Here is a 144179-nt window from a genome sequence, read left to right as displayed (position 1 = left end):
ATAAATACAACTACATAATAATAATTACATATATATAGCGTGTGTGTTTCCATATGATGTGTTAGATAAAGTCAGATTTTTTATTTGTTTTGTTGAGTAACTTTTTAAATGTTTGATTTAACTTTTTTTAATCATCACGGTTTAGAACATACTTATTTAACTTTAAACAAAAGAAATAAAGATAATTTTGAAGAAGAAAATTTGGTCATACAACACTTTGAGGAAGTTTTTTTGTTATTTTGACTTTTCATCGGACAGAACCGGCCGCGATATCAACACGTGGGCACGATGACGTCATCAACAGATACTTGAGGAACTGGCACCTGATTTATTGACGTGACTTTCATTCATACAAAAAGCAGAAACGCATATTTCACTTGAATTCATGGTCCTGGCCTCAAAAGGTTGCGACCAGAAACCTACTGAGATTTTAAAAAAAAGATAATCGTCATTAGGATTATTTATTTGTTTACGATAAAATAATAGTAAGATATCTATAGACCAAATTGAGAGCGACTATTTTAATGATTAAACATTTATCGAGTTCAAAAATAAGTTCCTAATATTTAAGAATCATATAACTTGGATAATCCTCCCGCGACCCCGACAAGGGAGACAGCGGTTTAAAATGAATGAATAATTAATTGAATAAATGAATTTTAAAGGATTTATCGAACATAGTAAGAAGAGTTTAACGGGCCGCACTGTTGTCAAACAGATTTATACAAATGAAAAAATAATAAAACATTAAAAAATATAATAAAATGGTATATAAAAATACAACCGCAACTTTTGGATAAAAAAAAAAGAAGTTTACATTTTGTTTTATTAATAATCGTAATGTTTGTAGTAAAATGATAAACTAAAGTTCGTCTCACTATAAGTTTCTCAAGAAGCGCCATTTGCGAAGGAAATGAAGAGTTGAACTAACAGTAAAATACACGTAATACATTTGTTTCGTTGACACAAAATTGTGTATACATATACATTTATTTTTATTTTATAAAACAAAATCGATTTATTTTAAATTGCGTTCATCTTATAAATTGTGTTTGAGCTCTTAACAAACAATATATCGCTCAATCAGTACGATAAATAATAATATTAAATTAAAATGTATTTAATAATGTTTCATGAACTCGTTGATTTTACTTCAACATTAAATTAAAGTTGAAAATGAACTTTTTTTAATGGCTTTAAATACTTTAAAATGCCTTAAGATGAACACGACGATTAGTCGATATGTTCTTATATAACAATAATAATAATAAGATACTTTGGTGTATAACATTTCTTATTTAGCTCAGATAATTAACATTAACATGAGTAAATAATTACATTACATAAAAACATTTCACTTTCTCTATCGAATGTGTCTCTAACGTGTGCTCTGGAAATACGGGGCCGCGTTCAGGGACACCCCTGAACCCCGGTTGTTGTGCCAAATATCTACTGTGTGTGTGAGTGTGTGTCCATGTCTGTGAGTGAACGTGTGTGTTTGTGAGTGTGTGTCCATGTATGTCTCTGTGTATATATGTGTGTGAGAGAGTGTGTGTCCATGACTTTGTGTATATGTCTATTGTGTATATATGTGTGTGTTTATATAAATGTGTGTGTGAGTATGTCCGTGTCTGTGTGTGTGTGTGTGTGTGTAAAATAGTCCACTCATCGCTCCCCCAACTCTTAAGTCGCTCTGCACAGGCGCAGAACGCGAGTGAGAGTCGAACCAGCAGCAGCGTCCAGCTGAGCTGCGACCACCGCAGGAGCTCCCAGAGTAGCTCAGGACTACTCCACGTCTTCTTTTATTTAAGCGTCTCTGCGGGAGAGGAGGTGATCCCCCCCCCGCTGGTTACCCCTCGAGACATGGACAGCTGATCACGGTCGCTGTGAGGTACGTTCACGGACGAGATGCAACCCTTGATGGTGCGTTCACGGGACCCTGGTTCGATCCAGGAGAGGCTGGTGTAGGGATGCGTGTGTGAACTTGAACTCGACTTTTAATTTCGTACTGAACACAGGATTTAGGCAGGATTTTTTAATTGATCTTGCACTTAAATGACGTCATCGCTTTCACGAGCTCGTTGGAGATCAGAAAACTTTATCGAAATAAAACTTGTGGTAAATATCAATAACATAATATAAATGTTACCGATTGATCAATTATTATTTTAATTCAATATTGAGAAATCAGCGTGTTTAAAAAAAGTCATATTACATTTAAAAAATGTAATAATACAACTCGGACTTTAAAATGTTACATGATCATTTTAATTTATATTTAACATGTATGTTATAGTAAATAAATTACATTTTAAGTTTCCTCCGTTTCTAGTTTGAGTTGAATTGAAAAATAACTTTAAACTAAAGTTTAAATTTAGAGGAAAATATTTCAAAACTCTATAACGGCATCGTTCGAGACTTTTTTAAACAAATGTAATTCAATGGTTTCTGTAAATTATTTATGATTTCTCACGTGACTTATTTTATCCATGAGGTGAAATACAGATTTACGTTTAAGTCCATGTTGTATAAATGTGGCATGTTCAGTAGCCACAAAAGGAACCATTAGTTTTTATAAGTAGTTGAACAAATTACGTTGTGTTTTTTCGGTTCGTTTAAAGTTAATAATCAACAATAAATTATACAGTGTTTTAAACAAATTATAAATATTTAACTCGTTGATTTAAAAAAATAAAATAATCATTTTTACCTATTGTTTCGTTTGTTATTGGAGGTAATATATATAACTGTTTATTTTATGTTTATTTATGTGTCTTTGTTTGGTTTTTTTAATTGGAGGGCATCAGCTGTCAATCACGTGTAATAACTAATGGCGTCTGGTTTGTGATTTGTTTGATACGAAAGGAGGCGGGACAAAAATTTCAGCCATGAGCTTGTAAAAGTCTTTAATTTATCAAATACATGGTGTCAAATGTTTGTTTTAAATGCGGCTATGACAAGTCAGGTTTGTCTTTCTATTCTTACACTTTCTAGTTTGTGTGTTTTGTTGACGTTTTTGTTGAAAATTATCAATGATCTGATCAATGTTGAGGATTAGCAAGCTAGCTAGTTAGCTAGCATGCTAATGGTTGAAGTGTGCTATGACTCATCAATCAGCGCCACCATTGTTTTATTATTAGTGTTATATTTTATGTTGACTTTGATTTTATCACTTCAACAGTTCCATAAATAAGCTGGTGTTGTATTTGTTTTAAACATTTTAAAAAGGTCTTGTATGAGTAATGATGTTGTTGTCAACAATATTGTCCAGCTTCAAATAGGCCTTGAGTTTCTTATGTGTTAAAAAACAGGAATAACTATATTTTATTTCTCAAATTAAGAAATAAAAAAACAACACATATTCATATAAAGTTTTTCCCCTTCACCATAAACAATATTGGTATTATTTGAAGCCACAAAAAGAAGAATGTGAACAAAATATAAACCTTTAAATAAGATAAAACGTGTAGTTATTTTACCACTGAAAACATTGAAATACCCAAAAAACAAACTCTTTTAAAAACATAAAACGTCTGGAAAATAAAGAAACAAGAATTGTGCTAAATTGTTTAATTTCAATTTACTTGACAGTATTTGATATATAATAATCATATTATCTTGTAATTATGACGCCTCACACTGTTATCGCAGCTGGAACAGTTAAACAAACAGTAGATCGTATTAAAACATGCAGATGTAGGAATAAAAAAAATGTATTTAAATAAATGTTATTATTGTTACTGACTGTCAAACCTTTATTGAAACAGTGAATAAGCAAAGAATGAAAACAAAGCCACCCTGATCGTTGATCAACCAAAAAATAATTAAACTTTGTTATTCTCCTGTTTTTAAAGTTGTATATGTGAATATAAAAAACCCATTATTCAGCCAGTTAGAACTAATATTTCCTGATAGTACTTTAACTGTACTGACTTAAACTATCTTAAACTCACTACTAAACTGGCAAATTTGTTTTATAATCAAAATAATAGTGAAAGGAGTTAAAGCATTAACAGGCGAACCAGATGCAAGGGTGTAACTCATGTTGTTGGATATGAAATGTTTTTTTTTAGTTCATACTCCATCTTGTCACTGCCTCCATGTTTAAACAAACAGAAACAACACTAAAGTATCCTGTGTAGACTGAGACCATGTGTATGTTGATGTAAATACATAACAAATATTAAATACTATGGTATGTTTTAGTTAAAATGGTAATTGTAATGTTGTTTTTTCTATACAAGTGGAAAAGGATGATACAATATATGGTTTTTGTAAAGTTTCTGATGGATATAGTCAAACGAAAACATTTTAATGATATCAAAACATGGCGATGCAACGGATAATTATAACATGTTATTAATAGCTGGAGGTTTGTGAATCATGGGAATTATTTTTGCTTCATCTGAAACATGACGTTTGTGTTGCACGGACACATGAAAAGTTGTTAACCAAGAATAATAATGTTTATTTAGGATCCATTCAACTATGATAAAGTATTATCATGTAATCATGTGCAGTATTTATGGTGGTTCGAGTGAGTGTTGAAGTGTCAGCAGATACATTACGTCACGGCCTCGGATCACACAAACCTCTCTGACCGATGCGTCTCTGCGTCGCAGAAATGCTGCAGGAGAAATCTTCGACTGCGTCGCACGAGTGTGTGAGTCAGGTCCAGTCCGGGGAGGATGCCGCGGATCTCCTTCCTGACCGGTCGCGCCTGAATCCGTCCTCGGCTCCCCCGTCCATCCCCAGCTCCAGAGAACCGGACCAGGTACGACCCTTGACCCTCTGAACATGTCGACGTCCGTCCGTTCAAATACTCTTTTTGGCTTCTCAGAGCATCGACAACATCAAGGTGCTTCTCCATGAGAGGGAACTTTGGAGGAAGTTTCACGAGACCGGCACAGAAATGATCATTACCAAAGCAGGCAGGTGAGTGAAGCAGCCAAGGCGGCTGTAAGCAAGCGCAAAAATACAACTTTAGCGATAACAATTTGTTCAATAATTATAGCAGATAAACAAATAAATAACATAAAAAATCACCTATATTTTAGTTAAGTGGGGAAGTATTACATATATAAAGTAATAGTCATAGTAATTTTGCACACAGTACTTCATATTTAAATGAATTGTAATACGGTTCAGGCAGAAACTGCAAAGCTTCTTTTTTTTTGTTTGTTTTTTTTGTTCACTCTGCTACAAATATGTGATGTATTTGAACAGGACATTCATTCTATACAAAAATAACTCATTATCGCATCCACCTCACTCATGTTGCGGACAAAACAGAGAACTCCCATGATGCCTTTCTACATACTGCTCTATTTAGTGACGGCTCATTGGCCGCTACAATACTGTATTTAAAGTCTTGGGCTGTGTCCCAAATCGCACACTTCTGCACTTATAATTAATATTTTGAGTGCTCAGGAGCGAAACTGTAGTGCGCAATGAGCACTCAATTGACGCACTCAAACTGCCAGAAAATTGAGTGTGGATCGATGGACACTTTCCACCCTTAACGTCCGCCATCTTGGTGACGTAGATGACGCTAAACGGAAGCTACGTCACTTAGGAGCAGATACCGGCGCAAATGTCTCAAGAAAAAAAATCTTTTTTTTACCACAAAACAACACAACAATAGTAATAACAAAATGGAAACACAACTTAATAACTTGTTTGGATTGGCAAAAAGCACTGTCAAGTGTCGGCGATACGGTTCCAAGGGCTGTTTTTAATCAGCGTTTAAAAAGTAGTAGAAGAAGAAGCTGTCAAGTCATTTCCGGTTGATTTGACAGTACTACCCTGTTGAAATGTGCAGTGTACTGTAAAGCAGTGCACTTAGAGAAGTGCACAATTTGAGACAAAGCATATTTCTTTGTTGCCTATGTCAAAAGCAATCGACAACTGTGATTGGTTGGCTGGGCGGCAAAGCATTACGGGATCTGTTCAGGCTGCTTTTACTAAGAGGGTTGTTGTGATGAGGACACCTCATATGCAACGTTGAGCAGTTCATATAAATATTATTAATTTAAACAAAAAATGTGTTGAGTATGTTATTGATCTTGGTTTAATTACATATCTACGTCTCTAGATGTCTGAATATTGGGGTTCAGAGGTCAATCTTGTTCATATTTCATCTTTTAAAAACATTAGGATGAGAAAGAGAGGCCCAAGTGTCCAGTTGGGTTGTCCTTGAAAATATATAGTAGTCGTTTTTGTTATTTTTTGCGTAATGTTCTATTTTCATTTCTATTCTATGTCCTGTGTGCACAATAAATCCCAATAGAGACACTAAGAGCAGCTGATTCTGATGCTGAAAATACTTCTACAGTGTAGATTCACTATCCAAATGAGATGTTATTTCAACCCGAGTTCTCGTGATCGGGTCAAGGCTCGATATTGTTGTGAGAGTGTGCGTCTGCCATCTTCTGCTCCGGCAGTTAATAGTGAAATAAATCAGCAACAGCAATGTAGAGTTCCTGCCACAGCGAGGCCGTAATTGAAAACACCAACGTCTGCTGAGTTTTTTTTTTTTCTGTTGGATTTAATGCAACCTGAGGATTAGACGTTGAAGTTTTGGACGTTAACCAGAGAGTGAGTAGACTCTCGAATCGACCCACTCATTCCTCACCCGCTGATTTTTCTTCTTTTTTCTAGTGAAAGAAAATGTGAAAGGTCACCACATATTTTCGTAATACCGAGGAGATAATCTTTCCCTTGTCTAGCTGACGGAGTGGGTTTCCAGTCCTTTGAAGAGACGTTCGGGGTCGAGTGGGGCAGCTGCGCACATGCAGGACCGTCTCCAGGTCACTGAAGTTGATCTTGGTAAACATACGTCTCGACGGTGCCTACAAGACGAGATACTATTCTGACCACATCACAGAACCAGTCATAGAGAAGGATGAACGAGACACACACCAGCAGTCACTAGGCTGCTACGTCCTGGAAAGACATCATTTATAAATATATTTATGAAATCTTAATCGCTTATAAACTCACAAAGTGCTCAACAAATAGTCATCGTGTAGACTACTGACCTCTCAGGGGAAGGTTTTATGGGGGAGGTCAAAGGTCAACTCAATCGGGTCAAGGGAGAAGAGTTGAGCAGAAGACCCCCATGAAAAGTCAAATTTGTACAATTTTGAAGACATTTAAACCATATTTAATACAAATTAAAAAGACCCATAATTCACCTGAACGTACTCTCACCTCTCCTCCACTTCCATGCTAGTTTTTCTGAGTTACTTTGTAATAAATAAACAAAATGAAAATTACCTGGGGAACACATTACTACATTTATGTAGTAAATACATAAATTTGTTTATCTCTAGTCTGTTGTGCGTTAAAAAAAACAACAATATTCATTTATTTATGGTAAAAAGAAGATAAATATTATAAAGGATCATAGATTAATATATTTGAAAAACATAAACTAAGAGCCAAATTAGGCATTTCTTTGAATGTTATTTCAGTTTTTTAATGCTGTACAAAAATTTCAACTATTGTAGCAAAAAATCCTGGATCATGAATACAGTATTGTTGAATTAAATGCAATGTATTTTATTAATCATTCATTGTTTATTTATATGGTATTCTATGGTGATTAAGTGTATTTTAATGTATTAATCCCTTTTTATTTCATTCATATTATTTCATTTTTATATTATGGAATGCCTCCAAAACAAATTCCAGTGTTTAAAACACTGGCAAAAAAATCTGATTTTGAACACTTACTTGATATAGACTTGATTTTGTAAGAAAACAGAAACATTTCAAAATACTGTACGACCAGAATGATATCAGGTTTCAAGCGTGGTCACTCACAGAAGGTCAAATAAACAGTCAAACTCATCCTTTCTATTAGGCGTTCCATCGACACAAGGCTCGTCACAGATTTCCTCCCAGACCCGTGTGGGGACTTCCAAGTAGAGTTCTGTGCTGTTCACACTTGAGCTGAACTTATGACTTCGCAACATCTGGCCTCACGTTAAGAGACGCATCTGGAGAAAAACCAAGACTACATTCTACACGTTCAACCGTACCTACAACAAATACTTCCTGAGAAAATGAAAACCAAATCCAGCCCCCCATGACATTTTATGTGGCCCGCTAGTTACTCAAAGTATATTAATGTTAATTTCGTGACCATTAAAATAAGTGGTTATTACAGATTAGCTTAAAATGTACAATTCCAGTTTATACCATTCACTGTCTGAGAGGAAATACATTTGTTTTTAAATGGTTAAGCAAGTACAAAATACCTCTCACACATAGAGCTTTGGTCTTATTTTGTTTCTAGTGAACATTGCCTATGTAAGTAAGTAAGTATAGCATCTTTCTAGACCAGGGTCAGAAAGCGCTTGAACAATCAAAAACAACACACATTTAAAATATATACTTTACTTAGAGGGCCAAGACAAATTAGACAAACACAGGAACAACAGCCTGGAAGGATTTCTCTCCTCTGGTCCGAAAGCGTGTTCAGGAACCATCAGTAGATTCTGATCCACAGACCTCAGAGCCTGAGCTGGGTTGTAAGTCTGGATCAGATCTGTGATGTAAGGAGGAGTCTGACCATGAATAGATCTGAAAGTAAGAACCAGAATTTTAAAATTGATCCTGAAAGAAACTGGCAGCCAGTGAGTTTTATGGTTCGGGGAAATGTAAGTTCTTCTACTAGTGCGGCTCAGAATTCTCTCTGCAGAGTTTGTATTAACTGCAGGCGAGACAGGTTCTGTGATTGGCTGGGCAGCAAAGCATTATGGGATCTATTCAGGCCAATGTTACTGAGAGGATGACACCTCATATGCAATGTTGCAAGTTCATATATCTCTGGTCTTATTTGGTTTCTAGTGGACATAAATCTTTGGGTTTTTACTTCCATTTTTCTTCTGATTTCAAAACATTTTGTCAGTCTTCGTTGTATTTAAGTCAACTATCCAAAACGATAAAAAAAAAAAAAATTAAAAGTATTAATTCTCCTTCGGGATCAATAAAGTTCTACCTAACCTAACTACTAATAGAGGTGTGTATTAGTAAACACCTGGAGATACCATACGAATCACGATACAGTGGCAACGATTCCATATATAATGATACTATAGGAACAAGGATATATTTGTAGTATTGTCCAGTACTTGACTCTGGTGTTGAAGAATTTACAGACCACATGACTCTTGATGAAGTCGTAACTGCTTTCATTTGTTTTCAAACCAAAATATGTCCAAACATCACCTTTAAAAAGCTGCTGGAGTCGACTGTATCCTCTCGTCCTCAGTCGTCACCAGGATCTTGCGGTGTTTAATTGAAACAGTATTTCAAGTCAAACTGAACTTCAATTAACAACAAATCAGTTTAAATCTTGTGTAATTTCGTGACGTATTTGCATGAACATTTAGGTTTTGAGAGGAGAATGTATTTCCGTAATTTATAGCGGTTTTCCATGTTGGGATTCGTGCTTCACACCGAAGCATCTGGGCTGGTGTAGGAGTCTGTTCTTAGACTTTGTTATTGCGAGGACCTCAGCTGCTCCCTCTGCACCCGTCCCTGTCAGAGCCTCAGCTCCTCTCACTTTCCAGCTCTGTACACAAGACGTCAAAGCGGCGGCGGCGGCAGGTTGACGAGAAGAATCCGGCGCTCACCATTGGCTCGAGTCGGCTTGTAGCGCTTCATCATCTCCCCACAGTGAACCCCCCTCCCCCCCCAGAGCCGCCCCCCACACCTTCTGTTAGATCTCGCCGCCGCACTGGAGATTCCCAGAGAGTGGATGGATCACCCGAGGGCCCGAAACATGTGGGATTCTTAAGAGAAACAGCTGGCCGGGCACAGAAACACACTCTGACAGTGATATCTTAGTGTACTCTTGAACTTCACTTTCTCATGTTCGCCTGAAAATTTACTCACTTAGTCACACTGTGTTGTGTTTTCACAGAGTTCCGCTCTCAACCTTCAGAGTGGCGTCCATTAATGAGGGGTATTTATGAAATGGAATTGAGATGATGAACTGGAGAAGGTCTGGTTTTGTTATCACTTTAGACCAAGGGGTGTCCAACTCCATCACACAAGGGACCAAAATCTTTTACCAGTGTGAGTCCAACAAAATGTATATTTACCTAAGTAAGTAGGAGTCTGCTCTGATCTCTGAGGCTCACTTTATCTTAATTATCTCTCAGTTTGTCCTTCTCCACCACAAAAATTCCATTTATACTCGTATGGTTGTCATCAATCATCTCTGTCCCTTATCTTATCTTAAACAAAACATCTTTGTAGATCACCATGTGAGACTTACCAAAGAATTAGGATTGATTGGGTTTGTTGTACATGCATAAAAAAGTGGTTAAAATAGAGGAATTTGCCTTTTAGGCTTCTACCAAACGAACTTTCAAGTTTGAAACCTAAGAATTTCATATTGTCTCTTTTATTATGTCTGTTTTTTGGGGGAGGATAAAGCCCAAATATCTCGATATGCTGATGACATTATGATGTACAGCAGCTCAAAGACAAGCTTTCTATCTATCTATCTATCTATCTATCTATCTATCTATCTATCTATCTATCTATTTTTCTTTGCACAAATTCTCATTTTAATTTGATATTTTTGCTGGTAGCATGTCTGTTATATTAAATATCAAATGTGAGGCCACTCTTTAGTTAAAAAAAATACACTGAATTTCAAAACTAAATCTTTTAATTATTGGGATTAGAATAAATGTTAAGGTGGTTAAATTAAGTTGAAAAAAAAACAACAAATTATAATTTCATCATACAAATTATTGAATTAAATTATTTTGTTTTTTATTTTATTTTTTTAATTAAAAAAAAAGTAATACTACATTCAAAATTTCAATGAAGTGATAAACTTCCATAGATTTCTAATATTTGAAAGAAGAACTTGAGATAAAATCTCGAGCAACCTTTCAAATTAAAACAAAAAACTTCCCAGCTGGTGTTGGAACAAAATCTTTACTTTGTTGTTTAACACGACGATCTTGTCGTAAATAGACGAAGGTTTACTCAGACCCTCTCAAGAACTTCAACTAAACACATTGAAGACCATGTCAACACTCCAACAAACATGAAAAAATAGATGTTTAGATCAAAATTGTTTTTTGGCCCAAAGAAAAAAATATGAGAATTTAGTCCATGGGACATTTTTTACACAACACGTGGTAGATACTAATTTAATTTATATATGTCAATTCAAACTATTTCGAAATTAACACCATTTCGCAAAAGAATTACGATGTATGGGGTTATCAGTTATTAGTGCATATAAAAAGAGGTAAAAAAAAAAAAAAGAAGAGGAATTTGTATTTGAGGCTTTTACCAAACAATTTGTTTATATTAACCTTAAAATATTGAAAAAAAAAGTTAGAAGTGCCTATAGTTTCTTTTACTATGTCTGTTTCTTTGAGAGGATGAAGCCCAAATATCTCGATATGCTGATGACATTGTCATTTACAGCAGCTCACAGAAAAACGATCTTGTCCTGAATAGACCAGGTTTACTCAGGCCCTCTCAAGACTTTCAAACCCAACAAGCCAAAGACCTACAGACACTTTCAACACTACAACAAATATATGAAGTAGATCAGTAAATCAAAATGTTTTTTGGCCAAAAACTTGAATAATTGTTTTTTAAGACATATTGAAGGATCAGTAGTGGCTCCAGTGTTGACACAAGCATCCATATGCTGGGACTGTTCGGATGAGATGGGTTTTGAATGTTCCTGGGAGATTAAGTGGTCTTTTAAAGAGGATGATACCAGGACCACTGATTGGATTTGAAGCCTGGGAGAGAGATTTCAATGATCCACCCTCCAACCCTCGGCGATACCTTCAAGTATTTACGGTAATATGATCACATGGTATCAGGCACGACGAGTCTTTGAAGCGAGGACATTTGCGCTAATCGGGACCGGGACTATGAAGAGAGGACTTTGACTGGTCTGAAGGTATGCGAGGCTGTCGTGAGCGCCAGTGTTTGAACATGTTGCCATGACAGAGATGAAGTGCAGGCCTCTGTCACACCGACTTTCCTGTGCTCTTGAGCAACGACGACTCTGATGTCTAAACTGTTGTCTAAGCTACGGCGCCATTAAAAACCACTTAGGACTTTATGAGGAGACGTAGGCTCTTTTGGAAAAAGTTTTTGTTTTCTCACGAGAGTCCAGCAAAAAGCAAGTCTTCGTTTTATGGCCACGGGTGACGGATCGACATCGGTAACAATGTTCTTCAATATTTGTATCATGTCGGGACATTTAAACTTTTATTAAAATGTCTGCAATAGTTTGATAGATTTGCAATAAAACATGCAACAAGAATCTTTTCTGAGATATTAATTTACTCCAAATCTTCTGTTGGAGATAAAGCAGCATGAGCAGGCCGTTATAAAAAACGAAGCCGTTTGACAATTTCAAGAAAAAGCAGATTTTTGTGTTGTGAAATTTTGCCATTTTGAAATGTTCTACTGTGATCAAACACATTTAAAATGTTATAGAACCATTTTAACTTGGTAGTCAAACGATTTTCAACTGTAATTAAACAATTTTCAACAAATATGAAACCATTTTCAACTGAAATCAAACAATTTTCAACTATAATCAAACAATTTCTAACTGTTATCAAACAATTTTCAACTATGATCAAAAAAAATTCAATGAAAATCAAACAATTTTCAACTATAATCAAACAATTTTCAATGAAAATCAAACAATTTTCAACTATAATCAAATCATTTTTAACTATAATCAAACATTTTGTTATTTCTGCCTCTTATTTACACTTTCATTTCTTACTGAACAAAATATTTACTTTATTGTCCAACTTGCTTTTTCTGTGTGTGTAATTTATATGTGTGTGTGTCATTTATATGTGTGTGTGTCATTTATATGTGTGTGTGTATTTCGTAATTTTGATCTTGTTTTATTTGAATAATATTTGTTATGTCATCGGTTTTGCTGACATATGTCTGTATAAAAAGCTCTCTTTGTTTTAAATAGATGACAACTTATTTTTGACATCACAAAGTTATAGTTTATTTTTTAGTAAATTCGACTCATACCTTTGGATTTTTTTAAAAATTCGCTTCACTTGTTCACACTGTTCTTCCTCCGCAGACGGATGTTTCCCAGCTACAAGGTGAAGGTGACTGGCATGAACCCCAAAACTAAATACATCCTTCTCATCGACGTGGTTCCAGCTGACGACCATCGCTACAAGTTCTGTGACAACAAATGGTAACTACTGATGGTCCTACTATAATACAGGTCTAAAGCAACTAGTAATATTACTACTAGTAAGTAGTATTTAGAATTCATTATTTTAAGCCAGTGTGTGTTTATACTGCACCGTACTATGTCAGGTATATATATATATATATAAATACAATAAATAATTACTTGTTAAGAAAATCCATCCATCCATCCATCCATCTGTCTTTGCACAAACTCTAATTTTAATTTTTTTTTTGGACGTGCAGCCTGTCTGTAATATTAATTAAATGTGAGGCTACTCTATAGTTAAAAAAAAAAAACTGAATTTCAAAACTAAATATTTAAGTTATTATTTGGATTAGAATATCACATTTTAAATTAAAAAAAACAAAAAAAAAACACGAAAAAAAACTTAAAAAGTTACATTTTTCATCATATAAATAATTGAATTAAATTATATATTTTTTATAACTTTAATACTTTAATATTTAAAAAAATCATACATTTAATAAGATACAATAAAAAACAACAACATTTGAAACCCTAAATTCAACAATTTAATATAGTTATAATCTTCCATTTATTTGTAATATTTGAAAGAAGAACTTTAAAAAGCATTAAAACTAACCGGCTGATGCTCGAACGAACCCTAGTTATTAACAACCAGTTGTTTTTAACATGTATTTCTTTCATTGTTGTTTAACACGACAACATTTATTAGAAAAACATTTCATCACGTCTAATTATTGCATTGAACTCACAATAATACTAATAATACTTGATAAAAACACTGCAGGTTCAACTACCTTCTTCTTCTTCTCACCACAGGATGGTTGCAGGGAAGGCGGAGCCGGCGATGCCCGGTCGCTTGTACGTTCATCCAGATTCTCCTGCCACAGGAGCTCATTGGATGAGACAACTGGTGTCCTTTCAGAAGCTCAAGCTCACCAACAATCATCTGGATCCTTTCGGGCACGTGAGTACCTTCACAGCTATGAAGGACCTGCTGGGAAGTTTGTCTGGTTTGATCTCCTCAGCCTCAAAAACTGACATGATCTCAATTTGTCGCCAGGAACTGTGAAGCTATATTCTGACTCTTCTATCAAACCCTCAGTCTTTCCATCTGTCAATCAAAATTGAACAATAAATGATCCAAACACTTAACATTTAACACAGATTTAATTTATTTAAAAAGAAAAACACATTAATGGCATAACTTTTTTATATTCAATTTATACAAATCCTTCTTTTATGCATTACTCTTTAAATTTAACTGATTTTTCAGGGTCAACGTGACCCGAAGGCTCTGGAAAACAAATGTGTTTGTGATATCCCTTGTGTTGTCTCGGGGTCAAGGTGACACGAAGGCCCCGAAAACAAATGGGTTTTTTTTGGTATCGCTTGTGTTGTCTCTCGGTCAAGGTCACCCAAGGCCTGAAAACAAATGTGTTTGTGGTATACCTTGTCTTGTCTCTGGGTTAAGGTGACCGGAAGGCCCGAAAACAAATGTTTTTGTGGTATCCCTTGTGTTGTCTCGGTGTCAAGGTGACCCAAAGGCCCCGAAAACAAATGTTTTTTTCTCGTATCCCTTCTATTGTCTTGGGGTCAAGGTGACCCGAAGGTCCGAAAACAAATGTGTTTGTGGTATCCCTTGTGTTGTCTCAGTGGTAAAGGTGACTCGAAGGCCCCGAAAACAAATATTTTTTGTGGTATCCCTTCTATTGTTTCAGGGTCAAGGTGACACGAAGGCCCTGAAAAAAAATGTTTTTTCTGGTATTGCTTGTGTTGTCTCTGGGTCAAGGTGACCCGAAGGCCCGAAAACAAATGTGTTTGTGGTATCCCTAGTGTTGTCTCAGTGGTTAAGGTAACCGGAAGGCCCGAAAACAACCGTTTACATTGACACTGACATAACACAAGGGTTAGTAATAAATAGAATACAAACAATAAATCAATTAACCATAATTTAATTGCATTAAAAACAGCAATAAACTTTATTTATAGTACAGTTTTCTACACACAGATCTACTACCTTTTAACAGTGTTTTATGTATTTATTTATTTATATCATTTCACTGTTATCGCCAATCCTGTCCAGCTCTACAACGTGAGGATAGAGAAAAAAAAAGAAACAACAAAAAACTTTCATTAGTAATTTTTTTCCTCTTTACAAAAATAACTCTGCCGTTTTTGGTGTGAGTTTTGCTGTTTTATATTTATCTGATGTTTCCATTGTTCCAACTCGTGGGTTCAAGGGTCACAATAATAAAGACGTGTTCGTGGACCGTCTTGAAACTTGTCAAACATCTTATCAAATATCAAACGTTGAGCAGGTGAAGCTCATGTGTGTCATAAGAAAAGAAGAGCAGGAATGGAGTGAGAGTTCTACTTGAGAGAGGGAGGGAGGGAGGGAGGTGAAGAGTGTGACTGTGGCAGGACTGCCCAGAGGGATTGTGGGATAGCTTGTCTGAAGTCATCCCGTCAGCGAGCGCCTTCATTAGGTTCATAACCTCTCAGATCAGTGGTGGGGCCTGCTGTCAGTCTGGGTTGAGAGCCTGGTCAGTGACAAGGTGAGTAATGAGGACAACGTTAGGAGGAGGAGAGATGAGGGGAGGAGAAATGAAGGAGAGGACGAGAAATGAGGAGAGGGGGAGGAATGAGGGGAGAAGAGGAGGAGAAACCAGGAGAGGAGAGGAGAAGAAATGAGGAGAGGAGGTGAAATGAGGAGAGGAGGTGAAATGAGGAGAGGAGGAAGAATGAGGAGAGGAGGAGAAATGAAGGAGAGAAGGAGAAATGAATGAGAGAAGGAGAAATGAGGAGGGGAGGAGGAGAAATGAGGAGAGGAGAAATAAGTAGAGGAGGAGAAATGAGGGGAGGAGGAGAAATGAGGAGAGGAGAGGAGGAGAAATGAGGGGAAGAGGAGAAATGAGGAGAAGAGGAGAAATGAGGAGGAGGAGAAATGAGGAGAGGAGGAGAAATGAAGGAGAGAAGGAGAAATGAATGAGAGAAGGAGAAATGAGGAGGGGAGGAGGAATGAGGGGAGGAGGAGAAATGAGGAGAGGAGAAATAAGGAGAGGAGGAGGAATGAGGAGAGGAGGAGAAATGAAGAGAAGAGGAGAGGGGAAATGAGGAGAGGAGGAGAAATGAGGAGAGGATGAGAAATGAGGGGAGGAGGAGAAATGAGGAGAGGAGGAGAAATGAAGAGAGGAGGAGAAATTAAGAGAATAGGAGAAATGAGGAGAGGGGAAATGAGGAGAGGAAGAAAAAAGGAGAGGATGAGAAATGAGAAGAGGAGAAATGAGGAGAGGGGGAGAAATTAGGAGGGTAGAGGAGGAAAAATGAGGAGAGGAGGTGAAATGAAGAGAGGAGGAAAAATGAGGATAAGAGATAAAGGAGGTGGAAAAATTAGGAGAGGTAAATGATGAGAGGAGGAATAATGAGGAGAGGAGGAGAAATGAGGAGAAGAGTGATGAGACTTCAGTGAGTGAAGAGATGCTTCTTCTATAAAACTAATCCAAGTGTTTGCAGTAATAATAGTAAATAATGTAGTTCAGTCTTTGATAATATTCATCTCAAAATACATGAGGAAATATTGCAAGAATCTCTATATAGTATATCAGTGATGTCACAGTATTGAACGAGTTAAACATTTCAAACGTTAACACTTTGAATTTTGTTATATTAAAAAATAATAATAATTTAAGCGTTAATTAATTTTTAAATAATTTGTTTTTGTTCGAATTTGTTTTTATTGAATAATTTAATTAAATAGTTTCTTTGTTCAAAGTTTGAATTAGTTTTTATTGAATAATTTGATTAAATAAATTGTATATTGAATATGTTTTTAATAATTGGAATCTTTTTTAAATAATTGTTTGTTTTTTTTAAACAGATTGATTTTTAATGTTGTGAGTGATTTTGCGCATCACATGATTGGCTGAAAGTTTGATCGAGTAGCTCGGTAGTCTTTTAGTTATGTCTGCTGTCCCCGTTATACCGACATCTTTACATTGAATTGTGAAAAGTGTTTTCATATTCTTGTGTACAAACTGAACGTAGTGAAAACATCAACCTCCTGAAGACTCCAGGCCTCTGGTTGGAATGTCTGGTGGATCAGAAGGTGAGACAGTGTAGATGTGTCTGATGCTGATGTGTGTTGGCACAGCTGGAACCACTGACTCTGACCCCGGTGTCGTTAACGCTTCACTGGTCACCACTGACTGACCTGCAGCCGCCCGACCACTGAGCACTTACTCAACACATGCCGACTCCAGCCTCACCAGCCAATCTTACAGTCAAGTATCCGAGGACCATCGTTTATTTTCACATAGTTTTTCAAGGGTAACTAGTGGATCTTGGATCTGTACTCATCAGTATGTGTCTGTTTGTCACCGCACGTCATCAATCCAGGAAGTCTCCACCTCTGAGGGACTCGTTGTATAAACATAGCGGGGCCTGATTACAACCGGCTGGAGGAGAAGTGGATAATGTACTCCGCTCTCGTAACCTCTTGTTCGCCCAGATTTCAGATGAACTTTATAAAGTAATAAGTTCAGAACATGGTCATGATGAGGAACTTAATGCATCTTGGAGAAGAGGACTTTGACGTTTGAAAAAAATGAGAGTGAGGAGAGTTTAAAGAAGCTTCGTACTCAAAATCCTTAATAAGAGTAAACTACTACGTGAAGATGTCACGACATTTTATGGTTTTTAATGTCCCTTCGATTACACAAGAGTTCTGAATTCCCTAAAAGACACTAAACCCCTTGGAGAAGAAAAAAAAAAAATTAGTAAAAAAAAACTATAACTTAAATAATGTATTTCATTAAATATTCCTCGCATTATCTGTAATAGTTTTGTATAAATATTACGATGTCTAACAAAATAAAATGTAATATCTCGTTAAATTTTTTAAATGTTGATTTTTTTTTTTCATTTTTCTTTAAGAATTAATTTTTATCTTGAATAATTTGATACAATAATGTATATATTGAAAGGTAGACTTTTTTTCAACAATTTCATTTAATGTGTTTGTTATCTAAGGGCCAAATGATCCGGTGGCTCGAAAAACATGTGTGTTCACCTTGACAAGGGATACCTCAAACACATTTATTTCCGGACCACCGGGTCACTGTGACCCTGAGAGTTTTAATTACAATATTTCAAAAGCAACATTTCTAAATTAAATATTTTTCAGTATGTAGCTTTTTATGGTGGCATTATTACAACAACATTTTTAAGTTGAATTGAATTTTGATTCATTTTATTTTGGAATTAAGATATCAAATTAAATGTGTAAGAAATTCATTCAAAAATCAAAAATATTAAGATTTTTAAGAAAATATTTGATACCTCTCTTCTCGTGTAACATATAGTATAAAGTCTTTCATGTCAATTATGTTAGAATATAAATAACTCTTAAATAAAAATGATCCAATTCCTCAAAATAATGTATTTTAAAGCTAGTGTAAAACTATAAATAATGTTTCAACTTCACTTAGGTACCTGTTGTTTAACATAATTTTGTTTTTATAGAATAGTACTTATGATAATACAGTAGTATAATAATAAAACACATTTGTCTTCCTCCCGACCTTGAGTTTGACACATTTTTTTTACGGTGTTTTTTCCCCAGATCATCCTCAACTCCATGCACAAGTACCAGCCCAGACTACACATTGTGAAAGCGGACGAGAATAACGCCTTCGGATCCAAGAACACGGCCTACTGCACTCACGTCTTCCACGAGACCGTCTTCATCTCCGTCACCTCGTATCAGAACCACAAGGTAAACACAAGCGGAGTTCTGGATCATTTATTTCTTTTTCATTCATTTCATCAGTTGAAATGTTGTCGTTCCAGATCACACAGTTAAAGATAGAAAATAATCCATTTGCTAAAGGATTTCGGGGAAATGAAGAGGGAGACATGCGCGTGTCAAGACTTCAGGGGTGAGTTCATATGTGTCACCCTCTAAAATTTTATTGTGGAATAGTACTAAAAAATGTTTTCTTCAAATTTGCTATTTGTATCATTTATTTTGACATTTTTCTTCAGTGAACAGTTTAATGAAAGGGTTAGGGTTGTGTATTTGTCATGAAATACTTGGTGACCCACAAGCGGAAGACAATAAGCGGCAGAAAGGAGAAAAGTTACAAAAATCTCAATTTAATAAACACAAGAACATCAGAATGTCGACATGATGGCAACAAGGTCCAAAACAGTGATTTCCCCCAAAAAATTAACATTCAAGTCCAGAGTTCTTTCTCTCAAAAAACAGTCCAAGGAAAACAGAACAGCAAGACGCACAATCCACTGAGGGTGTAAGAATAACAGTAAAATCAAACACTCGCCAAAAACGAGTAACAAAAAACGCTGACTAGAAAAACGTCAGGTAGAACAACGTCCGAGGAACTAAGATGGAACAGCAAGCAGGTAGAATTGGAGTCAAAACTTGACCAGGTGGGACGAGCGGACGAGCTGACAACTGCTGGCTGGAGATCAGCCCCTTAAAATCTGGCAGGGCTGATTGAAGATTACCAGCAGCTGTGCGATTCTGCCGACCACTGTCAGGCAGAATCGCCCGTCAACTGCCAAAGAAATAGAAAATGGCGAAGCAGGAAGTACCTTGACAAAACGAAACAGAAGTGGGTCGTGGCAGTATTGACACAATTCAATAAACACAACTGAATTGTTTTATTTCAGTATTTATGTCAGTTTACATATTTCTTATATAAACAAATTGTACTATAAACAGAGAAGACTATAGATTAAAAGACAAGAACATTATTGTTATTTATTTACTCGTTTACTTGTCATTTAATGTCAATGTCTTTGAAAATGTCAACGTTGTCGTCCATGTTGTTGGTTATGTTATTATTTATCCGTGCGTTATTTGTGTTGTTATTGTATTATTAATATTTTCAATAGTACTTGTATATGTTCATTTTTTTTATTTTATTAATATTTCAGCGTGTTGTAGTAACGGCCCGTGATTGATTGTGTGTTGTTGAATCAGTTCCCTTTTCTTTTAGTTTGCTCTTCATCAGGTGTTAGTCTACATTTAAAGATCTTCGTTCTGTCTCTGTCCGTCTCCGTTGGTCGTATTTAACTATTAACTTTGAAATTTATCACCTTTCACTTCTCACCATACAATGGGTGAGGACGAACAAACCAGTTAAACAATTTGTTAATGGAAGATCAAATATCAAAAATCTTTGTAACAAAAAACATTTGTATACATTTTCCCTTTTTTTGACCCAGATACAACACAAGGGTTAAAAAAAATAAGTTTGAGTGTCCAATATCTGTCCAATAGTCCTCCACCTTCTTTATAGAGCAATACCAGGACTGTCTGACCAGTGACATTGGTCGTTATTAAAGGGATTTTAATTCTAATTTCACTAACTTTCTACTAATCTTCGTGTTGATAAAGGGTTTGGAGAAGTTTCGGAGCGGAATTCAATGTTTCTTTGGAGGTACAGACAGAAATGTATGTCCCTATGAATAGTTCTCACTTTTCTTCGCCCAAAGACAAACTCACAAAGATTGTTTAAAAATAATAATAAAAGGTTTTAAGTGTCTAGTTAAGTGTCCAAAGGAAACTCAAAGCGCACCACAAATCAGGCGGAGATAAAAAAACACCAGGAGACAAGCAGTGAGGATTATAATCTGGCGCCTGTTGCTGCAGGAGAGGTGGCTTTGAGCTCTGCTGCTGAGGTGGTGGTTGTGTGAGGAGCTGCAGCTGCTGTCAGAGCAACAGGCGCCACTCAGAAAACAGAAGAAAATACAAAACAAGTTTCAAAATAAAATCATGAGACATGACACATTACAGGGTACAAGTATTTGGGGTTTTAATGAAGACAAGTGAGCCCTGTTTGCGACCATTATATGGACAAACATAGTCTGAAAGTAATCCCAACCCTTAGTTGACATGAGTGTCAATAGCAAATGAGTATCACTTTAAGGAGATTTCACGTCAAGACGGCACCTACTGATCACTAATAGCAGCTCATCACTGCTAACAAAAACCCATCATCTTAAAAAAACTGTCCTTGACGAGTGTCCACCCGTTTTTTTTTTCTCACCAGGAAAGATTATCCAACGATCTCCAAGAACATCATTCGCCAGAGACTCAGCTCCTCGCATCAGTTCCCTCGCCACCTGGCGGGTAAACTTGGCGGAGCAGTCATGACGGGACACACTCAAGTCCTCTCCTCCTATCAGTACGAGCCCGGGGTACCCATGTCCAACTCGGACCTCCAAGACACCATGGCGTCCCCCTACCAACAGAGCAGAGACCCCAGTCTCTTGTACCATTGTTTCAAGCATCGAGGTAAGAGCGTCTACGACACTTTAAGAAGGACACAAACTAGCCAGCAATTTTTCATAAACAATAAAAAATAATACATAAAAAATAAAATAGGAAGAAGAACATAAAGAGGAAGAACAAGATGACACAATCTAAGTCTAAAGATAAAGATAAAGAACATAGATCAAAGAAAAACAACAAAGACAAAGGATACAAAGACTAACATAGAACAGAACATCCAGATACTCTCACTCCACTCCTGCTCCCGAACTCAGAATTGTACAATTTAATAGCCCGAGGAATGAATGAGTCCCTGAGTCTATTTGTTTTGCACCTGGGTAGGAGCATTCGTGCACTCATTCTGCTTCTCTGCTCACTGATGACAGTGTTCAGAGGATGACTGTCACCATCCATGATGGACAGTAGTTTGTTCAGTGATCTCCTCTCAGCAACTGTCACCAGTGAGTCCAGCTTCATTCCAACCACAGAGCCAGTCCTCCTGATCAACCTGTCCAACCTGTTGACACTATATGATATCGTGTTCCTACAGATAACCCGCGACACCTGGAGCTCGGATGTAAGCGGCCGTATCTGGAGACGTCCTCCATTGTATCTGAAAATCACTACTTCCGCCCACCGCCCTCGTACGAGTCGCCCCTCATGTCCCACCCTTACTGCAGCGACGCCATCAGCCCCAGGGAAGCCTGCATGTACGGGAACATGGACACAGAGTCTGGACCCGGAGGCGGCGAGACGGAAGACGTGGCCAACCCCTCGTCGCTAAGTCGCAACATGTGGGCAACGGTGCAGTCCTACTCCCGCTACAGCATGGACGGCGTGCCATACCAGTCCTTCACGCCTCACCTGAACAACCCGGCGACACCCGTCGTACCTCACCTCCCGTCGCCCGCGGCGTCATCCCGCACCCAGTCGGAAATGGGAGTCTACAGCGCCTCTAACGTACCTCCGTCTTCCTCGTCCTGCTCCTCGGCGGCGATGGGGTCCCGGGACAGATCAGGTCATCCCACCCAGTACCAGAAAAAGCCGGCGCCCTCCATCCGACCGCACAGGAACTATTCTACGTACTCCTCTCAGGGTGCCATCTCGATCCGTGACCCGTCCTATCAGTACCCGGTCGGCGTGAGCGGCGTCGGGACTCACTGGACTGATAGTTAGAAGGAATCGGCGGAAGGAAGAAGGCAGGACTCATTCACCTTGAAACGCGTGGACCCGTCGGACCGGTGTAAGGGTCTACGCGGTAAGCCTGGTACCGGGTCAAAAAAAACATTCGTTGGTTAACTTTGTTTCTGAATTAAACTGCTTTTACTAGAAGTCGACACTTGCGAAGCTAATGTTAAATTTGAACCTGAACATGAAATATCCTCACATGGTTTGATGGTCTTTAAACTCTGGAGGACGGTGTTGGGTTGAAAACTGTGGTCAGAAGGTCTTGATTCTGATGTGGACGTTGTTGTCATCTTCAGGTGTCAATGGAATATAAGTTGTCCACCATCATTAAAAAATGAGAACTTATTAAAGAACTGGTTTTTTTTCGTTTCTTGTGATTTAGTAAATTAAGTTTCAAGGCCGATACTTTCGTAGTTATAAGAGCGTTCTCCGGTTCATGACAAGTTTCATCACAACTATTCCAACGATTCTACTTCTTAATTTAAGTATCCATGTCAGAACCTTCCACCTCCTGTAGGAGAACTTATGCTCAGCTTTAGGTGAATACGATGCTTCTCCTTCGCAGTAAACACATTTTAACAAAACTTAAGGTGAAAAACGAATGTACACAAAACAAGTAAGTAAGTAAGTAAGTAAGTAAGTAATATTTATTTATATAGCGCTTTTCTAGACCAGGGTCACAAAGGGCTTAAACAATCAAAACAATACTCAAAAAAGTATATACTTTAAAGATCAAGATAATACTGAGAACAACACAAATCAAGGAAAAGCCTGAACAAATAGAAACGTCTTAAGATGTTTCTTAAAGGAGTCAGTAGATCATCAAGCGCAAAGAGAGAAGAAGATCGTTCCAAAGCTTAGGAGCAACAGCCTGAAAAGATTTCTCTCCTCTGGTCCTGAGCCGTGTGCGAGGAACCATAAGACCATCACATAAGACCAAAAACAAGAGACCATCTTATGTGTTGTGCATGGTGAGGTGTGTTTTTTTATCTTCTTAAAGAGGTGATAATCACAATGGACTGAAATGATCATTTAAAAAATGTGAGCGCATGGCGTGTTCACAGTAGACTGGCAGGTGAGGCAACTCGCATTGTGCCTCACCTCGGGGTGGTTCACCAAGTGTCAGAAACATCTGTGGCGTCGTAGTCGCATCTTAAAATATTTTCTTATTACATGACGTAACCAGTCGTCAATAAGTTGATCGGCAACCATTCAGAACCTGGGTTTTATGTTGACATTTAAAATTCAAGAACAGCAAAGGCTTTTTTTTTATAATTTTGACATTTTGACTGTCCACTGACATTAGACTCACTCTCATCAGTTTGAGCCAGAATTGAGAGATGGGGGGAAGTCGTGGTTAATGTGATGCCGTATAAACGTTAGAATTAACTCAATGAACGACATGAATCTGAATCCTGAATCCCTGAATGACTAAGAACTAACAAAATGTATGTTTTCCAAACTGCAAGTAATATTTAATCAAAATTCACTCATTTTCTACTCACCCTCATCTTGACAAAGGGTTGGGATTATTTTCAGAGTAATCTGTTCCTTTTTTTTAGAGTTTAAGACAAAAACGATTGTTCATTTTATTGTAGCGACTTAAGCTCACTTCACTTAAAAATACGCTTAAAAATGTCAAAATACCTCCATTCTGCTGGATTGTAACGTCCATCTTGTGTTGAAGCCTCGACTTAAAAATGTTACGAGAAAAAACTTAAGTAAATCTACATTTTAAGTTTGTCCCTAGCAGAAGATCCCAGGCTATCAGATCCAGCTACAAGTGTCTTACATTGCAAGTGAACATGCAAAAGATTTACACTGATAGTCTGGGATCTTACATTGAAAACAAGCTTAAAATAAAGACTTATTCAAATTATTTTGGTTCCTAATCTTGAGGTTTCAATACAAGATAGGAGTCACAGACGAGCAGTATGGAGGTATTTGTAGGTTTTTAAGTGTCTTTTTGGACGAAGATGAAGACGAAAAGTGAGCGCCACTTGCTACATTAGCATTGAAATACATTTTTGTATGTCAGATTACTCTGAAAAATAATCCCAACTCTTAGTTGACATGAGGGTGAGTAGAAAATGAGTTACATTTTTGGGTGAACTACAACTTTATCAGGTCTTTGAGCATGGTTGCGATATTATTGTTTCAAATTTGGACGATAAATCTGTTTTGATTTCCCTCATTAAACAAGAACTCCCATCAAATTATCACGTTATGGTTTGTCACCATAGCAACATGAAAATTCAAAGACTTTTTAGACATAAAATGACTTGGCGGACAAATGTTCTGTTCCTGGGTCGGTAACTTCTACACTCACTTTCTTCAATTCTTCATTGAAGATTATGAGTGATAGCGAGCAGGAATTGTCTAAAAATGTCCTCGGAGGAACAAAGGTGTCGTTATCATGTCGTGAGTAGACGATGGATTCAGGTACAACTCGCCTCGCGGTTCAGCCGAGAGTTTCGTGCAGAACCAGATGTGATCGCGAGAAAAAACCCATTGTTAAGCCAAAGAGAGCTGCACACAAATCCCTCTCACAAATGATTTACTTGGAAACGAAATCCTTACACGGCAGCCAGGTCAGAGGAGCTGGACCAACATGGTCTCGCATGTGCCAACGCCAGAGATTCGAAAACATTGGAACCATATGAATCTTTTTTTTGTTCTTCTTAATAAAAATATGTTCATGTAAATCTGCATTTTCAGCATCACTTCCAGTAAGAGATCAATGATAACGAGTTAGTTGTGTTTAGATTCTGTGTATTTCAAAATTCTTGAAGTCTGTGAATTGTTACGCAAGAAAAAGTATAAATAAACCATCAAAAATATTTTGCGATTCGGAGTCGGGATCGCTGAATCACAAATACAATAAAACATTTTTGTCTCGTTCCAAGTGACTCAGCATGTAGTGGAATTTTCCCTTCATTATTGGAGAAACAACTTCCCTACTTGGCTTCTCTTGAGTGTATCTTCTTACATAAAAGATCGGCGTTGAAAAAAGTCGGTCCTAAAGTCCAGGTAAAGCAACAAAAAAAAAAAAATAGTTTGTCAGGAATGTTCGAGAGTTTTCGGAGTCCTGCTTCTTCTCATGCAGAGTTCTTATTAAATCATGAGTTATGCTGATGTCCAGGTCCTGCTTCATGTCAGAGCGTCCGTTTCGGCTGTTGATACATGAAGGGCGCGCTTTAGAAAGAGCCACCATAAAATACCACATATCATAAGACACGTATGAGACATAAGCCGCCTGATAATGGCTTCCATACCTTCATGAAAAAATATATTTTCGGTCTATATTGTGTTTCCATAAACTCGTATGCAGATGATACTAAACTTTTCTCACACAAATTTTAACCTTGAACCGATCGGATCTCGTATTTGCCGATAGAGACGTCAAAGTAAGTGAAAGTGATATAATCTACAATCGATGTTCACGTTCTAACACAAACCATGATACGTCGTGTATGTTTCGATAAATCACGCAACCTTACCCACAATTCTTAACAGTGCTGAAGACTTTGACTTGGTCACAGATGTGTTTTTAATACACACTTTTCCAGGATTCTTACTTTTCTAGCCTCAACTTTAGAACCGTTGATCTAAACTTGTGGTCAAGACCACTTGACGAATGACCACAACACTAGGGGTGTGTATTGGAAAGAATCTGATGAAACGACACGTATCACGATACAGTGGCGACGATATGATATATTGCGATACTGTAGGAACAAGAATATATTTGTACGTGTACTTGACTCTGGTGTTGCAGAATTTACAGACCACATGACTCTTGATGAAGTTGTAACTGCATTAATTTGTTTTCAAACCAAAATATGTCCAAACATCAGCATGAAAAGCTGCCGGGGTCAACTGTATCCTCTCATCCTCAGTCATCGCAGAGACCTCTATCGTTAGCTGCGGAGGACATAATGGCTGCTGGGACTTAGCAGTGGGAAAGATAATTGCAACACAATAATAAACAAACATGTTACTTTTGAATTTCAAAAAAAGATACAGTGCTGTTGAATATTGATACAGTATTGTAAAAATATATATATATTTAACTGATCAATATTTTCTAACACCCCTAAAAGAGACTACACAGATGGGTGTCAAGACCAAGACGTTTTTAGAAACAACCAGAAAAAATGTGAGCCCATAACTAGCATGAGTTTAACAAAATTCTCCTTGTAAAGTGTTTAACTTCATAGAATACATGTATGATTTCAGATGCAGGAAATTCAGTACAGAGGCAGTAAATGACTGGGGGGTTGTGACGTATGTCTTCGTCTGTGAGCTATTTGCTATCTTTACGAACCGAAATAAGAAAGTTATACATATAGTTTCCATTCTATTCATTATTATTGTCTAGTGTATTGATGTGGAAAAAACAACGTAACATTAGTCTGTGACTCTTAGCATGTCAAGACTCATTTCATTCAATTTCACTCAAAAAATAAACCCCTAAACAAGTGAAATTGAGTGAAACAAAAACTATATTTCATTTATTTTCACTGTTTTTATCTAAAGATCGGTCTGTGAATATAACGTTAGCATCAAACCGGTTCAAAGGTGCAAAAGAGTTTGTCATATGTAGACGATGTTTTCATTAGCGTTAACCTAATAGTTTTGTTCATCAAGCTAGCATCAGTGAGCCAACAGATCTAGATACTACAAGACCATAGTGTACTTAGAACGGGAAGGTCCAAACATAAGAATACATGGTCTTGAAACAAAGACTGGTCTCAAGAACGATGCTGTGTCTCAAATAAGACTTAGACTTAGACTAAGACTTAGACTTAGACATCCTTTGTTGTCATTCTGGATATACAAAGTCTACACATAACGAAATTTTGTTTGCAATCCTGGCTCCGACAAGTTATAAAGTGCAAAGATTTAGAAATAAATACTGTCTACTGCGTCTATCAAAATGGCATAAAATTGCGTACTTCTCTGAGGGCACTGCTTTATAGTACATTGTAAGTCAGTGCAGTTACTTGTGCAGTACGCAAATTTCAACAGGCTAGTACTGTCTCAAATAAAACACTGCTGCTACACACTTAAATGATCGTAAATAAATAAACCGTGAATGACACGACAGCTTCTTCTTCTACTACTCTTTAACACTGATAGCAACCGGCCGGACACTTGTCAGCGCTTTTTTGCCAATTTAAACAAATTATTAAAATGTTTTTCATTGTGTGATTAGTGTTGTTGTGTTGTTTTGTGGTAAAATTAATGTTTTCTCGAGACATTTACGCCGGTATATGCCCCAAAGACGCGTCATCACGTAGCTTCCTTTTAGCGTCATCTACGTCACTAAGATGGCGGCCGTTGAGGGTGGAAAGAGTCCATTGATCCACACTCAATTTTCTGGGAAATTGAGTGCTGATTTTGCACTACATTTTCGCACACTGATCATCTGGACGCACTCCAACTATTAAGTGTAAGTGCAGAAGTGCGAGATTTGGGACACACCCCAAGTGAACTTTGAGGTCGACCTCGAAGTTGGTCGTGTACACATGCATTTTTTAAGGTTTAGGTTGAATCTAGGAACCGGTCGAGAGGTTCTGCATCCCTTAGATTCAGGACTCTAACCCTTTATGGATCCAGAAGAGCTGGTCCACAAGATAGTTTTGCATACCCATGAAGTTTTTGGACAATTTTGTGGAGTTTGATAGATAAATATATGGATGGATTTTCTTCTTCTGAGGTCATTTGGTAAAAGTACGGTCTCAGTCACAGTCCACATAAAACCAAAAGTCCAGTCGGAACCAGCCGGGGCTCGGGGCGTGGATCCTCCACCAGAAAAAGAACCAGGGTCTGTGTCCATCTGGAAGTCGTTGGGGGAGATCTGGCCATTGGGCTCTCCCCTGTGTCCCGCTGCCCTTCCCTACTGTCGTCCCATAATCCCATCTAACAGCCGCCCGGCCCGCCTGGTCCATTCCACCGCGCGGACGGCTTAACTCGGCCGCTTGTAAAAAAGCAAAAAGGCCGGGGTTTTTCGGCGAGCCACTCCAAAAAGACACTTTAAATATCTGAGGGAGATTTAATATCAAGTCCATTAGGGCTTTTCTCGAGCCCTGTAAATAGTCAATTAGTGGATTAGTCTGATTTGATCCACATGCAGGAGGGAAAACCTGGGATGAGGCCGGTTCTGGGGGGACTTTACTTTCCGACGCGATCTTCGAGACACGAGCGCAGAAACTTTTAACAATTCATTATTTTTTTTTAATTCTCGTTGAGGAAGTTCGTGGCCTCGAGGCAACAACTCGTGCCAGTGCCACTGGGCAGCAGGAGGGTTGAGAGAGAGAGAGAGAGAGGGAGAGAGAAAGAGAGAGAGGGAGAGAGAGAGAGGGAGAGAGAGAGAGAGAGGGAGAGGGAGAAGGAGAGGGAGAGAGAGAGAGGGAGAGAGAGAGAGAGAGCGAGAGAGAGAGGGAGAGAGAGAGAGGGAGAGAGAGAGAGAGAGAGAGAGAGAGAGCGAGAGAGGGAGAGAGAGAGAGAGAGCGAGAGAGAGAGCGAGAGAGCGAGAGAGAGAGAGAGAGAGAGAGAGAGGGAGAGAGAGAGCGAGAGAGGGAGAGAGAGAGAGAGAGAGAGAGAGAGAGAGAGAGGGAGAGAGAGGGAGAGAGAGAGAGAGCGAGAGAGGGAGAGAGAGAGCGAGAGAGAGAGAGAGAGAGAGCGAGAGAGAGAGAGAGAGGGTTGGACGTAAACGTGTCCCTTGATCAAACATACAGCTGGTTGGCAGCAGACGGCAAAACGCTAAATCTGCCGCATAAAGCGGGATTCTTGACTTTCACAACCAAAAAAACATAAATTATGGGATTAAACACAGAAGGAGAGAAAAAATGGCTGGATTACCTTTTTTTTTTTTTTTACTGTGGAAAGTCTCACAATCTTGGGAAGTGACACAGAAAAGGAACCAACAGGGAATTCAATGTTCGAGTCGCTGAGCTTTTAAATGTACTTGATGATGTTTAATATTTGTGTAACTGCAAACAGAGGATTAGTTTAAGAGTATTTTTATCCCCCCGAAAAATTGGCCTGTACTTCAGTTTGTACACAAATATGGAATTTGATTGTGATTAATTATTTGACTCAAACAGCTATAATTAAAATGGTCAAAATAATAATAATAATAATTTTATACAACATGTTGTCACAATGTACATTAGTTAAAAAAGGGCACAGCGAATTAAAAAATAATTGCACAATGGTAAAATATTAAAAGTAATAAAAGTAAAAAGTTACATTTCAGTAACACTGAAAGGCCCCAATAACAAATGTGTTTGTGGTAGCCTTTGTGTTGCCTCTGGGTCAAGCTGACCGGAATGCCCTTAAACAAATAGGTTCGTGGTATCCCTTGTGTTGACTCTGGGTCAAGGTGACCTGAATGCCCTAAAACAAATGTGTTTGTGGCATCCCTTGTATTGCCTTTGGGCCAATGTGACCCGAAGGCCTCAAAACAAATGTCTTTGTGGTATCCATTGTGTTGTCTCTGGGTCAAGTTGAACAGTCTCCCTCGCTTCCATTAATACAAATGCAGAAGGTTGTTCACCAAGGGATACCTCAAACACATTTGTGTTCGGGCCTTTAGAAGGGGTAGCCAGGAAAGCTGAATTAGTGACATACCTTCATTTTTTTTATATCATTTCTTTACATCATGTTTGTACATCACTATATATATATATGTATTCTTCGTTTATTAAAGGAATTACGTCCTGAAAAATACCTATAAGCCTATAAAAATTCCTATAATAAATGAAATCCCTGTATTGAGCGTTTAATTTGTCACTATCCGAAATACTTGTTATGCCTCATAATCCCGTCTTGCCCCCTTTATAAACCTTAAACAAGTCATTAACATTTTCTACATTCCCACAGTTAATACTCTCTCAATAAAACACATTATTTTAGTAACATTATTATGATTTAATTTCTTGGGTAAGTTGAGGGTTTTCCACAGGTCAGCGGTGGTGTCATGAGACTGAGCGACTTATTGGAAGAAGTTGGTTTACAGGGTCAAGGGGAAGAAGTAGGAGTTGTTGTTGAACAGATCGCGTGCATCAGTTACCAAATAAAGTTATAAAAACTCCGGACTTGTCTTGTAACCTTGTCAGTCTGGAACGCTAAAATGTTTTTACAGCTCCTCTGATCGCGCTGCCTCCCCACCCTCTCCTGTTGAGTCGTGAGCCACGAGATCACTGTGTGCAGATTTATTTATTGTTGATTCTACCACATTTTAATAGTCGCCCTACAAAAACCAAGTGGGATCACAACTGTGTGCAGGACCAGGCTCTTTGATGGAGAAACCTGAGCTTCATCTCCGCTGACAGTGTCTCACCAGGACGGAAGTCAAATGTTCTGTCCAGCACGAGTCCTTCGCCATCATCAAGGACAGGGCTCTACACTTAGTGCCTTAAAGGATCATCATGGCCACCGATGATGTCACCTCTCCTGTGGTCCAGAATAAAGACTTCCTACTTCCTCTTCTGCTCTTTATGGACTTCATCTGCTTTCATCACCAACCCCCCCCCCCTGAACACCCCGGTTGGAGAAACATTTTCAAGATGTGTCCCTCGCCAAGTGGACTTCCCCGGCTGTCAGGATCTCTACTCTCGATCAAAATCACTACATCATCAGCAAACATCATGATCCATGGACATTCCTCTCTAGACATCAGTCTGTCCATCACGTCATCAAACAAGAAGTGACTGACCTCTGACCTCACCTTGAATCCATTTTGTCACTTCATCAACACAAACTGTCCTCATCTAGGATGCAATGGAAATTCGAACACTGAATATTTTCAAACGAAAATGGCGAAAAGTGCATTTGCATTTTTTGGACCAACATGTTTTAAAAACTGTGATACACCAGGGAAAGTACCACAGCAGGTATAAATAAAGATGTTTTCTTTCCCTTTGCCTCCTGCATGCATGTTGCAACTTAAACGTGAGTCAATATACTTACTTACATTGTAGTGCTCAACTATAATCTGGGCAAAGTATGTGGTGAAGAATTATTTTCCATTTTGTAATTTATTTTTGCTTTGATCAATAAATATTAACTTGTGCAATTGCAATGCCTTGATTATAGATAGTTCAGTGTTTGTTTGACAAATTTTAGTTTTTTAGTTTCGGCCAAGAATTTAGATTTTGGTGCATGCCTTGTCTGCAACATGTCGTGAACAACCCTCACGCCTGACTTCCTCATGTAAGACCTGAATCACCTCTTTTGTTTCCTATAACACACTTCTTATTTTTAGGGCTTTGTATTGACAAGAAGCTGGTGATTCAACTTGTATCACAATACAGGGGCAACGATACCTAATATTGTGATACTGTAGTAACAAGGATATATTTGTAGTATCGTCGAGTACTTGACTCTGGTGTTGCAGAATTTACAGACCACATGACTTTTGATGAAGTCGTAACTGCTTTCATATGTTTTGAAACCAAAATATGTCCAAACAGCTTTAAAAGCTGCTGGAGTCGACTGTATCCTCTCGTCCCCCGTAATCTCGCGGGATTTCAATATTCCTCATATAACTACGAAGGACGTAATGACTGCTGCCATCTAGTGGCCGGAGGTTTAATTGTGACACAAAAATGAACAAACGTCATGGATATTTGTATATAAGTTGTAATTAATTCAGTAACTTTATTTTACACACACATTATTGAACTTTAAACCATAAAATAACTATGGTAACATATTAAATATTTGGTATTTCATGACTCTTGACAAACTCGTAACTGCTTTCATTTGTTTTGATACCAAATTATGTAAAGCTTTCAAAGCTGCTGGAGTCGACTGTATCCTCTCGTCCCCAGAAATCCCCGGGATCTCGCGGGATTTTAATATTCCTCCTATAACTGCAAAGGACGTAATGACTACTGCCGTCTAGCGGCCGGAAGTTTAATTGCAACATCATAAATATTTGTATATTAGTTGTATATAATTCAATAACTTTATTTTCCGCACACATTAATGACTCTTGAATTCTTTCATTTGTTTTGAAACCAAAATATGGAGGACGTAATGACTGCTGCCATCTAGTGGCCGGAGGTTTAATTGTGACACAAAAATGAACAAACGTCATGAATATTTGTATATAAGTTGTAATTAATTCAATATCTTTATTGTACACACATTATTGAACTTTAAACCATAAAATAAATATGGTAACATATTAAATATTTGGTATTTCATGACTCTTGACGAACTCGTAACTGCTTTCATTTGTTTTGATACCAAATTATGTAAAACTTTCAAAGCTGCTGGAGTCGACTGTATCCTCTCGTCCCCAGAAATCCCCGGGATCTCGCGGGGTTTTAATATTCCTCCTATAACTGCAAAGGACGTAATGACTACTGCCGTCTAGCGGCCGGAAGTTTAATTGCAACATCATAAATATTTGTATATTAGTTGTATATAATTCAATAACTTTATTTTCCGCACACATTAATGACTCTTAAATTCTTTCATTTGTTTTGAAACCAAAATATGGACAAACATCCGCCTTAAAAGCTGCTGGAGTCGACTGTATCCTCTTGTTCTCAGTCATCGGATTTTATCTTAAACTTTAGCAGTGTAAACCACAAAATAACTAATATATATATACATGTATAAAAATTCAAAAGCAAAAGAAAATTAACTAAAAAAAAAACATAACGCTATTGCTTAATCTCGATACAGTATTGTAAAAAAAACTACCTGACATATTGGTGTATCGATATTTTCTCACATTCCTACTCATTTAACTCAACCTTTTTTTTGTCTTAAATATTAAATACAAGGTGAAAAATATGAACGTATTTTCTCCATATTAACAACTAATTAACAAAATGTTTGCAACATATTTACACAAATAAAAAATCTTAATTCCAACATATTCCAGTGAAAAATCCCATCATCTAAATAGTTTGAAGATCCTCTGAACCTGACGAGTGAAGGCTTTGAAGTCAACGAGGTTTTCTTTTTTAATTCTCTTGCTCAGCTCAGCACAGACACGAGCTCAGACACGAGCCAGTGAAGCAGAAGAGTTGAACTACAACAGGTCCTGGAGCGCGTCCTCCATCTACTGGCTGCTCTGGGTAACATCTCTCCTGAGTCCTGCACCCCACAAAAAAAAACAGGAACCTCACTGCAACAAATACAAATCTTAGCGAGTTTTAACGTCTTATTTTAAGTTAAAATGACGACCTAAATTGCCTGACAAGTCCAGAAAATGAAATTATGTTAATATATTAAGATACACAATTACAAATAAAATACCTGTTTATAGGTTGTTTTTTTAATCTGCCAATGTGAAGATAAAGAATAATACAAGAAACTGTTTTCTCTCCTATTGGCAGACATTTTTCTCTGTTTAAAAGCAATTAAAGTCTTCGTTCTTTTAATATCCTGTGATCCTGAAGATCCTTTTTATTTAGGTCATTTGGACTTAAATTAAGTTTATTTGGAGTTTTTACTTGAAAACAAACAAAAATATTTGCTTAGATTTCAAGTGTTTGCAGTTCAGCCAGGTTTGTAGTAAATAAAAGAAAAGAAAGAACAAAAACAAATGTTGTACTAGTATGTTCATAAATTGAAATACATTTACAAGAAACAGCCATAAACTCATATAAAATGGAAGGAGAAAAAAAACGTATTAATAATTAAATATTATTGTTATTTTAATAATATCCACAACAGAAGTATTCATATGTATTAGGGTATTAGCAAAGAATCTGGCAATATGACATACATCAAGATACATTGGCAACGATACGATATATAGTGATACTGTAGTAAAAAGGATATATATTTGTAGTATTGTCGAGTACTTGACTCTGGTGTTGCAGAATTTACAGACCACATGACTTTTGAGGAAGTCGTAACTGCTTTCATTTGTTTTGAAACCAAAATATGTCCAAACATAAACTTTAAAAAGCTGCTGGAGTCACTGTATCCTCTCGTCCCCGGTAATCCCCGGGATCTCGCGGGATTTCAATATTTCTCATATAACTATGAAGGACGTAATGACTGCTGCCATCTAGAGGCCGGAGATTTAATTGCAACACAAAAATGAACAAACGTCAGAAATATTTGTATACAAGTTGTAAATAATTCAAAACCTTATTTTACACACACATACTTGAACTTTAAACCATAAAATAACTATGGTAACATATTAAATATCATTTGCAAGACATTAAAAAAAAAATGGTATTTGTTAATTTGTCATGTCAATATTTTATTAAAAACCCTAACATTTATATATTCATATTTATTTAATACTGGTTCACTAAAACACAATACACACATGTACGCAAAAATAATTCACACATATTGCAATAAAAAACATTATGAATGAATCTCACACATTCAACTGATCCACTAGTTTTTATGTGAACTGAATATATTTGAGGATTTCAGATGGTCTGGAGTTGACCCGACCTCCCTCCTGCACCCCCCCCCTGCTGAGAAGATCCACAGATCTAGTTTGGCATTAATTCATGTGGACCTCATGAAGGTGGGATTTACGTGTTCGGGTCACGTATATATCCCACTAAGATGTTTGTCCTCCTGTAAGTCTGTAATCACAACACACTGAGCCGCCTCCTCAGCTCCCGGCCTTGACTGGATCAGGTCTTTAATTTGATAAGTCGTCCTGAGCGGAGATCACACTCGGACCTCGTCCAGGAGGAGCTGCCGCAGGTGATTAAGAAGCTAAAGAAAGCTTCGGCACGTGACGCCTCACCTCACTTCGGACACTCAGGTGGAGCCTTGTGATTGGACCGGAGGCCGGGATTGGTGCGACGGGTTTTCGCTCTGTTGTCGACTGAAAACCTCGTTGTTGTACGTGGTGCGAGTCGTTTTTCTTTACGTACGTTTATACCTACTCAGGTAAGCGTATAACTCACCTTAACAAAAGTGAAGAAAAAAAGATTTCGAAACTTTTATAATACCGTAATTTCTGGACTATAAGCTGCAGGTGTTTCTTTCAATTAAGAAGTGATTGTAACACGGCAGTAAATCGACTAGATAACATAATTAATCATTAAAAATAAAGGAACTGGTTGTGTTGCACTGTAACTCTGCTATGATGTCATCAGTTATTCAAAATGGTTGCCGGTTCAACTGGACATCCCGTTGTCACGTGCTATAAAAAAAAACAAAAAAAAACCCTTCTTTGACCTTCAACAAAAAATGAAGAGCCCATTGAAACTGGATGAATCCGGACACCAACTGTTCTTTCAGAGTCGTAACGTAAACCTTTAAAATACCGTAACTCTAGGACTATAGAGCCAAACGTAGCTATTAGCCGCTTGTGTTGAAACATGAATATTTACACAGAATTGTATTTTTAATTGAATAAATGCTTTTTTTTCCGCCAGTGCTTGTAACACGGCAGTAACACGGCGAGATACAACAATTTTTATAATAAAAAGAACTGAAAGTATTTGTTGTGTTGGACTGTAACTGCTATGATGTCATCAGTATTTCAAAATGGTTTTCGGTTCAACTTTTCGTCCAGTGCAACAATGTTTGCTTTAAAAAATCTTCCAACAAAAAAACGAGGGCGGTCCAACAGGTCTTAATCTTCCAGAGCAGTACATTAACTTAAAATTAATAAAATAGTGTAAATCCTAGACTATAGGGCGCACTTCTCTATAAGCCGCATGTGTTGAAATATGAATATTTACACAGAAAACTTTTATCTGTGTAAAAAAAACATAAAAACCTAAGCACAGTTTGTAACACGGCAGTAACACAGCAAGATAAGAAAGTAGTTAATAATAAAAAACTTCCTACCAGCAGAAAAAGTCTTCATCCAGTTTGGTCCATTTGCTTTTATTTCCTGTCAAAGCTTTTGTCGTTTAAGTATTTTTTCTTCTGTTTTCAACCTCTCGTCGATTTATTGACGACACTTTTGTGTTTTTTGTTCAACAACTTTGACTTGAAGTTGACATTTCAAAACAAACTTCTGTTCTTCTTCTTCTTCGGTGGTTGTCATCCATCTTTTGGCTCATTATCGCCACCTATTGTTCTGGAGGCAAACATCTACTTTATCTACTGCGCAGTTTCTGTCACTCGTCACCCTAGAGCGCCCCCTGGAGGCCGTTACACTGGGAAACTCCACAGAATAGCTGCATCGTTGTATAAAACTGCAGGGTTGAAAGTAAAGTAGTAGTCATAATAAGTATTGTTTGTATATATAAATTACATTTAAAGATTATTGAAATATATAATACTTTTTAAAATAACAATGTATGTTAATTGACAAAGTCTTAAATACATTTAAACACACTTGAAACAAAATCTGAAACAAAAACATGTCCTAGTATTGAAAAAAAAAGGTATAAACACTGAATAAAATAACAAAATATTGAAAGAGATTTAAAAAATATTTAAAAATATATATATTTTAAAATAACTGAGTTTAAAATGACCTTTTAATTGTTTTTGATGGAATAATATTAATAAAACTGGTAGTATTTTGTCTAATATCATTATTAATATTTGTATATATTCGATTAAAATATATATCAGTATAAAGACCGAACACCATGTATTTTATTGTTTTTTTATTATGCCGTTTTTATTGTTTTATGTTGTTTCTTTTGTATTGTAAAGCGACCTTGAGAGCATTGCATGGAGCTTTTGAATGAAATGTATTTTAATCATTATTATAAAAGGAAAAGTTTACAGTTGCAGGTGCTGAAGGACAGGAATGAGTCACTCTTGTGTGGCGTGGGAAGTAGGATTAAGATGTTAATCTATCATCATCTCAGATGTATCTGTAACCCTTCTGTTGTCTCAGGGTCAATGTGACCCGAAGGCCCCAAAAACAAATGTGTTTGTGGTATCCTTTGTGTTTTCTCTGGGTCAAGGTGACCCAAAGGCCTGAAAACAAATTTGTTTGTGGTATCCCTTGTGTTGTCTCCGGGTCAAGGTGACCCAAAGGCCTGAAAACAAATTTGTTTGTGGTATCCCTTGTGTTGTCTCTGGGTCAAGGTGACCCGAAGGCCCCAAAAACAAATGTGTTTGTGGTATCCCTTGTCTTGTCTCTTGGTCAAGGTGACCCGAAGGCCCTAAAAACCAATGTGTTCCTGGTATCCCTTGTGTTGTCTCTGGGTCAAGGTGACCCAAAGGCCTGAAAACAAATTTGTTTGTGGTATCCCTTGTGTTGTCTCCGGGTCAAGGTGACCCTAAGGCCTGAAAACAAATGTGTTTGTGGTATCCCTTGTGTTGTCTCTGGGTCAAGGTGACCCGAAGGCCCCCAAAACAAATGTGTTTGTGGTATCCCTTGTCTTGTCTCTTGGTCAAGGTGACCCGAAGGCCCCAAAAACCAATGTGTTACTGGTATCCCTTGGTGTTGTCTCTGGGTCAAGGTGACCAAAAGGCCTAAAAACAACTTCTCTTCCTGTCTTCATGTAGTCAAAACCTGATACTTTTTATCCACTTTGGCTTGAGTAATACAAATGGTAGTACTCTAAAACGAATCATCGTTTCCATCTTCAAACCGGTGACGCCGTCAACAACATGTCACGCTGTTGGAACGGCAAGACTTGTCACTAGTTGTTGTCAAAATCCTTCCTGGAGTCTTCAATCCAGCGTAATGGGATCACCCTTTAAATACCCCTCCGAACAGCTACGCTAACAGGATGCGTGGCCTGTTCTCCGGGCTCTCCTTCGATCATCTGGGCCGGGCTGCGTTAAGTAGACACCTGATTTGATGCTCAGGCTTTGTCAGATCGTCACAGCCTTAAAGCCTAAAGGGATTTTACCCTCAAATCACCTGATAATAGTCTTTGCAGTCAAAGCTGAGGAGCTTAATCTCCAAGTTTACCTTCCTTACCTGTGCTTAGTCCTCTTACTGTGGGCCCACTTCGCAGGACAAGAGGCTTGTGTTCAGGAAGGGTAATCTAACACCTGCTGGAAGAACACCTGTTGTCCGGATTTACCCAGATTCCTACCAGCAAGGTCAAGGCCCGTTTGATTGCCCCTGGTTTATTCGTGGTAAGGTCGAAGGGAGGATTTCAAACAGAGTTGAACCGCGGTGAAAAAAAAAGGGGTGATGACGTCAGAGCGGGGTTGATGGAGTCGTTTCTGATGGAGACCGGAGGAGACGACGACCTAGATTCACTTCCTGATCGACTTTCCAGGTTCATCCCGTTAACGCGCAGCAGTGGACGTGACGTGGGGTTGGAAGGATGACGCCCTCATATCTGCGCAGACGACTCCTTCATCCACTTACGTCCGCAAACTATGGCTTAAAAAAATCATCTCAAAGCTTTCGAACGGAACCAAAAATTGGCGCAAACCGTCGTTTTGTCATAAACGACATTTTCGTTACTCCCTAAATACTGTATGTATGTAGATACAAGCATCGAATGGACCACAAAAAAATATATATTTTTAAAATATTATATATTATTAATAATAACTTATTAAGTGTAGATTAAACACTCATTGTGAAGTTGAATAAAAACCTTGTGTTATCTCAGGGTCAATGTGACCCGAACGACCTCCACCATTGCATATGAATTTCTGTAAGCCATTAAGGTCGTCCGCCTTTACCTAGAGACAACACAAGGGATACCAAATACAGATTTGTTTTGGGACCCTCGGGTCCCCTTGACCCAAAGACAACACAAGGGATACCACAAACACATTTGTTTTCAGGCCTTTTTTTTGACAAACTTTGGAAAAAAATTGATGAACCATTGAAACAAATTTACAGTCTTGGAAACAAAAATTACAAACTTTTACAAACAATTACAAACAAATGTACAAACTCTAGAAACAAATTTACACATTTTTAAAACATATTTACAGACTTGAAATAAACGATTAAACTTTTTAGAACAAACCATTCAACCTTTTTTTTGTACAAAATCTAAAACAAATTCAAATTCTTGAGACAAATGACAAACTTTTGATTTTAAAAAAAAGGCATAAACACTGAAACAAAATTATTAAATATTTAAAAACTTTTAAAAACTATTCAAGAAATGTGTTGTAAGTAATTAAATAAGTAAGTAAGTTATGGTTATTTGTTGAGCGTCTTTCTAGACCAGGGTCACAAAGCTTGAACAATCGAAAGAAACACATTTAAAAATACCGACAAATTTGAAAAACTATAAAAGACCAAGACAACATAGAGACAAACACAGGAGTCCAAGAAGTCTCTGGGTCAAGGTCAACGACCTCCAACACTAAATATGTATTTATGGAGGTCCTTGACCTTGACTCAGATGCAACACAATCACATTTGTTTTTCGGCCTTCGGGTCACCTTGACCCTCGTATAAGACAAGGGTTATGTATGAATTACAACAATAAATAATTATTATTGTTTATATATTATTTGATTAAGGTTTTCTACATGTGGGTTTTATATTTACTTTTAAATTAAGTAAGTAAGTGATTTATATTTGTAGAGCGCTTTTCCAGACCAGGGTCACAAAGCGCTTGAACAATCAAAACAAAACTATAAAAATAAAATATATACTTATATATATATATATAGATGAAGAACCCCCCTTTAAAAAAAACTATTCAAACAAATGTGAAACCCTGAAAAAAGTAAAGTTGTGAAAGAATCTTTAAAAGTCTTGAAAAAACTTAAAAATACAAATTCTGAACGAAATAAACTCCAAGTTCAAAATGTGTAAATTAGTTTTCAACACTTTGTAAATGTGTTCTGAACATCCCAGCCACCGTATTTCTGTCACTGACGACCTCTGGACTCGATCACTTGTGATGGAGGAACCCTGTGAACCACGTTCTCCTCTCGAACCTCCGTGTGTTTTCTCCACTTCCTCAGGAGGTCTTGGAGTGTTTGTTGCAAGAGTTTCCGATGTGTCGACGACAAACGTTATCATCGGCGTGTTTGTTTTATCATGTCCTCACGATTAGCATCAGTGGGGCCAGGAAAAGGGTGGGCAGGACTATCAGGACCATCTCGCCATTGTGCCCAAGAAAACCCTCTTCTCTCTCCGGTCCTCCTCGTCCTCCCTCGGCCTCATGTCTGATGTGAGATATTTACACCTCCCCTTCCTCCGCCCAAACCAAACAAGCACAATTACAACTAATGGTCGTAATGATGTTTCCGAAAACATGGGGGGGGGGGAAAAAAACCTCTGGTCTCCTCCGGGTGTCTCCGCACGATGACCTGAAGATCCTTCCAAACAAACAGACGCCGGCGAGTGGATGTGATAGCGAAGACGTCGGAGTGTCTGCGTCGCTATCTCTGATGGCTCAGATAGCGCGGCGGGGGGATTCGAACCCGGCAACTCGCCGCGCTCTCAGCCCCAAACAATGAGCAGCAAACACAAACAGCATTACAGTCAGGAAATTAAGTGGGACAGTGTTTGAGTCCAGCAGGCGCCGCCGTCCCCCCTGATCTGGAGCTGTGAGGAGCAGGAAGTCTCTGGTGTCGTGAATGAAACTGTTATCTTTAACCCCTGCAGTCCTGGAGACTTTTTTTTTTGGTGGGTTTTGAATAACAAGGATTTACTAACAAGGTTTAGGGTGTGTGTGTACTTGATCGGGTCAAGGGAAAGGGGGGCACAAGGGGGGCGGAAGACACCCCTGAAAATAAAATATGTCCAATTTTAATACCTTATGTATTATATACGAATTGAGTTTCCCAGAATTTTAGCAAGTTTTGACAATTGTAAGGTAAGGTAAGGTAAGGTAAAACTTTATTGATCCCTCAGGAGGTCTCCTTCGGGTAAGGGGGCGGGAAAAGGGGGGCAGAAGAATCCCATGAAAATAACCAAAAAAAGGAACATTTACATAAAGACAAAATGCCTAGAAAATGATCTCGTAGACTGTTGACCTCTGTGTCAATGTTTTAGGGGAGAGGTCAAAGGTCAACTCCATCAAGTCAAGATAAAAGACCTCCGTGAAAAATCAAATATGCCCAATTGTAATTACATTCAAACAACATGTATTATATTTTATTTTCTCAGATAATTTTGATGCTTGTAAGTAGGCAGGAAAGGGGGGTATAAGACCCCCATGAAAACAAAAAATAGTCAAATTTTGATGAAAATGTCAAGTCTATTGATGAAGTAAATGGATAATATCAATAGAAAAAGGTGTCTATGTGCAAACTATTCTGCAGAAAATGTCTTGAAAATATTCATGTAGATTACTGACCTCTCAGTGAAGGGTTTTTGGTGGAGATGAACTCTATCAGGTCAAGGTAAAGGGGGCTCAAGGGGGAGCAGAAGAGCCCCATGAAAATTAAAATATGTCCCATTTTGATAACATTCAAACCATATATATTATACACTTGTGCAAAGTGCAGAATTTGACCCTTTTTTTGTTAATTGTAAGGGACAACAAAGGGGGCAAAAGTGGCCCCCATGAAAATTCAAATATTTCCCATTTTGATTACATTTAAACCATATATATTATATATTTATGAATATATAATATATGAATGTATGAATATGATATGAATTTATTTAAGTGTAAGGCGCGTGAAAGGGGGCAGAAGACCCCCATGAAAACAAAACAACAAAGTCAGATTTCTATGAAAATGAAAAGTCAATCATGCAGAATTCTAAACTCTCAGTGAAGGTTTCAGCCCCCCCAGGTAAACTCTATCTGGTCAAGGTAAAGGGAGCACGGGGGGGGGGGGCAGAAGACCGCCATGAAAATTCCAACGTGTCCAATTTTGATAACATTTAAACCATATATATTATACATTTAGTAAGTCCAGAATTTGAGTTTCTTTTATTAAGTGTAAGGGGGGGCAAAAGGCCCCCATGAAAATTCATATATTTCCCATTTTGATTACATTTAAACCATATATATTATATATTTAGTAAGTCCAGAATTTGAGTTTATTTTTTTAAGTGTAAGGCACTGAAAATATAGAGTCGATCATGTAGAATTATAAACTCTTGGCTTCAGGGGGGGGGGGGGGGTCAACTCTATCAGGTTCAAAGGAAATGAATATGTGTACTGAGTGCAACAATGATGATAAAACAAACGCACAACTGGTTGTGTCAGTGTCTCTGTGACCAGAAAAGAGGTCGATGCTGCTGCTCGTCACGTGACTGGAGACAATGTCTGGACTGGTAGCCGTCGCTGCTGAAAGACTGTCGGTCTGAGAGCTTTACTGAGAGGCAGCTGTCAAAGCAGCAGCTCCGAGCAAACACTCGTCCGCAGACAAACACGTGAGAACAACACACACACATCAGAAGCTGCTGCCCAAGAATTCCTCTCCTTTTCAAGCCTCCACTCCTTTATTTGCTCCGCAGCTTAGGCCGTGTGTGTGTTTGTCTGCCTGTGTGTGTGTTTGTGTGTTCAACAGGTGAGAGTGTGGACGAGAGTGTAGACTCGGATTAGGCTCTCAGAGGTCACACCCTCCGACACTTTAGCTTTTTCATACGCTGGTGCTCGAGACGGACGAGACGGAGTCAAACGTGTTTGTTCGTTTATCGTGGTTTTGTAAAGGAGATGAAAACAGAAATTACACACAAATACACAAACACATGATCAGACACATTCACACCTGCTGATGTTCACATTAAGTCATGTGACATAAATAGTCTTTTATTGAAAAAATGTTATGAGTATTTGCTAAATGTTACCTAGATACTGTTATATTTTATTATAGTTACAATAATATTACATATTATTATTGTAACTATAATAAAATATTACCTAGATACGGTTATATTATATTATAGTTTCAATAATATTACATATTATTATTGTAACTATAATAAAATATTACCTAGATACGGTTATATTATATTATAGTTTCAATAATATTACATATTATTATTGTAACTATAATAAAATATTACCTAGATACGGTTATATTATATTATAGTTTCAATAATATTACGTATTATTATTGTTGTGTTGAGGCTGACACGTGATGCATAAATAATCACAAAAATAATTTTACTCTCATTAATATTTGCATTTTATTCAGAATACTACCAAAGTTTGACTATATTTTAATTATTACAACAATAATATATACTTATTGTTGTTTTTTTTTGTTTTATATGTTGTTTTTACGTACATTACATTACAACATTTATACTCTAATTAGTATGTGCATTATTTTCCTGAATATAAGTTATGATTATACCTTGTGTCATCTCAGGGTCAAGCTGACCCGGAGACCCCAAAACAAATGTGTTTGTGGTATCCCTGGTGTTGTAAGTAAGTAAATAAGTAAGTAAGTAATTAAATAAGTAAGTAAGTTATGGTTATTTGTTGAGCATCTTTCTAGACCAGGGTCACAAAGCTTGAACAATCGAAAGAAACACATTTAAAAATACCGACAAATTTGAAAAACAATAAAAGACCAAGACAACATAGAGACAAACACAGGAGTCCAAGAAGTCTCTGGGTCAAGGTCAACGACCGCCACCACTGAATATGTATTTATGGAGGTCGTCGACCTTGACCCAGAGACAACACAAACACATTTGTTTTTCGGCCTTCGGGTCACCTTGACCCTCGTATAAGACAAGAGTTATGTGTTATGTTATGGATTACAACAATAAATAATTATTATTGTTACTTTTATTTGATTAAGGTTTTCTACATGTGGGTTTTATATTTACTTTTAAATTAAGTAAGTAAGTGATTTATATTTGTAGAGCGCTTTTCCAGACCAGGGTCACAAAGCGCTTGAACAATAAAAATAAAACTATAAAAATAAAATATTAACAAAAGAGATCAAGAACCCCTCCTTAAAAATAAAAAAACGTTTATACAGTATATATATACAAAATATAAGTATAAAAAGAAAATGACAAAATAATGTGCAGTATTTTCTTGAATATTACGTGAATATTTAGTATGAAGTTATGAGTATAATATATTACAAACAATACAAAACAATCATAAAATGTATCATTATTAACGTTTTTATTTATTTACTTTTATTATTATGTATTATTTTTAGTTGGTGTTTAACATGTTAAATCCAGCCTTCATTAACTGACGATGGTTCTGCTGACAGTAGTGCCTCTGAGCAGGACCTGTGTGTGTGAGTGTGTGTGTGTGTGTGTGTGTGTGTGTGTGGAGTCTGTGGTGCAAAGGTGGAGGAGCAGCGCCTCCCTGCGGCGGAGCAGAGAAGGGCAGGATGTGGAGGAGCAGGAGGTCAAAGACAGCATGTCTGCAACACCTTCATGTCACAGAGCAGGATTATCGTCCTCCTCATTATCGGAGCACAAGTCCACTATGAGACCAGTATTATACGCACACCAGGGGTGCTGCAGCCTTTTGTCTCACAGAAACTGGGTCATGATTCCAGTTACAGAGGAACACGCATGATGGTGGGGGTCGTCTGCCACACTGTCACCTGCCCCCCCCCTCGAACCTTTTGACTTCTGCTTCACACACAGACCAGACCAGACGATAGCAGAGAAGAAGAATCTCTTAAACCTGCTTTTATGTTGCTGTCAGTCTCCATGTTTGCACCACTGATCCAGAGGGTGGAGCTGCAAGACACTCCTCACACACACACACATACACACTCCTCACACACACACACATACACACTCCTCACACACACATGTATACACACTCCTCACACACACATGTATACACACTCCTCACACACACACACACACACACATAGATACACACATGTATACACACTCCTCACACACACATGTATACACACTCCTCACACACACACACACACACACACACACACACACACATAGATACACACATGTATACACACTCCTCACATACGCACACACACACATACACACATATATACACACTCCTCACACAAACACACACACACACACACACACACACACACACACACACACACATATATACACTCCTCACACACACATATACACACTCCTCACACACACACACACATACACACATATACACTCCTCACACACACACACATATATATACACACTCCTCACACACACACACGTATATAGACACTCCTCACACACATATGTACACACTCTTCCCACACACACACACATGTATACACACTCCTCACACACACATGTATATACACACTCTCCTCTCACACACACACATACAAACTCCTCACAAACACACACACATATACACACTCCTCACACACACATATATACACACTGCTCTCACACACACACATATATATATACACACTCTCCTCACACATACATATAGATACACCAGTCCTCATACATACATATACACACACACATATATGTACACACCGCTTTCTCACACTTATATATACAAATCCTCACACAAACAATTACATAAACACTGCTCAAACACATATATACACACTCCTTTCTCACACACACACATATATATTTAAACATTGCTCACTCTCACACATACACACACATATACACACTCCTCTCTTTCACATACACACACATATGTTTACATACACACGCATGTATACACACACTTCACATACACCTCCCAAATATTCACACACTTTTTTCCATGCACACTCCTAACACACATACAAACACATATATATATATATATATATATATATATATATATATATATATATATAAATATTCACAATACATATAAACAAACACACAAACAACCACCTGCTCTTTCTTTCCCATCTTTTTCAAAGTGCTTCAGAAACATCTTCAGTCTCTGGTCCATGAATCGCTTGAACAACACGCTTTTCTGAATGAAGCGTGTTGCCACGGAAACAAAACAGACACAAATGTCCGAAAATAGCATTTCATTTTTTTTTCTTCTATCGACGAGTAGACGAGCAAACTTCTACCTCTTTTTTCCGTGCAGTGAACGACTGCGTATCCATCAGAATAAATATATAAAGAATTACTGTTTCCATCCACACGTTCAGTTTCAATCTAAAGGTTTATTTTTTATTGTGTAATTGTTGACGTTCAGAATCTCAACTTAAAACGACGTCTTCATAGATGAGCCTCGACACATGTGATCCATAATAAAGAGTACAATCTCTTCATTTACGTCGTATAAATAGATCATCATCTTGTTTCTGTTATGATTAACTTCCTGTTTCAATAATATTTATTGACAAACGAGTCGACGACGCACAAAGAAAAAAAACACAGGTTGTGTTTCCCTGGAGTCGACGATTGTGCTGACATCAGCAGAGATTACACACATCCTGGAGACCGTTAACAAGACTGTAGTTACGTGACATAAACATGACCTTGCAGTCGCCCCGGGTCAACGGAGGGTCAATTTATAGGTCTAGGGGGGTCAAGCGTAACGCTTTAGATTTATAATGTTGGTGTGTGTGTGTGTCGGGGGGGCATCATCATGTTTAAAAAAAAGCACATGTGTTTTTCACACACGTTTTCAGGTTAAAAGGTTTAGTCGAGTGAAAAACTTCTCAGAGAACAAAAAGTATCTAAAGCTGCTTTGACTGCCGCACACACACACACACACACACACACATACACACACACACACACGCATGAGTGTGTGAGTCAACATGGGACGAGATGTGGACTCGAACAAAGAGCGAGAAGGAGGGAAACCTCAGGTGACACCTGCCCAGGAGACAAAAGCAAGAGTTTTTACACGTCAAAGAGCCAGAGTTTGCTTTGCAGGCGTGTTACGGACCAACATGGACTCTTTGTGTCTGAGACACGAACCTGCAGCCGACCAGCGTCAGATCCTCCCTCGTGACGTCCTGACGTCTCGTGTCGCGACATATGAAACACACTCGAGAAATAACTTTTTGATTTCGGTTGTGACTTCACAGTTTATTTTCTATATTTATAAAATAGTTGTGTGTATTTGCAAGAATCTGGCTATACGACACGTATAACGATATAGTGGCAACGATACGATATATTGTGATACTGTAGTAACAAGTATGTATTTGTAGTATTGTCGAGTACTTGACTCTGGTGTTGAAGAATTTACAGACCACATGACTCTTGACGAAGTCGTAACTGCTTTCATTTGTTTTTGAAACCAAAAATATGTCCAAACATCAGCTTTAAAAGCTGCCTGAGTCGACTGTATCCTCTCGTCCTCAGTCATCGCCAGAATCTCGCGGGATTTCATTTATTCCTTTAAAAAATGACTGCTGCCATCTTCCATCTATAAGTTTATTTGCAACAAAAAAATGAACAAAGGCTGTGAATTTATGTAAATATTTTATATAAATTAAAATATATCCTGAGTCTGGTTATGCTCAAGGTTTCTGCCTGTTAAAAAAAAAGCTGATTTTCCTTGTCAAGGTCACTCATTGTAAGTGTTTTTTTTATCATCACATATAAAGTGCAGGTTTAAACTGTTACATGTCTTGAGAAAACTCTCTAATAATTTGTCTCTTTAAATAAAGTAGAATTTATTCCAATTGACTCAAGGCCCGGGGGCCAAATCCAGGCCACCCAGTTCATCTTACGTGGCCCGATGGATGGTTGTCTCAAAATCAAAGTTGAATTAATGTCCATGTTGATAAATAAAAGAGGCCAGTGTTTAAGATAAGACAAGAAACTAAGAATATGGATGTTTATTATTATATACACTGCAAAACTGAATTACTAAGCAAGTCATTTAGTCTCGTTTCAAGTAAAATTTAATGTTTAAATTTGAATCACATTAACCTAAAAAGATATTGTTTTAAGAAAGACAAAATTTTAAAAAATCATTGCTTGTAAAAAGGCGAGACAATTAGGTGATCAAAAAATAGATACTTAGAATTATTTATTTACCACAATGGCAATTTAAAAAAAAAGTAATTTTCACAAGTTGATTGTGTTCCATCCATGTCAGTGGTTAAGCTAAGCTAGCAAACGCTAGGCTAAGCTAAAGACGCTAACCTGATTGTGTCCTAAAAATGTCTTTTAAATCATTTATACATTTTAAAAGTATTGATCAAAGCTAAGTTTTGTGTATTTTTTATCAAGGTGTCGTATTTTTCGCCAACTTTCCGCGTCCGCCAGATCAAAAGCGAGCAGAGGTGCATTCAAGTGCACTCCGGCGACTTTTATTCAAAAGCGCGTCGACGCTCGTTTGAAGTCGTGAATAAAAGCCGGCGGAGAAAGTGGCATTAACTTGTTGATCCAGATGGTTTGTGGAAGTGTCGCTCCCGGGAGCGCCGGCTTTGAAAGACAGATGAGTCGAGACAAGCTTCTGCCGCAAAACACTTAGTAACGTTTGATTCTCCAGATCTCGGCGTATTAAGGAGTCGCGTCTGTCAGCGGTTCGTGTTCGAGCTTCAACAAAAGAAGTTTTTACTGTCAGCTTTGCTGCAGAGAGTGATCATGTGACGTGAGGCGAGGCGTCCGATTGGACGGTGGGGCACGGACGTCTTAGTGAGGAAGACTATGAAAGTGTATCAGAATATTGAATTTAAAATCTTGAAACTTTGATCTTTTTTTTGTTTAAATTTTCTTCTTAAATCATTGAAATGTTTTTTTTTTAATAATTAAATTTGTTTACTGAAAGGTAAAATTTAAAAATTGTTGGTATAATGTGACATTTTTTGAAAATTCTATATTCAAATATTTAAAAGGATTCAAAGGAAAATATTGAATAATTCTTTAATTATAATATCAAACTGTATGTACAAAAATAAATAAATTGATTTTAGCACTTTGTACCAACATTTTTATTTTGAAATTAAAAGGCTACAAATTAAAAAATATAGAATTTTGAAAATTATATTTATTTCCATAGAATCGAACTGTATGCAGAAAATAAATGCTTTAATTAAATAGAATTTATATATATATATATATATATATATATATATATATATATATATATATATTGATATATTGATATATTGATATATATATATTGAAAACGAATAATAATAACCTTTTAATACGCAAATTATTGTCAAAAATAATTTGATGCTGAAAATATTTTTGAATTCCAATAATTTAAAGCATAAAGTATTTTTATTTAAATAAAATAAAGTATATATTTAAAGGTTACATTTGTTATGTTTCTTTATTATTGAATAAAACAAATTAAAACTTTTTTTTTTAACATGTGTTTGATATTTTTTAAATTCCAATAATTCAAATGTAAATCCTCCATAATTCTATTTTATTTTTATTCATAGTCTTTTAAATTGAATCTAAAAATATTTATATATTTTATTTAATAGGTTACGAATTTAAAAAAATTGTAATTTATAAAATTTGAATATTAACTATTGGAATGAGGATAAAACTGTGTTCATTAAAAAAAAAAAAAAAAAAAAAAATCCATTTTCTCTATTTAATTATAAAGAAACATATGAAATAACATTTAAATTAAATTCAATTAAAAATGAAAGTTCCAATGTGGTTCTTTGACTCGCAGAAAGACTTGATCTTTCTCTTGAAAGCGTGTGTTTTGACACCGACTCCTGACACGCCCGTAGACCACCTACAGCACCGGCGCTCCTCCAGGTACTCCACCTTCTCCTCTGACGACTGTTAATACCTTGTTTTTTCATCCACACGTCGTCCAAAGAGACGTGATCCATCAATACAAGGGCAGACAAGTGGAACATTGAACCGGAGATGAGTGAGGAGCTGCCTGTTTGATCCGCTCAAAAGATATTTGCATTCGACTTCCTAAAAGTTGTGTTTGTGTGTGTGTGTGTGTGTGTGTGTGTGTGTGTGTGTGTGTGTGTGAGTGTGTGTGTGTGAGTGTGTGAGAGCGAGAGGGAGTTTCCACCGCAGGAGCAGCAGCTCCACCCTGGATCTCAACCCTCTGACAAATATTGGTTTGATTTTAAGTCACTTTCACACAATGATGGATTCACCGAACGTCATAACGACTAATCCGGCGACGCACACTCGTGTCGGCGAGCAACACATTCAAGTCGGCGAGAGATTCAAACGCTTCACCTTCAGACGGTCGTGTGAAATGTTAGAGGCCATTTCGGCCAATAACGATTTTTAATTAATTTATAGACAAACATATGAGTTAAAAAAAAACTCTTTATTTATAGTATTTAACAGTTTAACTTGTACGGATCGCAAAAATATTTGAGCAGTGTATGTCGCAGGCTAACAGAACGGTGTTGTGACCAGCTCCCACAATGCTTTGCCGCCCAGCCAACCAATCACAGCTCTAGAAAATTATTTGATTATAGCTGAAAATTGTTTGATTATAGTTGAAAATTGTTTTATTTTAGTTGAAAATTGTTTGATTATAGTTGAAAATTGCTTGAAAATTGTTGAAAATTGTTTGAAAATTGTCGAAAATTGTTTGATTATAGTTTAAAAAATGTTTTTATTTTAGTTGGAAATTGTTAGATTATAGTTTAAAATTTTTGATTATAGTTGAAAATTGTTTTAATTTAGTTTAAATTGTTTGATTTTAGTTGAAAATTGTTTTATTTTAGTTGAAAATTGTTTGATTATAATTGAAAACTGTTTGATTATAGTTGGAAATTGTTTTATTATAGTTGAAAATTGTTTGATTCTGGTTTAAAATTGTTTGATTATAGTTTAAAATTGTTTTATTTTAGTTAAAATTGTTTGATTATAGTTTAAAATTGTTTGTTTATAGTTGAAAATTGTTTGATTATAGTTGAAAATTGTTTGATTATAGTTGAAAATTGTTTGATTATAGTTGGAAATTGTTTGATTTCAGTCAAATTTTTTATTCAAGTTGAAAAATGTTTGATTATAGTTTAATTTTCTTTATTAAACTTTAAAATTGTTTGGTTATAGTTAAAAAATTGTTCGATTAAAGTTGAAAATAGTTTGATTTCAGTTAAAAAATGTTTGATTAAAAAATAACACAAAGCTTTGCCGCCCAGCCAACCAATCACAGCAATAGAACTTAAAACAGTTTCGTATCGACCAATCTGCCGTCACTAAATAGAGCAGTGTGTAGAAAGGCATCATGGGAGTTCACTCTTGACACCTTAAGTAAGGCTGAGACGGTAATTAATATGTCAAATCCTCACAATAAAAGTGTTTTAGGAAAACACTGATTCTCTGGTGTTATCATCGTGTCGTCCACGGCTCGTCAAGTGTCAGAAGTCAATCAATGATATTGACTTGGTCTCCATGGCAGCATTAGACTCCTAATCACATTTCCGATACTTTGGAGTTCGGCCGTATTGATTGTCGGCTCATGACACCACGTCCGGAAATACAAAATCAATGAAGAAAGTATCCGGACATTAGTTCAATAGATGCTCGACCAGACGCAGCTGTGGGTGTTTTCACTGATAAATGACGTACGAGTGTAGTTTATCATATTTCAACATGTTTAGTACTTTTACCTCCAATGTATTTTCATTAAAGTCTCAATAATAATGTCTTCTCTTCAAGTTATTTTCACAGATTTTCTGTAGTTTGTGTATTTTAATAAAATTAAAAAAACTAATCTAGTCGTTATTGTATTGTTATAAATGTTTATTGAGTTGATATATTTATAATTATTTATACTGTTAGTTTTTATTATTATTATTTAATAGTTAAAACAAATATTATCTTTATTTATTATTGTTTTCAACATGTGTACTGTATGTCCTCCGCAGCTAAAGTAACAATAAAATCCTGCAAAATCCTGGTGATGACTGAGGACTAGAGGATACAGTCGACTCCAGAAGCTTTTAGGCTGATGTTTGGACATATTTTGGTTTGAACACAAATTAAACTTTGATTATTTTGGGCACAAATAACTTTTGTTTGTTATAGTTTGTGCAACATTTTCCTTAATTTTACAAAGTAATGTATATATTTAGTTACTTTACTTATAATAATTCATAATAAAAAAAAATCGGAATTTCTTTATAAGTTCCTCAAATTTCAGTGGAAAAAATATTAAAATAATAAAAATAATATTAAAAAAATATGGTTATGGTTATATTTCTAAGGTTCTTATTTATAACTTATTTATAAAGTTGTAGTATTTATTTTTTATTTTTAACTCATCACAGCAATATCACAATACTTATTTTTTTAATAATATAGTTTAAATATCAGTTGCTAATTTTATATTCATTTATTACTTAAATATTTGATTCTTGACTTATTTTGATATTCTTTTTATTTTGTTAATTTTATTTATTCTTTTGTCAAATTAATCAGAACAAACTCATGACAACTTTAAACAATTCTTCAAAGTTTATATATTATTCGGCCATTTAACTTCTTTTTTGTGTTTAATTTCTATTCATTTATTGATTTTATATTGTATTTATTTAACTATTTTAAGCAATACTTTCATTTTATCTCATTTTATTTAGAAAGTTTGATTTAAAAGCCGTTAAAACCGTTTTTTTATTCGGATAAGCAACATTAATAACTGTGAACATATAGAAATAACACTTATATCTTGCATTAACTCTATATTTAAAATAAAAACAAAATAACTGTGAACATATAGAAATAACTGTAATATCTTGCATTAACTCTATATATAAAATAAAAACAAAATAACTGTAAACATATAGAAATAACACTAATATCTTGCATTAATTCTATATTTAAAATAAAAACAAAATAACTGTGAACATATAGAAATAACACTAAAATCTTGCATTAACTCTATATAAAAAATAAAAACAAAATAACTGTAAACATATAGAAATAACACTAAAATCTTGTATTAACTCTATATTTAAAATAAAAATAAAATAACTGTAAACATATAGAAAAAACACTAATATCTTTTATTAACTCTATATATAAAATAAAAACAAAATAACTGTAAACATATAGAAATAACACTAATATCTTGCATTAATTCTATATTTAAAATTAAAACAAAATAACTGTGAACATATAGAAATAACACTAAAATCTTGCATTAACTCTATATAAAAAATAAAAACAAAATAACTGTAAACATATAGAAATAACACTAAAATCTTGTATTAACTCTATATTTAAAATAAAAATAAAATAACTGTAAACATATAGAAAAAACACTAATATCTTTAATTAACTCTATATATAAAATAAAAACATAATAACTGTGAACATATAGAAATAACACTAATATCTTGCATTAATTCTATATTTAAAATAAAATCAAAATAACTGTGAACATATAGAAATAACACTAAAACCTTGCATGAACTCTATAAATAAAATAAAAACAAAAGATCTAGTTCAACATCATCAACTCAAGACGACTCCGAGGTCAAAGTAAAAGTGACGAACGATGACCTGTCGTGTCCCGAGGTCACGTGACCAGTTATTGGGCCGGGTCAGCGCCAGGTAATTGCCGGTCAGCAGTGATGGCGTGCGGCAGGCGAGCTCGGCCGACAGCCAGGACTTAAGGCTCTCCCGCTGGGCGACGACAGCGACCACGACTGCAGGAGGCATCTGAGGCTCTGCTGACAAATGGTCGCCACAATTACACTTATGGAATTAACCGGCTTAAGCGGGAAGATGAGCCCAAACAAGGGATGTCTATATCAAGATAAGTCAAGTTTTAAGAGCCCGTAGGCAGATTAGGTGTCTAATCCCACTGACCCTCTGAAAGAAATCGGGGGTTTATTGTCCACGGAGCTTCCAAAACTCTGACTCAAGCCAAGTTCTAACAGCTGCTGCCGCCGGAGACAGACCAGTAAAGACCCTCCATGATCAGATGATCCGGCCGAGGAATCCTGCTCAGGCTCATACGATTATAGAAATCAATATCATTAGCGACGTTCACCTCCGACAAACAACTTCTACCAGCAGCTCTTAGACCAATGGTTTATGTCGTCGTTTTGTGTATGTTTTGAAGATTATGGTTTGTCGACGCGATCAGTTGAAATAGAGTAACACACTATCAAGTATAAATAAATAGTTTAAAATTGTTTGATTACAGTTGAAAGTTGTTTGAATTAAATCGAAAATTGTTTGATTAAAGTTACAAATTGTTTGATAATAGTTGAAAATATTTCATTATAGTTGAAAATAATTTGATTATAGTTGAAAATATTTCATTATAGTTGAAAATAATTTGATTATAGTTGAAAATTGTTTGATTATAGTTGAAAATTGTTTAACTAAAGTTGAAAATTTTTCGATTACAGTTGAAAATATTTCATTATAGTTGGAAATTGTTTATTTTAGTTGAAAATTGTTTATTTTAGTTGAAAATTGTTTGAATAAAGTTGAACATTGTTTGATTATAGTTGAAAATATTTCATTATAATTGGAAATTGTTTGATTATAGTTGAAAATTGTTTGATTATAGTTGAAAATATTTCATTATAATTGGAAATCGTTTGATTATTGTTGAAAATTGTTTGAATAAAGTGTAAAATTGTTTGATTACAGTTGAAAATATTTCATTATAATTGGAAATTGTTTGAATAAAGTGTAAAATTGTTTGATTACAGTTGAAAATATTTCATTATAATTAGAAATTGTTTGATTATAGTTGAAAATTGTTTGATTATAGTTGAAAATATTTCATTATAATTGGAAATCGTTTGATTTTAGTTGAAAATTGTTTGATTATAGTTGAAAATTGTTTGAATAAAGTGGAAAATTGTTTGATAATAGTTGAAAATATTTCATTATAGTGGGACATCGTTTGATTACAGTTGAAAATTGTTTGATGAAGGTTAAAAATTCCACTATCAAACATGTAAGATCTATACATAACAAAAAGTTTGATTCATAATTTGTCTTACAAATAAACAGTAAAAGGATTCAAAGGATGAGATGAGATTAAAAATCTATATAAATAGAAAGGAAAGCGTTTTGAATTGAAATACGACTTTTAAAGATACAATATGATTCAATCTGAAAGATAAAAGTACATTTTCTATTGAAGTATATATTCAAAATGGAAATACTAAATCACTTAAACAGCTCAAGTTATTTTTAGGTAACAAATATTACTATTTATAAAATTCATACTTTTGTTTCACACAATTACAACATTGAGAAAGTCAGTTTTTTTTTGTAAAAAATAATCAATAATAACACGTCAATAATAACACGTCAATAATAACACGTAATAACACGTCAATAATAACACGTAATAACACGTCAATAATAACACGTAATAACACGTCAATAATAACACGTCAATAATAACACGTCAATAATAACACGTCAATAATAACACGTCAATAATAACACGTAATAACACGTCAATAATAACACGTAACAACACGTCAATAATAACACGTAATAACACGTCAATAATAACACGTAATAAAACGTAATAACACGTCAATAATAACACGTAACAACACGTCAATAATAACACGTCAATAATAACACGTAATAACACGTAATAATAACACGTAATAACACGTCAATAATAACACGTCAATAATAACACGTCAATAATAACACGTCAATAATAACAAGTAATAACACGTCAATAATAACACGTCAATAATAACACGTCAATAATAACACGTAATAACACGTCATTAATAACACGTAATAACACGTCATTAATAACACGTCAATAATAACACGTCATTAATAACACGTCAATAATAACACGACAATAATAACACGTAATAACACGTCAATAATAACAAGTAATAACACGTCAATAATAACACGTAATAACACGTCAATAATAACAAGTAATAACACGTAATAACACGTCAATAATAACACGTCAATAATAACACGTAATAACACGTCAATAATAACACGTAACAACACGTCAATAATAACACGTAATAACACGTCAATAATAACACGTAACAACACGTCAATAATAACACGTAATAACACGTCAATAATAACACGTAACAACACGTCAATAATAACACGTCAATAATAACACGTCAATAATAACACGTAATAACACGTCAATAATAACACGTAATAACACGTCAATAATAACACGTAATAACACGTCAATAATAACACGTCAATAATAACACGTAATAACACGTCAATAATAACACATCAATAATAACACGTAATAACACGTCAATAATAACACGTAATAACACGTCAATAATAACACGTAATAACACTTCAATAATAACACGTAATAACACATCAATAATACCACGTAATAACATGTCAATAATAACACGTAATACCACGTAATAACATAAACCACGGTATAAGCTAGAGCTCGTTATCACCACTTCATGTATCTTTTGCCGAATCGATTCGTGACGTTAACGATCTTCTACGAAACCCGTTGTGTTTCCGTGACATTTTACTTTCTAAATGATGGAAAAACAAAGGTTTCACGTCGTCGTCCCGAAGATCTGCTTGGACGGAGCTAACGAGACGTTTGCTGAGAGACAAATAAATCAGTCGGATGAACACAATTATCCGAAATGTCCGCTCTGCCATGAAGATTGGCTTTTATTAAAGGTCATTAAGTGAGGTCTCGTTGTGCGACAGACACACACACACACACACACAGACAAACAAACGCACACAACACGCCTCTGAAAAGCGATTGCGTGATCACGGCGGATGATTTATTTGTCGACGGTGCTGGATTTCGATGCAACAGTTTATCTCGTCTGGAGCTCAAAGCTGCATATGGTCGTCTGTGCTGCTCATGAGACGAACAGCAGGAAGTTGACGGTGGAAGCAGTGAAGAGCATCATGTGTGGAGAGGATCCGGCGGCGCGTGGGGGGGGCAGAGATGTTGTGTGTCCAGCTTAGTTGGATTCTCCAGGATCCAGATGGTCGTCACAGGAGCAGATGATCAACAATGCAAGGAGAAAAAAACTGCTGATGTGAAGATTTTTAACCCAGGGAAGAATTTAGGAGTCGTCGGTGAAAATCCTCTTTATCTGAAGATAAAGTCGATGTTGTGTTGATTTGTTTTGTGTTGACGTGGCAGGAAGAGTTTGTAAATCATTCTAGAACTAAATGTTGTCATGAATATAGTTGAAAATTGTTTGCTTATGGTTTAAAAAGATTGGATTCTAGTTATAACATTTTGGATTTTAGTTTATTATTGTTGGTTTATAGTTGAAAATTGTTGGATTATAGTTGAAAATGGTTTGATTATAGTTGAAAATTGTTGGATTATAGTTGAAAATTGTTTGATTATAGTTGAAAATTGTTGGATTATAGTTGAAAATTGATTGATTATAGTTGAAAATTGTTTGATTATAGTTGAAAATTGTTGGATTATAATTGAAAATTGTTGGATTATAATTGAAAATTGTTGGATTATAGTTGAAAATTGTTTGATTATAGTTGAAAATTGTTGGATTATAGTTGAAAATGGTTGGATTATAGTTGAATTTTTTTTTTAAATAAAACATTCACAATTAAAAAATAATATATCATAAAATGAAAACATCTTGTTTGAGCAGCTAAAACAGTTTATGAATATAGTTGAAAAAATAGTGCAATACTTAAAGTGTACAATTTAATCAAAAATACTAAAACAAATGAATAATTGAAAAAACATTTTTTTTTAAATGTTCTATCAACAGCAGTTTTTGAATATAAATAAAAAGATAAATGATTTATTCATTGTTCCAGTGAATAAAATATATTTTAAATACATTTTATTCACTGGAGAACTATTAAAATGAAATAAACAAGCTGTATTTATACTTCATACTTTATTCAGCAGAAAATTCTTCTGCATAGATTTTATGAACTAGAGTAAAAGGTTTGAGTTCACGTCAGGACAAGATGGTTTAGTTTTAATCCAGTCTTTGACGCGTCATAATGTTTGTTTTCCACTGGACGCTCCTGGAAATCCACCTCAGCAGATCCAAGCTTAATCCAGACTCTTAGTTGGGAGTAAATATTGTATCTTTGTGGTCATGTGACCAACAGGAGAATACGATACGTATCACGATACAGGGACAACGATATATATTGATAGTGTAGTAATAAGTATGTATATAGTAAGTAAGTAAGTAAGTAAGTAAGTAATATTTATTTATATAGCGCTTTTCGAGACCAGGGTCACAAAGCGCTTAAACAATCAAAACAATACTCAAAAAAGTACATACTTTAAAGATCAAGATAATACTGAGAACAACACAGGAGTTCGAAAAATATGTAGTACTGTCGAGTACTTGACTCTGGTGTTGTAGAATCTACAGTCCACATGACTCTTCACAAAGTCGTAACTGATTTCATTTGTTTTCAAACCAAAATATGTCCAACTATAGGCTTTAAAAGCGGCTGGAGTCAATGTATCCTCTAGTCCTCAGTCATCGCCGGGATCTCACTGGTTTTAGCTGAGCAGAACGTATTGTTAATGTTTGTTGTTAAACTTTTTAATAATAACTTTAATTTAAATTTTTTTTTTTTTTTTTTAAACACAAGAACTACGATAACAATAAAGTATATTGCGATATTTATTGACAGCGTATGAAAGTATATATCAGTGGCTTGAATTTAACGCTTGAATTTAATATTTCAAATGTTAGCATTTAGTTTTTTATTTGATTCAGGGTTTTCTTAAGCATAGAGTTTGATTTTCTTATTCCAAAAATGTTATCATTTTTGTATTTTAAATTCAATGTAAAAATGTTGACATAACCAGCAGACAAAAGCAATAGAGTACCGAGCTACTGGATCGTTCGCTTCTACGCTATGCTAAATATTTTCGAAATATTAAAATTAGAATATCAAACTATATGTCAAAAAAATTAATTAATTTAGACATTTTTTTCAGGCAAATAATTAAACAAAAACTACTAGTAATTTGACATGTCAATATAGAAATAGTTATTTCATTATTTTTTTTTAAATAAATTAAATAATCAAAGTTTAAAAACGTACAAATTTTCAACTCAACCATTAATATTCTGATGATCACTGATACACCGCCATAACCGCGTTGCCGTGAAAGGACGGGTCGATTTGAAAAAAGCAGCAAAAAGGTTTGGAAAGTTTGTCCCGAGTTCTCCGGTCAACTGCGGTTAATCTGCTTAATCTGACACATTGTTACCATGACGATCCATGTTGGATTTCACAACGAACTCAAGAGGAGTTCATGGGAAAAATTGATTAAATAAAACTTTAATTATCATTATTATTATTATTATTATTATTATACACAGACTAAACAACATGACAAGGATTAATTCAACCTAGTTAACGATGAAAAACAACTAAAAACACGCGCAAACTTGAACCTGAAATCTTCTTCTGTCGCTCCCGAAGATAATCAATATTTAATCTCAGATGTCAATTAAAAAAACCCCGATAGATAAATGACGGGCGTGTCGTTTCAAATCAATGTCGTGGAAGCGGCTTAAAGGTTAATCAATCAATGCGACTCATGTTCTGTGATAGTTTGTTCGAGTGTAAATCTGATTAGCAAGTATTGATTGAGTCGCGCAGCAGCATGTGTTCCAGGAGGAGGAAGTGACTCAACAACACGGAGGACTTTTAGAGTCTCTTGTTTTTTACATGTTTGACTTTGTGATGATTTTTGAAGAAACTAATAAATGTTTATTTTTTTTATATTAAACTATTTTTCTTCTGAAGTATTTTATACAGTTTTCCTTTTGTGTTACTTTATTTTTCAACAACCAAGACTCACACCTTCACACATATGGAAGACACACGTTAGTACATCAGAGGGCCAGCTTGAGAAGATCATGAAGACCATGGAGACAATTATGAAGACCATGAAGATCACAGAGCTGATGAAGATCATGAAGATCAGGAATGCTGTGAAGCCGATGAAGATCATGAAGTCCATGGAGACAATTATGAAGACCATGAAGATCACAAATAACACAGAGCTGATGAAGATCATGAAGATCCGGAATGCTGTGAAGCCGATGAAGATCATGAAGACCATGGAGACAATTATGAAGACCATGAAGATCACAGAGCTGATGAAGATCAGGAATGCTGTGAAGCCGATGAAGATCATGAAGACCATGGAGACAATTATGAAGACCATGAAGATCACGAATAACACAGAGCTGATGAAGATCATGAAGATCCGGAATGCTGTGAAGCCGATGAAGATCATGAAGACCATGGAGACAATTATGAAGACCATGAAGATCACAGAGCTGATGAAGATCAGGAATGCTGTGAAGCCGATGAAGATCATGAAGACCATGGAGACAATTATGAAGACCATGAAGATCACAAATAACACGGAGCTGATGAAGATCAGGAACGCTGTGAAACTGATGAAGATCATGAAGATCAGGAACGCTAAGAAGCTGATGAAAATCATGAAGATCATGTAGACCATTAAGCTAACGATTACTATGAAGCTTATGAGGCCAACAAAGACCATGAGGCTCATGAAGACCATAGAGATCATGAAGGTGATGAAGACCACAAAGATCATTCAGACCATGCATCTTAACGCAGAAGAACATGAAGAACATGTTGATCACGACGAAAATTAAGCTTAGATTAAGGAGACCATTAAGATGGTGACGAATAACACGGAGCTGATGAAGACCTTGGGGATCAGGAAGGCTGTGAAGCTGATGAGGATCATGAGGTCAATTATGAAGAACATGAAGATCATGAATAACACCGAGCTGATGAAGATCACGAAGATCATGAAGCTGATGAAGATCTTGTAGGCCACTAAGCCAACAATTACTATTAGATTATGAGGCCAACAAAGACCATGAGGCTCATTAAGACCATTAAGATCATGAAGCCGATTAGGACTATAAGGATCATGATGACCATGGAGATCATGAAGACCATGAAGATCACAACATGTAGAACATGATGATCACGAAGACCGATAAAGATCGTGAAGTCGATTAAAACCATGAACAAAACCATGAAGCCGATGAAGAGCATGAAGATCACGAATAACAGGAATAACACGGAGCTGATGAAGACCATCAGGATCAGGAAAGCTGTGAAGCTGATGAACATCATGGGGTCAATTAAGACCATGAACCTGTTGAAGACCATGAATATCCTGTAGACCACTAAGATCATGAACACCATGAAGCTCAAGAAGAAAATAAAGACCATAAAGCTATATAAGACCATGAAGATCTTGTAGACCATGAAGCTAATGATTATTATGAAGCGTATGAGGCCAACAAAGACCATGATGTAACGAAGAACTATAAAGATCATGAAGCCAATTAGGAACATGAACAGAACCACAAAGCCAATGAAGATCATGAAGCCGATGAAAGAAATAAAGACCATTAAGCAGATGAAGACCATAGAGCTGTTAAGGACCATGAAGCTAATGAGGACCATAAAGCTGATGAAACCAAGAAGATCATGTAAGCCATGAAGATTATAAAGAGCATGAAGCTGATTAAGACGATAAGGATCACAAAGATCATAAGGCTGATGAAGATCATGAAGCCAATTAGGGACCATAAGGATCACGGTGACCATGACGACCACATAGCTGATGAAGACCATGATGTCATGAAGAACCGTAAAGATCATGTAGCCGATTAAGAAGCCGATAAAGAAAATAAAGACCTTTAAGCAGATGAAGACCATAAATATCATGGAGGCCATGAAGCTGATGAGGACCATGAAGATGATGAGGACCATGAAGCTGATGAGGACTATGAAGATGATGAGGACCATGAAGATGATGAGGACTATGAAACTAATGAGGACCATGAAGCCGATTAGGACCATGAAGCTGATGAAGACCATAAAGATCATGAAGGCCATGAAGCTGATGAGGACCATGAAGCTGATGAGGACCATGAGGGCCTTGAAGCTGTTGAGGACCATGAAGATGATGAGGACCATGGAGCTGATGAGGACCATGAAGGCCATGAAGCTGTTGAGGACCATGAAGATGATGAAGACCATGAAGCTGATGAGGACCATGAAGATGATGAGGACCATGAAGCTGTTGAGGACCATGAAGCTGATGAGGTCCATTAAGGCCATGAAGCTGATGAGGACCATGAAGCTGTTGAGGACCATGAAGGCGATAAAGACCATAAAGATCATGAAGACCAAGCAGATCTTGGAGCTCACGAAAACAAGTATAATGACTGTGCTTATGAAATTGTATTTTCATTCTTTGTGGCTCCATCCATCGTAAAGACCTCCAACATTGTCCTTCACCGAGAACACGTCCATCCAATTATTGCTCGTCTCTATAGTTGTTGACATCCATAATCTCCCATCCTTATCTTATCTTAAACATTTAAAAAACCTGCTTCTCATAGTCATATTTTATATATTCTTAGAATTAAAGCAACAGTAGAATCAGAAGTTCAAAGAGTAAATTAATTCTCAATAAAGTGGAATCAGAGAAACATATATTTTCAGTATCTTGCCTTTGATGAGACGATAATGTCTCATCAAAGGCAGACGTGCTAATAAAAGACCTCGACTCACGAACGTCCATCAATTAAAGCGCCGCAGAATAAAGGTCTCGCTCCCGCGCAGACGTCCATGTCTTCAAATAAACATATTGTCCTAATGATGGCGCCGGATGGGGGTCGAGTGGGAATTAAGCTAATGGCTCATTCAGAGCCATTACTGGGTCTCTGTGTACCGAAGGGCCATTAAGTGCTTTTAACACACACGGGTCGACCCTCGGCGCTCGCGCCGCGAGGACGCTAACGAGTCGTCGTCCACCATTACGTGGACGAGGGTCTTGGAAAGGCAGCTGATGAGCGAAGAAAAGGCTCTGATGGAAACACTTGTGCAAACGTGCGTCTGTAATCACGGCGCAGTAATCACCGTTAATCCGCTGCCTTCATCTCCAACATCTGATGGACCGAGTTCACACACCGCCGGAGCTGTGTGCGTTTCTACGTGTGCGTCTCTCACGCAACGCACTCCATACTGTCCCTTCAAATCATGTGTCGACTAAACGTGCGTCCGTGTTGTTTTTAAACTTGTTTGACGGACACGTGTCACCTTCATAATGAAGTGAAGGTCAGGTGTGTGTGTCTGTTTGTGTGCATTTGTGTGTATTTTCATTTTGTGTATTTTTATCTATGTGTGTGTCTGTTAATTTTGGTGTATTTTTATGTATGTGTGCGTCTGTGCATTTGTGTGTATTTTCCTCTTTGTGTATGTTTATGTATGCGTGTGTCTGTTAATTTTTGTGTATTTTATGTATACATGTGTCTGCTTCTGTATGTGTGCGTCTGTGCATTTGTGTGTATTTTCATTTTGTGTATTTTTATCTATGTGTGTGTCTGTTAATTTTGGTGTATTTTTATGTATTTGTGCGTCTGTGCATTTGTGTGTATTTTCCTCTTTGTGAATGTTTATGTATGTGTGTGTCTGTTAATTTTTGTGTATTTTATGTTTACACGTGTCTGCTTCTGTATGTGTGCGTCTGTGTGTATTTTCCTCTTTGTGTATGTTTATGTATGGGTGTGTCTGTTAATTTTTGTGTATTTTATGCATGCGTCTGCTTCTGTATGTGTGCGTCTGTGCATGTGTGTGTATTTTCATTTTTGTATTTTTATGTATAAGTGTGTGTCTGTTAATTCTGTGTATTTTTATGTATGTGTGTGCCTGCTTCTGTATGTGTGCGTCTGTGCATTTGTGTGTATTTTCATCTTATTGTATTTTTATGTATGCATGTGTCTGCTTCTGTATATATGCATCTGTGCATTTGTGTGTATATTTATGTGCGTGTTTCTGCTTCTGTATGTGTGCGTCTGTGCATTTGTGTGTATTTTCATTTTGTGTATTTTTATGTATGTGTCTGTCTGTTAATGTTTGTGTTTTTTATGTATGTGTGTGTCTGCTGCTGTATGTGTGCCTCTCTGCATTTTTGTGTATTTTTATGTGCGTGTGTCTGCTTCTGTATGTGTGTGCCTGTGCATGTCTGTGTGTATGTTCATTTTTGTGTAATTTTATGTCCGTGTCTGATTCTGAATGTGTGCATCTGCATGACTGTGTGTATGCGTGTCTGTTCATTTTTATGTGCGTGTGTCTGCTTCTGTATGTGTGTGCATGTTCATGTCTCTGTGTATGTTCATTTTTGTGTATTTTTTTTGTATGCATTTGTCCGTCTCTGTATGTGTGCATCTGTGCATGACTGTGGGTATGCGTGTGTCTGTTAATTTTCGGGTATTTTTAGGCATGCGTGTGTCTGTTTCTGTATGTTTGCGCCTGTGCATGACTGTGTGTATGCGTGTGTCCGTTAATTTTTGTGTATTTTTATGCGTGTTGACAACCTTCAGGAAATAATAACACAAATCTTGCAAAGAAAACTGGAATAAATTTAGTAACAAACATCTCATGATTAATCTTAAAATCTTCGGGGTTGAGTTAATATTAATAGAAACTTAATATTCTCTAAGAAAGCAGCTTTTATTTCGTAAGTTTTAGTTAAATCTCCTTATACTCGAGAAATAGTAAAATATGATGATATACTTCAAATTGTAACCTTTATTCTCAAATAATAACTTCAAACATCGTAACATGTAGTAAAGCTTTATTGAAACTTTGTAAAAAAAATAAAGTCAGGCTTAAGTTAAGTGCACACTTACCATGTCAACTCTAGAAACGGGTTCAATCAGGCATTCATGCACGGGACGAGGGTCCCTGAACGCATCATTAGAGCGAGCGAAAGCGAGGACGTTCTGCGGCTAAAGGCTCGTATTTTAATGATTATTTGGAACGCACGTCTAATCAGGGCAGTAATTGTACGTTTCCTCCTGACCTTAATAAGACTCGCTGTCACATGATGTGAGAGGTAACCGTCGTGAGACGACCTCATCAGTTCGTTTCATAGCTGATCTGTGACGGAGGGGCTTCCCCCGCTCTCTGGTTACCTGGCGCCTCGTTCTTCCTGCACCTGGACAGTCTGTGGCGACGCCCGCTCGTCTTCCGGCTCAGACCGACCTCCTGCATGACCTCCTGCTCGACCTCCTGCTCGATCTCCTGCACGACCTCCTGCATGACCTCCTGCTCGACCTCCTGCTCGACCTCCTGCTTCTGCACGACCTCCTGCTTCTGCACGACCTCCTGCACGACCTCCTGCTTGACCTCCTGCACGACCTCCGTCTCCTCCTCGTCTGCTTCCACGCATGGCGGAGACGTCGTTTCCTGCTCTTGAGGCTGTTGCTGCTCATTGTCTGACTCGTCGAACAGTTCTGGGGTGTAGAAAATGGTTTCGTCCTCGTGTTCCTCAGAAGCTTCTTCAGCTGAAGGTTTCTCGACCGCGGTGAGATGGAGGTCTGGACCGGGTTCTACTTTGACTTGAGCAAGATCCTCACAGGCGTCCGGCTCTCTGCCGGTCTTCCCGGCGGCCGGCTCAGGAGGCTTCAAGGTCTCTTCGGGGTCTTTGTCCCCCAAGAAGGGTTGCCCGAGGGATCGGAACGGGCTGTTGTTGAAGATGTGGAACAGACGAGGTTCTGCTGGAAGAGCATCTGTAGAAACGTCAAGAACATACTCTTATGACGTGTATGTGAAAACACCAGAAACATCACAATATTTTTTGGAGTATAATTTTAAAGTCCTTTCATTTTCTCAGATATCGACAGTACTTCTTATAATCCGATGCACCTCATTTATTACCTGTGGTTGTACTTACTGACCATGAATCTTAACTTAGTACACAGTGTTCAAGAATCGGTCAAAATGTCCAAGTACAACTTTGGTACACTACGAAGGCGCACCACGTGGCTCTGTGGTATTACTCCTCCAGGCTTCCTAGTATTACTCTTCCAGTCACCATAGTATTTCTTGTCGAGACGGCATAGTATTACTCCATGAGACCCCATAGTATTACACTGCGAGATCACATAGTATTACTCCACTAGACGGCAAAGTATTTCTCCGCAAGAACGAATAGTATTACTCTGTTAGACTCTGCAGTATTACTGTGTGAGATTCCATAGTGTTATTCCTCGAGACTTTGTGGTATTCCTCCACGAGAAGCAATAGTACTTCTATACGAGACGTTGTACTACTACTCCGCGAGACACAGTAGTATTAACAAGTGAGACGCATTGGTATTACCATATGTGACGCCGTAGTATTACTCTGCGAGACCGCATAGTATTACTCTGCTAGACTCTGTGGTATTATTCCGCGAAATGCCGTAGGTATGACTTCATGAGACACTGAAGTATTACCCCACATGACAGCATAGTATTATTCAGCGAGACGCCGTAGTATTACTCCATGAGACACTAAAGTATTACCCCACATGACAGCATAGTATTACTCAGCGAGACGCCGTAGTACAACCCCATGAGACATTTAAGTATTACCTCACATGACAGAATAGTATTACTCCGCAAGTTGCCGTAGTATTAATCCATGAGACACTGAAGTATTACCCCTCATGACAGCATACTATTACTCCACAAGACGCCATAGAATTACTTCATAGGAAACTGTAGTATTACCCCACATGACAGCATAGTATTACTCCGCGAGTCGCTGTAGTATTACTCCATGAGACACTGAAGTATTACCCCACATGACAGCAAAGTATTACTCCGTGAGTCGCATCAGTATTACTCCATGAGACACTGTAGTATTACAACACATGACAGCATAGTATTACTCAATGATTCACCGTACTATTACTCCATGAGACACTGTAGTATTATCACACATGACAGCATAGTATTACTCAGCGAGTCACCGTAGTATTATTCCATGAGACACTGAAGTATTACCCAACATGAGAGCAAAGTATTACTCCGTGAGTCGCATCAGTATTACTCCATGAGACACTGTAGTATCACAACACATGATAGCATAGTATTACTCAATGATTTGCCGTACTATTACTCCATGAGACACTGTAGTATTATCACACATGACAGCATAGTATTACTCAGCGAGTCACCGTAGTATTACTCCATGAGACACTGTAGTATTACCACACATGACAGCATAGTATTACTCAGCGAGTCACCGTAGTATTACTCCATGAGACACTGTAGTATTACAACACATGACAGCATAGTATTACTCAATGATTCGCCGTACTATTACTCCTTGACACACTGTAGTATTATCACACATGACAGAATAGTATTACTCAGCGAGTCACCGTAGTATTACTCCATGAGACACTGTAGTAATACCACACATGACAGCATAGTATTACTCAGCGAGTCACCGTAGTATTACTCCATGAGACACTGTAGTATTACAACACATGACAGCATAGTATTACTCAATGATTCGCCGTACTATTACTCCATGAGACACTGTAGTATTATCACACATGACAGCATAGTATTACTCAGCGAGTCACCGTAGTATTACTCCATGAGACACTGTAGTATTACCACACATGACAGCATAGTATTACTCAGCGAGTCACCGTAGTATTACTCCATGAGACACTGTATTACCCCACATGACAGCATAGTATTACTCCGCAAGATAAACGTGAAACATTTGAAATATCTAAATGAAAAGAATCTGTCACAGAGTCTGCAGGAAACAGATGGTGAGTGAATGAATTATTTCAAATAAACATTTACTACTTATTTTTCACAATGAAATAAAACCAAGTGTACTTTGTCAGTTTACTTTAATTAATTATACTAGTATTGTTGTCTTCATGTGCTGTTTACCCCACTTTAATGAAACATCAAGGACAGAAAATCCATCATTTCAAGTGACCTTTTACAAGTCGATTATTCCATTTTGATGATGACTGAAAAAAGGGCAAACATATTTAAAAAAACGACGAGACTTGAACGGGCAGTACCGGGCCGAACCAAGGCTACTTTACAAAGAGCATATAAACGTGGGCTTACGCTCAATATAACCCAAACAAAGGTCAAGAGGATTTAATTAAAAGCAACAGTCCAACATCTGCTCATCAACTCGCTCCAGCGCCATTCAGGCACGCACAAGACCTTGAAGTAATAAGGCAAGCCACTCAACCCGCCCCCCCACCCCGAGTGTGTGTGTGTGTGTGTGTGTGTGTGTGTGTGTGTGTGTGTGTGTGTGTGTGTGTGTGTGTGTGTGCGGCTGCCATGCTATATTTACCATATTGATTTTAACTGAAAAAAAAAAAATACACTCAATTATCCATCAAGGACTATGAATGTACGAGTGCGACTGTTAATGTCACCATCTCCTCCGTCAGGAGAGCAGCAGCCTTGGACATGTTACGTGTTTTTGATCAATTTTAAAAACTCCCGATCCCGGAATAATAGGAAAAATGAAGTCGAGCAGGTCGGCGGCGGCGACGAGGGGTCGTCATGTACCTAATGAGAGATGCGTCCACTTTAATCTGAGGTCACGCGCCAGTCGACCCGGCGACGGTTTGGATTCCAGTCTCGACCAGTTTCTACAGAACCGTAACATCCTTTTTCCTCAAGAATTGCAATAACTTTGTATTAAAAGACGACTTTTAAATGACAAATTGAGTCAATCCTGTTTTTTTTTTTATCCTCTGGGAGCACAAATCTCTCCACTAAGATAAGATAAGACAAGCTTTTATTAATTAAATAGTCTCAGCAGAACAGATTGAACAATTATTCACACAGAATATACATTAAAAAAGAGCATCTTTTGCACAATAAGTCATATATATATATATATATATATATATATATCAGTTATAGTTAAAAAATAAAAATCCTGCCACGCCCACTATTTTGCGCCAGGTCGGTTTCAGAGTGTGTGAGTGTGTGTAGGGAGGAAAAAAAAGCGAGAGCCAGTGAATTAAAGTTTTTTTTAAATTTCAACCAACGTGAAAACTCATCTCTCCTGACTCACTCACATGAAGTCTTCCTCTCCAACATGCAGTAAGTCCCTCATCATGACCATGTTTTCAACTAATCACTTTATTCTTTATTATTATTAGTTCTCCCCCGTAAGAAATCTGGGCGAACGAGAGGTTACGAGAGTCCATTATGACGAAATAATGGCTTCACTCCTCCTCCAGCCGGCTGTAATCACGCCCCCGCTTTGTTTATAAAACGAGTCCCTTGTAGGTGTAGACCTCCGGGATTAGCGACGGGCCGTGACAGACCTCGAAGCTCGACCGATCACAGCCAAGTGCCTGTGGTTATGGTAAATGAGATTTAATCTCCAGAAGTGTTTTTTAGTGAGAATCGTTTCGTCAACACAGAATAAAGTTATGGTGGGCGTGGCTACGATTAAACAGAGGTTTAATGGGACTTGAAGAGTCAGTATAGATGAAGTTTCTTAAGCTCTGACGTCGACAACTTAAGTCTCAAAGATGTTTTTAGAAGTTTTCGTGAAGGTTCTCATGCAAAAGAAAGACGTCAATGACTTTTTTTCCCCAGAAATTCAAGATAATACTGTTTAAAAATTAATAAACATTCCACTGCTTTTTTAACATACATTTTCTCTTTTAAGTTAATTTATTTTTGAGTTTTGTTCGAAATCCAAAGGCGAGTTTAATTATTATCATCATTTTCATTGATGATACAATACAAAGCCTTAAGCATTTTTAGTTTTCGGTCCAAAATTCTTTAAAAAAAACGGCATTTTCAGCCAAAACGAGACGCACAGGAGCTCCCTGCAACATTCTCTTCACAACAGTGGGTCGTAAAGGAAAACTTTTATCGCTCTTCTCGCCTCCTTTGAGCAGCCGACTCCAGAGATCAGGAGACGTTACACCTTTTATTTGGATCGACTGCACGTCATCGCGTCATTAAGATCATTGTGCGCGGTTAAAGGAACACGAAGATCCAAAGAGAACCAGCTTAGAAGTGCATAGAGCATTAAAAAAGCTTCATAAAATTCAGGTGTTTTGTTTTAATGATGATAATAAATGTGTGTTGACTCAGTTTTCAGCCTCATTTTTGGTTATAGTTTCATGAATTTGCATTTGCCACGACTCAAACCTCACCTTTTTGTTTAACATGTTCCTCTTTCACGACTGTAGCACACACAAGAGACTCCTCTGCCAGAGGAGCGATGGACTCCGGGGCATGGGATTTATCTCCCGGGGTCGCCGCCGCCGCCGCCGCCGCCGCGGCAACAGGGGAGCAGACGGCGGGGATTTGCGTCTCCTGTTGCGCCAGAGAGAAGTCGGCCAGGGACGACATGGCGTGGTCGAAGGTGTCGTGATGCTGGACCAGCTGACGCACCCACTTGGACAGACCTGGATTCGAACCGCAGAATGGAAATCTATTGCCATCTAGTGTCTGAAGTGAGACAAAAGGAGAAACCTGCCTGTGATGTACTTGTTGGGGTTATTCCTGTAGCGGTCGTCCACCAGGATCAGGGCGCCCCAGTCGTTCTTGTGACGGATACACCTGAAGACATTGTCGGAGTCGACGCATATTATATTACACTGTTTTCAATGAGACACATTTTGGAAAGTATCAAAAATTGCTTCGATAAAACAAATATTTCAATAAAAAAAAAAACATGTTTTAATGCAAAAGGTATTATGAGCATTGATTTTTTTCCCACATTAAATGACTCACTTAAAAAGGAACTGTTTTATTTTATTTAAGTAAAACTTTCATGTCTAGGTTATAGTACTGGAAGGATATTTCTGTCTTCAATCCCAAAATAGTTTGAACTAAAAATTGTAAAAACAAGTTGTTTGTTTTATTAAGCTATGTTTTTTTTTGTTTTAAGCAACTATTTAAAGAAATATATGTTTTTATTTGAATGTAATAACAAACAAGACTACCTTTATAGTAAGAAAAACAAGTAAGATTGGTCATGAATATGACATTAATATAAATTACCAGGCACAATATAAATAAAATAAAAACGTATTATTATATAAATATTAAATACGATGAAAATGATTGGTATAAATTCATTCTAAATTCACACCAATATTTGCAGTACTATGTGGTTCGGTAAAGTGCTGTAGTTTGAAACTGTGAGCAGGTCAAGGTTTTCCTGGACTGTATTCAGATTCATCAGATTAGTTTCATAAACATATTTAATAAAAACTGCACCGAATGGAAATAGCAAAATCTAAAAAATGATGATTTGTAATGAAAAGTAATTACACAATATTGTTGTGTTGGATATGTATTGTTCTTGCTTAGATATTTTTAAAGAAAAAATGACTCTCAGTCTTCTTGACTGAGCAGAAATTGAATTCACTTTTAAAAATATATTTAAAGTTAAGGCCATTATCTGTGCAAAGAACGTGTTATTCAAGAAAAATGATAATATTAGGACCAAAAAAAATCGATATGCAATAAATACAAAATGAAGGTTAAAACTTGTGTAAACGCACTTTGAGTGTCATCTTACTTATGTAAAAACTACTAAAAATGGTTGAATTTCTACACAGAATCATGGATAATTTTAACAAAAGAACACTGAATCTGCGACTCACCTGCCCAAGGCCTGGTTCAGAGCCCTGTAGGCCTGGATCTCGTACCAGCGGTTCCCTGGAAGAAGACCTCTGGTCCTACAGTGTTGGTCGTTGTACTTCATCTTCAGCTCCACCTGAAAAAAGGCTTTCTTTTTTTACCATGATTTGAGAAGCACAATGACAAATATAAGATTTGCTTGTAAGAAGTTACACTGTGAGACATCTGTGAGAGTGTTTGAAAAATAAATGTACAAAATGAATATTCTTTGATTTAATCAGACAGTGGTTCCTTGTTTATTGGGGGGATTTACAGACTGTAAGTGACCATTATTTTTACATCTGTTTAAATTAACATTTATATGAACTTGCAAACTTGAGGTCACATCGCTCTCAGTAAAGGTGACCTGAACAGCTCACAATATGCTTTGCCGCCCAGCCAACCAATCACATGACTATGACAAGACCTAGACGTGGAATTTTAATACAGTATTGCAGTGACCAATAACGACAATTCTATTGTTTTTATTGTTTTTAATGAATAATTGAATTTAATAGTATCTATATTAAAGGTAACATTTGTTTTTTAATGTATTAAATAATTTCATTAAAATCATTCTTCGTTCTCTTTTACGCGGCTCTATTTTTATTGAATATAAAAGCCTTGGCTCAAACCGTAAAGGTCACCTGAAAAGCTCCCAGTATCCTTTTCCGCCCAGCCAACCAATCACAGCTTTTGTTACTTTCACATGAAAAACATAGTCCTGACTATTATTTTTATAGTTTTTAATAAAGAATTTAATGCAATAGTTTCTATATAAAAGGTGACGTTTCCTTTTTAATGTATTGTATAATGTCTATAAAATATTTTTTTTTTTGTATTTTCTGCTACTCTGTGTTTTTTATTGAATATAAAATGAACTAATAATGAACAATTGAATTCAAAAGTTTTCTATATTAAAACTTACATTTGTTTTTTTTAATGTTTTGTATAATTTAATTTAACTCATCTTGGTTCTCTTTTTGTATTTAGTAAAGTTGTGTAAAGTTGACCAGAACTGCTCCCAATATGCTTTGCTGCCCAGCCAACCAATCACATGAAAACATAGACATGGATTTTAAATACAGCATCGTTTAGAAAGGCATCATGGGAGTGTTCTGTTGGCACCATAAGTAAGGTTGGTGCGGTTAGGGTTCCTCCTACCAAGTACTGTGGTTTGTTGTAACTTGGACTGCTGTCCAAATAAATCAACTGTTGGTGGACAAAGACAAGGAGGTTTACGTCGTTCCTCATTGCAACTTGAAACAATATATTGTATAGTACCGTGTAGTACTTTGTACAAAAAGGAAACCAGCGAAACCGTGGAAGGTGAACCTTGATACAACTGTATTACTAGGATAACATTTACAATCAACCGGAGAATACATTGAACTTTGTTACATAGAGGAAAAACGCGATTGTTCTCTGCAACAAGAAATAAAGGGGGTCAACAAAAGACCATTTCCTGGTTCAAGGAAGTTAGACGAGGGGTAAAGAAGGAAGTCTGAGCACCAGCACGAAGACGCCAAGAAAGCATCCATCCAATTGCATCTGTTGTCGCTGATTTTGGCACTAACCTTTCCAAATTGACAAGTGAAAAGTTCAGCTGGCGTCTGACGGGCTGTCGTGCCGGGCAGGCCTGCTAAACAGGGCTCTAACTGCTTGTGACAGGTACCATGTGTTCGCCCACAGCCACCGAACGCGGGGCGATGGCAGGTACAGCCTGTTCCCTGACGCACGTCACGCAAACGCCGACCCTCTCTCCGTCCGTGTCGGCGGGTAAACAAGTGCAGTCGGAGCGAAATCAAAAAAAATGTCATCCTCCCGCTGAACTATGACTAATCACACCTCACCTTTCACGGACGCAAGCAAGCGTGCGACACCTGTCACTCACGCGGACAAAGTGGCAGAGAAAAAAGTTTTTCCGGAATTGGGTCACGAAGGTAAAAAGAAAAATGACATGTATATATATATATAGTATGGAAGTGTATTAGTGCCCTCAGAATAATAAATGGTTGAAATGAAAACTTGAATTTTTGAAAATTCAAGCACTTACTTATTGTTATAATGAACATATTAAAACATTAAATTTGTTTTTTTTATTAAATCATTTAATTCAATAGTTCTATATTAAAATGTAGATTTTTTTCATTAATAATTTAATTCAATAGTTTCTATATTAAAATGTTACATTCGTTTTTATTAAATCATTTGATTCAATAGTTTCTATATTAAAATGTTACATTTGTTTTTATTGAATCATTTGATTCAATAGTTTCTATATTAAAATGTTACATTTGTTTTTATTGAATCATTTGATTCAATAGTTTCTATATTAAAATGTTACATTTGTTTTTATTGAATCATTTGATTCAATAGTTTCTATATTAAAATGTTACATTTGTTTCTATTAAATAATTGAATTTTATAGTTTATATATTAAACTATTATATTGATTCTTATTTTCTGCTTCTCTTTTTTATTCAATATAAAATAAAAAAATATTGATTTTTAAATTATTTAAATTAGAATATCCAATTGTTATATTAAATATATTTAAATATTTTAAAAATGTTCGAAATGTATCAATACATTTAAAAAGAATACAAATTCACCCTTTTCTATAGAAATTATTGAAATACATTATTAAATAAAAACATATTCAACATTTTAATAAAGAAAATATTCAACTCAAGAAAAAAATGGATTCACTGATCAAAACAACATAACTTCAGTTAAAAAACAAAAATAGTTTGAACATTTTAAATGTCAAATTAAACAATTCCGATGGCACGGATTTACTTCCAAATGTCACAAATTTAAAAAGTAAGTTTCTGGATTGGTTGTGTCGATCAGACCTGAAGAGACCGTTTGGAAATAACCTTTTGATTCTTAAAAGAAATGAAGAAAAAGTGGCAGCGGTTTCATGTCCACGTCTAATAAATGCTGCCGGTATCATGATGAGCTATTTGCCAATATACAGTCTGGGACGGAGGGGGGAGTTAAAGAATCCACTTTGGAAGCAACAGCTCCGGCACAAAGGCCAGTCGCCCGCAGCCGCCTCTGTCACATGAATCGAATCACGGGCGATCTCAGCGCCGCCGCCGCCACCACGTCTCCCGCCTGCGCCATGTCATCCCTCAATCTAACTTGACAGCTTGCATATGTGAAAAAGCCAATCCTGGCTGCTAGCGAATAGTTCAAAAAAATGTGCAAGAATCCACGAGCTAGAAGGGATTATTTAAAATGTCAGGGGATCACTCATTTGCCGTGGCCTCGTCCTCTACAGCTACCTGTTCGTCGCGCGGCGCACGGATTTGACCAGTAGGCATGGTTCACATCAGCGCATCCGTTTGACTGTGTGCGGCGAGAAAGGGACGGGGGGAGGGGACGGTGCCAGTGTGCACGCCCGTGGCACTGCAGGACATCTTGTGCCTGTCACTGAGATTGTTGAGCGGCTCATCTGTCACATGTGGATGACCTCACAGCTGAGTGGCTCGTCGGCGAGTGCACCGATCACACGGGCACGGAACCGGACGGACCGACTCCGGGACGGAGTTTCGGCATCGATATCATTGTTTAGTCACTTTTTCTAACTAACGTAGCGACACTCTCGTCATGCGACACTGACATAAAACATAAAAACTAAGGTTGTAAGATACAGATATACTTTCACATCACTATTTCTTTTCACGATACTTTACCAACACTGTATAATTATTTTATTCAAAATTGTCAGGCAAATATTTAAAGCGTTTGTCTATTTTTGTGTAGCAAATAAGCTTCCGGCCACTAGATGGCAGCAGTCATTACGTCCTCCGCAGTTAAAGAGACAATGAAATCCTGAAAGATCCTGGCGATGACTGAGGACGAGAGGATACAGTATACAGTCGACCCTTTTTTTTTTTTTTAAAGCTGATGTTTGGACATATTTTGGTTTCGTGGGTTTACTCCAGGCACTCTGGTTTCCTCCCACAGTCTAAACCAGACCTGGGCAAAGTGCGGCCCGGGGGCCACATTCCCCCTTGTACTGTATGTAACAAATGTATTTTGTATTTTTCGAGCATATATTAATCCCTCCAAACATTAGTTGACATAAAGTTAGTTGAAGAAATATTTTGAAAAAACTCTTTTATATATACACACTATATACAAGAATAAAATTGCAGCTTATTAAGCTTAATAAATGTCACGGCCTAATGACCTTTTCTTGCCTTTCTTTGCCTTTAAGGATTTTCTCGCATTTCTTTTTGCTTGACGGCCCCTAACAACATTTACAGAATTAAATGTGGCCCTTGTAGAATTATAATTGCCCACCCCTGCTATAAACACATACAGAGGTTTACTGAGAACTTGGCGAAATTGTCCGTAGGTATGAGAGTGTGTGTGAATGGTTGTCTGTCTTTGTGTGCCCTGCGACAGACTGGCATCCTGTCCAGGGTGTCCCCTGCCTCTCGCCCTATGATACTGGGATAGGTCTAGTTGCCCCGCGACCCCGGTAAGGGATAAAGCGGTAGAAAATGAATGAATGAATGAAACAAGTCATTTGGTGTGTAAATTCTGCAAAACCAGAGTCAAGTACTCCACAGTACTACAAACATACCCTTGTTCCTACAGTATCACGATATATTGCAAAGAATCGTATCAGTGCCACTGGATCTGATCCGCATATCGCAAGATTCTTGCCAATACACACCCGCAACAAATCACAAACCAACTGAACAAACAAGAAAATTGATGCTAAAATTATAAATATATAAGTAATAAAAAGTAATGTATCCGAAAATTGGAAAAATTGGAACAACATTCACAACTTCAGATCAAAACTTCACTAAACAAAAGAGAACAACGCAAGAAATACACTCTTAAACCTTAAATAAATCAGGACTGTGATGATAAAATGCCTGAAAGAATTACGTTCACATCAGTTGCTTGAGACTTCACTCCTACCAATGCATTGCTGGCCAGAAGCTCCTCTTCCAGTGTCTGTTACAGATGTTTAACCTTTGTGACCCAATTCAATGATGGGGACATGTCTCCATAGCCCTTGTTGTTCATCGTTATTTTTCATACCTAAAACTTCTCCGTCAACTTTACCAATAACTGGTGCTGGCTTCACTGGGACGATGTGACATGTATGACCTTTACTACTTTCAAAGTAGAAGTATTTGGAATCAAGTCAATCCTTTTAACACAAATTGTATAATGAACATAATATTTCATTATGTTTAACCCAATACACTGGCGTTGTAGTATTTGATCTTCATCTCAAAATAACTTTTTTAAGGTTTTGGCTTTGGTTTTGGTGTTGAATGGAGTTTACTGGGTCTTATCTCGGTCTTATCTTAAAGATCATTTTCGATACCGATACCTTTACTTCAGTACCGGATCCTGAATGACACTTTTTTGTAACCCATTTTATAAGATCTACTCTAAAAAAAAAAAAAAAGAATTAAACACGGTACAAAAGTAAAAGTTTTCAGCTGAAATAAATGTCCACTTTAAGTAGTTTTCCTACAGAAAAAGTCAATAACAAATAATTAACACTTCCTAACAACTGAAATGATCTCATTATATAGTCTATATACAATTCACACAACACAACAAAATGTGTCTTAATTGTCAAATATCCAGATTGTAACAGATGTTGTCTGAGAAGGGATCTTAACGTGCCATGTGACACAAAAAAAAAGGGTCCGAACCAAAACAAAGCCCCATATGTGGTTGATTTATTATGTAAATAAATGAATATGTATGTCGTCCATGGCAGGAGGCGACGGTTCCAACAACCTCCTCCACTCCACCGCGGCCAGTTGGTGCGCCACTGTGCCCAGCATGAACAAACACGAACACCGAGACGCTTTAAATATTTTATACAGAGAAGAGTTCGTCGCCGCCGTCCGCTCTGTCGCTCGCCACTCGCTGTGTCGCCGTGTCAGCCGACCCCTGAACCCCCAACGGATCTGGATCTTGTGACGGTGCTTCATGAAACAGCGTCTTCGTAGGTGGCGCCCTTGATTTAAGGGGACACTGCATCATGAAGCTTCATGAACCACCAACTGCGCTGATAACCCACTGACAATATAATATATATATATATATATATATATATATATATATATACACAATCTGATTAAAACCATCACGGTTATACTTGACTTAATATTTAATGAATTCTGAACGAGGTACAGATGTACACAGGTCCCTCACCATATCGTGATTGACCCTACACAGTATTGTATTTTATGTTTCGTTGCACAGTACTTCATATTTAATTCTATTGTATCAAGATGCAGTCACCGATTTACTCGAACAGCAGATAAACTTCAACTCAACCACAGAATTCAGTGGGAGGCATAAATAACCAAAATAGCCACAAAAAAACCCCAGTGAACTCCTATGATGCTTTTTTTTACACACTCCTGTATTTAGTGGTGGCTGGCAGATTGGTCACTACTGTCAGTACACAATCTTCAAAATCTTCACGATCCCAGAACGCATGCTGACACAGTGACATATTTCGATCCTCTTTTTTTTATGGCAACTAGATTGGGACAAAAATATAGCATGGAACACGATTTGGGAAGTCAGCGATCCATTAGCGCATGTGTGCGCTGCATTCAAAATACACAACTTTATGTATATAGCCGGTGACATCGCGTCCCTTCTAGTCTCAAAGCATCAATTTTGTGAATGCAATTTGTATTTTGTGTATTTTGAATACAACATCAGGACGTTTTGGACGAGTGTATCAGTTGAAACACAATTATTTAGCCTGTGATAAACTGGGAGCTTCCAAAATAAGCCACCATTTTGCAGAAAAAACGTTTTTTACTACGATCCCTTCTTAACTCCAACCTTAAAAACTATGGAACTCACAACATGTTTTCCTCTAAACCTAAACGGACATGCTGGCCAAACGTCATAAAAGTGATCTTGATTTTAACCAGTGGATGGTTTGGACATGATTATTCGTTTTCCTCTCGTCTTTTATAAAAACTGATGCTTTGAGACTCGAAGCGACGCTATGTCACCGGCTATATAAATAAAATTGTGTATTTTGAATGCAACGCACGCAAATCGTGTTCCAGGCTATATTTTTGTCCCAATCTTGTTGCCGTAGAAACATGGAGGATAGAAATATGTCACTGCGCATACGGAATCCTCATAGATCAAATTTTTGTTTAATAAATCTTATTTGAAAATAGGGCAATGTTCACCGACTTTAAAGCGGGGGAGTTCGGAATGTAACAAGGAAACGCTGTATATCAAGGGGTCCCCCCACATAACTTCTCCCTTCTCTGATGTGGGCGGGGGGGTCAGTTTCTAAAAGAAAAAGTGCATTAATGTAAAAATGTATTGTCATCCACACAAAACCAAATAACCTGTTCTTCACACAGGTCTTCATTGTTCTAAATGACATTGAATTTGACTGCGTTTTGCCATCAGCAGTGCAGTCCAACATTTACAGTGGGAACATGGCTACAGTAGGACTGGAGCGAGGGTTAAGAGGCCACTATTAAGCACTGCTTTTATAGTGCTGACAAGGGCATTAAGCATGTGGTGATCTGGCATTAACAGAGCATTCCTCCAGAGGCTGATGATAAAACCATATGTACGGCGAGAGTGTCTCGCGTGTGCACGGAGCATCCATCATCTCCTCTCGTTGATGATTTCCACGAACTCCTCAACATTCCGCTCGAAATCCCCTTTATCCAGGTTTTTTTTTTCTTTTACATGTCCAGAGGCCTCGGAATAAAAACACTCCTGGCACGTCTTCAAAAAGGGCAACAGCGAGGGGTGAGCGGAGGCCTTCATTAAAATCACAAAGATGCCTTATCAGTGGTAAGTGTCTTTTTATTGCTAATAAAAGGCACTTATTGTTCGACTCACTCACGCAGGACACACGACTGTAAAACGTCGGAAAAAAAAAAAGTCTGAGTAACGGTAGAAGCACGTTTTGGCAGAGCTTTTTCTCCGCAGCGATTTTTCAACGTGGACCTTTGATCTTGATGACAATAACACAACAGGCCAGCAACATGTCGTGCTTCGTGCTTCGTCTGAAGCGTCAGAGAGTTATGTCTGTCTGGGAATGCTGGCTGCGCAGGTATCCGAGGCCGATGGCTGCCGTGTATTTGCACCTCTGGGGTGTGAATGTGGAACATAATAACGCAGTTCATTCATGGTGTGCTCTTCAGCGACAGAAGTGTGTGAAGCAATTTAAGACATATGGTGTGAACTGGGAAGCTTTAAACATAAATCATATTAAGACTACATTAAGAGCTAATATTGTGGAAAGATTTGTTGCACATAAAAGACATTCATAATCCAAAATAAAGGTTAAAGTTACGTGAGAAATTATACCAGCAAGATTTGTGTTGTTCTCAGTGTTATCTTGATCTTTTAAGTATATATTTGATTGAGTTTTGTTTTTGATTGTTTAAGCGCTTTGTGACCCTGGTCTGGAAAAGCGCTCTATAAATATAAATTACTTACTGTCTTACTCTTACACTTGGGAACGCTGTAAAAAACTAAACCGGCTTGTGTGTTCCTGCTTTTTTACACCAAAAAATGAAAATGTTTAGCATATAATATTGTAGATGCACCAGGTATTTAGGTATCAAAACAGATTGAATGATGAATCGTTCCCTCGCTTTTAAAAAATGCAGAATGAGAAACATGGTAAATGACCCTATTTGGCACAAATTAATCCAAGGAATTGGAAATGCAAAGGAAGAAAAGTCAATTGTAAAAGATGAATTTTCGTTAAGGTTGGTATTAGGGGTTTGAGAAAAAATTATATTGACATTTTTTCCCACGTTACTGTATCGATATTCAACACTTTATGAATGTTTTATTTTGCAGGGGAAAAAAAGTAGTTACAATTCCTTTATTGTCTATATTTCAATTGAGCTTGTAATGAATAAAATGCATATATTTCTTAATTCACAATTAACAAGCAAATATTCACAGTGTTTGTTTATTTTTGTGTTGCAATTAAACTACCAGCCGCTAGATGGCAGCAGTCATTATATCCTCTAAAGCTAAAGGAACAATAAAATCCCTTTCTGGTAAGGACTGAGGATGAGAGGATACAACTGGCTTAAGCTACTTTAAATTCAGTGTCTGCTAAAATCGAGTGTCATCTGCATCGAGATATATATAATTAAATCGTATCGTGAGCTGAATATATCGAATGTTATCGTGAGATAAGTGTATCGCTACAGCCCTAGTTGGTATTTTAAGGATAAAACATGTTTTTCAAAATAAATAAATGTATATCCCCACAAAGACTCACTTTTTTAAATAATATTTTTCGTAAAATGTTGCCAACCTCGAAGAATGTATGTCGACGTTTGATGTTCCTACTGTTAATTTATATATAAATTGTGACACTTCATTTATAAAATTAAATAAGAGGTGCATGTATGTTGAGTGGTACACCATTGTTTTCATACAGTGTGTGTTTATATATATATATATATATATATATATATATGTATATATATATTTCTTAAGTTATAAGAAACAAATGTCTACACTGTGGGACGGACAAAGGTTTATCTAATCTTGACTACGATAAATAAATAATTAAAGTAAATTCAGTTTTTGTTCTCTGTAATTGAATCTTGGAATAACGTTTAAATTAAACATACATTTCTTGTGCGGAATGTTTAATTCTAACGAGATAAACTCATGAAGCCGTCAAGTCTAAAGAGTTTGAGTCAGTGGAGTCCGAATGTTTGTCGCCAGTTCCAAAATGACATAATTCAAGACGTTGAATAAACCCAAATAATGGAAGCTGACGGAGGTGAAAGTGACAGCCGTGGCTCAGGTGGAAGGCTCCGTGAGGCTTCAATCAACCATTTGTCTTGCCAGACTGACAGATCAAGTTAGTGAAAGCTCCGTCGTGCTGTGACAGGACGACGTGGAGGAGTCGGCGGGGATGGGAGGGAAGGGAGGGAAGGGAGGGAAGGGAGGGATGGGAGGGAGGAGGGGAGTCAAACTTAAAGGTCAACTTTATCTGCTAACGACATGGCAGACACAGAAACATCGCTTTGGGATTTTTGTTTACGGATCACCAAAAGGGAATGCTCCTATTTTGTGTCGTGTGCACTGTGTGTGGATGTCAAACTCTCGGGGTGTCACGGGGTGTAAGAAAGTTTTAGAACCAAACAAAACAGAGTGGTGGACGTGCACGTGGATCCTACCTGAATGACACGCCTCTTCAGAATGTGTCGCAAATATCTGAGACCCACACGGTAATATTTAGTTCAAATTAAAATGATTAAACACACACATATTCCCACCCACACACACACACACACACACACGTACACACACAGTGTGGTATTTCTACTCAACAAAGCAGGAACAAAGAGAACGCAAATTTAGTTTAAAAACAACAGCAATTCTTCCATGTTTCTATCGAGTAATGGGAAACACAAGTTAGTTTAGAATCGCATTCTGTTGTGTGCTTATTACCTCAGCCAAGGAGTGGCTTTTCTACGTGTATAATATTTAATATTCCTAAATAAAGAGTTTTTTTTTTGCCTGCTCACCTGAAGGTCCTTTATGTTCGGGAAGGGAATGCCGATGGTGATCACGGCTCTGGCGTTGTCGTCCGTGAAGTCCAGACCTTCACTCACTTTCCCCCGGCAGACGGCAATAAGCAGAGCTCCGTCTTGAACGGAAGAAGGGAAGTAAAAACGTGATTGTCTTTTTGATTCGGATTCCAAAGTAATGGAGCTCACCTCGTTCCTGGCAGTGTTTGATGGCGTCGTAGAATATCTGAAGCAGCTCGTCGAAATCTCCTTTGCCGCCACCGCGAGGTTCCGTTATCACAGTCTTACGAGTTTCCAGCTTATCCCAGAGACCGGTGTTTGTCCATCGATCTCGCAGTTTGTCCAGCATCTGAGAAAAATACACACTTAATCACAAACCGTACAAGTATTGTATTTATTCTTTAATGCATGATTGAATCCATCTCAAACATAGCAGTCCATTACAAATGCTTAAACACCTGCGTCTTTATTGGTCACCATTTAAATATAGATTTTGAGTCAACATTCCGGCAGGACCCATAAAGTCACTTAGCGGGCCAGAGTGCCCGGAGTTAATCGAGGCAAGAACATATGGTTTTTGTTGACATTTCTTCATAATTTGCTTTACAACGAACATTAACCACTAACCTTGGCGTGAAAACATTTTATTTTTAATTAATACATTATTTTATCATAAAGTTTATTTCAGATAAACATTGAATATGTCCCGTGGAAGTCTCTTAAGACCAGATGGAGTTATTCAAATAAAGTTATACCATTCCTAAACTTGAGTCTAATTAATCCAGAAAACAACATTAAACCATTTTGCATTTACAAATCTACATATTTTCATACAAGACAATACAAGATCATCATATGCCAATGATGCATTCAAGGGTGTAGGAATTTTATAACAAAAGGAGAAAACGAACCATTACTTAACGGTAAAAAGGGTGTAAGAAAATATAAATAAAACATTATATCACAATATATTTTCCCAATACTGTATCGATATTCAACAGCACTGTATCGATATTATAATTTTTTTGGTTTATATTTCAATAGTGTGTCTATAAAAGACAATTATTTGATGTTTTCATTTACAATCGACACTCAAATATTTACAGAGTTTATTCATTTGTGTGCTGCAATTAAACCTCCGGCCACTAGTTGACAACATTCCTCATTTCCTACTATCAAGTACACAACAAAACCAGCAAAATGGCAGCAATGACTGCAAAAAGAAAGGACAAACAAGGCTCCAGCAGCTTTTTAAAGCTGATGTTTGGACTCGTGTTGGTTGTAAAACAAAGCAAGACAGTGGCAAAGTCGATCTCCAGTATGAAATTGTCTTACTCCACAAAAATCTCGGGTAATATTCTTGCCAACACATCTAGTGTCCACTCCAATAAACCAAATACAATTTATGGGCGTTCTAGAATAAAACACATAACACATAAAAACACATTTACAGCATGTCACATTTCATATTTTATGGAAAACTAATAAAGTCCACTAAGAGATTCTTACGAATCTTCTTTGGCATGAACTTAAGGTAATCCTAAGAAGGCAGTTAAGAACACGTCTGAGAAAACACCCTTATTATCTTTTTAGCCGAACCTTTCCTAAGAGCTTTCTTTCGTCCTTAAAAATGCAGCACATTTACTTCTCAACCATGTTTCAATAATCAGATACATAAAGAGAAGAATTTATACCATTTTAACCGATTCAGCGTCTCGAACATGTTTGATTACGTCTCACGAAAACACCACTCGAAAGTTTAAGTGTTCAACAGTGTCAAGAGTTTGAGAAAAAGTCGAGACAGCACTTAGTTTGCATGTTTACTCTTGTGTCTGAACAGCGAAGGTTTCCTTACGTGCACTTTGTGGAAAGCTGATGCGTTTAAACTCGCTCAGGAATAAAATCACTGTGCCATACTATTGTTAGTGCAGAAAGTCAGCGGCTCTCAAGGGAAGCACATTGATCTAAAAGCCCTCATCCTGGCACAACACCACTCATGTCAGTGCTCAGCAGATTATATACTTGACTAGGCATGGGTTCACAATCAAAGAGCACCTCCACTGGCTTGGAAATGTGTTAGAAGGGTCGAGTAAAAGTTCTTCCACTATCAATAGAAACTTATCAACAAGCTGATGGTGTCAAGAAAAGTGGAAGCTGGTGGGTTTATTCGCCAGCCCTCGTCACCAGCATGCATGTGAACGGCTTCCTTAACTATTACTTGAATCAAAGCAGGACCTAAAGTTATCTTTCATAACACAGAAAACGAGAAGGTGGTGTGTGATCGCCTCGGAACGCTTAAATGAAGCGTGGAGAAAATTTTGTCACGTTGCCGTCTCCTGAAGCTCGGGGACGACGACGGCATCAATAAAACATTTCACCTTCAGTGAATATGCAGACGTACGGCGTAAGGGAGCCGCTAACATGCATCTTCGACGCGGCAAACTGTTTGTTCCGCAATTGCTTCCCAGTGCAATCTTGAAGGGGGGGATAAATATTTCATGTTATGTACTCTAGGCAGGTCTGCCACTAAACAAAACAGCCATTATCTGCCAGGCTGCACTTGGAGAAGGAGATAATTCCACCAGGACGAGCGCAGGGAGGTAAGATTCACGCACTGATGCGACAAGGTCAAGGAAGGTAGACGACTGGTGGTGGCTCTCGTTCGTGACTTCAGATTTGATTTATAAAGTTTTCTCAATTTTAAAACTACATGTACTGCCACATATTTGTTGCATTAAGTATGTCACCTAATATTTCTTAAAAAAAAAACCATTACTTTTTATCTATATTCCATTATATTTTATACATATTTAATTGTACGCCAACGATGGTGTTCTGTGTGTCTCAAAGCTTTTAGGGACCTTCTGCCAATGTTTGAGCGAGTTTGTTTTAGCATTATTGATATCAAATAAGGATCCTGAAGCAGAAATCTTAAGCTCTGGTCCTTCTATTCACCGCGTCACTCATCTACCGTCATGAACTTTGGGAAGTGACCCGGAAGGACACGCTCAAGGACACAAATGTCTAACATTAATCGTCTCCACAGGGTGTCTAGACTCTAGTGTTTGGGAGGAACTCTCCACATCCAGAGACGCCAGTTCAGGTGGCTTTGGAATCTTTTAAGGATGCCTTCTTGACGACGACCTAGGGAAGGACCAGGACACACAGTGTCACTTTGTTGGCCTGGATTCTGCATGATGCCAGAAGAGCTAGAAAAGGTTTCTGTTTAGAGACTAGTTTGCTATCCCTGTAATGTGCCTGAGGATGACTGGCCTTCTCCAACTTAACCAATGCATCTTATGCTTCTTCCCTATTCACACCTATTAACTTCATGCATCTTCCTCCTCTTTATCCCTCTGTCCCTCTGATGCACGATCCTAGCAGAACGCATTACGGTAACTACGTTACTTTTTGCACTAACGAGTGCTGTAACTTAATTTGTTAAAAAACACAACGATTATTTTAACAACTGCAATCTAAGCCGACTTGTTACTCGTTTATTCACGTGTACAACTCTGGGGCTACAGTTCCCATGGTGGCCGACGTCATGCTTTCCCGACTACATTACTCTTCTTGTCCATCGGACATCGGTTTTATATACCTCACTATCCACCTGCTGCCATTAAACCCAATGATCACACGTGATGGGGCACCGGACTATCATTCTTAAGGTAGTGGTTATGAACAACCTGTCGTTAAACAACTGAATTGTTTTTATCTATTGTAACAATTTATTAATGTTGTTCATATGTTGCAAATACATACTCTTTATTATAGATAACTTGACATTACATCTTACTAGATTTCTGTATCCTGTGACCCTGATATATTTTCTAACCTCTCAAAACCTGTAATTATATTAAATTATGCTGTATTTCATTGTAATCTGTGACACACAACCCTTTGATATGAATGTATTCGATTATTTTTCTTCATTTTATTTATTGTTTCGACCCTTTTTTTCTGACTGGCCTTTCTCCTGGTCTTACAAAAACATGAATTTCAAATTAGTTGTGTTAGAAAATGTTGATATGGTAATAAACCGCGATATTTTAAATCCCTATATAATAAAAAATAATTCGAATTTTAACAATTAAAATAGAAATATTCACAGAGTTTGTTCGGGCTGCAAGATGGTACCAGTAATTTTTTTTCTCAGCTACTAAAAGAATAATTAAATCCTGCGAGATCCCGGTACTGGACTGGGGACAAGAGGATACAGTCGACTCCAGCAGCTTTTAAAGCTGATGTTTTGACATATTTTGGTTTCAAAACCAATGAAAGCAGTTACGACTTCGTCAAGAGTCATGTGGTCTGTAAATTCTGCAACACCAGAGTCAAGTACTCCACAATACTACAAATATATCTTGTTACTACCGTATCACAATATATCGTATCATTGCTTCTTTATCGTGATACGTATCGATTCTCTGACATTACACACATTATACCTTTACATGAACGTAATAAGTAACTAAAAGTAACAGTTACTTTTCAAAGGCGTAAATAATGTACTCTGTACTGTAACCAAGCATAAATTCAGTTTCACAAATGCCGCCTTCATATTTAAGAACACCTTTAATTGTACACTACAAGGAATGGTTGGGTATCATTGGACATAACTTTACTTTGTGGTAGTTGACACCAAAAGGTAAAAAATTATCAGCGACACGTAAAAAGCTGCGATTTCTTTCTATAACAACGTCGTAGTCCGCCTCAGTCGTAGGGTCTTTACTAAAGACAAAAGGCTCACATGTAGGTGTGAAGCAAAGTGTGTCTCGGTGCAGACGGACGGATCTCCAGCACCTCAAGCAGAGACTTTAACGCCAGTGTGAAGACGCTCGATGCAGAAATGACACACACACAAAATATACATGAGCATCTTCATGAATAATTCGCAGACAACATCTGACATCAACCCGCCGTGTGGTGTGAGCTATAGAACATTGCTGTGGACAGTTTGAGACGGCGCTTTTAAAGATTGTGTCGAATTATTCAGACGGAGCTTTTTACTCAAGCGACTTATGGTATTGATGACGTAAATAATGGTGATAACGGCTGCGGCCAGTTTTAAGAGTGAATATGCTTTTACCGTTTTAAGGAAACAAAAAACTAATTTGCAATGCAAAAGCAACACAAGTGGAAATGAGTAGCATTTAGCACATAAGAGGCCACAACAACACGTGAAATATTTATAATTCCACGGTCCCCAGCAGGTGCGGTCCTTGTCTTGTGATGCACTAAAGTGGGCCGATTGCCAATTGGGACAAGAGAAGAGAACAAGCTGATAGAAGCAGTGAACTGTGGTCTTTCTCGCACTTTTACACTTCCCCTCTTCCAGCACTCTCTCACCTCCTTCTGCATCTGGCCTCCATCTCATTTCCTGTGTCCCTGGTGTCAGTGAGCTGTGTGGCGACACATCGCCGCCTCTCCGGTGCCTGCTGAATTATGGACAGGGTGTGGAGGCGATGGCATTAATGAAACATGCAACCAGGAGCCACATTTCACCGTGGTGAGGGGAGACATGTTGCTGCCGTGTAAATTATTTAGCCTCCAAATATCACAGCAACCATCACGCCAGGACGGGTGGCGAGAAGCCACCTGCCACCTCTGGCCTGCGACTCTTCCCCCGTCGTCTGCTCTACATATCCCGGCCACGCTCGCTCCTCAGAGCCTCACGGCCTCGCAAAACAAGTCCTGGTGACTGTGATCGACACGTCAATGTGTCCTCCTTGAGCTAAAGAGATCACATTTACACTAATAAAATAATTATCTGCCATTTCGTGGGTTTTCTTGCAGATTAAATTGAGTAAAAAAAAACATTATTTTCCTTTAAATCAAAGTTGGAATCACTATATAAAGAGGTAAGAAGGTGTTGAACTGGACAAATGAGCCGAATCTTATATTGAATATTTTTGTTTTAATTTAAACTGAGGCACTTTAAAAAAAAAAAACTGGGCGTCTCTTTCTTATAACATTACCAGGAGTAACTCTAAAAGCATAAGAAATGATAAATGGATGATGTTAAGTATTTTAGTTTAGCTCAATTCAATATATACTGTGGGAGACATGGAGATACTATCCGCGATACTATATCGATAGTCAGCACTGTATCGATTAATTTTCTCAAAATGCAAGTTCCCGTTAATGACTGAGGACGAGAGGATACAGTCGACTCCAGTAGCTTTTAAAGCTGATGTTTGGAGATATTTTTATTTCAAAACAAATGAAAGCAGTTTTGGGGTCTGTAAATTCTGTAAGACCAGAGTCAAGTACTTACTTTAACACTATTCCACACTTACTCACTTAAATTATGCTGTCGTTCCTACGAAATATATCGTATCGCCAGATTTGTACCAATACACACGGCTACTATCTACTAATCAAAGAAGAACAAACTGATGACTAAAAAAAAATACAGTGGTCCCTAATTTGTCACTATTCAAGTACATATTTAGGCGTTGCACTCTTTATAAACTGTTCGAAAACTGTTATAAACATCTTCAACATTATCATAAAGTTAATACAATTTCAAAAACCTATGTCATACTAGTAATATATAGTTATTACTAGATACTGAAAAAAACTGTTTCCTTCAACTGAGGAAAAGCTCTAAACTTAGAAAATGATGTCACAACACGATTTAGAGCCTATAATCCATGCGTTTGTGTCTTCTCGTTTTGACTATTGTAACAGTTTATTTTGGTCTCAACAAGAAGGATCTGTCTCGCCTGCAGTTAATACAAAACTCTGCAGCGACATTTCTGACCAACTCTAGTAGAAGAACTCAAATTTCTCTGATCCTTAAAACTCTTCACTGGCTATAAGTTTCTTTCAGGATCAATTTTTAAATTCTGGTTCTTACTTTCAGATCTATTCATGGTCAGACCTTCCATCAGTGATCTGATCCAGCCTTACACCCCAGCTCGGGCTCTGAGGTCTGTGGATCAGAATCTACTGATGGTTCCTGAACATGGTTCAGGACAGGAGGAAAGAAATCCTTCCAGACTGTTTCTCATAAGCTTTGGAATGATCTTCCTCTCTCTCTGTATTTGATGATCTACTGACTCCTTCAGGAAACATCTTAGGACCTTTTATTTGTGCAGGCTTTCTCCTGTGTTTGTTTACATGTTATCTTGACCTTTTGAACATGTATTTTAACTGTTTATTGTTTTTGGTTTGTTAAAGCGCTCTGTGACCCTGGTCTGAGAAAAACGCTTTACAAATAATTACTTACTTACTTATTAACTATAATTACAAGTAGATATTTATTTAACAAGATTCATCTGAACTTGCAAACTTTGCATATGATTTCCCATCTCTCTACCACAACCTTTCAGTAACATTGACTTCAACAGCTTCTGTGATGCTTTGCCGCCCAGCCAACCATTGTATATGTAGATCATGTTTAACATAGCAACATCAACTTTGAATTGAAATACAGTATTGTAGCAACCAATCAGCTGTCACTTAATAGAACAGTGTGTAGAAAGGCATTATGGGAGTTCATTGAAGTGGAATTTTACCAAATAAATCAACTGTTTATAAACATGTGAACAATTACAAGGAGCTTTTCTCAAATTGTCATATTTATATCCATTTCTACGCATCAAGAAAACAAATTTTCGATTTGTCACAGGTCTATTTATCATCGGGTTCGGCTTAAACTGACCCCAAATTAGCAGAGTGACTGAGGCATGTTGGGAGGTTATCCTGCAGCTCGGTCTCAGACATGACGTTCACCCAGGAGAGTGGCAATAGAGGCACACTGGAGAGGCGACATCATCTAATGGGCAGGATCTCAATCATCTTTGAAAGTGTTTCATGACATCTTTTCACCTCTGCCATACCTTCTAACTCCTTTCCCGTTTTTAAACCATCAGACCCGGTTTCTGTCAAGAGCAAGTTCCTTCCTCTGACAGCCAGGACACACAACAGGCCTCGCAGGGGGTTCTGATGGGCCTAGACTGGGCGTCTGTGGGTCGTGTATGTAAACGGCGCAATCTGACTTGTTGTTGGCGGTTAATATAAAGAATGAATACATTATTATTTATGGTTATTACACACATTTTTATCAACATTAACTGTCCTACGATGGTTATACATATAATACAAATATTCAAAGTAGCCGTCAGAGGTTTCACAAGAACATTTCCATGATACCAAGAGATCCTAAACTAGTAGTTTTTATCAAGTAAACTAGTTCTTATAACACATATAGAAGCAGAGAAAAATAAAATAGTCTCTTACGAGTCAATCCATCGATCTTTAAGGCTGTGAGTAAGTGTGAGGTTTTAACCAATTACAGTGCTGCTCGGTAAAAGGGCGTGGCTAGAGGCAGGTAGAATAAACACACTTTAAATAAACACAGTTTTCTTGCCATACAGTTATTTTAAAAAACAAAAATATATGGTTGTTCCTAATGTACATCGCATTGTTTCCCTTTTTATCATGATACGCATCGTATCTCACATTTATTTTATGGTATATATATAAATTTAAAATTAAGTGTGTATAATATATATATATACATCAGATTTTACAATTATAATGCAAATAGTAATGGCGTAAATTTTTCTTGCATCAATCAAACTTCCAGCAGCTTGATGTCAGCTGTCATCCGCAGCTAAAGAAACAATGAAATCCCATGAAATCCCTGTGATGACTGAGGACAAGAGGATACAGTTGACGCCAGCAAATTTTGGACGTTTTTTGGCTTTCAGTTCGTTTAATACAACCCAAAGACAGTGCTACAATCACAAGGTGTCACTGTGTATGGAAATATCGACTCATTACTGGAGGATTAGTGAATCGCAACTATTTACAAGACAGCCTATCAACATTGACATTATTCTACCTTGATTTCAAGAAAACTATTTCGACATGAAGAGACTGGGTCGGCCCGGAGTTGACACCTGCTAGGTAAACTTTGCGCCTCTTTGCATTCAACTGAAATCACCCGCTGTGACGCTCAACATTCTTGGACAGAATTGATCCATCAAGTTCATCAGGAAGTCTTGGCAGGTGTCCGAGCAGACCTGCACGAGCATCAGCGAGCACCAGTCCGTTCATCACCCAGCTGCAGATTCACGAGTGTTTCTTAATGCGGAATGCTTTTGAACGCAGCGCCGCACTGAGAACCGGACCAACAACCCCGAGGAGTCTTCATTTGCCGGAGATTACTCAGAGATCCAGCGGTTTCTTGAGTTCGCTTCAAGACTTTTTTTTAAATATCATTTCAATTAAATCAACCAAAATGCAGTTAAAAAGAAATCACCACATAAATTCCTCAAGTTTAGGGTCAATTTTAGCCCTTTTTTTATTTTAACATTAAAAAAATCCCCTTAAATCCCATTGTGATGATTAAAAAAAAAACCTGCTCAAAGTTATCTTAGCTATGACAAAAAAACATGTTGGTTCAACAGTGCGTTCTCATTTAATTTAAAATGTGATGAAAGTAGAACCACAAAGCTATGTTGCTATTTTGATTTAAAAAAAAAATATATATATATATATATGTTTACCTAATATTTAGAATTTTTGCTTTAATTTTAAACCAATGTTAAATATGACTTTGATGCCAACTAAGGCCTTTTTTATTCATATTAATGAATGTAATACTTTTTAAGAATCCATGAGGAAATTTCTTGACTCCCTCTAATGTTTCAAATGTTAGTTTCAAAAAGTAAGTCCCTCATCATGACCATGTTTTGAAACGTATTACTTTCGGTCTCCAGTCACAAATCACTGCGAAAGAGAGGTTACGAGAGCGGAGTCCATTATGACGTAATAATGGCTTCAATCCTCCTCCAGCCAGCTGTAATCACACCCCGCTTTGTTTAAACAACGAGTCCCTTGGCGGAGACTTCTGGGATTGATGACGCACTGTGACAATCCTTGTTATTTGACCAATCACAGAAGAGTGGGTGGGGTTATGGTAAACAACATTTTAGCCCCAGAAGAGCTTAAGATCATTTTCAAATGTCAATATTTCAAATGAAAAGAGAGTTTTGTACGAACATAAACATACAGATGATACAATAAAGTCCAACATCTATTTAAGACACACTTAAATCCACATATTAGTTGAACTTGAGACAAAGAACGAGAGCTAAAATTGAGCTTTTAGCTTCTTCACTGTGATTATTTGAGGTAACTGACTTCACCCCGAGCGCGGAGTCTGCTGAGGACACACACGTGTAAAAGCAGGAGAACGAGAAGCTGAACCATCGACGCCTCGACGGGCTCCAATTAATAACTAAGCCCTTCATAACTCCTCGACTCCTCATCCTCACGCTGGATGAAATATTCAAGCATCAGCTCCAGGAGCAAGAAAGAGATTTATAATTAAAAAAAACACAAAAAAACAATATCTTGCAGCCTGCAGTGTGGCCGGTCCAACAACAATCAAGCAGTAAAACCTGCACAGAAACATGTGTTTAGAGAACGAGTGCCTCTCGCGAAAGAAGTGCTGATAAATCAAAGAGGCAAACACCAGGCCTGCGGTGTCGTCCTTTCTGGATCAAACCCTGCCTCATTAAACGACTCCAGTTTTTAGTGTGGGAGTCGAAACACGAGGAGATAACAACTGTAAAAACTTAAAGGGAAAAAAAGGGATTTATAGGAGACTCGGTGCTGGTAGTTGCTGACATTTATGTGCGGTGCGTGAGGACCAGCGTTTCACTGAGACAACAAACAATGCTGAGTCAGGGTGTGTCGGAACAGAACCTTCGCGCACACACACGGAATATCAACGATTGAATTGAAACGCACAAAGAATTTTGGTTAGTTTTTTTTCATAATGAACGGAGAAAAACATGTTACTGAGGTCGACATATAACTGCTATTTAGTTTAGTTTATTCAGTTTACTTTAAAAGGACATTTAACATGATAAGAGACTAAATTAATGATATTAATAGTGCTTATATTAAGCTAGAATGTTGTTCTTACAGATAGTGACAATACTATAAATTATTATATGCAAACAGACATGATCCAATTATATGGTGGTATAAAGTGACAACATTTGTACAAGAATCACCTCAAAAAGAGCATAATATACATTATTTTAATGATTGTTCTAGATTTGAACAAGTTGAGATAGTGATTAAAATGTTCGTCTTCTGCAAACACAGAGCATAAGAGATTGAGAAAGATGTTTTTTTAGCTGTTTGTAGTGGTGACAAGGCTGCGATCAATGGAGTCACAGCGCCATCTGCTGGACAAAGTCCGTGTTTTTGAAAGTATTTCATAAAATTTCTCAATGTTGATATCAAAGCGTTATTACACTATTATTACAATATATTAAGATAGAGAACTGGCTTATGCTACAGATGAAGAAATAAATTGTCCTAAACTCAGACAATACAGTAAATTAAAATGAAAACATAATTAAAATGAGATGAATAAAAATACAATAACATTTGTGACTAATATATTAAAGTGAGCATATACAAATAAATAGGTAAATACAATTAATTCATAAAAAATGGACTGAAATGTATAAAACATAAATATATATTAAATCAAATTAAATATCTTTACATAATCTCTTTACTTGTAAATTAGCCTCTTTTTCAATAATCTAAAAACATTCAGTTAAATATCAAGTTAGTTCAAAGATCAAAGTATTTTTACTGAATGATTATTTATTATAATTATTTTTTTCATACATGACAAGTACCACTGAGAGTATATTACATTATGCGTTTTGTTTTGTTAAAATACAAATTAAATAGTATTTTCCAAATAAACTTATAAACCGTTTTAGAAGAATAAACTGATATCAATTTAACATTTATGATCTCGGCAAAAATAATTCTCTACGATATATTTTTGACATTTGTCTCTTTTTTTTATGACTCGTGTCGAACTTTATCAGACGAGATGCAAATATTATTTTTGGACAATATTAAAGGTATGTAGAACTGAAGACATTTTTTTTACTACAATTATCTTTGAAGTCTCTTTATTTTTTAATTATTGCTGATAATTATTATTATTTTTAGTATATGACATTTACTATTAAAATAAACTACATTTAAATTATGGTGAATATATTTAAATATGAAAAAACATTTAGACAAGTTAAAAAAAAGTATATTTAAAGTGAGTATTTTTTGAGAAACTTTCAACGACAAACAAATTCCATTTTTTATTTTGGTTACAATCCAACATTTGTTGATTGTGTATTTATAGCATTGGTCAGTATCTAGGACAGGGTGTCGAACTCAATCAGGCAAGAGGCCAAAATTGTACGTCCCGGGTCTCAATATTTACACATATTGAACCGTCTGAACAGTCAATGAAAAGTTCACACAGACGGTGTTGTCAGTCAATTTTTCAAGAGGCTAAATTAGCTTCTAATTTAACACAAACATTTAAAATTAGTTCAATTTTAACTTCGATCTTCACCCTGACATATAGTGGATTCAAGACTATTTATGATTTTTTTTTAGGAACAGGTTAAATAACTATGTCAGAAAAACACATGAAAATAAAACAATATAAATTAGAATTTTGATTAAACTGAGGCTCTTTTGTTCACTAGAAAGGTTGTTAATATAAAAGTATACATGTGGTTTGAGGAGGTGAAAGGAGCCGGTCGTGTTTCACCTGAAATCTAGTTTGGTAAACTGAAGCAAGAAGTGAACTGGAGTGGACATGAATCATTGATGCACAAAAGTCATAACAAACAATGGGAGGCTAAGAGGTGTCTAAGTGCACTCTCATGAGCAGCCGTATTACCTGAAAGAGGATCCATGTCTAAGAGGAAAAAGCACATTTTAACAAGGCCCCGACAAGTCCCTCCATTGAGCGTCAGAGTGATCCACTATAACATGTGACTCCGGCCAGAACAGAGCAGGTTCCTCAACTCAACTATGTCGGAATATTGTCTCGTCACAAGTGGACTTCACAGTTCGGTGTCTATGACTCTGTACAGTAAAGACTTCATACGATCATTGGAACAAATCAATATAAGTAATTTTTTTTTGTATTTAATCCTCTAAAACTGAACCACATGAGCTGGTGCTATAAGACCAATGAGATTCACAGACTTCATTCATTAGGGTCGTGGTTGTTAAAGAAAAAAAATCTCATGCACATGAACAACAAGGACAACTTATCAAGTTTGTTTGCCAACATTTCAGAAAAGATTCTTCTACTCTTCGTGCAACGTCGATACTTTAGACCAGTTGCTGCAGGAGCGATAGTTTTGAGATCGACATCGATTGCTTTAGTTTGTTTCGCCTGTTTAACCAATCAATGCCTTAGACTGATGTTGGACCCGCCCACTTCATTTACATACGGACAACAAAATGTCAAAATGACAAAATGTATAAATACCAAAATAAAAAGACGACAAAATGTATAAATATAAGTCAAAAAGTATAAATGACAAAATGTGTATTTATACGTAAAATAGCTCCATTCTTTGACAAAAGTTAAATTAGATTTATTTTGACATATTGATATTTATCCACACTTTTTTTTTTACGTATTTATACATTTATTTATACATAACTCATTTATCATCCTTCATAAGCCTGCAATGCTTGCAGAATCATTTTAATTGAATTTTTTTTTTGTTAAAAAGATATTAAAGCATGTTTTTTCAGAAATATGTCTAACTTAAAACTCACCAAAATGACGAAAGTCCTCAAATGAAAACAAAATAGTGATATTTAGGGACTAGTTACGAATAAAAGTAATACATCCGGAATAAGGTTGGTTTCTACATGATCTTTGACTATATTAGGGTAAAATACATACATTCAAAGAGTCGCACTTTGTCCAGGTCTGCTCTATAATTTACTGAAATCTATTTAAAATTTCTATCGAAGATAAACATCTTCAATAACATCAAAACTTACTGTGTATCCTATTGTTATTTAATTATAAACAAATGCATTGTTTAACAAAATAAAAATGTCGATTAAAAATCATGGTTTTATTCATTTATTTTTATCTTTGGCATTTATTTTTTCCCTCAATTAAAGCAGCTTTTAAAAAATGTATTTTAATAAAAAATTATGTATAAACAATTGTATGTGTTTGGTTTTAAAATCAAACTCAAAAATTAAATTGACATCCTCATGTAAACCATGTTGAACTGTGGTGTGTGACGTTGTGTGTGAACGTACTTTGTAAGAAGGTAGGAAGCAGAGGACCCCCTTGGACATGACCTGGCAGACGTGGAGCAGCAGACCCCCCACCTCGTCCTGGAAGGCGTACGTCTCCGTGTGTTGGAAGGTGGCACAGAGTTTCCTTCCCTGGGGGCCGGCGCCGACGGTGCCCACCCACACCTGAGGAACAAATCGTTCGAGATGTTAGGAGCACGGACCGGAGCGGCTGGTCTCGTCACCTGACGCGCTCACCTGCGATTTGTTGATGACGTGATTGGCCTCGAGTTGGATGGTGAACTTCACGCCGAGCTCGGAGGAAAACGAAGCCATGGGCGAGAGCGTTCCTGACGTCAGCACGATGCTCCGCACTTTACCATTCAGGTCCGAAAAGGTCTGAAACACACACTTTATTCAGCTGGTGTTACAGATATGGAAAAACATCAGTGGCCTTAAGATATTAAAGGGTTGAACTGAACAGTTTAAATGTTATAACTTTCATAATTTTTTAAGAATTAAATGTTTATTATATTTAATAATTGAATTAAATAATATCTATATTTAAAGGTCGATGTTTTTTTATGATTTAACTTGAAAAATCATACCTTTTGATAAATATGGTTTAAAAAAAAAAAACGATTTAAAGGAGTTGGAAGAGAGATCCTCTCTGGGTCAATGTGACCCGAAGGCCTGGTATCCTTTGTTTTGAAAGGATCCCCCCTTGCTTCCATAAATACATATGCAGTGGTGGAGGTCTTTCACCTTGACCCAGATACAACACAAGGGATACCACAAACACATTTGTTGTCGGGCCTTTGGGTCACCTTGACCGCAAGACAACACAAGGGATACCACAAACACATTGGTTTTCGGGCCTTTGGGTCACCTTGACCCTGAGCTATATAATTAAACAACAAGACTTTTCTAAACGTTCTTGTTTATCTTGTTTTCTACATTAATGAAGAAAAATAATTTAATTCTATATTTTATATATTAAAATGTTTCATTTTTCTACCTATTTTTTTTAAAATATATATTATCAATAGAAATTCATGCTGGCACTATTATACCACCTTTTTTACTATTATCTTTAAAAGGCTACAAATTAAAAAAAATAATAATTGAATTTAAAAAACATATTTTTCAATTATTTAAATTTGAATTTATTAGGACTTTTTTAAACATCGTCAAAATAAAGTAAGTAAAATTTATTAAATTATTTTAAAAAAAAACAAAGGATACTACAAACATTTGTTTTTCAGGCCCCCGGTTAACCTTGACCCTGAGCCAACACAAAGGTAAAAATCCAGCCTAGTCTCAACACGTCTCACCACAGCAGGATTGAGGCACCAGAAGCTGAGCGCCAGCACCTCTGCTTTGACCTTGACGCTCTGACGTTGTCTCGGGCGCGAGCGGCCGAAGAAGCCTTGAGAATCCGGGACGTCGGGAGGAGCTTTGCTGGTCCAGGCGTAGCTCTTCTGGAGCGCCACCCTGTAGTCCTCGGAGAACCTCCACAGACATGGAAGGTTGGATTAAATATTCAGAATGAATGGAAGAATTCAATATTATTTACACCAACATAAAATGACATCATGTTAAAGTGTGTCAAGAGAACCCTCTAAATCGGAGGCCATGGTGCTCAGAAAGACCTAAGAACGTCCTCTCCAGATTAGAGAATAAATCCTGGCACAGGTGGCGAAGTATCTTGTGGCTCTTGTTCACGAGTGACAGAATGAAGAAGCTGACAGATCTTCAGTTACGAGGTCTCATCGTGGTGCAGAAAGAGCTGAGCCAACAGGCTCTCGATTTTCCCAATGTTTTCATGTAGACAAAATTTGTTTTTTCTTCCGCGAGAAAGACTCTTCCTTAGGAATCAAGTCATTCAAGAGAGACTCTTTAGGTCAGGATGGTCTGGGCCTCTTTGCAAAGCCTGCTGCCCCCTTGATACTCGTTACTTTTCTTATCGCACCACATCAGAATGAAACAGCTTTGATTTGTTACAGTAAATAAAATAAATAAATAAATCCCTTGTTTTCTTTTTGTCACCTGCTGTTCTCTCGGTAGAGGTAGTCCAGGACCATGAACAGTCCTTTGAGGACCATGGAGGTTGCAGAGTGGACTGTTGGGACACTTACTACGTCTTCCCTCCCATTCACGAAACCAGCTCGCTCTTCTTTCTCCAGGACAGCAGCCAGGTTCCCCTGCCAGGAAAAAACAATGTTATTAATCAGTCGAAAAAATAAACACGTTTAAGATCATGTTTTTTGTTAGTCTTGTTTCGTATTTGGAAAAACACAAAATAAAAAATATAAATACTAGCATCTTAAACGTTCTGAAAAAGTGTAATCCACATTTTACTATATACAGTAGTTTAATATACAATATACTGACTTAAATAACTACATTAAATTTATCATAAAAAATATATTTAAACATTGAATATTTGCAGCAATTTGGGAATAAAACAAATGAAGAAATCATTAAAAATCCTCATTCAAAATGACCTTTATTGACATTAAAGTTTTTTTTTTAAAGACAAACTTAAGAAAAGAGTCATCTTTAAAATTAAAAATATACGTCTAATGTTTATTTCTTACACATTCAATGACATTAAATAAATGAAAATATCAGGGTCAATGTGACCTGGAGGCCCGAGAACAAATGAGTTTGTGGTATCCCTTGTGATAGGTGATGTAAAGGTTTATTTATTTTGTATTTTTTATAATTTAATTTGAAAAATTTAAACATTTTGATAAATATTGTTTGAAGGAAAAAAAAACTATTTAATAGAGTTTGAACAGAGATTATAATTTAAATAATTAACCCTTGTGTTATCTGTGGGTCAAGGTGACCCGAAGGCTGGAAATGTGCATTTGTATCCTCCCTGGCTTCCATAAATACATATGCAGTGGCGGAGGTCGTTGACCTTGACCCTGAGACGACACAAAGGATACCACAGACACATTTGTTTTTCGGGCCTCCGAGTCCCCTTGACCCTGAGGCAACACAAGGGATACCACAAACACATTTGTTTTTCGGGCCTTCGGGTCACCTTGACACTGAGACAACACAAGGGGTACCACAAACACATATTTACTCAGGTCTTCGGGTCACTTTGACCCTGTGATAACCAAGGGTTAATAAAATATTTAAGTGCAGTGATAAGTTCACCTTCAGTAAGTCAAACGTATCCACGGTGATCCCTAAGGTGTGAAAGATTCCGATGATGTCCTTCCCACTCCACACTTTACTGGACGTTTCATATCCTCGCTCGGACATCAGGCTCTGACTGTCTTGGATCCAGCTGCACAGGACGGTCGGTGAGAAGACAGATTAGACGCCAGAAGATCCGGTTCTTTCGGGCCAGGCGTCGGTGACTGACTTGATCAGAGCGTAGCAGAAGTCTCTGAGGGGCACGTGGTGGGCCACGCGGACCTTGCTCTGGATCATGCTCTCCAGGTCGTCCTTGCACTGTTCCAGGCTGTTCAGGTTCACCGTGAAGCTCCCGCTCTCCCGCGCACAGTCCTCGATGTTGTGGGCTTCGTCCAGGACCAGGATCTGGCCGTCGAGGTCGATCTCCATCTGGTGAACGATACGTACGGAAGTTGATCAGTGCCATTATGTTGAAGGGTTGAATTTTAAACATTTTTAATTGTTGTTTTCAAGGATTTTTTTCATTAGTTTTGTAATAATTAAACTAAATAATTTCTATATTGTAAAGTTGACTATGTTTTTTTTTAATACAATGAACTAGACACGATGGAATCCACCATGATAGGTCAATGTCGTCACATGGTCGTCTATTAGTCGTACGATTGGCTGAAAGTTTTAATAGTAAACCAACATTTTCATATTGAATTGAAACAGCTACGAATTTAAAAATTCCATACTCTAGAACATCTATTTTTGAATTATTGGAATTATAATAACAAACTCTATGTGTAAATTTTCACTAACCTTTTTGTTATCTCAGGGTCAAGGTGACCCGAAGGCCCGATAACAAATGTGTTCGTCGTATCCCTTGTGTCGTCTCTGGTTCAAGGGGAAAAACCTCCACCGATGCATATGAACTTCACTTTGAGTGTGTTCACTTTGACCCAGAGACGACACAAGGGATATCACAAACACATTTGTTTGCGGGACTCCCGCTCACCTTGACCCCGAGGTAACACGAGGGTTACAGAAATTAAATGACTAAAAATAAAAAATATATATTTTCCATTTACAAATTATTAAATTAAATTATCCAATGAAAATAAATAAACATTTGAATATATATATATTTAAATAATTAAATGCTTAAGAAAACAACAACATTTAAAAAATAAAGTGTTAAACTCAACAATTCAATATTCTGATGTCACCATGAGTGTAAACCAGTGCAGACGAAGGGGTTTGATAAGAGGATGAAGATCCACTCACGCTCTCTCGAATCATGGGGTCCAGCAGGTAGTTGTAGGGACAGAAGATGATGTGAGCTCCTTGCATCAGTTCTCTGGCGGCGTAATAAGCGCACGAGCGAAGCCGAGTGCCCAGAGCGGCCAGATCCTCGATGTCCCAGGCCTGCTGGAGTCCGTGGACCCTCTGCAGCGAGACCTGGTCCCTCATCCTGTTCACCCCGTGGTAGAAGCTGCAGGACCTTCCCTGTGACATCAAGACATGGAGCCAATAATACATTTAAATATATATATTCCATCATTCTTGAAAATGTTGGCACAAACCTGCGCACCGACTACCTTCAATTCAACGTGAGTGACACTTACTTCATCAAAGGACACTTCTGTTGATCATGTTGCCAAATAGTGTTTTATAAATGAATTCATAAGACATTATCATGCATTTCTAGTGTTTAATAAAATACATTATGACATTTCTTGACATTTATAATAATGTGGGAAACTAATAATGACATTTATAAAGTTTTTAAAGTTGGTGGTTTGGTAACCATCTATGCATCTATCCATCTATCCATCTATGCATCATCCATGCATCCATCCATCTATCTATGCATCCATCCATCCATCTATGCATCTATTTATCCATCTATGCATCCATCCATCTATCTACTCATCCATCCATTTATCCATCTATGCATCTATGCATCTATCCATCTATACATCCATCTATGCATCCATCCATTCATTTTTACATCCATCTATGCATCCATCTATGCATCCATCCATCCATCCATCTATGCATCCATCCATCCATCCATCTATACATCCATCTATGCATCTATCCATCCATCTATGCATCCATCCATCCATCCATCTATGCATCCATTTATCTATGCATCCATTTATCCAGCTATGCATCTACTCATCTATCCATCTATACATCCATCTATGCATCTATACATCCATCTATACATCCATCTATGCATCCATCCATCCATCCATCCATCCATCCATCTATGCATCCATCCATCCATCCATCTATGCATTCATTTATCCATCCATGCATCTATTAATCTATCCATCTATCCATCTATGCATCATCCATGCATCCATCCATCTATCTATGCATCCATCCATTTATCCATCTACTCATCCATCAATTTATCCATCTATGCATCTATGCATCTATCTATGCATCCATCCATCCATCTATGCATCTATTTATCCATCTATGCATCCATACATCTATCTACTCATCCATCCATTTATCCATCTATGCATCTATGCATCTATCCATCTATACATCCATCTATGCATCCATCCATCCATCTTTACATCCATCTATGCATCCATCTATGCATCCATCTATGCATCCATCCATCCATCCATCCATCCATCTATGCATCCATCCATCCATCCATCTATACATCCATCCATCCATCTATGCATCCATCCATCCATCCATCTATGCATCCATTTATCTATGCATCCATTTATCCATCTATGCATCTACTCATCTATCCATCTATACATCCATCTATGCATCTATCCATCTATACATCCATCTATACATCCATCTATGCATCCATCCATCCATCCATCCATGCATCCATCCATCCATCCATGCATCTATTAATCTATCCATCTATCCATCTATGCATCATCCATGCATCCATTCATCTATGCATCCCTCCATCTATGCATCCATCCATCCATCCTTCTATGCATCCATTTATCTATGCATTCATTTATCTATGCATCCATCCATCCATCCATCCATGCATCCATGCATCCATGCATCCATCCATGCATCTATCTATCAATAACTAAAAATGGAACTGTTCTGTTTGGAAGAAAATCTTATTTTAAACGTAATAACAAGTCGTTGTTCCCATTTTACGTAAGTCCAACACTTGTAAAAACCTCTTATAAGTTGACATACATGATAATAAAATGTCATAAGCGCTACTATAAAGAATTATAAATTAATATTAATTTTAAGATGTTGTGTTTATGTTGCAAACTTTTGCTTATTGTCTCATACATTAATATTTTATTTCTTCTGGCTTTGGTTGGGAGGTCGGTAGTGACTCTAATTTTTAATAATCCTGTATATTTCTGTTAACAAAATGTGTAAAAATAAAAAGTTATCATCTGTGATGCCCGGTCTGAGCGATGCTGCCGTCTACAGGGGGATCTACGCGTCCCGGCAGCAGGTGTTCTCTGTGCTGGGTGTGCTGTGGGCCGGACCATCTCATGTACCAGACCCCCAATTACTGTCAGAGGAGGCCCCTGCTTCAGGTGTCCCTGCATCATCTCACGCTTGCGGTCGCACCGTCCATTGTCCCGCCGAGTAACCTCATAACATAATCCCAGGCCCAAGTGAAACCTTCACACCGTCCGGGTCCCAGTCGAGGCCCCGGTGTGTGATGGGAAGTGTTGCTGGAGTACAGTATGGACATTGAAGTCGTGGTGGTCCAACAAAGGCGGGGGTGTTAAGTGATGACAGTATGGAGCATGTAACTGTGTCTTGAATCACTGTAACAGCGGAGAAACGTGAGACCCGAGCGGGGCCCCCCCGAGGGGACGGAGTCACGGAGACACTCTTGAGTCGGGGGGTGAGGGATGGGACAACTAGTCCGGGGGAACAAATGATCGCCCCCGTGACATACTTGTTCTCATTACAGTAGGCGCCTCCACGTTAGAACGCCATAAAGGTTACAAGTGTCATGTCTCTGCTTAAACGAAACTTTACAGTCAAACTGTCCGAGCAGCCAATTGTGGGTATTGTTGCAGCACAGCCGCCGCTCTGAGGGGTGAAGTCGAACTCCTTCTATTGTGTCCGTGAACATTGATCAAAGTGACAAAATACTCAAGTGTGTTGTTAGGTGTGTGTATACGGTATTTCAGTGTCATCAGAATATTGAGCGGTTTAATCCAATTATTTCTATATATATTCTATATAAGCTTGAATTTATTTTTACTGAATAATTTAATTTAATTTTTTGCAAATGTTTGCATTTGTTTGAATAATTGAATTAAAATATATAATAAACAATAATTAAAAATAAATAAAAGAAAATTGTTTTTACACATGAAGTTTAATCTTTTAATATGTATAATTAAAAAATACGTGTTTTTAAATACGTAGCCTTTTAAATTCAATATAAAAATGTTGGACCGTTCTGTGTGGAGTTTGTATGTTCTCCCTGTGTTGCATGGTTTTACTCCAGGAATTCCGGTTTCCTCCCACAATCCAAAAACATACAGAGGTTGATTGAAAACTTGGGGAAATTGTCCGTAGGTATGAGTGTGTGTGTGTGTGTGAATGGTTGTCTGTCTGTCTTTGTGTGCCCTGCGACAGACTGGCGTCCTGTCCAGGGTGTCCCCTGCCTCTCGCCCTATGAAACTGGGACAGGCTCCGGTCTCCCCGCGACCCCCACAAGGGATAAAGCGGTAGAAAAATGAATGAATGAATAAAAAATGTTGGCACTAGACATTTCCAACTATATGCACAAAATATCCATTAATTTTATAAATTTTCCCTTTTTTTAATTTTGTTTTAAAAAGAAAAAAAATAGAAATAAAGGAATTATATAATTAAATAATTAAAAACAAATCAATGATATCAAAATAAAATATAATTCAATTCTTAAAAAACTACAACATTTCAATTGAAAAGTTTGAAGTTTAAATACGTCCATAAGTATCATTTGTCAGAAAATGAACCAATGTGTACTTGATTGTATATTCTTGTGTACAGTTTAAATATCTAAGTAAGTATGTTTACATAAAAGGTGATCGATGACTTTACAACGTCGACTCATACTCACGTCTTTGGCCTCCAGGAGCTCCTTGCATCGCTCGTTGCGGTTGGCGTGACAAGCCACCCGGGGGTTGACGCAGGTGTGATCCCGGCTGGACAGGATGGTCATGGGCACGCCGGAGTACGCCGTGCGCTTCAGCTCGTGGGTGATCTGGGTGATCTGCTTGTGTGTGCGAGTGCCAAAGAAGATCTTCGGAATCTTCTTCTTCTCACGGCTCTCTTTCGGACTGGTGTTGGCACATGGACACTGGGCGCACAGATCTGTGCTCTGGACACAACGAGAGGACAGTCAGTGTGTTGATATCACTTAACATCTCTGTAGCGAGACATTTCCCAGATTCGATTACTCTTAACCCTTGTTATCACTGAGTCAAGGCGACCCGAAAACGACCTCCCTGGCCTCCATAAATACATATGCAGTTGTTGAGGTTGTTGACCTTGACCCAGAGACAACACAAGGGATACCACAAACACATTTGTTTTGGGCCATTGGGTCACCTTCACCCAGAGATAACCCAAGGGATACTAAAAACACATTTGTTTTGGGCCATTGGCTCACCTTGACCCCGAGATAACACAAGGGACGCCACAAACACATTTGTTTACTGGCATCTGGGTCGCCTTGACCTTGAGATAACACAAGGGATACCACAAAAAAACATTTGTTTTCAGGCTTTGGGTCACATTGAGATAAAACAAGGGATACCACAAACACATTTGTTTGGGGGCCTTTGGGTCACATTGACCCCGAGATAACACAAGGGATACAACAATAAAATTCGTTTTTTAGCCATTGGGTCACCTTGAGCCTAAGATATCACAAGGGATACCACAATAAAAAAAAATGTTTGGCCTTTGGGTCACTTTGACCCTGAGATAACACAAGGGATACCACAATAAAATTTGTTTTTTGGCCATTGGGTCACCTTGACCCTGAAAACAACACAAGGGATACCACAAACACGTTTGTTTTTCGGCCATTGTGTCACCTTGACCCTGAGATAATACAAGGGATACCATAAACACATTTGTTTTCAGACATCCGGGTCGCCTTGACCATGAGATAATACAAGGGATACCATAAACACAGTTGTTTTTGGCCATTAGGTGACCTTTACCCATAGACAACACAAGGGATACCACAAACACATTTGTTTTCAGACCTTTGGGTCACCTTGACCCTGAGATAACACAAGGGTTAAGCTAGGATCGACTGGGAAACACATCTTTAACTTCTTTCACATTGCATTAAGAAGATTGTAGCACTTAAGAGCTTCTTAAGGAATCTGAAAACCAGCCAATATCATACTCGCACTTCCTGTTAAAAAAAAAAGTTTGTTAAATCAATATTTTCTCCGACCTGTGACTTAAAAGATCGTATGATCGACACGATAATCACACGATCTTTCTACCTCGTGTTTAATCCCTTGAGAATAGTTTTTTGAAACGTGTCCAAAAAAAATCCCATTAAAATAAATAAACGCTCGTCATTTTCTCGCCACAAAAGGTGAAAAAAAATCAAGTCACGTCAGCGTTGACAGTGAGATTAGGTCGTCTTCACAAACACATGAGGGGATTATAAAGGGGGCATCTTGTCTCTCATCGCCGGCTGACCTTTTCCAAGTCTGAAAGATGATCGGCCGCCATTGTATCAACCGAGAAAATATAGCTGCTTCATTATGGAAGCCATTCAGTGACGTGCCGGCTCCTACTTTTCCACTCACAGGTAAAGTGCAGTCGGCACCGCTTATGAAACCGATCCTGTTCAAGTGTCAGCCTCTTAATCGGCGCTGGAGGCGTCCTCATCAAACCAGCCTCACTGGTGTCGGTACAGACGAGTACTCACTGTGTGTCAATGATGTACTTTATTAGAAGTATTACAAGTTTAACACCATCTCAGCTGCATTCATTTGTAGTATATGTTGAAAAATGAATACTAGGTTAGATCTGGGCACAGAAACCAATGGTCCAAATACAGTATGAAGGTCTTTGTGTTTGTTTATAACAGGAATTAATCATGTTACAATTCTTAGCCGTAATATTTAGAAACAAAAGAACTTCATTTGATTCTGGTTCCCAGGAAATGGTTTAATGTCTGCATTAGTGCACTAGTGTTCTATGTTTTCTGTTCTGTATCTGGATGTTCTGTTCTATGTTATTCTTGTATCCTTTTTCTTTGATCTACTGTATGTTCTTTGTCTTTATCTTTAGACTTAGATTGTGTAAATGTTTCCTTTTTTCTTTATTTCTCTTGTTCTTATTTTATTTTGATTGATTTATTTTTTATAAAAAAATTGCTGTATGTATTGGCTATCGGAAAAGAACAATAAAGTTTTACCTTACCTTACCTTACCTTATTATATTAAGAGAAGGACCTTAAGATACAAACAGTAAAAATAAACCAAATATAGTTTATGTTTTCACTCATTTTAAATACCTTACAGGCTATCCATCTATCCATTTATCTATCGATCTATCCATTTATCCATCCATCCATCTATTTATCTATCAATCATCGATATATCCATCTATACATCCTTCCATCCATCCATTTATATATCCATCATCCATCCATCTATCCATCCATCTATTCAACTATCCATCCATCCATCCATTTATCTATCCATCCATCTATTTATCTATCCATCCATCCATTTATCTATCCATCCATCGATCCATCCATCTATTTATCTATCCATCATCGATATATCCATCTATCCATTTATATATCCATCATTGATCCATCCATCCATTTATATATCCATCATCCATCCATCTATTTATCTATCAATCATCGATATATCCATCTATACATCCTTCCATCCATCCATTTATATATCCATCATCCATCCATCTATCCATCCATCTATTCAACTATCCATCCATCCATCCATCCATCTATTTATCTATCCATCCATCTATTTATCTATCCATCCATCCATTTATCTATCCATCCATCGATCCATCCATCTATTTATCTATCCATCATCGATATATCCATCTATCCATTTATATATCCATCATTGATCCATCCATCCATTTGTATATCCATCATCCATCCATCTATTTATCTATCCATCCATCCATCTATTTATCTATCCATCTATTTATCTATCCATCCATCCATTTATCTATCCATCCATCCATCTATTTATCTATCCATCATCGATATATCCATCTATCCATTTATCTATCCATCATTGATCCATCCATCCATCCATTTATATATCCATCATCCATCCATCTATCCATCCATCCATCCATTTATCTATCCATCCATCTACTTATCTATCCATCATCCATCCATCCATCCATCTATTTAACCATCTATCCATCCATCTATTTATCCATCATCCATCCATCTATTTATCAATCTATCCATCATCCATCCATCTGAAAATGATGTAGGATCGTAAGGTAAGATGATGTCAAATGACAAGATGAGATTAAAATAAACAAATAAATCTCAATAACTATAACTATAATCAAAGATGAACAAAAGTCATCCAACAAGCTGGTAGTTCCCAGAAAATTCCCAAACCCTGTTCAAATATAAGAGCGTGTGATGGAGTGAGCTCTCAATGGAAGCTTCCATCAGAGTTAAGTGGGTCAATGAACCCCGGAGTGAAAAACAAACAAGAGGTGCATCATGGCCTCAACACCAGCTTGAGTTTCTCCTCCCGCACAGGACCAGTTACACTCCACAGCCTGGCCTCGGGCCCGATCACCTTACCTGCTGCTGCCACATTGAACAGAGCCGTCCAAATATCCTGCCTCAAGATGGCCAATAATTACTTATTCATCGGCAGGTGGGTGGGGGTGCAGGGGAGTCTGCTGATGAATAGAGGCCCTTGTCAAAATCTGCAGCAGGAAACAGCTGACACAAGAGGATCCTCTTACACGACTACCTTGTGAGACGCCAACACAACCGGGTTTCCAGCCGGACCCCACCGCCAAACGCAGACACCCCTCCAGAGACGGAGTGAAGCGCTACAGCGAGTGACGCCACTGAAGATCCAACAATACACGAAAATAAACAAATGACCGTCCATCTTTCACGTAAACTAACGCTTTTAATTAAACGAAGAATATTTCGGAGTTATGCTGAATTATAGAAACTACCTTTTTTTTGCAAGGAAATACATTTTATTTAGTATTTATTTAGTTCTGCCATTGATTTAGACACTTGCAGCCTTTGGTACGGCACACGATACATATGACAGGAGAAAAGATACTTTGATACTGTAGTAACAAGTATACATTCGTAGTACTGTCGAGTACTTGACTCTGAATTGTTGCAGAATTTACAAACCACATGACTCTTGACAAAGTCGTAACTGCTTTCATTTGTTTTCAAACCAAAAATATGTCCAAACATCAGCTTTAAAAGCTGTTGGAGTCGATTGTATCCTCTCGTCCTCAGTCATAACCGGCATCTCGCGGGATTTCATTGTTCCTTTAGCTGCGGAGGATGTAATGACTGCTGCCATCTAGTGGCCGGCAGTATAAGTGCAGAATGCAACATGTACACAAACTAATGTTTGTATTTTAATGGTGATAAATGTTTTTAATCGAATGATAATAATATAATAATTCACTTTGAAACTTTTAAACATTTAATTTTAGGTATTTTAAGCGTTTGATTATTTGATTATAGAAATGACTGGAATCAGTTATTTAAAATAATTAAATGCCTAAAAAAAAACGACAAGATTTCAATAAAAAAAAGATCAAAGTTTCAACAATTGTTTTTTTAAAATTCATGGTTTACACTAATATACTTTCATATTTATGTACAATAGAGCAGTAACGCTTAGTAAGTCTTTGTCATACTTCAGACTTCAGAATTAAACTGAACTTTTAGATGCATTTGAAGTGAACAGAGCTGCTGGTCAGATGGACTCAGCGGGGGGGGGGGGGGGGGTGGTTCTAGTGAACACCTCTCAATGTTCACAGGTAGGGTTCTGTTGCTTCACTCCCTCCCAACACCTGAGAGATGGAAATCTCACACTCCTGGGGGGGGGCAGTCAGAGGGCACCGAGGGGCCGCGGGGAGTGGATAACCCGGGTATCGATGGCTTCGCTCACTGGACGCCAATTTGCTCTTCATTCCACAGCCTTTTCCGAGACTGGAATTCACTCCAATAAGTGAAGGTTTCACGAGCTCATACCTGGGGTTAGACGTGACACCGAACACCCCCCCGCCCCCCTCGCTCTGATAGGAGCTCGCCGGCCAGGTAGACACCCCCCCCCTCCAAAATATCTGCCCTCCGAAGCACCTGTTTATCCCGCAGGCGCAGTAACCAGCGGGTGAACCCCATTCAATATTTATCCCCGTGGCTTTCACAGATCAGCAGCCCAGGCGAGGTAAACCCTCTTAATTAAAACTGGAGCTCGCTTCAAAGGTCCCCATTCAGGCCGTCAGTCAGCGCCGGCGGGACAAAGGAGCCCGGGTCATGTAGCTGCAGGGAAACCAGAGCCCGACGTGCTTCTTCGACTTCACTTTCTCCACCTCCTCTTTTCCCACATCCCCGCACGTCTCAAATCCCAAAACCCGCACACCTGCGGCAAGTCGCGGCACACGTGAGGTGGCCCTCGATAATTATTCATAAACCCCTCGAAAAATCACTTCACAAAAGTTGGACCACCAAGCATCAGGGGGGGGTCCTGAGGATGTTCCAGCGGATGTTCCAGATTTTTTGTCACAACCGGGTTCCTCATATTGCAGGGGGGTTTACGTTCCCGAGAACAAACCGGCGTGAATCGAAAATCCATCTCGTTTCTCACTCTTCAAATACACGTTAAGGCCTCGTAATCCCTCAGTGCACTCTTTGTAAACCTTTGCCTAAACTGTCGTTAACATTTTCCACATTCTTACAGTTAATACTCTCGTGAAAACCGACAGCATGTTTCACAACGAGAAATTAATTGCAACGATCGAAGGAACCTAATCGCACACAAAAGTGAGCATTTTATAATGATTACACAAATCTATTAAATAGAACCAATACATACCAATCAATACAAAACTCAAAGAATGAAATTAAATAACTAAAATAACTGCAGACAATCGTGAACAGATCAAACCCACAATTTAAACTTCACGTCTCCCTCCAAAAATGGCGTGTTTTTCTTCACAAATGTTTAAAATTACAATTGTTTTAAAAGGCCTACATTTTTTGTGTGTGTTCATTGGTTGAAGGTAAATAATCCTGATGTCATTGAATGCATCGTATGCGTGTTACATGTGGTGCAGAAAGTTTTTCATTCCAGTCTAACTTATCCACACGTTCATTACTGATTTATTTTTAAAGAGTAATAACATACGGTTCCATCTTAATGTATGACTAATAAAAGCACAACATTAAAATATATATATACTGTATATATAGTGTAAACTTTGAGCAGGTATTTAGGATGACGTTAGAAAATGCTCATATCATTGTTTATTTAACAGAAATCAAATTAAATTAGACACATTGATCTATATTGATGTGTAATTACATTTTGTTACATATACACGTATCCAAGTACTTTTATGCTCAAAAAGAAGGTCAGATATAGAAAAGATCTTAATAGATCTCTCAATAATCATCTTTATAATCGTGTTGAAGCTCGACCGTTCATAATCTGCAGGCAACACCTCCATCTAGTGGCGATTGGTGTGAAATGCTTCAAAGGACATTATTTTTGTGCAATTAACTACATCCCGATATTTATCTATATCTATACTAATGCACACACACACACACATATATATATATATATATATATATATATATATATATATATATATATATATATATATATAGTAATTTCCAGCACACTGAGGAAGTGAACATCAGTTTTATGTCAAATTAGATTGTATTTGTTTATTATTTTTCAAACAATGTGAAATGTTTCTGAATTTAACGAAAATCATTTTTCTACTCACACAACATGAAGGAGATGATTTTCCTGCGCGACTGGTCGAGCCTTCAGACCAGCTCTGGTGCATTAGATCTTCCATGTCAGGTTCCTCCTCGATGAATATCACCCCACGTTCCACTCTGGGCCTTTTACGACTCTTCAAAACACAAGGAAAAATGTAACGATGAAAGGCTTCTGATGATAAATATGAACATGACTTACATACTATTGACATTTTTAGATTAAATCACTTTAAAAAGTGAGGGGGTTTAGAAGGATCAAAGCTCAGACAAACTCACAGACGTGCACAAACACATTAATATTGTAGTTTAATCCACCTTCGTTTCAACCGTGCGGATGCGCTTCCTGTCCGGCTGGAAGTCGTCGTCTTGATCCAGCCCAGAGTTGAACGAAGACCGGAACTTCTCGCTCAGACGAGAAGACAACGACTGGCTTTTGGAAGTGAATTCTGTTGGTGAAGGATCTAGAAACGCAGTTTACACTTTAATTTCATTTCAAGGATCGTGTACAGAGTAACAAACTTTAACCCAACATAGCGAATCGTTTAACAAGTGCCTGAATATTAATGGAAATCAATCGACCGGAAATCAGCGACACAGTCATTCATTCTGGTCCCACTGCAGCCATCTTGGAGAGAACACGCTTAAATATATATTTAGTGCTGTAAACTGAGAAAATAACCACTTAATTCCATTAGTTTTTATCTATTGAGTGAACTTAAGGTGCAATTAAATGAATTAAAATAGCATTTCATAGTTTGTCAATATAAACACAACAAAATAAAAACCACTTAAACACTTACATTATATTATATATTATATATATATATATATATATATATTAAATAATTGTATTTAACAATAATGCCCTTTAAGTATAATTTGTTGTGTGGTAAAAATCGATGGCAGAAAACACTTTTACAGACTGGCCTTTGTGTGACGTCCACACTTGACCTTTAACCTTGGGTTCATCAATGGGCTTTTACTCTCCATTATTAGTGTTTTATCATTTTATTTAATAATATTTTCCTTGGATGGAATTGCCTGTTGTTTAATCTTGTTTTACTACTGTGCCGTTTTAATGGAATGTGTCATTTTCTACTGTATTTGCTTGCTTTTATGTAAAGCGCTTTGTAACTTCAGTTTAAAAAGTGCTATATAAATAAAATTATTATTATTTTTAATAAGATTTGAATTCAATGAGTGTTGATGTTAATACCCTGCCTTTTGACGAATGCTCCTTCCCAGGTGCAAAACAAATAGACTCAAGGACTCATTCATTCCTCGGGCTATTAAATTGTACAATTCTGAGTTCGAGGGCAGGAGTGGAGTGAGAGTATCTGGAAGTTCTGTTCTATGTTAGTCTTTGTATCCTTCCATAGGAAACTCATCATAAACAAATAACAACTTGTAACTTGTCGTTCAGAATAAGAGGAAATACAAGAGAGCTTTGTCATTTAAAATTCATGTTATTCTTATGCTGAACCAATTCAATTCACTTGGGTTTTGAAAAGAAGTTTGGATTTGCTCTAGTTTTATTCTTTCTTTCTTTTCTTCATGAAATTTTGACTTACTCAAGTACAATGTTCGTGAAATTGCAACGGTCTGTGTGTTGAAATTGAATGAAGTAGTAGTTGTAGTAATTACAATAAACTCCAAGTTGTAATACATTTTGTTTAACCATTTTCAACAAGTGATTCAGGGCACGTGTTCAAATACCATCGACTCACCTTTGTTTGGTGTCGACGCTTCCCTGCAGGGTGACTCGGTCAGGTCCACGACAGGAGAGCTTTCTTTGGCCTGGCTGTGACAGTTGCATTTGCAAGACGTTCCCTTTCCAGCTCCAGTCTTCATCATCTCTCCAGACTTCTTCTCAGACTTCCATCCGTCTTCTTCTGTCACGTTTCCCGCTTCTTGCATTTTCGCTAAAAGCAAAAAAAGAATGAATCCGGTGAAATTTTTCATTCCAAACTTATTATACTTATTTTTACATTTTCTAAGCATTCCCTCTTAAAACCATGAAAGACGTCATTTGATTTATGAGATTATTATTTTTCTACATCATTCATTCTAATTTGATGACAGTATATTGCAGTGGAATAAATGTCTACGTTAAGTTTTTCCATTTTTACACAACAACGGCCAATTTTGATGAAAGTGATTTTAAAAATATGAATGTTTGTGTTTTTAAATGAGCGCAAACAACCTTTCAGTAGAAAATCATTTTCCACATAGTGTGTACTGCTGTACCAAGTTTATGTTTTCAATCAGGGTCAATAGTTTTATGTAAGAGTTGAAGTTTTGTTTCTGTAAAGTCCATCTTTGAACCTAATTATAGACGAGTCAGCAGAACTCTCAGGTCCTCTGGTGGGTTCTTAACTTCTTATAGGTTTCTTTAAGGTGAAATCTTAAAGTTTGTTGTAAGAACTAGTTTGCAGAGATCTAGAAAACAACATGGAACTTAAAAATAAAATAAAAACTTCATCTTGCTTTATTATTTAATTCTGCTATAACTTATGTTACTTATTTTTACTGTTCATTATATCTACTGGGATTTATACACATATATTTGCAAATGCTTTCATTTTCATGAGAATGACTTTTTTTTATTATTGTATTTCTTAACAGTTGCGTAGCTGCTTCCTGTATTCTACACTATATATGTGGATTCTATTCTGTATAAACAGTTGAATACTTTTTTCTGAGAATACAAAAATCCTGTCAACATTTTATGTCATTGATTCAACAGAACACGTCTTTTCAATGGAAAACTTGCAGTGTTCAAGCAAGTATTTAATTTTAATTTGCTTCTCACTGATACTTACAGACTTAACTTCCCGTACGGAGTTATTACGTTCTATATTCAAAACCACAATTGATGATATCTTTTTTAAATGTTCATGTTTTTAGGACACATAATTGGTTTGTTAAACAACAGTGTGCAGATGAATTTCATAGAGTTGTGGAGCAGATATTTGTTGAGAGAGAGACGCAAGTTTGTGTTAGCAAAAGCTAAAAATGAAGTTTAAAAAGATTTATTTCATTTATAGGGGTTTAAACAATGTACTTAATTTAGATTATTCTGTGCATTTATATTTGGGGGTGAAAATGACGGACAATACATATGCATTTTTATGAGTGTATAAGTACAAGTATATGTGTTCCCCCTCATATGTATGTATATATTATATAATATATTGTAGATGAAGTTGTAAAGTAGGCATTAATAAACTAAGCTTCTGAATAAACCTTTAGCAGATCAATAGTGAAATGTGTCTCGTCTTCTGTTGCCTTGAAGATTGTAATACGATTGAAATAAACTGAAACTGAAAAACCTTATCAAAGTTGGAACCTACCCAGTTGAGCCCGCTGCCATCCCAGTGCAGAACACAACAGAGCCAGACTCTTTCCACTTCCTGTCGGACTCTCCAGCAAACAGTGTTGACCAGAGTTTAACCCCCTCAGTATCTGCAAAAAAAACAGATGACAAGAATCAAAACTAGTTCAATATACAAGTGTTTAAATATAATTGTGAGGCAGTGGACGGACAATCCTATAAACACAATCCTAATAACAAACCAGTATAACAAGTGTATCATTATGATTAATTTTAATAAAAACACTTACAGAATTCATCATGGCCAGTTGTGAGGGGTAAGCCTTGCAGGGGAATTGAACCCTCACCCCACCAATGGTGTACTCCACTGAAGGTGTTGCCATGATCTATGAAACACACTTTAAATTCATAACAGTATCTGGTGTTAACTGCTGAATGCTAAACAAAGCATGTTTTATTTACGCGACTGTGCAACATTATAACCTTTAAATATTTATTAACTACGTTATATTGTTTAACCTACCTTTTTTATGGATTCAAATATTTTTATTTAGCCACAATCTACAGCGAGCATGTCCAGAGTATTCACTCAAAGTGTAATAATTCAGTAGATTTAAACTTAAGCAGATGCTAGCAGCATTGTTTACGTCCCGGATGTCTTCCCGGTTCCCGCTCGCCACGGCGGAAGTTGACGCCAATTCCTCCAAAACACCTTTTCCACCCACTTTCACTTTATCGTTCAGAAAACAAAATGGTTCTTATTAATGCGAGTTGTGTTTTTTTTTACCTAAAGAAAATATTAAAACATTAAAAATACCTTAATGTTGCTGTAGCTGCAGTTACTAAATTGCAAATGACAATACGTGCTTTTATTTTGAAACACAGTATGGCCAAAACTTAAAAACCCGGAAGTAAGAAGCCGGCTGATTGGTTGAGAGTTTGAATCTCCTCGTTTTTGTTTTACTTCTTTTTGTACATCTTTATCTTTTTGTGTAAAATACTATTTTTGCAGTGATAATTTTACGAGTTGTAATTTTTTTATTACGTCTCTTTTTATTATTTCCTTATGAATTATTAAATGTATTTCTGAAATCTACCCTTAATCTACCCAATATATACATTTAATTAATGTTAATAACATTTAATAATCGCTAAGGAGACAAGAGAACCTTTGTTTTAAGTCTGAAAATGCATTAAAATGTACTTTTCTGTGCAAAAGTTTAAAATGGAACGCATGATAAGAAATATTTTCTGCTGGTCAAATTAGATTATTTATTTTTCGATAATAATTAATTTAAAAAAATTGCTTCAAGAAAAAAACAAACTTCAATTGATTAAAGCAACTTTTTGTCATACCCATAATACGGCCCAGACACAAAAGGATAACTCCAATCAAATAAAACTGTTTCATTAAAAAAAGAAACTCTTTTTAAACGCATTTTTAAAGGAATTCAAGCTACTTGAAAAAGACCATTATTGGTTTATTATTGCAGCATCTTTTTTAGGATTGAAAATATATTTTTAATCGAAGCAGTTTTTTTAATTAAATGAAAACAACAAATTTACATCCAGATATTTTGGGCAAGATTTTTTTTAACCAAATTATCTTTTATGTTAAAATAAACATTTCAGTAAAATTGTCCCTAATCGTATTTAATTAATGTGGCATTTTGAGCCTTTTTTTAAATGTTGGTTTATTGTCGAGTCTGTCTTAAATGTTATTATAGAATGGAATTAAAAAGTTAAGCTCTAGCAACACTGTGTGGCAATGATGACCTGATTTCAAGTGTATAATACGTTATCTAAATAATAATTCATCTTGAACAAAACATGTATTAATTCCAAGAGACACAAGAAAATAAATCTGAGATAATTAAAATAATATCAGTGATACAGGTGAGGATGTTTTCCTTCATCTTGACAGTTTATTCCATTTTTTTTTAAACACACCCAAATAGGAAGACAACATTTCAACATAACCAGGGACATTCGCAGTGAAATAAGATCTAAAAAGTGTTTGAAAACAGTACCGGAGAAGTCGAAGAGGTTGTGAAGGAAGAATTAAATGCTGCTCCAATACAGAGTGAAATTATTCTAAACATCCGCATCTAGGACAAATAAGAGTAAGAGTTTTTTAAAAAAAAGGCTCAATTTGTTTCAGTTGAACCATCAAATTGTTCAGAAATCCATCAAATACCTCCAGTACACAAGAGCAAACGTGTCAAATCTACGCCTATAAAGTCATCTTACGTGGCCGACAGGTTTTAAAAATTAAAGCTCATTTTAAAACCAGACCCACTGCTCGAGAAAACAAAAGCGTTCGAGTTTTTTGTTATTTTCATCAATATCAACAAATGATTCTCAAAACCATGTGTTATCACCGGGTCAAGGTGACCCGAAGACCTCGCAAAACAAATACGTTTGTGGTATCCCTGGTGTTTTCTCCGGTCAAGATGAAAAACCACCACCACTGCATATGTATTTATGGAAACCAGGGAGGTAATTTCAGGCCTTCGGGTCACCTTGACCCTCGGGTTTAAACCTCCAGATGGAAGGTAAACGATACAGACGAAGCAACATTTCAAATTGACCTTCACTCCAATAGTTTAGCCAAAAAATTGTTGAAAGAAAATCTTAAACACATTAAATAATTTCTTAAATAAGATGCAAAGAGATTTTTAATGCGACCGTCTCCAATAATAAACTCTGGAGCAGCAGTGACGTGAGTGAACTACACATGGTGACACAACAGAGTTCAGTGGTTTGGAGGATATAGCAGCACCTTGAGTTCATACAAATCATACACAACAGTTAAATAATCATTAAAAAAAACACACAAAGTTCCATCGACGAGCACGTGGCTGGAGGTGTTAAGGGTCGTGGTATTTTTTTTTTTTTACTAAAAGTGTTTCCTCTTACAACAGTTTAAGTGTATAAAAAAATAGAGATTTGTTGTAGCTTTTTCTCACTGGGAGGCTTCACACGTCGGTCAGCAACAGTGAAGTAAGACGTGTGATCGATGCAGTTGATCAGGAAATGAATGGAATTGATCAGCTCAGAATCAATAATGAATTTGAAATGAATTTAATATTTCAAACCGGATGATTTGTTTTTTAACAATTTGTTTCTTTAACAATTAACTTGAATCATTTTTATATTGAAAGGTTAGGTTTGTTTGTATTTAATAATTAAAGTCAATAATTGAATTAAATTACACAAACACACATTAAACCAACATTTATATATTGAATTTAAAAATGATTGAATTTTGAAAATATATTTAAAATAATTGTAATTAAAATCTTCATGTAAAATGTTTTTTTATATTCACCTTAAAAATGTAATTATATTTTAAAAAAACAATTGATGCTTTTGATATACAAATGGTTGAATCCAAGTTTTAAAATTAAAATCAACCTTTCAAAATAGAAATTATTAAATTGAATTATTTTGAAAAAATGATTAAATGCTTAAAAAATATATTCAACAATTCAAAATGTAAGCGTTAGAAAATGTTAAATTCAATCAATATTCTGATGGCACTGATCAACCTCCATAGAAATGGTGTTACGGGTCTGAAAAGGTTCAGTAAACACACACTGGACTCTTGTTGTGCTGCTGCAGGATCGGTGAGACGGTGGTACTGGACTCCTTGATCTTCTTGTGCGGGATCAGGGGCTGCCGGCTGGCGGTCCTGCGCCGCGTCCTCTTGGCCGACCTGAACGGGAAAGACCGGGAAAGGGTTCTTTTGCCGCAGGGGGTCAAGCTCCCCGTCGTCCTGTCGCCGGGACTTGTGTGGCCCGGCGGACGGTCGGCGTTTTCCGGAGCGAACGGCGATGACCGGAGCAGACCGTTGCCGGAGAGGCCGTCGTGTCGCTCGAGGAGAGGGACGAGGTCGCAGACGTCAGAGGAGGGAGAGGTTTCCTCGTGAGGACCCTGAAGGAGAAGACATTGATGAATCATCTGGGAAAGATTAAAACTCGGCAGATGTTGTGTAGGAGATGGTACACTTCAATTTCAGGTATTTGATGCAAGTACTATATATATATATATTTGAATCTATGTATACTGATAGGGTGCAATTCATTTTGTTTAATGACTTTAATTCAAGGCTACTAATGAAATTGGTTTTTAATGTAATGATTATTTTTTTTATCATTTCTATCCATCATTATTTCCTGGTGGTATTTTACGACTTTTGTTGTATTCAATATTAGTGTAAAGAGAAAATAGGAAATACCACTGTGCAAATGTATATTTGTTATATTATTGTAAGTAAGTAAGTAAGTCATTTTTATTTATAAAAAATACAAATTATTTTCCAGACCAGGGTCACAAAGGGCTTAAACAATCAAAACAATACTCAATAAAGTATATACTTTAAAGGGCAAGATAAAACTGATAACGCATGTATCACTAGTGTTTTTTTTTCAAAACTGATACTTATCAGTTAGTTTTAATGGTTTACATTTAAATTAAGTGTGTATAAAATAAAATAATGAGTGTATTTTTCATTTACAATTAACATGCAAATGTCCATAGAGTTAGATTTTTATGCTGCAATTTAACTTCTAGCCACTAGATGGAAGCAGTAATTACGTCAACCGCAGCTAAAGAAACAATACAATTCTACAAGGGCCCGGTGATGACTGTGGACGAGAGGATACAGTCGACTCCAGAAGCTTTTAAAGCTGGTGTTTGGACATATTTTGGTTTCAAAACAAATGAAAGCAGTTACGACTTCGTCAAGAGTCATGTGGTCTGTAAATTCTGCAACACCAGAGTCAAGTACTCGACAATACTACACATATATGCTTGTTACTACACTATCACAATATTGTGATACGTATGGTATCGCCAGGTTCTTGCCAATGACGTGTTGGAGGGAACAAGCACATGAAGACTCACCTGGAGCAGAGGCGTGTCGGCTCTGGAGCGGGACGTGGGCAGACAGTGAGACGTCTGCGTGAGGTCCAGGAGGAACTCGTCGCTCTGCAGGTTGTCCGAGGAAGTGCCGGGCTCGTGCAGGGCGATGACGATGGCGCTGGTGTTGTCGGCGCGCAGCATCCTCTGGCGCCACCGGACCAGCGCGTAGTTGACCAGCTGCTGTGCGCTGGACAGTCCGCACGGCACCTGACAAGGTCAAGGTCAGTGTCGTGTCTTAGGGACTCATCATGATACATTAATTGTGTGAATGCTGGGAAGCATTCACACAATTGAGATCCTGTTTTTTTCTGACCTAAACTTTGTTCCGCTTCTACTCCCACAAATTTTATCGGATTTGAACCGTTCAAACTTTTATCAATTCAGCTCGTTTCTGAAATGCGGGCTATGTTCTATCTTTCTTTTATCTCTTCCACTCTTTCTTTTATTCCTCTTTTTCTACCCCATTTATTTCAATGGGGAAAATCTTCAATATATGTTTCGACTCCTTTCACTTTGACCTACTACTTCTACTTTTACTTCTACTTCCAATACTACTTCAACTACGACTAATACTACTACTACTTCTACGTTTACTACTACTTCCACTACTACTTCAACTACTACTTCTACTACTAATACTTCTATTTTTTCCAAATAATTCTACTACTACTTTTAATTTTCTACTTCTTCTACTTTAACTACTTATTCAACTACTACTTCTACTACTTATGCTACTACTACTATTAATTCTACTAATGATTCTACTACTACTGTTACGGTTCTATTGCTTCTACTTCCACTAATACTTCTTATTCTACAACTAATTCTACTACTACTTTTAATTTTCTACTTCTTCTACTTTAACTACTTATTCCACTAATACTTCCACTACTACTTCTACTATCTTTGCTACTACTAATTACTTTTTCTAATAATTCTACTACTACTGTTACTGTTCTACTGCTTCTACTTCAGCTACTACTTCCACAGCACAGCAGGGTCAGCATTCACACTGCATTTTCTTCCGGAAATGCACTCTTTCTAGTTATACATGAATTATATAGATTATATAAGTAAGTAAATGATGATGCAGATCATCGATAGATCACACAATCTTTCTACACAGTAATGATGATTTATTTAATTAAAAAGATATAACGGTTAAATATGAAAATGTTCTCAACCTATGATTATATATTTTTCTGTTTTTGTTCATGAAATAAAAACTATGAATTACCCTTATTGAAAAGATAAGAATTAGTAGAAATAAATAAAAGTATGAACATTACTTTTTTACGTCATCTCATTTATAGTAAGACATATATATATACTGTATATGTAGAGAGATAAATAGATATATATAATATAATATGATATCAACATAGAATGTTTCATGCTGCCGCGATCCATCCTTTCAACGTGCGGTACCTCGTGTTTGTCGTTGTTCTCGCACATAGAGACGGCGTCTTGAGGCGGAACCATGTTCCACAAGCCGTCGCTGGCCAGAATAATGTAGCGATGCTTCTTGGGGTCCAGGGTGATGACACTGGTGTCGGGCTCGGGAGAAACCACAAACTCTCCGCTGTAGAAGTCGTAGCTCCACAGGTCGCCTGAGAGGAAAGAGAATCTGATCAGCTTTGACCGACGACGTTCTATTGTTTTAATGTCTATTACAGTCATGAATTAAATGTGCCCAAAATACATGAATCTGCCTCGTGAGGTTTATTGTGGACTTGAGATCATCTACGTTTCTTCTAATCACCAATAAACTCATGGTTGTGTAAGTTGGAAAACAAGCAAAGTGGTTTCCTGTGAAATATTTTATTCAACATTTTAACTCTAATGAATATTAATGTTATCCTGCAAAGAGTTTTGGATATGAATTACACCAGAAATACAAATTCTAGGAAACGATGAAGGCAACTATGACACGAGAAAATAGGAAACAAGGAAATGAGCAGGGACACAAGGAAGCGAAGAAACAAGCAAAATAGGAAACAACCTCAAAAACTAGGAAACAAGCATAGAAAGTAGGAGACTAGGAAATGGGTGAGGAAAATAGGAGACAAGCAAAGAAACTAGGAAACAACGAAAGAAGCATAGAAAGTGGGATGCTAGCAAATGACTGAGGAAAATAGGAAAAAGCAAAGTAACTAGGAAACAAGCATTGAAAGTATGACACTAGGAAGTGGGTGAGGAAAGAAGGAGACAAGCGAAGAAACTAGGAAACAATCATAGAAAATAGGAAACTAGGAAATGGGTGAGGAAAATAGGAGACAAGCAAAGAAACTAGGAAACAAGGAAGGAAACTAGAAAACAAAACACAGAATCTAGGCAACAAGGAAAACGAGCACGGAAGGACACTAGAAAAAAGGATAAAAAAATAGGAAACAAGAATTGAAAAAGGGAAACTAGCGCAAAAAAAGGAAGAAAATACAAGGAAGAAAGACAAGTATTAAAACTAGGAAACCAATCAATGTAGGAAAGAAGGAAACGATGAAGGAAAATAGGAAACAAGGTCCTGAGATCTGAAACAAGGAAAATAGGAAACATGCACATTAACTTGGAGGCTAGGAATTAGCATGGGAACTAGGAAGGAAACTAGGAAATGTTTTAAAAGATAAGAAAATAACTTATCATCATCTTAAACTTGCTTCACTCACCTAAGGACCGAGCAACTGCTAAAAAGGGGATTTGGTCGATCACTGTGCTGCGACGAACTGGTCCGTTATGGGAAAGCCTCGGCCTCTTCCAGACGACCCGGTTCACTCCCGACTTCTTGACCACGCTTGGAAGATACAAATGGACAAATTAGTAAAGTTGGTAAAAAGTTAAGACATTATAATGTATAAGTATAAATAGATTCTTAACTGGTGTGACATGAGAGGTCACTAGTATCACAATACAGGGGCAATGACACGATATATTACCATATAGTGCAATACTGTAGAAACAATGAAATATATTTGTAGTATTAAAGATTACTTGACTCTGGTGTTGCAGAATTTACAGACCACACACTCTTGATTAAGTTGCAACTGCTTTCATTTGTTTTCAAACCAAAATATTTCCAAACATCAGGTTAAAAGAAACCTGCTGTATCCTCTCGTCCTCAGTCATCGCCAGGGTCTTGCCAGATTTCATCTAGTTGCCGGAGGTTTCATTTCAATACGTTAATAAACAAACACTGTGAATATTTGCGTAAACTATAAATAAAAACATCAACAAAGTGCTGTTGAATATCAAAATTGTATTGTGAAAAAAATCTTGCAATATTTAAGTGTTTTCTTTGACCAGATAGGGATAGGAAACGAACACGGAAACTAGACGCTTGACCAAGAGCAATAATTTTTTAAAACCAACATGTAGTTTTCATTCCTTATGCAGTTGTTTTCGTTTCTTATGTACTTTCAAAAAATGGGGCGACAAGGATGTGTTTTCTAGACTGTTCAACTTACCTTCCACCCAGACCTTCGATTCGCTCCTTCTCTTTGGGCAGCTCCGGCTTGTGGTCTTGAGTGATCTCCTCTGCTCTGATGAAGGGGTCGACTGGATCGTCCTGGACACCAAGAACTACCGCAGAATCCCCCACGTGGGCCACGTACATGCGATTTCCTCGGATGACTACAACGCTCGCTGTGGTGCCCGATGTGCTCGGCAGACCCGTCATTGTCTTCGGCCATTCAGCTGGTAGTCACAAAAAAGAATTTAAAAATAAAATACTTTTGATTGGCTCAAGGCAGGGTCACATGACTTGAAACTATGTGCAAATGTTTGCCATGTAATCACAGCATGACGAGTAACTACTATGTAGTAGATAGTATATCAAGAGGCTGCTAACATGTCCAGACGTTGCAAAAGAAACGTCAGTTTTTCGGGTGATTGAAGGAGAGCTTTCAACTGACTCGACAACAAGTGATGATAAATGATTTCTCATTATGACAAAAGATGAGGAAACTCTTGTTGAAACCTTGATTTTTTTTTAACTAAGCATTGAATAGTTTTTATGTAATTTACTGATTTATATATCGAAAGGTTGAATTCATTTTTTAAATAATTGAATATACCATTTCAAATTTTTTTTTTTTATATTTTATTTCCAGTAATACAAAAAACTTACTAATCATAATAACAGGAATTGCCAAGTCAATTTTTTTTTGTAGCATTTAGAATTCAACGCAGAAAATGTTAGTAAAATAGCTTCTGGTGGCACTATTATAGTAAGTAAGTAAGTAAGTAATTTTTATTTATATAGCGCTTTTCCAGGCCTGGGAAAAAACAATCAAAACAATATTCAATAGTATATACTTTAAAGATCAAGATAAAACTGAGAACGACATAGGAGTTCCAGAAAATCAAGGAAAAGCCTGAACAAATAAAAAGTTTTAAGATGTTATAGCACCATTTCTATATTGGATTTAAAGGGTTAGAAATAAAAAAATGTTTTTTTATTGAATATAGAAATGTATTTGTTTTAATTATTGAAATCACAAATCAATCAAACAAACATTGATATATTCTTTTTTTTGTTGGTTCAATTAAAAAAAAAATTGAATTGTTATTATACAAATATTAAATTAAAACAAATTCAACCATTTAATATACAAGTTAATAGATGAATTAATTAAAAAATAATAATTATTAATTAAATAATAAATAAAGATTAAAGTTAAAATTCGAAGTTTTAAAATATGGTTTGAAACCAGCAAAAATTACAGAGGTTTTTAAACACCCAAACGATTGACAACTATATGTATATAATGTAAATAATAAAAAACATTTTTAAAAGACTCATAAATCATCGCTAACACAGCCTTACAACAAGGATATAGTAACTATGGCAAAAAATCCGTCTCGTCCCCCCAAAAAAGAACAACTTTTTAAAAAACAAACTTGTATAAACTCACGAAGCTTCTTCCACATCGCGTGGTGACAGGCGACGAAGCCTCTGCTGATGGCGGCGCAGACCTCCCGCTCACAGGCGGACCAGAAGCCCCTCTGCCTCTTGATGGCGTCCCACAGGAAGTCCCGGGCGAACTGCGCCGCCTCGCTGCCCCCGTGACCGTCGAACACCGCGAAGAAAGCCACCGACTGACGGCACTCCAGCGTCGGTGTCGCCGCCGGAAGAACCGGCGGGTCACACGACCCGGTCGCGTCCGGGTTCCGAGACGCTTCTGGCGGCCGCTGCTCCTGGAGCGAGTCGGGGGGAAAGTTGTTGTCGTCGTCGGCGTCCCCGGGCGTTTGTTCGTCCTCCCCCGGCACTGGTTCGACCAGAACCTCGGTGACGTCCTCCATGTATTTCCTGCCTCCCTGGTCCGTAAACACGCTCACGCGCATGGATAGCGCGTCGTCCATGGTTCCCGGGGCGAGTGCGAGTCTCCTTGGGCTTCACTGTCCGCATATAAACCGCCAAATATGTCTCCGTTTGTTGTGGACTCGAAACCGGTCTTTGTTTATGTCCGGAAGACGTAGGCACGCTCCCAACGCGGTGACGTCACTCTGCTACTTGTTCTTGGGATTTTTAGACGTTGCCTCGAGCGCCCCCTGAAGGACATGTGAAAGACATACACATGTATCTATCAGAATCAGGACTTTTTTTTTTATTGCCAGAGTTGTAAACACCACACAGGATTTTTTTTTGGGGTGGCATTACAGAATATGAAAATGAAATAATATGAATCAAATAAAAAAAATGCAATAAATACAAATAAATGAAGAGACATTACCATAAAAGGACATAAACGATTAAACGACTAAACAACAGATTTGAGTAGGTAAGCAAGTAAGTCATTCTTATTTGTATAGCGCTTTTCCAGACCAGGGTCACAAAGCGCTTAAACAATCAAAACAATATTCAATAAAGTATATACTTTAAAGATCAAGATAAAACTGGAACAGGAGTTCCAGAAATTCAAGGAAAAGCCTGAACAAATAGAAACGTCTTAAGATGTTTCTTAAAGGAGTCAGTAGATCATCAAGCGCAAAGAGAGAGGAAGATCGTTCCAAAGCTTAGGAGCAACAGCCTGAAAAGATTTCTCTCCTCTGGTCCTGAACCGTGTGCGAGGAACACAGGAATCTTTTGTGGTGGCATTACAGAATATAAAAATGAAATAATATGAATTAAAAAAAAAACATTAATATAATGCAATAAATAAAAATAAAATGAGAGACATTACCATAAAAGGACATATTCATAAAAATAATAAATAAAGTAATTTGCCCCTTTTTTAAAATTTGATTTTAAATTAAAAAAAAAAAATTATTATGCATGTTATCGGAATCAGAACATGTAATTTCCAGTGTTGTAAACACAATACACTTTGTTAATTTTGTTTATATTAAGTATTGTTGATTACTTATTTCATTTTGTTGATTTTTTTATTTATTATTTATGTTTCCAATGTCTTATTTAATGTCCTTTCAATTGTCTATTTAATGTTTTGCATCGTGGGTCTGAGAGGACTATAATTGAATGCTGTTAGGTCTTAAGACGTTTCTATTTGTTCAGGCTTTTCCTTGATTTTCTGGAACTCCTGTTGTGTTATCAGTTTTATCTTGATCTTTAAAATATACACTTTATTGAATATTGTTTTGATTGTTTAAGCGCTTTGTGACCCTGGTCTGGAAAAGCGCTATACAAATAAAAATGACTTACTTACTGTATGTCTTCCATACATGTATATTTGACAATAAAATAACTTGTAGAATAAAGGATCATAAGTTGGACCACCTCAGGGGACAGTACTGGCCCCTCTCCTCTTCACCATCTACACTTCAGACTTCTGCTACAACTAAGAGCTAGTTGCAAGAAGCTCCTCTGCATGTTCTACCAGTCTGTGGTGGCCAGTGTCCTGTTCCATGCTGTGTTGTGTCGGGGTGGAAATGTGTCCAAGAGGAGTGTCAACAGGTTGGACAGATTGATCAGAAAGGCTGGCTTTAAACTGTGGTTGGCATGAAGCTGGACTCACTGGTGACAGTTGCTGAGAGGAGATCATTGAACAAACTACCGTCCATCATGGATGGTGACAGTCATCCTCTGAACACTGTCATCAGTGAGCAGAGAAGCAGAATAAGTGCACGAATGCTCCTTCCCAGGTGGAAAACTAATAGACTCAAGGACTCATTCATTCCTCGGGCTCTTAAATTGTACAATTCAGAGTTCGGGGGCAAGAGTGGAGTAAAAGTATCATGACGTTCTGTTCTATGTTAATTTTTGTATCCTTTGTCTTTGTATCCTTTGTCTTTGTTATTTTTATTTGATCAATGTTCTTGGTCTTTAGACTTTGTATCATCGTGTTCTTTGTCTTTATTTCTCTTTTTCCTAACCAATATAGGTTAAAGAGCCTGTAAGGGGAAACAGAAGAAGAAAAGAGATAAACCTCTCGAGATCGTTTTAAACTTCACAATATCTCTCTCGACTTGTTCCCTAAGACGCAGGTAAGTAAGTAATTATTTATCCTATTCCCAACAGTATTTAAGGCGTATTTATTATTTAACATTCTGACCTGCTCTGTGAGAAGAACTCACATTTCTCCGATTCTTAAAACTCTTCACTGGCTTCCAGTTTCTTTCAGGATCATCTTTAAAATTCTGGTTCTTACTTTCAGATCTATTCATGGTCAGACCTTCCATCAGTGATCTGATCCAGACTTAAACCCCAGCTCGGGCTCTGAGGTCTGTGGATCACAATCTACTGATGATTCCTCTCTTTGCGCTTGATGGAGTCTACTGACTCCTTTAAGAAACATCTTAAGACGTTTTTATTTGTTCAGGCTTTTCCTTGATTTTCTGGAACTTCTGTTGTGTTATCAGTTTAATCTTGCCCTTTAAAGTATATACTTTTTTGAATATTGTTTTGATTGTTTAAGCGCTTTGTGACCCTGGTCTGGAAAAGCGCTATCTAAATAAATATTACTTACTTACTTACTTACTGGTGTTGATGTGGCGACTGTAGGGACAGCTGGGGAGGAGACGAGGGGAAAACAACATGGCTGCGTTGGATTTCCAATGGATCCCAGAAACACTGTACAAGACGGCGATTTTGGCCGTGGTTGACAGCTCCATCCGCGCCAGGAGAGACATTCGTAAGCTGCCCCCGGACATTCAGTTTGATGTGTACTATAAGGTAAGCGCTAACGGTGGGTTCTTAACATATGGACATGTTGGGCTAAATAAATGTACAGTAAATAACCATTCAGGTGTGTTAAGGCACGATCTCTGATGTGTTTCTTTTAAAGGGCAACACAACAAAAGCACACACATAACCAGTGTGTAATCTCAGGGTAGTTTGATATTGGTTTAAAGCACTTAAAGCCACAATATGGAAACAAAAACAAAAAAAAAACTCGCATAAAGAGAAGTGTTGCTAAAAACTAAAGAACTACCTTTCACTTAGTCAAGTTCACCAGTTCTCTTATGTAAACTGGACATAAACAGCGACATATCTTTTATGTATGTGTGTAACATTTTACAGATTAATTCATTAATATGAAACCAGTGATGTCAGACAGATCTTGTTAAGATGACTGTAGTGATACAAGTAGCAGTTCCTGTTATAAATACAATATAAATGATGGATTAATTAAACTGAAAAATGCATTAATTTCTGTTCAACCTCCTTAATACTAAGTCAATAGACTCCAGTGTTTTAGGTGTGACTATATTCTTTATCTTTAGACTTGGATTGTATCATAAGGTAAGGTAAAACTTTATTGATCCCTCAGGCGGACTCATTTTTTTCCAATAGCCACAGAAAATACAGAAATTTTCATAAAAAAAATAAAATAAGAACAAGAACATAGGAGGGAGAACAAGATGACACAATCTAAGTATAAAGATAAAGACAAAGAACATAAGTCAAAGAAAAACAACAAAGACAAAGGATACAAAGATTAACATAGAACAGAACATCCAGATACTCTCACTCCACTCCTGCCCCCAAACTCAGAATTGTACAATTTAATAGCACGATGAATGAATGAGTCCTTGAGTCTATTTGTTTTCCACCCGGGTAGGAGCATTCTGCTTCTCTGCTCACTGATGACAGTGTTCCGAGGATGACTGTCATCATTCATGATGATCATCTGGTTCTTTCTCTTTATTTCCCTTTGTTCTTATTTTATTTTGATTTATTTTTTAATTAAAAATTGCTGTATTTGCTGTGGCCTCTTGGAAAAAAACAATTTTCAGGGATCAATAAAGTTCTACCTTCCTACCTAAATACAACTTTACTTCGAATCAATGTCAAATTTGGATCTTGAAACCAGCCTATAAAAAGTTGAACAATAGCCCAGATCGAACAAACACGCCTGTGTTAATATAGTAACTAATGACTAATATACAGTAATGGAAAACATTAAGGTGTATTTTTAATTGATCAAATTCATGAAAATGGCACTAGAAGTGGCTGAATAGATGTTTTGTTGAGTGAAAACTTGGTAGATTTTGTAAAGTAAGGTAAAACTTTATTGATCCCTCGGGGAAGGAGGTCTCCTTCGGGAAATTGTTTTTTTACAAAAGCCACAGAAAATACAGCAATTTTTCATGAAAAATAAAAAATAAATAAAAATAAAATAAAATAAGAACAAGAACATAAAGAGAAAGAACAAGATGACACAATCTAAGTCTAAAGATAAAGACAAAGAATATGGATCAAAGAAAAACAACAAAGACAAAGGATACAAAGAATTCAGAATGAGTGCACGAATGCTCCTACCCAGGTGCAAAACAAATAGACTCAGGGACTCATCCATCCCTCGGGCTATTAAATTGTACAATTCTGAGTTCGGGGGCAGGAGTGGAGTGAGAGTATCTGGATGTTCTGTTCTATGTTAGTCTTTGTATCCTTTGTCTTTGTTGTTTCTCTTTGATCTATGTTCTTTATCTTTATCTTTATCTTTAGACTTAGATTGTGTCATCTTGTTCTTTCTATTTATGTTCTTGTTATTATTTTATTTTTTATGTATTATTTTTTATTGTTTATGAAAAATTGCTGGCTATTGGTAAAAAAACAATTTCCTGAAGGAGACCTCCTGAGGGATCAATAAAGTTTTACCTTACCTTACCTTACCTTACCTTGACACATTGTCAGAGTTGTTGATCAATCCATATTCCTCATGAACTAGGACATGCTTTCTTTGTCATCTATGTTGTTGTATAATGGCGACGAAAACAAGGGAACGCGATGGCTATTTAGATTGCACCATCATACGTTAAACGTGACCACTGTCCATATCCCGCGCCACACAAAGACACGTGTTGCCCAATTGAAAAGCTATGTTGTAGTACTACCTTTCACTCTATCAAGTTCATCAGCTACTTCCTTCTAACTCGACACAATCATGAGAACTATGGTAAAAATGTACATACAAAAGCTTACTTTAAGGAGATCCGTCACACTGTCTACACTGAAAGAGCTTAAAGGCAAATTTCAAGTGTGACAAAAAGGCTCATCTAAAGGATTCTCCCTTTCGCTCTTTGACACAGAACTTCTGCCTTTTGCAATCTGAATGTCTTGATTCATTCGCTCTGCTTACACAAATGTATCAAGAGTCTCCAGCTGTCAATATTTATCATCGTTGTTGACTCTCTACCTTATCATTTTCCAAATTTCCAACACATGATTCATCCATTTTAAATCTTTCAATTTTGTGCAAGCCTTGTTTTGTAAGGTTAGCACCTCAACGTATACGACTTTCTATAAGTCTACTGTATGAATTGTGACGGAAATGACATGTAAGCCAAAATGATCAGCCAAATATGTTCCAGTTGTTGTCAAATGTCATGACCTTTTCAAGTTTGTTTTCAGCATTTTCATTGGAAATTAAGTTGAGATACTGTCTATAGATGGTGCCAACCAAGGGGGACAACTTTCCATTAAATTCTGTTTATGAATTTTTATTTGATGTCAAACTTTTTTCGTGTTTTTAAATGTATTTTCTTTGTTTCTAAGCTATATCAACAGGGCCGTCTCTGCCACCTTGGAGGGGAATTCTGTGAGCTGGAAGTATTTGCTAAATTGCTGCATGAATCAGAAAAACTGTGAGTTTTGCTTAAGAGGCTCTTCAGACCATGTTATTTAAGATAGTTTTACATGTATTGTGTAAAGCATTACACAAGTCAAGCTTATAATTCAATATTTCACCTGTGAAGCAATAAAGATCTGAGTGATTTGACAACGGGTCCAAAATATTTTCAGTTACCCACGTGTGTGGCTTATTCTGATGACAATAAATCTTTTTCTTTGACCAAATTAGAACCAGTCAAGCACGTATGACAACGTCATCGGGGAAATTTAAAGGGTTACAGCAAGATGAGTTTTCATTCCGCAAGAGAACCGAGGCAAAGTTTCTAAATACCAAGGTCGAAGCTCTATTGACCCACATTTTAAAGCGTTTCATATCACCTCAAATTAACTGGTTGAAAGGGGCTTCACGATAATCGGTCTCTGACTTGTTTCACTTGTTCTTCTATGAGTGAAGCTTGTGTTTCCTACTGATAAGATATTATTAGCATTGTAAGATATTATTAGCATTGTAATATTCAACAGCACTGATTTGATTGACTCTTTTATTTTTTTTATTCACAATTAACATGTGAATATTAAAAGCGTTTCTTCATTTTTGAGTTGCAATTAAATTTCTCTCCTTGTAGACCCCTCCTGCACCACTGCTTCCAGGCTGTGATGGATCATGGTGTCAAAGTGGCCTCTGTCTTAGCCAACTCCTTCAGCCGCCGCTGCTCCTACATTGCAGAGTCTGACGCCCACGTCAAGGAGAAGGCCATCCAGTTCGGTTTTGTGCTTGGTAAGGTCATCGATTGACTTACCGCAGCAGCCCATGGATCACCCAGGAGGAGAAACCGTTGCAATGATTTTCTTCTTGCAGGAGGCTTTTTGTCTGATGCGGGCTGGTATGGAGATGCTGAGAAAGTGTTCCTGTCGTGCCTGCAGCTCTGCACACTCCACAGCGAGGTCCTGCACTGTTTCAGGGCTGTGGAATGTTGTGTCAGGTTAGTTTTCTCTCCAGATTGATTATCAAAAAGCTCAATACATTCGACACCGAAGAGCTTTGATTGCACCGTCACTTAAAGAAGACACTTCCTTCGTTGTGTCTATGCACGGATTAAAGAAAACAACCTGGAAACCATAGCAGAATAAATATCATATTTAGTCACCGATGAATGCGGTAGTTTTCATTTTCATACAGTTGTTTCACAACTGATCGGGGGATCTTTTCTACGCACTTCAACCCAGAAGTCGCTAGACACGCTTCAACAGTAACCCTGGACTCAAACCAGAAGCAGTCGCAGGGTGGCGACAGTTTTCAGGAAAAACAGACACAAATCCACCTCAGGACTCGCACAAAAAAAAAAGTGGCACAGTCCAGCAAGCTCTATAGATGTTGATTGGAGTCGTTCAGGCAGGAGACGAGGGATAAAGGTAAAAAAGTGTCTGGTGAATTTACAGAGTAAAACAACATTTGCAGACGTTATATCAAAATCTTTGACTTAATGGGCCTTTAGAACAAACAAAATCAGCCCATTAGTTTGTTTCGTTCATTCATTCAGCTGACCTTCATAAACGGAGCTTCTGTGACCATTAAATAAATTTGTAAACGTACTTGTACTACTTAACAGAATAAAATACTAAGTTTCTTTCTCCCCAGGTTACTTCATGTCCGCAATGGAAACTGTAAGTATCACCTGGGAGAAGAAACCTTCAAGCTTGCTCAGTCGTATATGGACAAACTAGCCAAACATGGTCATCTGACCAACAAGGCGGAACTGTACGGTGAGGTCTGTGCCTTGCTCTTCGCCAAAAGCCACTACGACGAGGTACACCTGACACCCCCCCCTCACACCCGTCCAACCACCAAGAGGCTGACACTAAGTGAAATGTTGTGACTCCACAGGCGTACAGGTGGTGTATAGAGGCCATGAAGGAAATCGACTCTGGACTGCCTGTGAAAGTGGTGGTGGATGTTCTCCGGCAAGCGTCCAAGGTTGGTCACGGAGGACTCGTATGGTTCCGAGTGTTTATGTGGTTTTAAAGCGCTTTCCAAGAAATCTTGATGTTTGACGTTTGTTTCTCTGCTGCAGGCCTGTGTGGTAAAGAGAGAGTTCAGGAAAGCAGAGCAGCTGATCAAACATGCAGTGTTTCTAGCAAGGTACAATGCCGACTCCCCATATAACAGTCCCTTCTTATGTGTACGTCCACATTTACAGATGTATTCTAATCATCCAGGGAACACTATGGAGACAAACATCCCAAGTACTCGGATACGCTGTTAGATTATGGATTTTACTTATCAAACGTAAACAGAATAAGCGAATCACTTCCTATTTACCGAGTAAGTCTATTCATTTCCTTTACATTTCTCGTCTCACTGAGTGCTCAAATTCAATCTCTGTGTCTATATTTTTAGACGGCACTAAACATTCGACAGTGTGTGTTCGGGGGAAAGAACATCCATGTTGCCACGGCTCATGAGGATCTGGCCTACTCCTCCTGACTCCGACAGCTTTCAATTTAATATTGAGTTTATTATTTTATTAACTCTATATATATATAAATGTATATATGTGTATATATATATATATATATATATATATATATATATATGTATATGTATATGTATATATATATATATACATATTTTCCTTTTTGATGTTTTGTTTTTACTTTTATGAAAATGTCTTGCCAATCAAAATTATTGAAATCATATTTAGAGAAATAGGTTATTTTCCCATAATTTTCTTTTATAGAGGTTTATAAAAGGGTTTTGACATAGCCAGATTTATTTTATGCTGATATTTCTTTCTTCACTATTCTTACTTGCTTTGTTTTTTCAAAGTTTTTCTGTCATATTTTAGCTATTCGCTCCTCTCCCTTGGATTGACGGCCCCTCACAACAGTCACAGTATATAATGTGGCCCCAGAGGTCTGGTCTAGAGCTTAGTTTTTTTCGTCTTCCACCCAAAATGATACACTTAAAATAATTCTAACCCTTAGTCGACATGAGGGCGAGTAGAAAATGAGTGAATTATCACTTAAACGATTGACATGCAAATATTCACAGCAATGGTTCATTTTTGTCAAGAAATCTGTTCTCTTGTGAAATACAAATATAGATCCCTCTGTTTGAATTCAACTGATGTTAAGAATGTAACAGAATTGTGTGTCTACTATGCTATAACAGTTTTACTTCAATTAAATTATTTAAAGGAAACTCATTGTCATTGTTAATACAGTATCGCAATATCATAACAGATTCTTGCTAATACACACTCCTATTATAAGTCATCAGTTGTGACTAAAGTTGCTTTTACACTGTAAACATTTTACTTCCTAGAACCTCTTTCCAGATTAAATCATCCCAATAAAAAAAAAAAAAACACATCCAGAATTTCTTAAACTCTTTAAGCTTCTACTATGGAACAGCTCCTTTTTATGGATCCTACAGATACTATTCTCACACCTCAGTAACTTGGAAGGCGACACTAGAACGAATCAGAGAAGAATAGAGACCAGGGCGACCCATTTTCATTGACACAGTTTAAAATATTTTGTAACATTCACCTCGGGGATGCTGTGGTAGATTTCTTCAGGTGGGCAACAGGAGCAGTGACCCACCGCGGAACGGTTACTCATGTGAGGCGCGTCTGTAGGACAGCAACTGTTTTGAATCAGTGCATCTGTGTCACTGAAATCCCGTGTCTGATTTTCTCACAATCTGCTGTTTTTCTTTTTAAGATTTCATGCAGATTGTGCCTTAGACATCATGACACACATTCTGCCTGAGGACCATCTACTGTTGGCGTCCTCCAAAAGAGTCAAAGGTGCTTTTTCTTCTGCTATAATGATGTGACGGGAACCTTAGTGAGTTCTGTGTCAAGTTTAAATACGTTTATCATTGATCATTTTAAATAATGCTGTGATGTTGAACTTTACAATAGAAGGTTTTGTCACATTTGTCCACACAGCGCTGATTTTAGAGGCGGTTGCCAACAACTGCCAAAAAAACGAGACCAAGGAGCGCCTCCTGCAGGAGGTTCACGATCTGCACCTCTCCTCGCTGCAGCTGGCGAAGAAGGCCTTCGGCGAGTTCAACGTTCAGACGGCCAAACACTACGGCAACCTCGGGCGACTCTACCAGTCCATGAGGAAGTTCAAGGTATTTTCTTTCAAGTCTCAACAAGAGTTGTAATGTTAGTTGTTACTTGTTAAATACTGCAACATTTGTATTTACCGGTATCTGGTAATTCCAAGTAAATAAATGCAATACTTGTAGATTGTACAGGAGACTACCATGATTACGGTTTTTCCAGTAGACAATCTAACACTTAAGTACTCACACATTTTAAGGCACTTTTTAAAGGATACAGTTAACAATGAATCATATCTATTTCTGTATATCAAGATGGCGCCGCACGAGCAGCAGCTGGTTACAACAGCTCCCTCTTTCTTCTTACTTTTTATTACACTTTTTCCATTTTTTTGGCGTCTTTTTAATTTTTTCTTTAGAGTGGTCGGATCTTGTTGCCGTTGTGCACAAAACGAGACCACTTTTACAACTTTTGCATACGGTTTTCTGCTATTTTCGTCACTTTTGGGAACTCCGTCGGCAGACACGCTCAGCGGGTCTATTGTTTACACAAGGGATCAGCTGTTGGGGTTGCGCAACACCGCTCTCTCTCTCAGCGCGGAATGGACGATTCCCGTGGAAATCAAGAGAAAAAGACGCGGATGCAGAGCAGGTCGGATGAAACAAGAGAAGAAACGTAGGTTCCGTCCCTTTATTCCATCGATCATCATGGGAAATGTACGTTCGATCGTGAATAAAACGGACGAGCTCGCTGCACTGACCCGGCATCAGAGAGATTTCCGGGAGAGCAGCCTTCTATGTTTCACGGAGACCTGGCTGACGGAGAAGATCCCAGACTCTGTTGTTTCGCTGGAGGGGTTCAAGATGGTTCGTGCGGACCGGGACATGGATGGAAGGAGTGACGGTGTTTATTAATGAGAGATGGAGCGATCCCGCGCATGTCTCCATTAAAGAACAAGTGTGCACTAAGGACATAGAGTTTGTATTTGATAAAGACATGTCTCTTGTTCAACACTGCAGAAAACTGACCAGAAACTGTTTCCTTCAACTGAGAAAAATCTCTAAACTTAGGAAAATGTTGTCACAACATGATCTGGAGCTTGTAATCCATGCGTTTGTTTCTTCTCGTCTGGACTATTGTAACAGTTTGTTTTCATGTCTTAACAAGAAGGAGCTGTCTCGTCTGCAGTTGATTCAGAACTCTGCAGAGAGAATTCTGACCCGCTCAAGTAGGAGAACTCACATTTCTCCGATCCTTAAAACTCTTCACTGGCTTCCAGTTTCTTTCAGGATCAACTTTAAAATTTTGGTTCTTACTTTCAGAGCTATTCATGGTCAGGCTCCTCCTTACATCACTGATCTGATCCAGCCTTACACCCCAGCTCGGTCTCTGAGGTCTGTGGATCAGAATCTACTTATGGTTCCACGCACACGGCTCAGGACCAGAGGAGAGAAATCTTTTCAGGCTGTTGCTCCTAAGCTTTGGAACAATCTTCCTCTCTCTTTGCGCTTGATGGAGTCTACTGACTCCTTTAAGAAACATCTTAAGACGTTTCTATTTGTTCAGGCTTTTCCTTGAATTTCTCGAACTCCTGTGTTGTTCTCGGTGTTGTCTTGATCTTTGAAGTATGTACTGTTTTGAGTATTGTTTTGATTGTTAAAGCGCTTTGTGACCCTGGTCTCGAAAAGCGCTATATAAATAAATATTACTTACTTACTTACTGCGCTGACCCGGCATCAGAGAGATTTCCGGGAGAGCAGCCTTCTATGTTTCACGGAGACCTGGCTGACGGAGAAGATCCCAGACTCTGTTGTTTCGCTGGAGGGGTTCAAGATGGTTCGTGCGGACCGGGACATGGATGGAAGGAGTGGCGGTGTTTATTAATGAGAGATGGAGCGATCCCGCGCATGTCTCCATTAAAGAACAAGTGTGCACTAAGGACATAGAGTTTGTTGCGGTGGGCATCCGCCCGTATTACATCCCGAGGGAGTTCTCACATGTGATTGTGTTCACTGTTTACATTCCTCCCTCTGCGGACGCAGCCGCAGCGAGCGAGAGGCTGAGCGCCTCAGTGTCGGACCTGCAGCTCAAACACCCGAACTCTCTCCTGCTCATAAACGGGGATTTTAACCATGCCTCACTCTCCTCCATTCTTCCCACCTTCACACAATACGTGAAGTGCCACACCCGGGAGGACAAGACTCTGGACCTTTTGTATGCAAATGTAAAGGTGCCTATACCTCCACCGCCCTGCCCCCCCTCGGCCGCTCTGATCACAACCTGATACGTCTGCGACCTGAATACACTCCCATGGTGAGGAGACAGCCTGCACAGAAAAGAACTGTTAAGATGTGGAATGATGAAGCCAAGGAGAGGCTGAGAGACTGCTTTGAGTCTACAGACTGGAGCGTGTTCTCTCATGGTGATGACATCGACACCTTCAATGACCATTCCACGGATTACATAAAGTTCTGTGAGGGCAACGTCACGCCGACCCGCAAGGTGCGGTGCTTTGCCAACACCAAGCCAAGGTTTGCTTCAGGGAGCAGAGAGGAGCTTAAAGAGGTCCAGCGAGAGCTCAAGAAGGCGATCAGGAAGGCCAAGGAGGAATACAAGAGGAAACTGGAGGAGCAACTGGCGCAGGGCAACACAAGGGATGTGTGGAAAGGCCTGAAGAACATCTCAGGTCATGGCCAGAGTGGAGCCAGAGCCACAGCAGGGGGAGACCAAAGATGGGCCACTGAACCTAACCAGTATTTCAACCGGTTTGATCAGGGCCCCCCTCCCCCCTCCATCTCTGCCCCCCACTCTTCACAAAGCTGTTTTTCCCCTGCTTCAGCCCCCTCCCCCCAACTGTTCTGACCTCCAAGCCACCTTTCTCCCCCCCAACACGCCCTACTTCAGCTGCCCAACCCCCCACAGCCACCTCTCTCTGTTACATCTGAACAGGTGAGGAGAGAATTCAGGCGACTGAAGATCAGGAAAGCTGCTGGACCAGATGGACTCAGCCCCAGACTGCTCAGGGACTGTGCTGATCAACTTTGTGAGTTGGTCACACACATCTTCAACCTGAGCCTCAAACTGGAGAAGGTCCCGGTCCAGTGGAAGATCTCCTGTGTGGTTCCGGTTCCCAAGGCGGTGCACGCGAAGGAACCAAGCCACTTCAGACCAGTCGCCCTGACCTCCCATCTGATGAAGACCTTGGAGAGGCTGGTACTCCGCGAGCTACGCACAACGGTGAGCTCTGCGTTGGATCCGCTGCAGTTCGCCTACAGGCCAAAGATGGGGGTGGATGACGCCGTCATCGGGCACTGACTCATCTGGAAGGCGCCGGTAGCACTGTGAGAGTCATGTTTTTTGACTTCTCAAGTGCTTTCAACACCATCGAGCCGGCGCTGCTAAGGAAAAAGATGGAGGACGCAGGAGTTGGGACACAGCTGGCAGCATGGACGATGGACTACCTCACCAACAGGCCGCAGTATGTGAGGCTGCAGGACTGCAGGTCTGAGGTGACCATCTGCAGCACCGGGGTGCCTCAAGGGACAGTGCTGTCACCTTTCCTTTTTTCCCTCTACACGGCGGACTTTACCTATGACTCCAGCAGCTGTCCCCTCCAGAAGTTTTCTGACGACTCGGCCATTGTGGGCTGCGTGTCTGGGGGGGGCGAGCTGGAGTACAGGTCAGTCATCAAGGACTTTGTTGACTGGTGTGAGAGCAACTACCTTTGCTTAAACACCGGTAAGACAAGGGAGATGGTGATTGACTTCAGGAAAAAGTCCCCACCACATCAACCGGTGAGCATCCAGGGCTCGGACATTGAGCTAGTGGACAGCTTCAAATACCTGGGTGTTCACCTCAACAATAAACTGAACTGGTCCACACACATCAACGCCGTGTACAAGAAGGGCCGAAGTCGCCTCCACCTCCTGGGGAGACTGAGGTCCTTCGGAGTGTGCAGACCACTTTTAAGGACCTTTTATGACTCCGTGGTAGCCTCTGCTATCCACTACGCTGTGGTCTGCTGGGGAGCAGGCAGCACGGACCGGGACAGGAAGAGACTGAACAGGCTGGTCACGAGGGCCGGCTCTGTCCTGGGCCGCTCGCTGGACTCGGTGGAGGAGGTGGGAGAGAGGAGGACACTCTCCAGACTATCCTCCATCAGGGACAACACTCTCCACCCACTGCACCTGACCGTGGAGGAGCTGGCCAGCTCCTTCAGTGGCAGGCTCAGGCACCCCCTGTGTAGGACGGAGCGTTATAGAAGGTCCTTCATCCCAACTGGTGTCAGGATATTTAACTCTCTACTTTAAATATCCTGATGCTAATCCGTAGTGTGTTTTTCTTCTCGTGTGTTTTGTTTTATTTTTTACTTTACTTTACTTTTTTGTTTTTATTTTTATTTTATTTTATTCTATTGTATTTTGTTAATAGTGTTAAATTTCTAATTTAGTAAATAATTGTATATTTTTAAGATCTTTTTTATTTTATTTTGTATTATCTCTTTTATTTTTATTTTTTTCCTTGCACTTTATTTTTTTAAACTGCGCTGTTGTAAAAGTGTGTTTCCCCTCTGGGGATGAATAAAGCTTTTCTATTCTATTCTATATCAGAGATGTTTTCTGTATCATGAAATGACCTGGTAAAAAAGAGCATCTTGAGTAAATAAATTAAATATCCTCTGAAGCTCACAGTTGCTCAGTGAACATGTTGATACCGTCTTCAAAATTCCTCAAATCTGATTGACTGCGGTTGTTTTTCTTTGGTCCAGGAGGCCGAGGAGATGCACATCAAGGCAATTAAGATTAAGGAGCAGCTTCTAGGCCACGAGGACTATGAGGTAGCCCTGTCTGTGGGGCATCTAGCGTCGCTCTACAACTACGACATGAACCGGTACGACGATGCAGAGAGACTCTACCTGCGCTCCATCGCCATCGGTCAGTCATCCCGGAGGATATTCAATCTTTAACAATGATTGGTTTCCCTACGTTAAATATGTGTGCATGTGTGAGAGAATGTCCTTTATCAAACAAAATGATTTAATGCTTTGGTTAATATTTATACAGCCTTAGCTAAAATCAACTGACCAATAGCATTGAAGTAGGCATTGCTAGAGGGAAGAATCCTTCAACTATAATACAGTCATATGAGGAAAAAGATGAAAAAATATTAAATAGAAGAGATTGGCTTTTTTTTTTATCAGGTGGGGTAGGTGTTCTTCAAAACATTGTGAGCAAGGTGCATTTCCCAACTCCATCTGTTACGATTTTCCCTCTTCCAATATATGTCAGTTGAGTTTTAATAGAACTATTATTCAATAAAATAATCAATAGTCAAATGAGCTACTTTCAACAATATGACATTTTCTTTCAATTACTGCATGTTCTACGGTTTAATAAAATGTCTTATTTCTCTGTAGGAGGTAAAAAAAGAAACTAGGATATAAGGGTAATCAATTAAAAATACTTCTATAAAAAGTAGTCTGTTAAAAAAGTAATCTAAAAATAATACTTGAATACAAAGTACCCGATAACCCCGATACCACTCGAAGTAACCAAGTATATATGTATGTATATATATGTAATACTACAATAAAAATTGTTCTGATACAAAAATAATTGAGTAGAAAAAGTACTTGTATATAAATGCAATTGAGTAAATAGGCACTGATTAACTGATCTGAACTAAACTGATGCTGAGGAGATCTCTCCAAATATACTCTTCCTTTAAAATGTTCCGGATACTTTCAGAATAGTTCTAACCTCTAATCTGTCTGCAGGTACGAAGTTCTTCGGCAGTTGCTACAGTGCTCTGGAGTACGACTACTTAGGCCTGATCGAACTCTACAAATCGGTGGGCAACGAAGAGAAGGTGTTGGAAGGCAAAAGCAATTATCTCAACCGGCGCGGGGGCATGTTCCGAGAGAAAGTGGACGATGTCGCCCGGGTAAACGTCAAAGACGAGCCTCAGCAGACCCAGGAGGTGGTTCAAGCTTTCCTGTCGGCGCAGAGCAAGGGACCCGTCTGACCGTGTCTGGGCTGAATTTTATTGTCATTTTAAAGAGGGAACAAAAAAAGGTGGCTTTGTGAGTCCAAAAAATGTGACGCTTCGCATTATAAACTATTGAATACATACATCAACGGCAGGTGTGGCTGTCGATTTACCCCCAAAATCTGAAACGTCAGCAGGAGCAGAAACCAGAAGAAAACTGATCCTCCTCGTACTAGATCCTCATCGTGTTGATGAAAAATCAACAGCATGAGGTAAAGTTGTTTGAGCAGTTTCTTCAACTTGTTCGAAACAAAACCAAACACAATGCCCAATTATATGCCCCCCTAAATAGCAGAATACAAACACATTAAATAAAATACAATAAAAAATATATAAATTAGCAGAAGACAAGACAGTTGATTAAAACTGCCCCCATAGAGCACACTTGACCTCAGACATCCAGCAAGGATGATAAAAAACCTTTCATCTTGTCGCCTTTTTTTTCTTTTCACGAAGGAGTTAGATTTCCTATTTTAAGCCATCGAATCCAGAAACATTGCAGCGGATCATATCCACCAGCACGTCAATCAACACGACTGAGGACCAGCTTCATTCCAACCACAGAGCCAGTCCTCCTGATCAAAAAAAAAAGTAAATCAATGGTGCACCCTTCACGTGTTTAAACAATGTTTTGTGGGGTGTTGGAATGTAATGGTTGATGTTTGTCGTCGGTGAGCGGCTGAACGCCGGGGTCACGCCTGGACGTTCTCTCTCTTCAGTAGCAGCTGTTTTACGGGACGAGTGGCGACCAAAATGTTTTATTCATTCAATTTCAAATTTAAATTAATTAAATTAATTCAAATTCAATTCAATTCATAGCCTGGTCAGATTATTTTCTATTATTATCTTTTAATTATTTGAATTAAAATATCAAACTTTTTTTTTCTTTTTTTTTTAAAGAAAAAAGACTTCCCTTTTTTTATTTAATATTATTCGATAAAAAGAATAATGTAATGCAAACAACATTTAATTAAAACAATTCAAAGTGTAATATTTGAAAAATTTAAATTCATTAAATATTCTGAAGATACTTTTATATACTAGTGTCATGTTGTCATGGCAACGGATTTCAACGTTCTGGTGGATACTGCTGCCACCATCTGGCTGATGTGTGAATCAGAATCAGAATCAGAAATCCTTTATTTGTCCCGCGAGTGGAAATTCGGTTTAAACAACAGCAAGAGCAATATACCACAAATAAAAACACCCAGAAATAAAATAATAAAATGAAAAAAATCTAAATAGAATAGAAAATCTGCACAAGAAGAAAGGTGCTGTTAAATATTTATCTGGCTGTGTTCTTGTTGTGGAGTCTGATGGCAGCAGGGAGGAAGGACCTGCGGTACCTCTCCCTCACACACCTGGGATGGAGCATCCTATCACTGATGGAGCTCCTCAATTCAATTCAATTCAATTCAATTTTATTTAAAGTGTCTTATAACAAAGTTATCTCAAGACACTATACAGTTGAAATAAGACTATAGTTGATTAAGGAAAAATAGATCCCAGCAATTCAACAAAGAGCAAGAAGCGAAACCCTGTACAGTGAGCTATGGCAAGGAAAAACTTCCTTTTAGAAGGCAGAAACCTCGAGCGTAACCAGACTCATTGTTGAAGGCCTGCCGCTTTGACCGGCTGGGAGGAAGGATGGGGGGGTAGACAGATGGATAAGGAGAGGAGTGAGGGAAATTATAGTGAGAAAAAAGAGGAGAGTGTAGGAGAGTCCATGGAGGTGCTGGAGAGAACTCGGGATCTGATGACGTGGTGAAGATCCTGGATCAGCAGCAGCTCTGGAGGTGGAGCCCTGGGGCTCCGGGAGAAAAATAGAAAGGTGTGGGTTTAAACTGCACAGGTGATGAATGTAATGCAGAAAAGAAGGATATACAGAGCTCGGTGTCTAAAACTCCTCCAGCATTCTCAGCCTATAGCAGCTAAGATAAACAGTTTAGTTAGTTATAGCAGCTAAAGATAATGCCCTCAGTGTGTGCTGGAGAGGGTGAGATAAGTTCTTCCTCATGGAGGCCAGCTTGCTCTGTATCCTCCTCCCAGACACTTCCTCCACAGGATCCAGGGGGCGCCCTAGGACGTAACCGGCCTTCTTAATAAGGCTGTCCAGTTTAGCCCTATCCTTTGCTGTCATGTGCTCCCCAGCAGACTACACCGTTGAAGATGGCAGAGGCCACTACTGAGTCATAGAATGACACCAAACGACCTCAACCTCCGGAGCAGGTAGAGTCTACTCCGCCCTTTTTTTTATAAAGAGCAGCAGTGTTATCCACCCAGTCCAGGCGGTTGTTGAGGTGAACACCCAGGAACTTGTAAGACTCTAAACTTAGGAAAATGTTGTCGGAACATGATCTGGAGCTTGTAATCCATGCGTTTGTGTCTTCTCGTCTGGACTATTGTAACAGTTTGTTTTCATGTCTTAACAAGAAGGAGCTGTCTCGCCTGCAGTTGATTCAGAACTCTGCAGCGAGAATTCTGACCCGCTCAAGTAGAAGAACTCACATTTCTCCGATCCTTAAAACTCTTCACTGGCTTCAAGTTTCTTTTAGGATCAACTTTAAAATTCTGGTTCTTACTTTCAGATCTATTCATGGTCCTTCCATCACTGATCTGATCCAGCCTTACACCCCAGCTCGGGCTCTGAGGTCTGTGGATCAGAATCTACTGATGGTTCCACGCACACGGTTCAGGACCAGAGGAGAGAAATCTTTTCAGGCTGTTGCTCCTAAGCTTTGGAATGATCTTCCTCTCCATTTGCGCTTGATGGATCTACTGACTCCTTTAAGAAAAATCTTAAGACGTTTCTATTTGTTCAGGCTTTTCCTTGATTTTCTGGAACTCCTGTGTTGTTCTCAGTTTTATCTTGATCTTTAAAATATATACTTTATTGAATTTTGTTTTGATTGTCTAGGCACTTTGTGACCCTGGTCTAGAAAAGCGCTATACAAATAAGAATTACTTACTTACTTACGTGACAATCTCAATGTCCTGTCCCTGGATGTTCAGTGGTGAGGGGTAGATGGAGGGACACCGCCGGAAATCCACAATCAACTCCTTAGTTTTGCTGGAGTTGATCTGGAGGTGGTTTTCCAGGCACCAGTCAA

The 144179-nt window shown here is 37.6% G+C and overlaps 3 protein-coding genes and 1 pseudogene across 9 annotated transcripts in view; 2 read left to right on the top strand and 2 right to left on the bottom strand.

Annotated features, from left to right (window-relative positions):
- The window catches only part of tbx4 (T-box transcription factor 4), a 23624-nt gene extending 642 nt beyond the window's left edge, over positions 1-22982 (top strand). The window contains exons 1-9 of one of the 3 annotated variants that reach the window (XM_087795488.1): positions 1800-1891; positions 4623-4774; positions 4841-4935; positions 13121-13240; positions 14045-14192; positions 18849-19001; positions 19076-19164; positions 21304-21548; positions 22075-22982. In XM_087795488.1, coding sequence (XP_087651614.1) covers positions 4625-4774; positions 4841-4935; positions 13121-13240; positions 14045-14192; positions 18849-19001; positions 19076-19164; positions 21304-21548; positions 22075-22700 — 1626 coding nt within the window. In that variant the 5' untranslated portion in view covers positions 1800-1891; positions 4623-4624 and the 3' untranslated portion in view covers positions 22701-22982. Of the gene's footprint in view, positions 1-1799; positions 1892-2910; positions 2966-4622; positions 4775-4840; positions 4936-13120; positions 13241-14044; positions 14193-18848; positions 19002-19075; positions 19165-21303; positions 21549-22074 lie in introns of those variants that run through there. The other 2 variants (XM_087795486.1, XM_087795487.1) reach the window with 2 other exon arrangements.
- Positions 22983-64973: 41991 nt separating this feature from the next.
- On the bottom strand, positions 64974-115653 carry brip1 (BRCA1 interacting DNA helicase 1). 4 transcript variants are annotated; one of them, XM_087795198.1, is made up of 21 exons: positions 115514-115653; positions 115281-115376; positions 115010-115121; positions 113384-113578; positions 111972-112117; positions 111659-111790; positions 104733-104993; positions 100925-101146; positions 99885-100084; positions 99674-99806; positions 98549-98703; positions 97834-98011; positions 96758-96898; positions 96524-96685; positions 82568-82727; positions 82376-82497; positions 71798-71910; positions 70663-70745; positions 70337-70591; positions 65440-65906; positions 64974-65379 (listed from the first exon to the last, which is right to left on the bottom strand). In XM_087795198.1, exons 2-21 carry the CDS (start codon positions 115371-115373, stop codon positions 65254-65256), a joined length of 3456 nt encoding a protein of 1151 aa, XP_087651324.1. In that variant the 5' UTR covers positions 115374-115376; positions 115514-115653; the 3' UTR covers positions 64974-65253. The 4 variants fall into 4 exon arrangements, with proteins under 4 accessions (XP_087651324.1, XP_087651323.1, XP_087651322.1 ...); XM_087795197.1 differs by having other exon boundaries at positions 64974-65427; positions 65464-65906; XM_087795196.1 differs by having other exon boundaries at positions 64974-65906; positions 115281-115388.
- A 1266-nt stretch (positions 115654-116919) lies between these two features.
- On the bottom strand, positions 116920-125385 carry LOC148075098 (protein phosphatase 1D-like). Its single transcript, XM_087796283.1, has 6 exons — positions 124824-125385; positions 123375-123603; positions 122580-122704; positions 121345-121526; positions 119899-120123; positions 116920-118926 (listed from the first exon to the last, which is right to left on the bottom strand). The coding sequence occupies exons 1-6, from the start codon at positions 125269-125271 to the stop codon at positions 118576-118578; spliced, it is 1560 nt and encodes a 519-aa protein (XP_087652409.1). The 5' UTR covers positions 125272-125385; the 3' UTR covers positions 116920-118575.
- A 1838-nt stretch (positions 125386-127223) lies between these two features.
- Positions 127224-141060, top strand: LOC148075097 (amyloid protein-binding protein 2-like; annotated as a pseudogene). The gene is made up of 14 exons (XR_015711841.1): positions 127224-127590; positions 127871-128041; positions 130868-130956; positions 131569-131720; positions 131802-131925; positions 132582-132750; positions 132828-132917; positions 133015-133082; positions 133160-133265; positions 133341-133442; positions 134646-134754; positions 134899-135089; positions 139790-139955; positions 140798-141060. The product of XR_015711841.1 is annotated as an amyloid protein-binding protein 2-like (transcript).
- The last annotated feature ends 3119 nt before the right edge of the window (positions 141061-144179 follow it).

Source organism: Callionymus lyra, chromosome 7 (genome assembly GCF_982586985.1).
Source record: "Callionymus lyra chromosome 7, fCalLyr1.hap1.1, whole genome shotgun sequence".
Taxonomy (NCBI): Eukaryota; Metazoa; Chordata; class Actinopteri; order Syngnathiformes; family Callionymidae; genus Callionymus; species Callionymus lyra.
This window is presented reverse-complemented; position numbering and strand designations above follow the sequence as displayed.

Coding starts and splice junctions, on each gene's coding strand:
- brip1 (XM_087795196.1), bottom strand. CDS start 115,373: ATGGCAACACCTTCAGTGGAGTACACCATTGGTGGGGTGAGGGTTCAA. Junction 115,122..115,280: donor AACTGGCCATGATGAATTCT/GTAAGTGTTTTT, acceptor TTTTTTTTGCAG/ATACTGAGGGGGTTAAACTC. Junction 96,686..96,757: donor ACGTCATCAACAAATCGCAG/GTGAGCGCGTCA, acceptor TTTGTTCCTCAG/GTGTGGGTGGGCACCGTCGG.
- LOC148075098 (XM_087796283.1), bottom strand. CDS start 125,271: ATGGACGACGCGCTATCCATGCGCGTGAGCGTGTTTACGGACCAGGGA. Junction 122,705..123,374: donor ATCGAAGGTCTGGGTGGAAG/GTAAGTTGAACA, acceptor GTATCTTCCAAG/CGTGGTCAAGAAGTCGGGAG. Junction 121,527..122,579: donor AGCAGTTGCTCGGTCCTTAG/GTGAGTGAAGCA, acceptor CTTTCCTCTCAG/GCGACCTGTGGAGCTACGAC.